Source organism: Sebastes umbrosus, chromosome 11, assembly GCF_015220745.1.
Source record: "Sebastes umbrosus isolate fSebUmb1 chromosome 11, fSebUmb1.pri, whole genome shotgun sequence".
In the NCBI taxonomy this organism is placed as follows: Eukaryota; Metazoa; Chordata; class Actinopteri; order Perciformes; family Sebastidae; genus Sebastes; species Sebastes umbrosus.
Genome location: NC_051279.1, coordinates 24,713,688 through 24,836,416, shown reverse-complemented (window position 1 = coordinate 24,836,416; position 122,729 = coordinate 24,713,688). Strand labels below are relative to the sequence as shown.

The 122,729-nt window shown below is 42.0% G+C and overlaps 9 protein-coding genes and 1 long non-coding RNA gene across 16 annotated transcripts; 6 read left to right on the top strand and 4 right to left on the bottom strand.

Moving 5' to 3' along the window:
- Nucleotides 1–3,533: 3,533 nt before the first annotated feature.
- LOC119497277 (thioredoxin-interacting protein-like) lies at nt 3,534–9,787 on the top strand. Its single transcript, XM_037785278.1, has 7 exons — nt 3,534–3,955; nt 5,559–5,634; nt 5,751–5,898; nt 6,375–6,587; nt 6,664–6,810; nt 8,424–8,726; nt 9,409–9,787. The coding sequence occupies exons 1-7, from the start codon at nt 3,682–3,684 to the stop codon at nt 9,454–9,456; spliced, it is 1,209 nt and encodes a 402-aa protein (XP_037641206.1). The 5' UTR covers nt 3,534–3,681; the 3' UTR covers nt 9,457–9,787.
- Nucleotides 9,788–11,565: 1,778 nt separating this feature from the next.
- Nucleotides 11,566–15,574, bottom strand: polr3glb (RNA polymerase III subunit GL b). The gene is made up of 8 exons (XM_037783464.1): nt 15,388–15,574; nt 13,641–13,896; nt 13,410–13,539; nt 13,192–13,260; nt 13,011–13,061; nt 12,785–12,879; nt 12,493–12,618; nt 11,566–11,835 (listed from the first exon to the last, which is right to left on the bottom strand). The coding sequence occupies exons 2-8, from the start codon at nt 13,758–13,760 to the stop codon at nt 11,749–11,751; spliced, it is 678 nt and encodes a 225-aa protein (XP_037639392.1). The 5' UTR covers nt 13,761–13,896; nt 15,388–15,574; the 3' UTR covers nt 11,566–11,748.
- A 7,204-nt stretch (nt 15,575–22,778) lies between these two features.
- LOC119497441 (immunoglobulin superfamily DCC subclass member 3-like) lies at nt 22,779–33,110 on the top strand. Its single transcript, XM_037785573.1, has 11 exons — nt 22,779–23,106; nt 23,196–23,340; nt 23,418–23,548; nt 23,710–23,847; nt 23,987–24,145; nt 28,838–29,003; nt 29,813–30,066; nt 30,153–30,317; nt 30,420–30,608; nt 32,770–32,877; nt 32,983–33,110. The coding sequence occupies exons 1-11, from the start codon at nt 22,779–22,781 to the stop codon at nt 33,108–33,110; spliced, it is 1,911 nt and encodes a 636-aa protein (XP_037641501.1).
- Nucleotides 33,111–40,941: 7,831 nt separating this feature from the next.
- LOC119497439 (gonadotropin-releasing hormone II receptor-like) lies at nt 40,942–45,505 on the bottom strand. Of its 2 annotated transcripts, none has more exons than XM_037785571.1 (3): nt 43,873–45,505; nt 42,423–42,624; nt 40,942–41,777 (listed from the first exon to the last, which is right to left on the bottom strand). In XM_037785571.1, exons 1-3 carry the CDS (start codon nt 44,479–44,481, stop codon nt 41,380–41,382), a joined length of 1,209 nt encoding a protein of 402 aa, XP_037641499.1. In that variant the 5' UTR covers nt 44,482–45,505; the 3' UTR covers nt 40,942–41,379. The 2 variants fall into 2 exon arrangements, with proteins under 2 accessions (XP_037641499.1, XP_037641500.1); XM_037785572.1 differs by having other exon boundaries at nt 40,942–41,774.
- A 2,502-nt stretch (nt 45,506–48,007) lies between these two features.
- Nucleotides 48,008–55,271, bottom strand: LOC119497438 (tetratricopeptide repeat protein 24). 3 transcript variants are annotated; one of them, XM_037785569.1, is made up of 14 exons: nt 55,088–55,271; nt 53,216–53,455; nt 51,814–52,107; nt 51,437–51,638; nt 51,111–51,317; nt 50,891–51,019; nt 50,661–50,782; nt 50,382–50,450; nt 49,274–49,329; nt 49,089–49,162; nt 48,684–48,795; nt 48,538–48,566; nt 48,365–48,404; nt 48,008–48,259 (listed from the first exon to the last, which is right to left on the bottom strand). In XM_037785569.1, exons 2-14 carry the CDS (start codon nt 53,417–53,419, stop codon nt 48,148–48,150), a joined length of 1,650 nt encoding a protein of 549 aa, XP_037641497.1. In that variant the 5' UTR covers nt 53,420–53,455; nt 55,088–55,271; the 3' UTR covers nt 48,008–48,147. The 3 variants fall into 3 exon arrangements, 2 of the variants coding, with proteins under 2 accessions (XP_037641497.1, XP_037641498.1); XR_005208920.1 differs by lacking the exons at nt 48,008–48,259; nt 48,365–48,404 and having other exon boundaries at nt 48,530–48,566; nt 48,684–48,869; XM_037785570.1 differs by lacking the exons at nt 48,008–48,259; nt 48,365–48,404; nt 48,538–48,566; nt 48,684–48,795 and adding an exon at nt 48,915–48,972.
- On the top strand, nt 51,996–53,365 carry LOC119497442. Its single transcript, XR_005208922.1, has 3 exons — nt 51,996–52,131; nt 53,050–53,093; nt 53,227–53,365. It is a non-coding gene; the product is annotated as an uncharacterized LOC119497442 (long non-coding RNA).
- A 1,419-nt stretch (nt 55,272–56,690) lies between the features above and the next one.
- Nucleotides 56,691–79,990, top strand: iqgap3 (IQ motif containing GTPase activating protein 3). Of its 2 annotated transcripts, none has more exons than XM_037784512.1 (38): nt 56,691–56,882; nt 57,787–57,874; nt 58,139–58,295; nt 58,431–58,508; nt 59,877–59,953; nt 60,077–60,144; nt 60,267–60,380; nt 60,482–60,660; nt 60,772–60,847; nt 61,088–61,251; nt 61,927–62,014; nt 62,105–62,268; nt 62,504–62,664; nt 63,464–63,579; nt 63,668–63,843; nt 64,697–64,787; nt 65,143–65,310; nt 65,523–65,665; nt 66,140–66,310; nt 67,574–67,657; nt 68,906–68,977; nt 69,076–69,145; nt 69,253–69,461; nt 69,610–69,762; nt 69,955–70,118; nt 70,203–70,427; nt 70,511–70,651; nt 71,272–71,356; nt 71,625–71,857; nt 72,804–72,936; nt 73,806–73,908; nt 73,994–74,135; nt 74,519–74,606; nt 74,716–74,928; nt 76,296–76,459; nt 76,972–77,097; nt 77,788–77,896; nt 77,982–79,990. In XM_037784512.1, the coding sequence occupies exons 1-38, from the start codon at nt 56,861–56,863 to the stop codon at nt 78,093–78,095; spliced, it is 4,929 nt and encodes a 1,642-aa protein (XP_037640440.1). In that variant the 5' UTR covers nt 56,691–56,860; the 3' UTR covers nt 78,096–79,990. The 2 variants fall into 2 exon arrangements, with proteins under 2 accessions (XP_037640440.1, XP_037640441.1); XM_037784513.1 differs by having other exon boundaries at nt 56,692–56,882; nt 63,668–63,831.
- A 6,717-nt stretch (nt 79,991–86,707) lies between these two features.
- LOC119496869 (ankyrin repeat domain-containing protein 34A) lies at nt 86,708–92,221 on the bottom strand. Its single transcript, XM_037784516.1, has 2 exons — nt 91,890–92,221; nt 86,708–88,692 (listed from the first exon to the last, which is right to left on the bottom strand). Exon 2 carries the CDS (start codon nt 88,606–88,608, stop codon nt 87,007–87,009), a length of 1,602 nt encoding a protein of 533 aa, XP_037640444.1. The 5' UTR covers nt 88,609–88,692; nt 91,890–92,221; the 3' UTR covers nt 86,708–87,006.
- Nucleotides 92,222–95,235: 3,014 nt separating this feature from the next.
- pnp4b (purine nucleoside phosphorylase 4b) lies at nt 95,236–101,260 on the top strand. Its single transcript, XM_037784520.1, has 7 exons — nt 95,236–95,343; nt 97,244–97,416; nt 97,758–97,861; nt 98,628–98,803; nt 99,994–100,184; nt 100,788–100,867; nt 100,949–101,260. Exons 1-7 carry the CDS (start codon nt 95,321–95,323, stop codon nt 101,087–101,089), a joined length of 888 nt encoding a protein of 295 aa, XP_037640448.1. The 5' UTR covers nt 95,236–95,320; the 3' UTR covers nt 101,090–101,260.
- Nucleotides 101,261–102,666: 1,406 nt separating this feature from the next.
- On the top strand, nt 102,667–120,448 carry LOC119496865 (GON-4-like protein). Of its 3 annotated transcripts, XM_037784509.1 has the most exons (30): nt 102,667–102,818; nt 105,162–105,449; nt 105,833–105,907; nt 106,138–106,188; nt 106,300–106,344; nt 106,657–106,758; nt 106,871–106,972; nt 107,053–107,193; nt 107,293–107,527; nt 107,633–107,734; nt 107,827–107,867; nt 108,282–108,382; nt 109,392–109,641; nt 111,680–111,766; nt 111,961–112,156; nt 112,242–112,389; nt 112,484–112,634; nt 112,734–112,850; nt 113,550–114,362; nt 114,417–114,857; nt 114,996–115,239; nt 115,320–115,477; nt 116,192–116,389; nt 116,684–116,827; nt 117,106–117,402; nt 118,511–118,609; nt 118,693–118,819; nt 119,439–119,976; nt 120,117–120,219; nt 120,296–120,448. In XM_037784509.1, the coding sequence occupies exons 1-30, from the start codon at nt 102,795–102,797 to the stop codon at nt 120,410–120,412; spliced, it is 5,535 nt and encodes a 1,844-aa protein (XP_037640437.1). In that variant the 5' UTR covers nt 102,667–102,794; the 3' UTR covers nt 120,413–120,448. The 3 variants fall into 3 exon arrangements, with proteins under 3 accessions (XP_037640437.1, XP_037640436.1, XP_037640439.1); XM_037784508.1 differs by having other exon boundaries at nt 113,550–114,857; XM_037784511.1 differs by lacking the exons at nt 102,667–102,818; nt 105,162–105,449; nt 105,833–105,907; ... (1 more) ...; nt 106,300–106,344; nt 106,657–106,758 and having other exon boundaries at nt 107,293–107,534; nt 113,550–114,857.
- The last annotated feature ends 2,281 nt before the right edge of the window (nt 120,449–122,729 follow it).

Here is a 122,729-nt window from a genome sequence, read left to right as displayed (position 1 = left end):
TAATTTTAAATGACTTAAAATGACTGTAAATTAATTTGGGGGTTGTTTAATTAGTTTGATTATTTCATTATTATTATTGTTTATAATTTGTAGACACTAGGGGCACAAAGCACTCAGATGAGGTGATAAAGGTAGTAGGTGTGTCTACGTCAGGTCATGAACCAGGAAGTGACATAATAGGCTCTTTCGAGATGAACTGCGCCTCGCCTGGAAAGTAGAAGAGATCAAGCGGCAGCAGCAGGGGGCAGTCACAAAAAGCTGCGGTCAAGTCGGACCGTTTTCAGCCGTTTCGAGCAGCCTTCACGGAATTTACAGGAAGTCACAGAAAAAGTTACTTCCTTTTAGATCTGATCTGTAGGCCACTTGTAGTTTTCAGACCACGTTGGGTTTTATTTATATTTGTTTGTAAATAAATTTGGAAATGTGAGTGTCTGGCATTGGATTCTATCCTTCATTATTTTTATTTCCGCCTTGTAAAGCACATGATGAGCACTCGTTTTGATAAGTGTTATATAAACTGGAAAAACAAAGTTCGGAAACTTGTGTTTGGTCAATTTTTCTCTGTTGTTACAATGTTAATTGGCATTTCATTTTACATGGTTGGAAAGCCTGTTTATTTACCTTCGCAATGATGTCCAACTTGTAAGGATCATACATTTGTGGGATGAGCAGCACAGCTGATTATGTGGGTAACGCCCAAGAAAAATTTGCCAAAATGCTCCGTCAATGGTAAACAGTGTATTCTCCTGTTGGTATTGACTTGGTTTTGAGTTGTTTGGTGGATTGGATGATTGATCTCTCTATCAGTAACAAGGAACAAACAAGACATATTGGTAATTTTACACTTTATTCATTTAATACACCGTCAGGAGCCTCTGTAGAGGTGGAAGATCCATACGCAGCCACAACAGCCTGGCACCTCCTCCTCATGCTGGTCACCAACCTGGTCACACGTTGCTGTGGGATGGCGTTCCATTCCTCAACCAGGATTCGTTGCAGGTCAGCCAGCGTGGTTGTGTTGGTCACTCTAACACGTACAGCACGCCCAAGCTGGTCCCACAAGTGTTGAATTGGGTTGGGGTCTGGACTCTTGGCAGGCCGTTCCATTCTCTCTACTCCCATTGTGGAGGTAGTCTGTGATAACCCTGGCTCTGTGGGGGTGAGCGTTGTTTCTTGGAGGATGAAGTTAGGTCCCAGATTGTGGAGATATGGGATCGCCACTGGCTGCAGAATCTCATCCCGATATCTCCCTGCATTGAGATGGTCTTCAATGATGACAAGCCTTGTTTTGCCAGTAAGGGAGATGCCGCCCCCCCCCCACACCATGACACTGCCCCCACCAAAAGCTGTTACTCCATCGGTTCAACAATCAGCATAGCGTTCTCTTGTCGTCTCCATACTTTGACCCTGCCATCCAACTTTCGCAGACAGAACCTGGACTCATCACTGAACATGACATTCCCCCACATGTTCAGGTTCCATTGTCTGTGTTGTCGACACCAGCGTAAATGGGCCTGACGGTGAAGGGCAGTCATTGCAGGCTTCCTGGTAGCCTTATGAGAATACACTGTTTACCATTGGCAGAGCATTTTGGCAAATTTTTCTTGGGCGCTACCCACATAATCAGCTGTGCTGCTCATCCCACAAATGCATGATCCTTACAAGTTGGACATCATTGCGAAGGTAAATAAACAGGCTTTCCAATGATGTAAAATACAATGCCAATTAGCATTGTAACAACAGAGAAATAATCAACCAAACACAAGTTTCCGAACTTTGTTTTTCCAGTATATATATATATACATATATATATATATGTATATATATATATAAAACCTTCATTATTATAATAATTATTATAAACCACACAAGATATGTTTGTTAACAGATGAAACCTTCATTGCACAACATGAGACTAATACAATCTAGCGTTAAATATTACAATTACACAGACAGTTGTGACTTTGTAAACACGTGGTGTTTGCTGTCAAAACTAAGAGCCAATCAGCTCTTTGATCAGGCGACAGCCAGGCGTTTCCCATCATGCCTTAGGTCTTGCAGTTGGTGGAGAGCAACTGCGGCGCCTGGCTCTAAAATCTGCGGCCGCCTTGATCTCGTGAGGTTATCGTTGCCTACGTGTGCATGACGTCAGAGCAAGTCGGCATCAAGACGGACACAAATCTAACCGGCATGCATTGCGCAGCCATTTCCGGTGATCGATTCTACGCAGGCCTGGCTCATCTCGAACGTGCGTATTGTTTTTGTACCGGAGCAACATGTCGGAGGCAGTACGGTGGATGTTTGTTTGCTTATGTGCTGTAAATTAAATCAACCTGAACGTGAATCCTGTCTGGATGTTGGACTGAAACGATGCATCAGTGACCTTTGATTTAAGTTTAATTTTTGTAAGAAAAAAACATTTTTGAACAAATAGCCACAACAATGAATAATGACTGTACATTTCTTTATATGACTGTAAATTAATTTAAAATGACCCTAAATGACTACATAATGACTGTAAATGACAACATTTTTTATTTTTTAACCTTTATTTAACCAGGCAAGTCGATTGAGAACAAATGTTTATTTACAAATACAAATTTGTAGGCCAGGCCAATTTGTTGATACTGGCGTTGATACTTTTGCCAGTATCAATGCTTGGCCTGGCAAAAGGCAAAGCCTCTTGAGGGAATGGGGTTAAAAGAAATAACAAAATTTACCTAACTACCATAACTTTCTATCAGTGACAGTGATTATATGGTAGATTTCTTGCTCATATATCCAAAACCAGATAAACTGGGGAAAAAAAGTTTGCTACTGAGGCTCCTGACGGTGTATTAAATGAATAAAGTGTAAAATAGCCAGTATGTCTTGTTTGTTCCTTGTTACTGATAGAGAGTTCAATCATCAAATCCACCAAACAACTCAAAACAAGAGTCAACACCAACAGGAGAATACACTGTTTACCATTGACAGAGCGTTTTGGCAAATTTTTCTTGGGCGCTACCCACATAATCAGCTGTGCTGCTCATCCCACAAATGCATGATCCTTACAAGTTGGACATCATTGTGAAGGTAAATAAACAGGCTTTCCAACGATGTAAAATACAATGCCAATTAACATTGTAACAACAGAGAAATAATCCATTAAACACAAGTTTCTGAACTTTTTTTCCCCAGTTTATAAATGAGTCTACCAGTTATTATTATTATTATTGTTGTTGCAGCTGCAGATGGACAGTAGATCTGTTTCTATTCTCATCCTGATGACTCTACTGTATTTATGGCCCCCAAAGCGGCACGAGCCTCCCATGCGTCCTCTCTGCCCTCTGATTGGCTGCACTCACCTGAGCAGCCCGTGCGGACCAAACAGAGAGCTCCGTCCTCCAGCGGCTCCGCGTGTCCACCGTGGTGTCCACACGCTGAGCACGCGCTGCTCGCTGAGAGGTAACGGGACACCGGGACCGGACCCGACCCCCCCCCCCCCTCCTTCTCCTCCCCGGTATAAAGCTGACCTCTAACTGTTTACTGAAACAAACACAGCCAAACTAACCACATATACTCGGTCTATACATCATTTATGGTCCTCTCTTTAGTTTCCATCACATTAGTGTTTAACTTCAGGTCCATCTCCTCCATCATCACCAGTCCCGGTCCCAGTCTCGGTCTCTCGGTACCAGCATGGTTCTGTCTCCGGTGAACCAGCTCAAAGTGTTCCAGCTGCGGTTCTCGGACCCTGCCCGGTCCTTCTACAGCAGCGGAGACAAGCTGTCCGGCTCCGTGCAGCTGGAGGGGGCTCTGCCCTGCAGGCTGGCCGGCCTCCGGGTCACCGCCGCCGGCTGCGCCCGCGTGGAGCACCGCGGCGGGAAGAAGAGCAGGAACCGGAGCAAGGAGCAGGAGCAGGAGTACCTGAAGTACGAGGAGGAGCTGCGGCTGGACGAACAGCTCTCTACCGGTACCCAGACACCTTTACTTCTTCTCACTAATATATACACGTGTCCTCGTGTGTCCTCATGTATATACACGCGCGCGCGTGTGTATATACATATAAATATATATACACATAAATATATATGTATATGCATATATATATTCAAATTATCTTAAAATCATAAACAATACCTTAGGTAAGTTTAATTTTTGAATAACCTTTTTTGCAACAACAATGAATTACTTTAAATGACTGTTAATTAATTTAAAGAAAATACTGTAAATTAATTTAAAATGACTAAATGACTTTAAATTAATTTTAAATGACTGTAAATTAATTTTTAAAAATACTGTAAATTAAAGTAAAATGTCTTTAAATGACTGTAAATTAATTTTAAAAAATACTGTAAATTAAAGTAAAATGTCTTTAAATGACTGTAAATTAATTTTAAAAAATACTGTAAATTAAAGTAAAATGTCTTTAAATGACTGAATTGATTTAAAATTACTGAATGACTTTAAATTTGCAAATTTCCCCACTGTGGGACTAATAAAGGAATATCTTATCTTATCTTAAATGACTGTAAAAAAAAATTTTAATTACTGTAAATTAATTTGAAAATACTGTTAATTAAAGTAAAACGACTAAATTACTGTAAATTAATTTGTAAAATTACTGTAAATTAATTTTTTTAATTACTGTAAATTAATTTTTAAAATTACTGTAAATTAATTTTTTTAATTACTGTAAATTAAAGTAAAATGGGTTTAAATGACTAAATCAATTTAAAATTACTAAATGACTGTAAAATAATTTTAAAAATACTGTAAATTAATGTAAAATTACTAAATTACTTTAATTTAAAATTTTGTTAAATCAATAAAAAAATACTGTAAATTAAAGCTAAAAGGATAAATTACTTTAAATGAATTTAAAGAAATTACTGTAAATTAAAGTAAAACGACTAAATGACTGTAAATTAATAAAACAAATACTTTAAAGTAATTTAAAATGACTAGATGAATTCAAAATACAATACCTTAATACTAATGTCTATAAATTACTCTATATTAAAGTTTGCAAAATATTTACAGTTATGAGAACTATGAACTGTTTATTTGGCAAATATTTCACAATAAAATTAAGAGTAATGTCTGTCTGTTTTTGAGTCATAAAGAGATAAAATAGTGAAAGTTTATTTGAACCAGTTTGTTTTTATTTCATCATAATAATTTTATTCTGATATTTGTTCTATAAACACATTGATATTTGTTGGAAGTATTCTGACTGAAGAAGGTTTAGGAGACAAAACTTAATTGTTGATATGAATTCTGATATGAATTTGTTGCCAAAAATGAATATTTTATTTATTTGTTTTCTATCACACAGACAAAAAGGAGAAATATGTTTAGAAAGGATTTAGATAAAGTCACATCATGTACAAACATTAAAATATTTCATGTTATAGATTTCTGTATACATAAAGTTATAAAATATATATATATATAGTTATAACTATATATATAGAGTTATAACTATATATATATATATATATATACATACATACATACATACATACATACATATAATATCTGTCCGCTTGTTAACTCTTTGTGTTTGTCCTCAGACTCTGACGGCTGCTTCCTGCTGGAGCCTGATAAAACCTACAGCTTCCAGTTCGGCTTCGAGCTTCCTGCCGCCGGGTGAGACGCTGATCACGGATCAGTTATTGATTATAGGAGTGATCACAGACTCTGGTCAGTTATTGATAATACAGATGTGGTCACAGTCATTTATGGTGTCTCCGGTCTGGTTTCAGGCGTCTGGTGTCGTCCTATAAAGGGAAGTTCGGCTCCATTCGTTACTACGTACGGGCGGTGCTGGACAGGCCTTTCCAGGATGCTTTGAAGTGTGAGAGGGAGTTTGAGGTGGAGGAGCCGCTGGACATCAACCGACCCGACCTGCTGGTACCAAAACACACTCACACATTAATATTAATATTAATTTATATATATATATATATATATATATATATAAAATGGTTTCACTGTTCTGTGATGATTAATCAGTTGATAGACCGGAAATAATCTTCAGTAAAGACCTAATTTTGTTAATCTTTCAGTATCAACAGTGATAAAATAATGATAAACATAAACACAAGTTAGAAAAGCACAAAGTCTGATATAAAAATATATTCATTTATTGATATCAATAATAACTTCACTGGTTCCATCAGAGTTTTATTAACTGGAAGCAAAGTTTTTGACTAAACATCTGAAACTGATATCAGACGACAGGATGACGGTCGCTGCTTTGAGAGGAAGTTTGATAATAAAGTGATTAATAAATAAATAATAATCTGTATTATTATTATCTCTCTGCAGCCGGTTTCAGATGATAATTGTGGAAATGTAAAGTGATGAGTTTTGCGTGTCGTCCTCAGGCTCCGGCCGCCGCCTCCAAACAGAAAAAGGTCACCTGTATGTTCATCCCTGACGGCCAGGTGTCCATCAACGCTCGCATCGACAGGAAGGGGTACTGTGAGGGAGAAGAGATCAACATCAACGCCAAGTTTGAGAACACCTGCTCACGTATCGTCGTGCCGAAGGCCGCCATCATCGCTAAACACTCGTACCATGCCAACGGACAGATCAAGGTGAAGCCCGGCGGCGGGATGACTTCCTGTCCTCAGCGGGACGAAACTCTGATCTCTGATGTCTCATTTATTTCAGGAGTCGCGTCAGAAGCTGTCGGCGGTCCGAGGAAACCACATCATCTCTGGGATGTGCGACATGTGGCAGGGGAAGAGCATCAGAGTCCCCAAACTGAGGCCCACGCTACTCGGCTGTGACATCATCAAGGTGGACTACGCCCTCATGGTGAGTCATCATGATGATGTCACAAGAGGTCCGTTCTAGAGTTCATGAGATGAAAAGAGGTGATTTAAGAGAGAAGTTGACAAGTAAAATATAAGGACATACTGTCTATACTGAGATACAATATGACATATGATGAGGTAAAATATGATGATATAAATACTGAGATAAGACAAAGATAAAATAAAATATGATAAAAGATGAGAAGAGATATCAGATAACATGAGATGAGATCAAAGATAATTTAAGATGAGACAAATTAACACATTTTAGTTAAGATTTGATAAATATTATAAAATAAGATCCTAAAATTATCATAAGATAAAAGGATAGACTAAATGTTAACATCTTGATATCAGATAAAATGAGATAAATAAAGATGAGATGATATAATTCACACTTTACAATAACCATCATTAATAAATGGTAAATTGATAGTTAATTAAACTTAGTTATTAGTTATTTTACTGTTACAATGAAATAATGAATGTTTACTAGGGGTGGAAATCTTAACTGAAAGAATAAGTCTTCTACAGTAATTAGTACAAACAAAAAAATGCAGTTTTGTTATTTTCATATAAATAGGAAGAAATTATAAACTAAGGCCATACATTGAAGCATAAGCTCAACCAGAACTATGCTAAAAAACGTAGCTTTTTATTTCCCACTCATTCAACACTGGCTCATTGGTCATAATTCTTACTATAACAGTTAAGGCACTCAAATACTGACATATTGGCAATAAGAAAAAATAAATTACAAAAATAAAATCCCAAATGTCTGTAACGTAAATGTAATCTTCAATCTTAAGGCTGTTGGTAAATCCTCAACTGCTGCTTATGCTAGTTTATACAGGGCAGGCACAACAGACTAACATTCACACGTGAAGGCTCATGCACTTTGACCATCTGCTTTAATTCTGTATTGTTTACGATGGAGTGTGGTCTTATATGCAGCGATAAACACTCTTACAGCATCAGATATTACTTTGATCACGATGTGAATCTGCAGTGGGAGGCTGTCTGAACGCTGTGTGAGGGAACGGACTCTCAGTCCAGTCTGCTTTTGTTTCGCTCCACTAATCGACACATTCGGGTGATGCCATCGCAATTAAATGTTTCAAGTGTCCACATATAAACCCGACCTCAGTTGAACAGTGTCGGCGTACAGTGTGACACAAATCGTTGTCAGTTTAGCTTGACTATCATGAGCTACTGGGCGATACAGCGCTGCTAACATTCCTGGTGCGCTGCCAAGACTTTCCAGGTAAAACTCACGCTCCAGAGTTTCTGTTCCGCGTGTGCGAGACATAAACAGCTGTTTGGGTAACGGTGAACCGAAAGGATGTCGCCAACCGAACTGAGCGGTTCGGGTCAAATACATGAACCGTTCCAATATTACCAAAAAATTAGTTGAGATTAGATATTAATCTTCACGTCTACTCTGCAGAACCAGATGATATAATATAAAAAAGATGAGATAAATAAATAAAATAAAATTAATATGAGATATTAGACATTAACCTTCAGCTCTTCTCAGCAGATGAGATAATACAAATATGAATAAATCTGAGATAAACTGAGATGTTGGACATTAACCGTCCCTCCTCCCTCCAGATCTACCTGCACATCCCCGGCAGTGAGAAGCTGATCCTGGAGCTGCCGCTGGTCATCGGTACGATCCCGCTCAGCGGCGTCGGTAGCAGGACCAGCAGCATGAGTAGCCAGGCTGGATCCCTGAGCAGCTGGTCCTCCTTCCCCTCGGCCCCCCCCAGCTACAGTAACATCCACAGAGACCTGGCGGTGGACGGCCTCAGGACCCCCCTGCTGCAGGACTACGACGAAGAGGAGGACGAGGGGGGGCTCTTCATGACGGCACCTGAACGGTGCAACCCTCCCCCTCCCCCCGCGTACAGCGAGGTGAGACCAGCAGACACAGTACAGCCCAGTCTGGTCCGGTTGGTTCCATCTGTCAGCGGCTTCTACTGGTTTACACCTGAGCTGAGATGAGATTAAACAACATGACATGAGATATGACATTTGACAAGAATGTTGTAAGTAAGATACAATAACGGTGTAGTTTAAGGCGTAGCGTACGGAGTAGTTTAAGACGTAGTTTAAGACGTAGTGTAACAAGTAGTGTACGGTGTAGTTTAAGACGTAGTTTGAAACATAGTGTAACAAGTAGTGTACGGTGTAGTTTGAGAAGTAGCGTACGGTGTAGTTTAAGACGTAGTGTAAGAAGTAGCGTACGTCGTAGTTTAGGACAGTGTACGGTGTAGTGTAAGAAGTAGCGTACGTCGTAGTTTAAGACAGTGTACGGTGTAGTGTAACAAGTAGTGTACGTGGTAGTTTGAGAAGTAGCGTACGGTGTAGTTTAAGACGTAGTGTAAGAAGTAGCGTACGTCATCGTTTAAGAAGAAGTGTACGGTGTAGTTCAAGACGTAGTCTAAGAAGTAGTCTACGGTGTGGTGTAAGACATAGCGTACGATGTAGTTTAAGAAGTAGTGTACCGTGTAATTTAAATAGTAGTGTACGATATAGTTTATAGTTGAGACGTAGTGTAAAGCAGTTTTTATAATTTTACGTTTGTTTTCTTCAGGTCGATCAGGACGCTGTTAACCTTCATCAGGTGGTTCAGGTCTTCTGAGGACTTCCTGTTCAACCACCAACCGCCCTGTCAGTCACTTTTCAGGGCTGCAACGCTCCCTGAATAAGATGACTGCAGTTTCCTGCAAGTGACTCAGCATGTTTTGAGACTTTATTCTGTGGATAAAAACAGAGTAATTGTTTTGATGTGAAAAGTGTTTCTAATATTTGTTACTCAGCTGATTGGTTGTTCTTCTGCTATACTGACAGGAAGTTACAGTTGAATGGTTGTTTTTCTACTATACTGACAGGAAGTTACAGTTGTATAAATGATGTAAATAAGAGCAGATGTTTATTTTTTTACTCAAACAATAAATCATTTCAACATTAAATCTGTGTCGGTGTGTTTCACCGTGTGATTACAGAACAAACTAGAAAAAAAGTCACCCGTTCAGTAATTTAACTTTAATATCTTACGTAGATATTATCAGACATTTCTTTTGGTCTTCAGAAGGCAGGTTGTTCTGTAAACTTGTTTTTAAAGTTCAGGAAAGTCCTGAAGGAATTGCTGACAGTAAATGCAGAGAGTCTGTAATTTGACTCTGTTGTTTACACCAACTGCAGCTGTTCGAATCAGAGACTCTTCATTCTGAACTCTGATAGCAAATTATAGGACGGACTGGGACTGGGCCTGGGACGGGGACTGGGACTAGGACTAGGACTGGGACTGGGACTGGGACTGGGACGGGGCCTGGGCCTGGAGCAGCTTCATTAGTTCCTTCTTTCTCAGCCGGTACCTCCTCAGATGAAGTTGTATACCTCCAGGTCAAAGGTCAAAGGTCACACATTGCTGGAGGCTTAAAGTGCAAAAATATAAAGTGTCTGGAGCATCACACGAAAGCTCGTCCCAGTTCCTCCACTGCTGTTGAGTCTAAGGACAACCAGGACGCCACAGCCCAACGGAGGATTCTGGCTGAAAAGAAGGGGAGATGCAAAGTACCAGGATGTCCACCTCTACTTCACATCCACCAGCAACTGCTAATAAATCAATAAATCAATCAATATGTCATTAAATTAATTAAAAATAATATTAAAAATAAATGTAGCCATTAATTAATTGATAAAATGTGACATAAATTGATATTCCTGTTTTAAGTGGATTCTTTATTTATTTATATATTTATTTTTATTATTTCTTAAATTTATTTATTTTTGCATTTATTTATTTATGCATTTAGTTTTTATTTATTTTATATTTATTTTTAAATGTGTGAATTTATTTATGTATTTCTGCATTTATTTATTTAGTTCAATATAAATATGGAGTATGAATAAGCAAATTAAAACAAATATCAATTTAAGTCACATTCTATCAATTAATTAATGGCTACATTTATTTTCAATATTATTTTTGCTACATTTAATGAAATATTTATTTATTGAGTAATTTATTTAATTATTAATTTATTTTTGTTATTAAACTCTGCAGCTGAATATTATTAACCAGATAATTGACCAAAGTCCAGTCATATTTTATACTGAAATATATGTAATATGTCACTATGTATTATGTTTATATTGATCGATTTATTGAGAACTTTTGTAAATGATTTGACTCTGAATATGTTATCACGTTAAAACATATATTAATAAAATAACGTAATGAACACGTCTTTAACTCTTCATGTAGCTGCAGTTTATTTTACAACAAACAAACAGAAACTTTTTTACAGATTAAACAGATAAAACTTCGATAGAAAATCTTAAAAAACGTTTCAACAAACTCAGTTTCTACAGAAATATTTAAAACTTCGGACGGATAAATCCTGAAGAATCGCCTCCATCGTCTCATTCACTCTCATTCATTCATTCATTCATTCACTCGTTCATTCATTCATTCACTCACTCACTCATTCATTCACTCACTCGTTTATTCATTCACTCACTCACTCGTTCATTCATTCACTCATTCATTCCCTCACTCACTCGTTCATTCACTCACTCAATCACTCACTCGTTTATTCACTCACTCACTCACTCACTCACTCGTTCATTCACTCACTCACTCATTCATTCATTCATTCATTCATTCATTCATTCATTCACTCATTCATTCTTTCATTCATTCACTCACTCGTTTATTCATTCACTCACTCGTTCACTCACTCACTCACTCACTCACTCACTCACTCACTCACTCACTCACTCACTCACTCACTCACTCACTCACTCACTCACTCACTCACTCACTCACTCACTCACTCACTCGTTCATTCATTCATTCACTGGTTTATAAAAACTGTTGCTGGACGTTTTGTTTCTTTCCGCTGTAAAAAGTGATAAAATGAGTGTTTCAGTAAATAGCCTCGTCCATATTCTCGTCACTGTCTCCTCCGAACTCCTCTCCGTTATCAAAGTAGGACATGACGTAATCCGTCTCCTGCAGACAGGAAACAGGGAACCATTAATCCCACACACACTTAGATTACATATGAATAAACTCTCTTATTACATATTAATAACCTCTGGTTAAGGTGGACGTACGAATTGATTCAGACTTGTTAAGGCGGAAGTATGAGTTGATTCAGACTTGTTAAGGAGGACGTACAAGTTGATTCAGACTCGTTAAGGCGGACGTATGAGTTGATTCAGACTTGTTAAGGTGGACGTACGAGTTGATTCAGACTTGTTAAGGCGGACGTACGAGTTGACTCAAACTTGTTACGGTGGACATCTGATTTGACTCAGACTTGTTAAGGCAAACGTACGAGTTGATTCAGACTATTAAGGTGGACATCTGATTTGACTCAGACCTGTTAAGGTGGGCATCCGAGTTGATTCAGACTTGTTAAGGCGGACGTACAAGTTGATTCAGACTTGTTAAGGTGGACATCTGAGTTGATTCAGACTTGTTAAGGCGGACGTACAAGTTGATTCAGACTTGTTAAGGTGGACATCTGATTTGACTCAGACTTGTTAAGGCGGACGTACAAGTTGACTCAAACTTGTTACGGTGGACATCTGAGTTGATTCAGACTTGTTAAGGCGGACGTACGAGTTGATTCAGACTTGTTGATTCATAATAAAAATGTCTCACCTCCTCAAACTCTTCCTCGTCGTACTCCTCCTCTCCCTCGGCCTCCTCTTCCTCCTGTTTCTTCTTCTTCTCCTCTCCCTCCTCTTCCTCCTCCGAGCTCTGCTGCTCCTCCTTCTTCTGCAGAGTCTGACAGGAAACAGTTTAAGGTGGAAATGTTTGTTTAAGGTGAAAATATATGACTTGATCCAAAGTTTTTTCACCTTTAACTGAGAGATTAAAAGATCATTAGACTGATTGATTGACTGATTGATTGATTGAAGGAGGGGGGTCAGCAGGTGTCGGTGTGTCTCACCTCCAGTTTGAGCAGTACTTCCTCTTTCTCTTTCACCTTTTTCTTCTTCTGCCCCGACTGAAGTTTGTCAGAGCGACTGACTGCTGCTGAGACACCTGACAGACACAGAGCAGGACATCAATACAGAGTACTGCGAGTACTCATGTGTACTCAGAGTACTGAGTGTACTGTGTGTACTTTGAGTACCGAGTGTACTGTGTGTACTCAGAGTACTGCATGTACTCACCTTCTCTGGCAGGCTTCTTTACTCTGAGTTCTTTTGGAAATCTTTTCCAGTCTGAAACAACAACAAAGTTTCTCAGGATATAAAGTATATTTTATAAAATATATATACATATATATATACTGTATATATAAGTTATTGATAAGAGAGACAGATATTATGATTATTGATAAGAGGGTCTGACCTGGAGTCCATTCCGTCAGTCCGTCCGTCTGCTCGCTGCTGTGATATTTATCAGAGTATCTCTCCACATCTGGACAGGAAACACACAGGCAGAAGACCTTCACAATAAAACCAACAGTCGGTTTGATCAGCTGATCCAGGACCTGCTCTGTGTGTGTGTGTGTGTGTGTGTGTGTGTGTGTAGGAGGGGGGGGGGGGGGGGGGGGGGTGACCTCTGACCTCTGTGTGCAGCAGCTGGTTGGATGAAGCAGGGTAAACTCTTCATGGCTCCTCTGAACTCCTGTTTGAGAGCTAACAGATACTCCGCCTCCTCTCCACCCGTCAGTGGGAGGGGCTTCTGCTCCATCACCTGGACACACACACACACAGAGTCAACTACAAGTCCCAGAGTGCAATGCTGTCAGTGTGTGTGTGTGTGTCTCAGTGTGTGTCTCAGTGTGTGTGTCTCACAGGATACAGAGGTGTAGGTTGTTGGATGGATGGAGGTAAACTGTCTCCTCTGTTGATGCCGACCGCCTCCACGCTGAAACTCATCATCCTCCGACCCCGCCCACTACCTCGACCCGCCATCACCACACTGGACCAGACCGGACCGGACCAGACCACACTAGACCAGACCAGACTGGACCAGACCGGACCGGGCTGGACCAGGTCTCGTCAGACTGGGTCAAGTGGATCAGCAGCTGTTTGGAGGTGAATCTGGATCCTGACAGAACAAACGAAGAACAGAATAAAATTACTTGAAACCTGACCTCACTGTATAAAATGACCTGTGGTGACCTCTAGGATAATCACAGCCTCATGAAACTTTACAGCCAGAAGCTAGAGACCTATAGCATTCAGTGGATGGATGGCGTTCCTAGCTAGATTGACAATAAGGGTTTTTTTGAGCAGTTTACACAACAGAAGTGCTCGCCATCCAATCGCCAAAACATGCAATTCTTGCAGAAATCTCCAAATGTCAAAGGTTTTGAAACCAAATCACAGCATGGCTTTTTCTATGGTGTTCCTCAAGGTCTTGGTGTCTTAATGTGGTATTTTGGAGGGATATAGATCATTTTTATCAATCCTCCAGTGGTAAAAAAGGGTTAAATTTAGCACCAAATCTGTGTAACAAATGGTATCAACCCAAAAAATTGCTGCAACAATTTATGAGACATAATAGAGCATGGAGATGCCCATCATATACTTCTATTATAATGTTCTATTAATATACCTGGGCAGCCCACCCCAGTAAAGTCTCTGTGTGGGAAACACTGATCAGACTGACACTGTCGGGACGTAACGTTACCAACTAACTTCAACCTTAACTTTAACTGACAGCTCAAACCAGTTTTTCCAAACAATTTCTGAAAAAAGTCTGAAAAATGTAAAAAAGTCAGAAAAAAGTTAAAAAAACAAAAAACAAAAAGGAAGAAGAAATTTTTCAACAAAAAGTCAGAAAAAAGTAAAATTTATAAACAAATCCGAAAAATTTAAAATAATAATAATAAAAAAAGTTTAAAACAGTCTGAAAATAATAGTTCGAAAAATGTCAAAAAAAAAAAAAAAAGCTAAAAATGTTAAAAAGGAAAAACATTAAATAAATAAAAAAGTCAGAAAACTGTCAAAAAGAATAAAATACATAATCCGAAAAATGTCAAAAAAAAATCTGTTCAACTGACTGCGGGTGATGGAGCTGATCATGTGACCTGTATATGACATACATACTTGTCACTGTAAATATAAATATAAATCCCTCTCAGAGTACATACAGTATAGAAACATCTCCACATGTACATACTGTACATAATAATCATCCAGTCCATGTACTGTATATCCGTCCAGTATTCCTTTCTTTGCACTGTTTGTATTGTTTACAACTCCTGAACCCTTGACTTGTATATAGACATTTTATTTGTATTATTGTATTCTTTTATTCTGTTATTTCTATTATGTGTGAATACATTGAACGAGCTGTATAAAAACAAGAGTCAAATTCCCTGTCGGTTTATTTACTTTATTACTGCAGGAATAAACCTGATTCTGGTTCTGGTTAATAATTAATAATAAACTAGTTACCAGCTGGCGACCACCGTCTGTCTGGTAACCAGGTAACAGTGTCTGGTAACCAGGTAACAGTGTCTGGTAACCAGGTAACAGTGTCTACAGAGGTTTCTGTAGAGCCAGCTAACGCAGAGAAAGTCTGGAAACCAACCTGCAGTCTTTACGTTTGGGTAATTAAACCTTCTTCTTCCTTAAACAGCGGATCATCCTGTAGACGATTCAACATCTTTGTTTACATCCAGCGCACCGCCATCATCTTCTTCCTCCTCTTCTCCTCTTCCTCCTCCTTCTTCTTCTTCTTCTGCTGCTACTGCTGCTGCTGCTGGCTCAAAGCCGCTCCGCCTCCTGCTGTCCGGAGTTAGTTACAGGGGGTGGACAAAATAACCAGAACACTCCAGCAGCCTCCAATTTATATTATGTGGAATAAAATAAAATAAAATAATATGAAATAAAAAATAAAATAAAATAAATAAATAAAATAAAATAAAATAAAATAAAATAAAATAAAATAAAATAAAATAAAATAAAATAAAAATAAAAAAATAAATATAATAATACATAATATAATATTAAATAATGTTATATATTAATATATGGAAGCATAATCTGATTTGGTCCACTGTAGTATAACATGATATAATATATTGTATTATATTTTTTATATAATAATATATAGTAGTATAATGTCATGTAGCCTACTGTAGTATAACATAATATAATATAATATAATGTAATATAATATAATATAATATATAATATATATAATATAATATAATGTAATGTAATATAATATAATATAATATAATATGATATAATATAATATAATATAATATAATAAAATATAATATAATATAATATAATAATATATAATATAATATAACCTTATAATAATATAATATATGATATATAATATAATAATATATAGTAGCGTAATGTGATGTGAAGCTTCCTGTTTACTGTTCCTGTTTATATTTGTGGAAAATATTCAATTTTCATCCTTTATTTCTTTAAATCCTTCCTTCCTCCTCTCTTTCCTTCCTTGCTTCCTTTATTTCTTTGAATCCTTTCCTTCCTTCCTCTCTTTCTTTCCTTCCTTGCTTCCTTTATTTCTTTAAATCTTTCCTTCCTTCATTCTTCTCTTTCTTTCCTTGCTTCCTTTCTGTCCTCTATGTTTCCATCATCTCTTCTTCTTCTTCTCTGATCATTATAATCCAGAAGCTCCTCATCCGTGACCCCCCCCCCCATCCCCCCCTTCACCTGACCTCAGGGTCAATGCCCCACCCTCTCTGACCCCCCTCCCAGAGGCCCCACCCCCGCTGTCCGTCCCTGTGGGGTCAGTTTGAATCAGGTCTTCAGGACTTCAGCATCAGATCCTCGTCAGTCCTCCAGGATCTAATATTCTACATTTATACTATATATACAATATACTCTACAGAGAGCTGGACGAGGACTAAACACAAGAAGAAGAAGAAGAGATTTTATTTAGATGTTGGTGTCGCAGCAGCTGATGTTTCTGTTTCTGATGATTTGGATTTAAACTGAACAAACATGAAGATGAAGATGATGCTGCTGATGCTGCTGCTGGGACTCTGCTGCTGCTGCTGCTCAGGTCTGATACACTTTTATTCTCTGTATCCATAAAAATATATATACATCCATTATGTTTTTTTTATTTATTTATTTATTTATTTATAGGGAATAAACAGAAACGAGCAGGAAGTTGAGATTACAGAATATTTCAGATCTCTGCAGGTTTGAATGAAGCATCAGCTCTGTGTGTAAAGTTACACATTATAATAACAATAATAATAATAATAATAATAATAGTAATAATAATAATATGTTGGTTATTGTTTGACAAAAAAAAGACAAAAGACAAAAACATACAAACTAGATTTATTATATTTATGTGTCAGAGTTTCTCATCTGTGTTCCCTGCAGACAAATGTTGCACTAATATAATATATCATAGGCATATATATTTGATATATATATATATAAATCATATATAATGATACGTTATATATGTTATATCTGTATATATTATATAAGGAAGAACAGGAGAACATTAATGTCAGTAAAAACATCATTATATGATATATTTACAATGAAATTGATTATTACTGTTAATAAATAATATGACCTTTTGGTAATATTCTTATGTATGTTTGAATGTTTTTCTTTCTCTGTGGTTGTTTATTTGTTGTAATCTGGATGTTTTATGAGTTTTCGTTGTGAGAACAGACGTCACTCTGAATATTCATCAGATCAGCCTCATTTTCATACAGACGCTCGCTGTGTGTGTGTGTGTGTGTGTGTGTGTGTGTGTGTTTTGCTCTTGAACTTGAGAAGCCACTTCACAGTGTTTGTGTGTGTCCTCTAACATGTCAATCTCTCGTATCCTTGTGAGGACTGTCAGAGTTTTAATTAAATAATGTATTATTATTATTATTATTATTATTATTATTATTATTATTAATAATAATAATAATAATAAAGTGTTTCACATGAAAGAATCGAAATATTTACAGTTAAGTTGAATTAAAATGAAGTGTGTTAACCCTTTAAGTTTCAGTCTGTGAGTCCTCACAAGTATAGAGAAGCTTCACTTCCTTCAAGTCCCTATTTAACAAACTGAACTTTGACAGTCTGGATGCTAGCAGTGAGCTAATCTGTTAGCAGCAACATTACCCAGAGTTCCCTGCTGTTTGTTCTTCTCTGAAAACAAGAGAAACACGATTTATTGAATCAAGTTTGTTCCTGATTCTCCGGCAGACGTCTTCTTCTGTGGTTTTCAACATGTTGTCAGATGAGCTCCCTACCGTCATCAATCAAGTTAATATGAACTGTAATTTATTATTATTAGTGATAAATAATCAGCTGAATGTGTGAAGACGTCTCCAGGACGACACTAGATCCTGGTCCGGTTTGTGTGTCGTTAATATGAATTTATTATTATTATTAGTGATTAATAATCAGCTGCTGTTTTAACAGGAAGTGACTCAGCAGCTTCTTAATTGGCTCTAATTAGACAATTAACACCAGCAGAGAGACATCTGTCCTGCTGTGTGTGTGTGTGTGTGTGTGGGGGGGGGGGGTGTCATGTCTGAGCCTTCATCATCATCGTCATCGTCATGTGTGTGTTTGTGTGTGTGTGTGCTACTTCATCAGAAACACACAATGATTGTGATGAACGAGGTTCTTGTTCTGCGTATATGTGGGGGGGGTGAAGTTCATGGTCAGATTGAGGCATGTGACAATACGCCACAGAGAGGGTGGGGGGGTTGGTGGCGGTGGAGGGGCGGAGGGGCGGAGCTTCAGACCTGAACGGAGACTCTCATGACCTGCAGGGCTGAGGTCACCGTCTGCAGGGCCGACGGGGATTTTAGGGGATTTGGAGGTCAGGTTAGGTTGGGGGGTGGACTGTCTGCTCCAGTGTTTTAAACGACCCCCCCTCCCTGTATAATGAGGACCCAGATGGGAGGCGGCTGCATTTAATCCTGAACGTGCAGTCGGAGACACGACAGAGTTAAGTTCACACACAATGATTCATCATCAGCTGATCGCATGGAGACGTGATGTCATCACGTCTGTCTGTCCTATAGAGACACAAAAAGTCCCCAGAAGTAGTGAAATCTGCAGGAGACATTTAAGGGTGTTTTCACATCTGGTCCTTTTTAAATAACCAAACTCAGGACCAACAGAAAAGGGATTCAGTTCTGTTTCTGGTCCACTTCAGCTCTGATGGGACCTCAGTCCTCTTTCTGTTCACACTATAGTTTCTCTGGAGCTCAGACCCACAGAGTCCTGATGAAATAAATTCATTAATAAACATTTGGGTGGTGTATATGGAAAATGCAGCGCTTTCATGAAGTTGCTGCCACCGGTGTTTTACGGTGTTTTAGGATGTTCTGCTTGTGCAATCATTGCAGTTATTAATATGTTTTCATCAAATATTACAATCATAACGAGCATTTGGGAGCAGGACTGATACAGACAGAACGTTTTCTCTGTCCTTAAGCGGTGGTCGTAAAGTTTACACTCATAGTGTCTCCTTTAAATAACTGTTTTTATTCAAGTTTCTGGCCAAACACATTTTCTTTTGTCCCCTGGATGACTTAGTCCTGATTAGTCTTGATCCTCGACGGTACATACGGTAGCTGCGGTACTGTAGAAAAACGAGCACTGTCACGTCGTCAGAATTTTTGCATCGACTTGGTACCGAAGTATCGGTTCTGGTGACATAGGGATCTGAGTTCTTTAGGGCTGAAAGGGACCAAGTGTGAAAACACCCAGAGATCAGAGAGGATATCGGCCTCAGATCACGTTTAGCTCTACTGACACTCTGGGTGTTTTCACACTTGGTTCCTTTCAGTCCAGTCTGTTGGTCCACTTTTTGGGAGTTTGGTTCATTTAAAAAGGACTTCATGTGAAAACACCCTCAGTTCAGGGAGACATTTAGGGTTAGTGGTGTCACAGAAACATGTTTCATGACTGCATTTAGGAAAATAATCCGAACGTAGTGAGTTAGGATGGGGCAGACGTCCTAAACTCAAAGTAACGATGAAGATGGAGAACAACATGAACACTGAAATATAATGATTGAAGTTGATAGAGTGAGGCAGAGGGACCGTGACCCAGCGCTGTCCGCTGTTTGGCTCATTTTCTGTAGCATGGTGGAATTAGCAAGATAGCTAGCTAACTAGCCAGTCGCTAAATGAGTAAAACATATAATGTAGTACTGTACTACTAATCTACCCAGTAGTACACAAAGTATCTTAAAGTGGCTCCACATTGACGAACTACAACATTAAAATGCTCTAAGTACCAGAAATCTAGAGGGAATTTAATAGAAGATATTCTATAAATAACACTCTGTCATAATGAGTACTTTTACTTCTGATACGTTTAATACATTTTGCTGATGTATTTTTTACACCATGGTATTTCTACTTTTACTAAAGTAACATTTTGAATTCAGGTCTTGTAACTTGTAATGGAGTATTTTTACGGCATGGTATTTTGGATCTGAGTACTTCTTTCCACGACTGCTTTTAAAGCCAAAACATTAAGTCTTGTTCCAGTAATCTAGAGGGACATTATATTTAATATAAGATATTCTATAAATAACCGTTGGAAGGAGCCAGTCTGCATAATGAGTACTTCTACTTCTGATACTTTTAGTACATTTTGCTGATAATACTTCTGTACTTAAGTAACATCTTGAATTACGGACTTGTACTGGAGTATTTTTAGACCATGGTATTTCTACTTTTACTTAAGTAAAGGATGTGAGTACTTCTTCCTCTTCTGCTTCTGGGCTAAAACATTTCGTCTTGTTCTGTAAGAGGTGTTGTCACGGTCGGGTCGACTCGCTGGTTCTGGTTTGGTTCTGAGAAGCAGCTCCAGTTAGCAGCAGCCGGCCCAGTTGTGGCCCAGTGAGTTATTCTGGTTCTTCAGGACGGTGTTCAGTTGAGACAGAAAAGACAAACTGCTGATTGGAGCTTTGTGACGAAGAAGTTTCCGAAAGTGGAAAATCAGTCGGTGTGTAGACTCTCTTTGTCCCTCTAGAGACGAACAGTAAAGTTGAACTTGAACTTGACGTTGAGTCGAGATGTACCAGGTCAGAAAAGACTGCAAATATAAAAACTTTATTAAAACATAAAAACTGTAATAAAAGTGTGAATGAAGTGTTTGAGGAGTGAAGCTGAAGCTGAGCAGCTGCAGGACGAAGAGGACTCGGAGTGTTTGTGGTGTTTTTAGGGATTTGAGGGATTGTGGGGAGTTTGGGGGGGGGTCTGTTGTGTCTGGATTCACACTTTTGTTGTCGTTATTGTCGTCATTCATACTATAGAAGATGTGTGGGGGGGTCCAGAGGGTCCAGACGTCACGGTGGGTCCTGCTGCCGTCCGTCGTCTCGTTTCTCCTCCCACAGCTTCATCTGAAAGACCAGCTGGGACCAGAACAAGATGGAGGACGGGTGGGGGGGGGGGTTGGGCGGTGACATCGTCGATTAGATGGGGGGAGGAGGGGGAGAGGGGGGCCTGGGAAAGTCACCTCGTCCAAGTTCAAGTTGAAAAGAGATGAAGAGGAGGAGGAGGAGCGATGCATTCACTGACCCACCAGATGTCAGTTCAACAGTTAATAATGAAATCAGTTCATCTTTAAATGTTTGTGAAATATTTTTTATTATTTAACTGAGAAAATATTATTAAACATTTGAAAAGTTTTCAGCTTCAGGTTGAGTAAGAAAACGGTCCAGTCCTGATTCTGGTCCTGACTCCTCCGTTCACGTGTAGGAGAAACGTTGATCAGAAGTTCTATAGAAAACAATAATCTGGACAGATTGACCAGATTGATCAGATTGACCAGATTGATCAGATTGATCAGATCTCTAGTTTATCATCTAGAACAGAAGTTTAAAACTACGCTGAAGCAACAACAACATAGATTGATCATGAAAGTGCTCATGGGAAATATAGTTTCATGAGTCTGAAGGGTTAAAAGAGAAACAGGAAATATGAAAATAAGGGCTCATTTAAAGAGACTGTTTCTAACTTCTTACACGTATAAATCAATCCGGGTCGGTGTCCCATGCGCGCTCGCCTGTGGCTACGCTGTTCAGACTCAGACTCCAACACAAACTACACGGAAGCACCAAAACCACAAAGTTCTATTTAGTGAAGCCCGTCTGTTAAACAGTGTTGGCCGCGGTCGCAGGCTGTTGGTCTCTCATGATGCTCTTTAACCAGTTCAGCTCCGACTTATTGATCCAGTATGTATTTATAACAGATCAAACTTCTCTGTAGTACAAGTACACAAGTATCAGTAGTAACATGAACTCAGTGAAGTACTGATAGTACAAGTACACAAGTATCAGCAGTAACATGAACTCAGTGAAGTATTGATAGTACAAGTACACAAGTATCAGCAGTAACATTAATGAAACAGGGTTTGTGATCCCTTGGTATTGACTGCAGGTCCCTTTAGGTGTGTAAACCCTTAGTACTGTCTGCAGATGTTTGTGGGTGTATAGACCCTCGGTATTGACTGCAAGTGTCTGATCTTGAACGTTGGTTACGTTCTCTGTCTTGTGACATTATTCATATTTTCTGTTTCAAACAGTTAATTAATAATACATTGTGTTATTGATCATCAACAGCTTCATCATCATTATCATTATCATCACCACCACCTTCATCATCATTATCACCCTCCTCTGACTGTCAGTGAGTATTTCATGTTTCTTATTTCTGTTGATTTAATGAAGTTAATCAGAAACTGTAGTAAAACATACACAACATGTGTTGGTATTAATCAGGAAATTAATGAAGGTGTCATTTATTTCTGTGTGTTAAACAGCTGATATTAATATCACAGTTGATTGATTAATTTCTCAATACATTTATTTATTTATTTATAAACAGAAACACCTGATCTCACCTCAGTGACTCATCTGTCTGTCAGACTCTGACTAATAAAGTTTCATGGAATTGAATTCAATCACCAACATGTGACTGTGAGGTCACTGTGATGTCACTGATGAATTTCTCTCACCTCCTCTCAGGTGTGGCAGCCTCAGAGCTGGCCTTCCTCAAAGAGCCCAGTGATGTCATCGCGGCGAGGGACCGCCCACTGATGCTGGACTGTCAGGTGGAGGGGGAGGGGCCAATCTCCATCACCTGGAGACGGAACGGTGTCCCCGTGGCGACCGGCGTCAAGGCGACGGTGCTCGGTAACGGCACGCTGCTCATCAGAAACTTCTCTAAGAGACGAGGGAGCAACGAGACGGACGCCGGCGAGTACGACTGTGCTGCTCAGAACCGCTACGGCATGTTGATCAGCCGCAAGGCCCGGGTCCAGCTTGCATGTGAGTCATATGACCTCTACGGACCAGAACATACTAAGAACATATAAAAAACATACAGCAGGTATTCATGTCTGTCTGTCCCCCCCCAGACCTCCCTAAGTTCCTGTCCCACCCAGAGTCCGTGGCGGTGGATGAAGGGGGCGTGGCCAGACTCACCTGTCAGGTAAATGGAATCCCAGAGGCCAGCATCACCTGGCAGAGAGACCAAAGCCCACTGAGCACCGAGGACCCCAGGTATGTATTCAATATATACTCAAGGTATAATTAACATTAACATTTTACGTATATATTTAACATGTATTTGTGTTCAGGTACACTTTGCTGCCAAACGGCGTGCTGCAGATCACCAGCGTTAGGCGAACGGACAGCGGTTTGTTTCGCTGCGTCGCCTCCAACATCGCCAACACTCGATACAGCCAGGAGGCCCAGCTGTCTGTCACCGGTAAGACAAAACTGAGGGCAAAGAAAGACAATTTCAAAGACCAAAATGAGGGCACCAAACCCCACAGACAACATCTTCTACCTGTATCTCTCTCTCTCTCTCTCTCTCTCTCTCTATCTATCTCTCTGTGTTGCTGATGATGTTTTCTGTTTCCGGTCCAGTTGCAGGATCCAGGATCTACCGGGAACCCGTCATCCTGTCCGGTCCTCAGAACCTCACCATCAACGTCCACCAGACCGCCATCTTGGAATGCATCGCCACAGGAAACCCCCGCCCCATCGTGTCCTGGAGTCGCCTCGGTAACCAAAACACCAAAACACCAAAACACCAGACTTCCTTCAAATAAAGCTTTGATTTTCAGTTATGGATCAGTTATTGATTATAGTGGTAACCATGGTAACGTGATGCCCTGTGTGTGTGTGTGTGTGTGTGTGTTAGACGGGCGGTCCATTGGCGTGGAGGGGATCCAGGTGTTGGGAACAGGTAACCTGATGATCTCTGATGCCACGCTGCAGCATTCAGGAGTTTATGTTTGTTCAGCAAACAGACCAGGAAGTAGATCCAGAAGAACCGCGCTGGGACGCCTCGTAGTACAAGGTACTTCATAATACTTCATAATACTGTGTCTCTGTCACTCTGTACTACATATATATGTATACATATACACACACAGCTGTCCTCATTACTATAGAAAGTACTACAGCGTTAACTTGTTGACTCTTTTGTTTCCTCATTAAAAATAAATCACCTTTAAGTTATTTCTATCATAAATATGATGTCACCAACTTCACTTGAATCCTGATTCTTTATCTTTATCTTTATCCTGAATCTGAATCCAGCGTGTAAAGCTGCTGATTCTTATAGTATAAATATACTTCTTATAAATATTATAAATATAATGTATAGTATAAATATAAATATATATTATAGATACCGTATATAGTATGAATATAGATATATTATAGATATATAGTATAAATATATATATATATTATAGATACCGTATATAGTATGAATATAGATATATTATAGATATATAGTATAAATATATATATATATTATAGATACCGTATATAGTATGAATATAGATATATTATAGATATATAGTATGAATATAGATATATATTATAGATATAGTATAAATATAGAGATATATTATAGATATATAGTATAAATATATATATATTATAGATATATAGTATAAATATAGAGATATATTATAGATATATAGTATGAATATAGATATATTATAAATATATAGTATAAATATAGAGATATATTATAGATACCGTATATAGTACGAATATAGATATATTATAGATATATAGTATAAATATAGAGATATATTATAGATATATAGTACGAATATAGAGATATATTATAGATATATAGTATGAATATAGATATGATCATCACATGACGATCAGCTGATCAGTCAACGGGCTCTTATTGTGGAAACACTTTCTGTTCAATAGCAGCTGACTGGTGAACTTGAACTCATCGTGTCGAGTGTGTAAACACATGAAGTGTGTGTGTGTGTGTCTGTGTGTGTCTTTGTGTCTGAAACATCACATTCAGTTCAGTTTGCTGCTCTTCACCCCCCCAACCTCTGACCCCTGACCCCTGACCTCTGACCCCCTGAGTGAACCAGATCTGTGGATCAGCAGACAAAGAACCTCCAGCAGCTTCCGTCAGCACAGACGGAGAGAAAACACTGAAACACACTGAAATCACAATAATACTACTACTGATAATACTAAATAATAATAATAATAATAATAGCAATAATAATGATTATAATAATGATAATAACAATAATAATAACAAGACATAGAGCTGCAGCTGTCTGTCTGCAGGTTTGAAGCGTCTCTGTTCTCGGCTCTTAATAAACGTCAGAAGCATTATTTCTGTTTTAGTTCAGTATTTATTTCAGATGTTCTCTGGAGAACAACGTGAGAACCTTCTGAAACATTTATAACACTGTAGAACGCTTAAAGAACCTTTTCCTGAACATTCAGGAACTGTTAAGAACGTTTAGAGACGTTAACAAACATTATCTTCACACATGATGTATAAACGTTGACAAACCTTTTTAAGAACGTTCAGGAACGTGAACAAACCTTTGGGAACATTAATAAACGTTATGAAACGTTATGAAACGGAGCAGAACGTCTGAGTTCAGCTGAGAACCAAAACTGGAATAATTAGAGTCAGTGAAGAATCACCTCTGACCTCCATCACAGCAGCCTGCAGCAGCAAATTACCCTCCTCTTCCTCCTCCTCTTCCTCCTCATCCTCCTCCTCCTCCTCAGGATCAGGTTCAGGTTCAGGGCTCCTCTGGGGGTCCAGCACTCTCCAGGACAGTTAGTCTGAACCCTGATCTGGATTCTTTCAAATGAAATAATTCACGAGGCCGTCATTTAAAATGTTTTCAGATGTTTTGTTTTTGACCTGATGAGATTCATTTTATTGTTAAAGGAAACAGGAAACAGGAACTGATAATCAGAATTCTCATCATATATATATATATATATATATATATACTTATATATATTACATTTTCAGCTGCATGTTAACGCACACTCTGTTTCTGGGTGCATTTGTTTCGTCTGCTGCTGCTTGCAGACAGAGGTGACGGGGGCGGGGTCAGAGGTCACACAGGCTCATTGTGTGTTTGTGTGTGTGTGTTTGTGTGTTTCCCACACTGAGAGCTTCATTAGAATAATTATTAGCATGTGAAGAGTTCCACTTCACAATGAGGACTTTATTCACCCCCAAACTCCGTCTGTCACACAAATATTCATAAATATTTATAAATATTCAGGAATATTTAAGAACCTTTAAAATATTTATAAACATTCAAGAATATTTAAGAACCTTTAAAAATATTCATAAACATTCAAGAATATTTAAGAACCTTTAAAATATTTATAAACATTCAAGAATATTTAAGAACCTTTAAAAATATTTATAAACATTCAAGAATATTTAAGAACCTTTAAAATATTTATAAACATTCAGGAATATTTAAGAACCTTTAAAAATATTTATAAACATTCAAGCATATTTAAGAACCTTTAAAAATATTTATAAACATTCAAGAATATTTAAGAACCTTTAAAAATATTTATAAACATTCAAGAATATTTAAGAACCTTTAAAATATTTATAAACATTCAAGAATATTTAAGAACCTTTAAAATATTTATAAACATTCAAGAATATTTAAGAACCTTTAAAAATATTTATAAACATTCAAGAATATTTAAGAACCTTTAAAATATTTATAAACATTCAGGAATATTTAAGAACCTTTAAAAATATTTATAAACATTCAAGCATATTTAAGAACCTTTAAAAATATTTATAAACATTCAAGAATATTTAAGAACCTTTAAAAATATTTATAAACATTCAGGAATATTTAAGAACCTTTAAAATATTTATAAACATTCAAGAATATTTAAGAACCTTTAAAAATATTTATAAACATTCAAGAATATTTAAGAACCTTTAAACATATTTATAAACATTCAAGAATATTTAAGAACCTTTAAAAATATTTATAAACATTCAGGAATATTTAAGAACCTTTAAAATATTTATAAACATTCAAGAATATTTAAGAACCTTTAAACATATTTATAAACATTCAAGAATATTTAAGAACCTTTAAAAATATTTATAAACATTCAGGAATATTTAAGAACCTTTAAAAATATTTATAAACATTCAAGAATATTTAAGAACCTTTAAAAATATTTATAAACATTCAAGAATATTTAAGAACCTTTAAACATATTTATAAACATTCAGGAATATTCAAGAACCTTTAAACATATTTATAAACATTCAGGAATATTTAAGAACCTTTAAAAATATTTATAAACATTTAGGAACCTGAACACAAATAATCTCTCATATGAACAGAAATGTGTGTGTTTTGCTCTTGAACTTGAGTAACAGAGTGTGTGAAAGGTCGTCGTTTCTCCACAGATCAAATTTATGTTTTAGTGAAACAGCGCAACCCCCCCTTGTATTGATAGATGCCCCCCCTCCCCCCGACCTCTGACCCCTGTATGTAGAGCAGAGATGGGGGCGGTCCTTCAGGAGGTTATTTGGGGTGACAGAGACACATGTGTGTAGATGGTCTCTCTGTTACCGTGGAGACGGACCGGCCGGAGGCGAGACAGCACCTGGCTGTCTGCTGGAGGATGGAGGGGGGGGAGGTGAGGGGGTTGATGGAGGGGTCAGAGGTCAAATTGGTGTTCAAACACAAAGACACGTTCAAGTTCACACTGGAGTGTTTCTCATGCAGAGTTCATGTGTTCATGTGTTCACGTATAAGAGTCCGGGATTCAAACTCAAACTATTAATATTAAATAATAAACATCTGAAGAGATTAATGAAAAAATATTTGATATTTAATTTATATAGTATATATATATATATATATAAGTCACTCTCTATCGCTGAAGGAGGAAACACAACAGTGATTGAACCAATGGTCCACTGATATTTAATTTGATTTAATATTTTATTTATATAGAACTTTTCAAAACAGATGTTACAAAGTGCTTCACAAGACAATTAAAGCAGATAAATAAAATGAAAATAAAAATAAGGTAACTGTTAAAACAGAACATATCAATAATAATAAAGTACTAAAGTCGTAGAACAAGGTGATAAAAACAAACTGATGAAAGTATTTATATATTTTCAGTATTATGACCTGGGTGTCTTTGGAGACATTCATGGAAAAAATGCTGTGGTATAGAAACAAAAACTGGATCAATGAACACAATCTGAAAAGATGAAGCTGATGTTTCAACAAAGATAAACTCTGTTCGATCTGAGCTGATGGTTAAATGGTCTGATCCTGAGTCAGAGCTCTGCTGCCCTCTGGTGGACACCACCAGTACTACTATATACTCCACATGGTTGGAATATACTGTATATACTCCAGTGTAGTATCTTATAAAAATAGTAATAACAGTAGTAAATTAAGGCAGCTCTCGGCACCCCCCCCATGTTAAGGGTAGAGTTAGAATACAAATGAATTAATTATCTTAAATTAATTTTATATCCTGTTGTTGTTCTTGAAACTTTAGATTGGTACAAAAAAAAGTCAACTTGAATGTGAAGAAAATATTTGTAATTTAAACAATTTAAAATGTCACTATCTACTACTGCTGATACTAATACTGCTACTACTCCAAAGAGCACTGCAACAACTCTGCATAATAATAATAATAATAATAATCCTCTAAAAATTCTGTGTGTCTGCAGCTCCTCCAGAGTTCGTTCAGTGGCCTCAGTCCGTCTCCAGACCAGCAGGAGGCAGCGCCGTGTTTAGCTGCACGGCGTCCGGCGCTCCGGAGCCGCATCTCATCTGGTTGAAGAACGGCAAACTGCTGACGCCCAGCGGCAACGTCAAACTCACCAACGGGAACACGTAAGAACATCAACAGAGACCAGTATCATCCTAGACTAGAGACCAGTATCATCCTGGACTAGAGACCAGTATGTGAGAGGAAGTATCATCCTAGACTAGAGACCAGTATCACCCTGGACTAGAGACCAGTATCATGCTGGACTAGAGACCAGTATCATCCTAGACTAGAGACCAGTATCATGCTGGACTAGCGACCAGTATCATCCTAGACTAGAGACCAGTATCATGCTGGACTAGCGACCAGTATCATCCTAGACTAGAGACCAGTATCATGCTGGACTAGAGACCAATGTCGACCTGGACTAGAGACCAGTATCATCCTGGACTAGAGACCAGTGTCACCCTGGACTAGAGACCAGTGTCACCCTGGACTAGAGACCAGTATCATCCTGGACTAGAGACCAGTGTCATCCTAGACTAGAGACCAGTATCATCCTGGACTAGAGACCAGTATCATCCTGGACTAGAGACCAGTGTCACCCTGGACTAGAGACCAGTGTCACCCTGGACTAGAGACCAGTATCATCCTGGACTAGAGACCAGTGTCACCCTGGACTAGAGACCAGTGTCATCCTGGACTAGAGACCAGTATCATCCTGGACTAGAGACCAGTGTCACCCTGGACTAGAGACCAGTGTCATCCTGGACTAGAGACCAGTGTCACCCTGGACTAGAGACCAGTATCATCCTGGACTAGAGACCAGTATCATGCTGGACTAGAGACCAGTATCACGCTGGACTAGAGACCAGTATCATGCTGGACTAGAGACCAGTATATGAGAGGAAGCGTCTCTCTGTCTCCCCTGCAGGACTCTGGCCATCACCCGTATCACCCCCGAGGACGGGGCCATCTATCAGTGCATAGCGGAGAACAGCGCCGGCACCAACCAGGCCAGCGCCCGCCTCGCCATCAGCCAGGAGGGGCCCGAGCTGCCCGAGGCCCCCGCCGGCCTCCAGGCCACGCCCCTCAGCACCAGCAGCCTGCAGCTGACCTGGGAACAGCCCACAGAGCACGTCAGCCAGCAGATTATAGGATACGTCCTGCACATCAGACGCCTAGGGGGTAAGGGACTGACCGGAGATCAGGTTCAACGAGACTCTGACCTGTGTTTGTTGTTCCCTCTGACCTTTGACCTCTGACCTCCTCAGAGCCGGACAGCGCGGAGCTGCAGGAAGCCGTCAGTAAGACCACCTTCAGACACGAGTTCAACAACCTGGAAGCAGCCACCACCTACTCCATCTACCTGAAGGCCTACTCCGCTCTGGGAGGAAGCCAGCAGTCCAGCAGCATTACCGCCACCACACACGGCGGCGGTAAGCTACGTCCACCGTCCTTGACACTGTCCACCTTAAACACTGTCCACCTTAAACGTTAGTTCCCCATGTAATCACGGTCTGTCTCCGTCTGTCCCACAGTTCCCAGTCCTCCCAGTTTCTTCACTAAGGTCCTGAACCAGACGGTCATGCAGGTGTACTGGGAGCTGCCCAGTAAGCCCGGGAAGCTGGAGGGCTTCAGACTGGAATACCGCGGGGTGTCCAACCCAGACGTCCAGGGTCAGGAGACCTTCCCAGGACACATCAACACCCACACCATCTCCCACCTGGGTCAGTCACAGGAACAGTACAACCAGCTACAGCTGGTTAGCACCAGTTAGTTAGTGATCTAACCAGTAAGAGACGCTGCGTTCAGTCAAATAGCAACAAGTAGCTCCAATGCTAACTGCTGCTAAAACCACAACATCTCCTTTTTATATTTCTGATGAATAAACAACTACAAGGTGCTACGCTTGCTGCTGGCTACCTCTATCTGTTCAGTTTCACACATTAGGCTGCAAGATAACACTGATGAGCGAGCATTTCATTTAGCTCGTTGCTGTAATGCTAATGTTTAGTTAGCTGGTTAACAGTAACTGTTGGACTAACTGTGTCTCGCTAACAGCTTAATAAGTAGTTAGAGCAGGAAAGTAGCAGCTTGCACTTTAAAACTTTAGCCTGAAGCTAACATATCATCATACTGTATATAGTATTTATGATTAGCATAAAATAAAATGCTAGCAAATGCTAATGCTGTTGTTGGAAGGCTAGTAGTTTCCCCTGCTTCCAGTCTTTAGAGACTATGACCTGGAATAATGCCACGTTCAATGTACTAACAACCTCTTTGTGATTCTGAGACGGACATATTCTTAATTTTGCATCATTTTAATTTTATCTGGATAAACACGGATGTAACTCAACAAGTGTCTAATTTAGGCTTTTTAAATGGTATGACGACGATGCTAACAGTGAGGTAGCCATCTTGGAATAATGTGAGAACACTCCTAAATTAAAGGGACTGTTTGTAACTTTTTAAGCGTATAAATGTAGCGGGTCGCCACACATGCGTGCTCGCACATGCGCGCTCGCACATGGCTGGAGCCTCGTCTCCGCTGCCTGCTCTCCTTCACTCAGAATGCACGCGCGTCCTCGCTGTCTTGCTCCACCTCTAGACGTGAACGCGCGCTCAGTCCACACTGCAGAAGAGTTAGTTTAGCTCTGAGAATATCTAGTGAATGCACAGGGGACGTTTGTGCAGAAATAAATGCTGCAGTTTCTCCAGACCAACAGAGCTTTCCCGTGTCTTGTGAAGTGATGGGGCTCCTCAGAGAGTTACGTTACCCTCTCGTTACCGACCGGGTGCCGGTGTCTCCTCTGCTCTCTCCAGCTGCGGGCGGAGAGAGCAGGGAGACACGCTGCAGAGCCCCGCTGCTTCAGCCTGCACTTAGGCAGGAAAAGCCAACACTAGGATCAGATCTAAATCATGTTCATGGAGAGACCTTCGTCTGGTCAGCTAACATTACTGCCAAGCAGCTGAAATATAGAGTGATATTGTGGTTTTAGCTGACGTGTGTCGCCTCACTGTTTTGAGCGACGCTCGTTCAGGTATATTTAGAGCGAGCAAGCGCGAGCCCGACGCTGACTTTCGTTGATTTCACGGCCACAGGTGTCGCTGTTAAGAAGCATTTCTGAAAGTTACAAATAGTCCCTTTAAGCATATAAATGTACCTGGTCGGGACACATGCACGCTCGCAAATGCGCGCTCGCGTGTGGCTGAAGTCTCTGCTCCTCTGCCTGCCTGCACTCACACCGCATGCGATCTCGCTCCACCTCTAGACGAGCATGCGCGCTCACTCCACACTGCAGAAGAGTTAGTTTAGCTCTGAGAATATCTAGTGAATGTACAAGTGGACGTTTGTGCAGAAATAAATGCTGCAGCTCCTCCAGACCAACAGAGGTTTCCCGTGTCTTGTGAAGTGACGGGGCTCCGCAGAGAGAAACGTTATCGCCGGCACCCGGTCGGAGATGGTAACGTTTCTCTTCCTGCAGCGGGGCTGAAGCAGGAAGAGAAACCTTACCGTCTCCGACTGGTCGCCGGTGTCTCCCTATTCTCTCCGGCTGCAGTCAGAGGCGATAACGTTTCTCTTCCTGCTTCAGCCTCAAAGCCAACACAGTATCAGCAGTGATTCATGGAGAGACCTTCGTCTGGTCAGCTAACATTACTGCCAAGCAGGTGAAATATAGAGTGATATTGTGGTTTTAGCTGACGTGTGTCGCCTCACTGTTTTGAGCGATGCTCGTTCATGTCTATTTAGAGCGAGCAAGCGCGACCCCGACGCTGACTTTCTTTGACTCAACGGCCACAGGAACAACGCTGAATATGCTAGCCGCTTCCAGTCTTTATGCTAAGCTAAGTCTTTAGCTATGCTAAGAGTTTGTTTGTTTCCCACAGAGCCGGCAGCCGTTTATGAGATCCAGCTGGTGGCGTTTAACGGGAACGGAGACAGTCCGTCCAACCGCCGCCTTGTGTCTCTGACTGACGGAGGAAACACTGCAGCAGGTAGGAGACTCATTGTGACCTGTGACCTCTCTGTGACCTCTGTGTGACCTCTGACCTCTGAAACCAGTGGAACCATTTTAACATGGTGTGTGTTGTTTCCACCAGCTGGTCCAAGCTGTAACTGTGATCAGTCTCACGCCTCCATGTCGACGCTGCTGGTCGGCGTTCACAGCGGCCTCGCCTGCATCCTCTGCTGCCTGCTCTTCATCCTGCTGGGATACAAACGCAAGTAAGGCCTTCATCATCATCATCATCATCACCACCTGATGATGTCGTCATCCTCACTGTGTTCTGGCTTCAGTTTCTTCTGCAGGAAGTCAGCGAGCTGGGAGACTCCGCCCACCCTGAATGGTGTCAGAGGTGCTAAAGGTCATACACCTGAGAGCATCGAGCTGAGTCAGGTAACACACACACACACACACACGGGTGTACTTCTATACTTGTGAGGACCCTCAGTGACATCATGCATCCCCTCACCTCTAACTCCAATCCCGACCACCTCTCTTTGAACCTAAACCCGACTCTGACCTCAGACCAGGTGTGAACCGGTCTGAACCCTCGGACACCTGAAAGTCCGTCCCAACAGTGAGGACCAGACAAAATGTCTTCTCTCCTAATGCTCAGACTGGTCCTCACAAAGATAGACGTACAAGAACACACACTGTGGAGTGTTAATTATAATGAGGGTTAATGTGACACCTCCCTCCATTATGACCCATCACGTGCTTCCCTCAGGCCAGGTATCCACGGCAACCACAGTGTTGCCACGACGATAAGACCTCCTGCTGCCGTTAAACCAATTAAACCAGTTAATAGTTTGAACTGTTGACTCCCTGATTCACAGCCAATAGAACCTTTTTATGTTGACGTCATGATGAGGCCCCGGTGTTAGCTGGAGGCTAAACAAAGAAAAGACTGGAGGCTAACACTAGCAGTGGGCTAAAGCTACACATCTAAATGTTTCTAAATCATCAATCTAAATCATTTGAGATGACAAACTGTGATTTGAGGCTCTAGCGAGCTACAATATCAGAGAAACGTTTCAGGGATGGAGAGTAAATGTTGCTAATATTTAGCCTTCTGCTAACAGCAGCCGTGAACCATTGGCTGCTGTTAGCAGAAGGCTAAACTATTAGCAACCCTTTCTCTCCATCAATGAAACGCTTCACCGATATTGTACGACTCTCTTTTTGACTGACTTTACTGAAGGATAGTTAACAATAGGCATCCAAAGATTTATACGCCCTCAATTTATCTTTACAGCGCTGCCGTTGGCCACCGGCCCGCTGGTCGGACGGCTGGCTACTTAGCTAGCTTAGCTTGCTAATTCCACCATGCTGTCATGCAACACAGAAAATGAGCTGAACAAAGTTGTCCCTCATCTGGCGATAGCACTGTGCTTTTCTACGCTGTGAAAAGAGTGTGTGGATGAAGCATTAAGGTGTTAAATTTGACTCATTTAGCGACTCTTTAGTGAAACTTTAAACCTGCTCTCAGACGATTACAGAACAACTAACTTTAATAAGTTGTTAAATACATAACAGGAAGATGTCTGTCCAACAGGGCTCTTATTTTGGTAGTTTGGTCCCTAACAGTCTTAGCAGAGGACAGATGACATCATCACAATATCTAACAGTGTTCATGTCTGCTTCGCCCACAGAGACGTGACTCCGCCCCTCCTCCAGTGATGGTCATGGTTGAACCGACTCCGCCTCTCCAGCCCGGCACAGGCACCGGATAAAACACCACACCTCCTCTTCCTCTCCTCCTTCCTCCTCCTCCTCCTCCTTCCTCCAGCCTGTGGTCGTCTCCTCTCCTCCTGACAGCCTTACAGCCACTTCAGCCTTTGTGAATGACTGAGATTAGAGTTTATCTTTGAAATTATTGAGATGAGAGATGATGAGTCTGTCTGAGGGACATTCAGAGAGCATCTGATACCACAGGGGATCGAAATACTTCCCAACACCACGAGATACTTCACAACACCACGAGATACTTTACAACACCACGAAATACTTAACAACACCACAAGATACTTTACAACACGACTAGATACTTTACAACACCAAAAGATACTTTACAAGACCACGAAATACCACAAGATACTTTACACAGCCATGAGATACTTAACAACACCACGAATCCTGTGGTTCCCGTGTGGTATCAGATGCTGACGTCACCGTCGTGGCGTCCTGGATGCTTCCTGTTGAAACCAAAACCTTTTTCCTTCAGTTTGGAGTCATTTTGAGTTTGTCACCGTCGATGACGATGAGGCCTTCCACCGGTCTGACCAGAGACCGGGTCCTCAGAGGATCTACCGTTAATTGGTCCTCTGAGGCCCAGAACCAAAGGGATTTATTATTTCTCTGGTCAGCAGGTGACTGTAGAGGACTCTCCTCTGCGCTGCCTTAGCCTTTTAGTGTTTGTTTGTCTCACCGAGTTCGCCTCAGGTCAGGATGTAGAGGAAGCCGACAGTCCACTGGTTGTCCCCCTCCTTCCCCCCCCTCCTGTGACTCCTCCACCAAACTCTTTACCTCCAAAGAGAGCTACCTCGGGTTGAACGCCAAATGCCTGAGCCTCAGGCGACCGTTAGCCTCCTGCTGCTGGTCAAGCTAACCTACCTCATAACCAAAAGCCTCCTCTGGGGCCACTTAGCCATTTTTCTACCTTATTGTACCAATGCTGATGTCCTGTGCCCGACCGTCACCCAGAAACTCTGAATGTTGCTCACCTGAACCCTCCAACGATGGTCCGGTCCATCGAAGTCCTCCTCGAAGAAAAGCTGGCAGAGGGAAACCACTTCCTGTCTGACTCCAACAACTTCCTCCAGTGCTGCTTCCAGGGCCCAGAAACCAGTTTTAGATCTTAGTTTCAAAAGATTCAGTCACCTGCATAAGCATCATACCTTCTGAGGTGCAAAACCTGCTCCAGATCTGAGCATTCAGGGTCAAAAAATTCTCTGGAGGTGGACCATAGTCCTGACCTTTAGCAGTCCAAAATCTTCCCCAGATCTTATCCTTTGCAGCAGAATACCGATGTGCACAAACTCTTACTTTATGTCTGTCATGTCTTAGGTTTTAAGGTCCGAACTCCTGCTCCAGACCCGAGCTTTAAAGGTCGTAGTGTCTAGAGTCCAACAAGTGTCTTAGTTCTCAGCTTCTACAGCCGAGAGACCCGTCGTAGAGTTTCTAGAGGCCCAAAACTGTCCATTGTCCTGAGCTTTAACATGTTATCCTTTACAGCAGAACAACCTGCACAAAGTCTTTTTTCATCCCAGTGTCTTACCTTTCAAGGTCCAAAAAACTGCTCCAGAACTGCAGAATATTGAATCTTCTGGAGGTTGTAGGTTTCTAGAGTCCAACAACTTCTTAAATTTTCAGCTTCCCCAAAGTCCCCAAAGAGTAACCCACCATAGAGATCAGCCTCTAGAGCCCAGTAACTGACCTTCAACAGTCCAGAGACCTAACCTAACTGCCATGGTCGGATATTTAGAGTTGTATAAACCTGCCAAATAATGAACAGCTCTAGAGACCTGATCCAGATCTTATCCTCCACAGATAAATAACTCAGTTCACAAAGTCTGATATTACAGGGCAGGACTGGTAGCTTCTAGATTTCCGACTAGAGCTCAATAACTGACCATAGTCTTGATCTTTAATAGTCCAAAAACCTGGTCCAGGTCCTCCACCACTAGAACATGATCTGTTGAACCGTTTGGGTCCTGAAGCTCACTGGAGATGTTGGAGCCATTGAACCTTTAACTGATCTGCAGACGAGACGTTTGATTGTTTGAAGCTGACCGATTGAGGTCTGGAAACACAGGAAGTGTCTGTCCCGGTTGTCACGGAGACGCCCAGGAAGTGTCTGTCCTGGTCGTCCCGGAGACGCCTCCTCCTTTGCAGACGTCTCACCTGAGAAGAAACGTCGAGGAGTTCAGCGTCATTCGTCAAACTGGTGAACCAGGAAAGTTTGGACACTGTGGACGTCTCAGAGCGGGACGTCTCGGCCCTTTTCTGACCCGAGTTTTAATGAAAGTGTTTTATTTTTGCAGAGGCGGCCACTTCCTGTCACCAGACGTGTGCAGCCTCGTCCGCCATGTTTAAATTGTCCTATAATGTCTTATAATGTCTGAAAGTAATTTCTGAACTTTCTCGTAGATGAACAGCAGCTTTCTGTAGAGTTTCAGCCAAACTTCCAAATATTCTTTAAGAACGAGCTGAACGACGTCCAAAGAGAAAAATAGTTTTTCACCGTTTTCTGTTCGAACTGTTTGTTTTCACTCAGAGTCAAAGAACAAACAAAACCAAAAGAAATACTCACTTTCACATTTTATATTTCAGATAAACATTTTGGCAAGAGGAGAAGTGAATATATATTTTCATATATTGTAACAGGAAGAGCTCCGTGTGTCAGAATGAGTTTAAAAGAGCCAAATAATGAATGATATAGAGACACTTTGACCAAAAGCTCCAGAATTACTCTGAAATATGACCTCAGTTCTTTGTGTTCAGAACCACAATATGTGGTTGAATGTCTTTACAGCTTCTGTCTCTGATACTGACAGTGACCCCAAGACCCCGAGATCCCAAAACCCTGAGACCCTGAGACCCTGAGACCCTGAGGACATTTACAGTACTTTAAAATACTCCATGAACTGCAGTCGTAACTGTAAATTCAGTTGTTCTGCTGGACGTCTTGAAACTTTATTAATCCAAACCTGCTCTTTAGCATTCACACCCGGATCTCGTCAGTACAATTCAAATTCTGCTCTTTAAGTTTTGAGTTTGTGAGCAAATTAACGAGTCCTGTCGAATCCCGTCGAGTCAAAAGTAAACTTGAGTCACTTCAGTTCAACTCACAGAGTCCCAATGAGTCCCATCCAGTCCCATCCAGTCCCATTGAGTCCTGTCGAGTCCCGTCAAGTCAGGTTGCGTTCCGTTGAGTCAAAAGTCAACTTGACTCACTTCTGTTCGACTGACAGAGTCAAGTCCTGTCGAGTCCCGCCAAGTCCTGTTGAGTCCCATGGAGTCCTGTCGAGTCCTGTCGCGAGTTAGTCAAAAGTCAACATGACTCACTTCATTTTGACTCACAGAGTCCCATCGAGTCCCCTTGAGTCACAAGTAAACTTGAGCCACTTCAGTTTGACTCACAGAGTCCCGTTGAATCCTGTCGAATCACAAGTCAACTTCCTGTCGAGTCCCACTGAGTCCTGTTGAGTCCCATTGAGTCCCATCGAGTCCTGTTGAGTCCCATCGAGTCCCGTTGAGTCACAAGGCAACTTGAGTAACTTCAGTTTGACTCACAGAGTCCCGTCGAGTCTCGTTGAGTCCTGTTGAGTCACAAGTCAACTTGAGTCACTTTCCGTTAGACTCACAGAGTCCCGTCGATGAAACACATCATATCGAGTCGTGTTCTCCCATGGAGTAAAATTGAGTCAAGTCCAGTCTCATGGAGTCTCAGCCTCCCTCTGCTCCTGTAGTCAACCTTGGGGTCAATGGTCACTGTCGGGTCGGAGTGTTTCTAAAAATATAAAACAAACTGAAATGTTTAAAAAAAATAATGTTGGCTGTTCTTTTTCTAGAACTTTCTTCTTTCAGTTCATTCTTATTTTTCCGTCGCTGCCGTTTGGTGGTGAAGAGGAAATTCTGCCAAAATGAAAACCTGTAAAGAAGAGCATTTAAATTTGTTATTATTATTGCTAATAATATTATGATATTACCATTTTAGCCTCCTGTTTTTCTATTGTTTGACTTTTTCTGATTCTTTTTTGTTAGTTGAATGATGTGAAAATGTTTGTAGAATTTAAGAAATGTCGTGTTTTCAGCTGAAGGTCGAGTCACAGATTAGCCATATTTAATAATAAGCCATACATGGGATTTCTAAGCCATATTCTACACAGATGTTCAGTGTTATTTCATATAAAAACCTGATTATTAGATTAATTTCAGACTTCCTCCGCCTGTCGACACGCTGTAGAAACTAAAACTAAGACTTAGAGATTGAAGCTAGTACCAATGAGAAAAGTGATGCTTTAATATTTCTGATTTCTTTTCTCTCAAAACTTTTATTTCATTAATGTGTCATTTAAAAAAAAGAAAAGCATCCCAAAGCTTTAAACTGCTTTTTAAACCGAACAGACGGAAACATGAAAAGATCAACACCTGAAGAGTTAAATTAGACAGTTTTTGAATGAGGTTTGGTTGTTACCGTCCTTAAAGTCCTCGCTGTCGAGTTTCAGTGATGAATTCTTCTTGTGGTTTTGAAACGTTTCACCGTCTGTTCTCCTTTCTGATGTTTCGACACATGAAAACCAAATAAACCTGAATTGGAATAGAAAACAGACGTCTTGTCATTTATTGATTCATTATTGTTTGTTTCCAGGTTTCACTCGTCTGCTCAACAGCAACCATCTGACACTAGTTATTATTTTCATCATTAATTATCTACTGTAAATGTATAAAGGGCAGATGAAACGGTTTTAAAGAGAGATGTTGAAGAAGCAGGTCAACCAGAAGGAGTAGAGCAAAATAAGTTCACTGAAACAAAGGGCAAATAATTAAACCTGGGAAATTCAATAAAAACATTTAAACTGAATCCAAAGAACACCGAACAAAAGAAACAGCAAGCTGCCACCTCTTCCTCTTCCTCCTCCTCCTCCTCCCTCCTCAGCCCAACTATCTGGAACCTACCTGCCCAGGTGAGTCTAGGGTGATCTAAACTGAACAAGCATCCACATCACACAGAATAATGAACAGACCATTAACATGAGAGCTCTAAGGGCTCTCATCCATACTAATGAGCACACCAGGTACTATAGAAGGTCATTTACTGCAGAAGGACTGTCTCAGCTAGCCTCCTTCAGCTCGTCCGTGCTGAGACTTAATGAGGTAAACCTGTTGGCACTCCGCTTGATAGAGCTGCTGATCTACAACACATCACAGACAGAACTAGAGAAATCCTCTGAACCCAGAAAACAGAAACCAAACAAACACATATCATCAAATAAACTGAAACACTGGAGCAAAATTAATAATTAAACAGACACAGGACCACTGTTAGCTTTGGGGAACAGGACCTATAGTAAAGAGGGAGAAAGGCAACCTTCTCACACTATAACTGGATTTATATCACTTTTTAAAAAACTCCAGCAGTAATAAAAACATGTGAGGAGGTTACAGTGTTGAGTCAAAGACATCTATGTGTTGTGTATAGCAGAGATATCTAGACCTCAGACACAGTGTATTTATTATTATTTATTTAGTTAAATTATTAACAGATCCATTCATAAATATTCTAAATATTAACAGGCTTTTATTGTGAAATGCTCAGAGTTCAGTTCCACAGCTGCTGATTGGCTCTCTGCTCTGACCTCATCGATTAATAGGGAAGTTCAGTGACATCAGACAGTCAGCTTGTTAATTATCTACATTCATATTTCATACCAGAAGGAAAACAGATGCTGACAGCATGTAAACTGTCAGCTGACATCAGTGCGGAAGGCTGTGATTGGCTGTTACACCACCAGATTCAGAGTGTGTGTGTGGTAACACAGAGGTCAGAGGTCAGAGGTCGACCCCGTCAGGTGTGTAGATCCTACGGTTGTCAACAGTTATAAACCGTTAAAACCTGGGTTGTAACCTGGTCGTGTAGACATGCTTAGACCAGAGTTATAGACATACACATGTACATATATATCCATCTGCAACCGCTTATCCCGTTAGGGGTCGCGGGGGGGCTGGAGCCGATCCCAGCCGACATTGGGCGAAGGCAGGGTATACCCTGGACAGGTCGCCAGTCCATCGCAGGGCTGACACATATAGACAGACAACCATTCACGCTCACATTCACACCTACGGGCAATTTAGAGTCCACAATTAACCTAACCTGCATGTCTTTGGACTGTGGGAGGAAACCGGAGTACCCGGAGAAAACCCACGCTAACACGGGGAGAACATGCAAACTCCACACAGAAGGGTCCCAAGCCGGATTCGAACCTGCAACCCTCTAGCTGTGAGGCGCCAGTGCTAACCACTGCACCACCGTGCAGCCCCATGTACATATATATATATATATATATATATATATATATATATATATATATATATATATATATATATATATATACACAGTGTACTGGAGTACAGGTGATAAGTTAAACCAGTGAAGGTCAGATTTACAGGAAGTTAAGTTGCTCTTTAACGTGATGAAGAAACAGATTCACTTTCATTTGATTAAATGACTGACGATCAATATGAGAATAAAATTAATAAATCAATCAATAAAAACTCCTAAATTAATTGAACTCTTCCCAACAGAATCATAATAAAGACGTTATTGTCCTGTTAAAGCTGCAGGAGGTGATTTTTGTCCACCAGGGGGGCAGACAGAGTCCAGATCCAGCTGACAGACTCAGAGTCCTGATCCAACTTCAGCTGATCCAGTTCAGGTTTTCACACTCTGACAGTGTTCATGTGACATCATTAACTCCTGTCCTCTGATTGGTCAGTCTCCCGCCTGGTTGTTGGTGGCGGGGCCCGCCTCGTGCTCCCCGCTGTGAAGACCCTGCCTGGCGGACCGTCGGTCCGGAGATCGCAGCGAAGCGTCCCTCCTCGTCCTGCGGCAGCAGGCGGCGAGGTCGGCCCTGAAGGACGGCGTGTAGAAGCCGTAGATGACGGGGTCGCAGCAGGTGTTCAGGTTCCCGAACACGAAGAGGCCGTGGTGCACGTACTCAGGTGTGACGCGCAGCATGTCGGGCTGGAACCAGTACCAGATCCCCAGCAGGTAGTACGGCGTCCAGCACACCACGAAGGACAGGACGATGACCACTGTCATCTTCAGAGTCTTCATCCGAGCCTTCGGGATGATGTCGGTGCCGCTGCGACGCAGGTACGACTCACCTGCTGAGAGGGGGAGGGGCTTCGTTAGTGATGTCACACTGCCAGTGATGTCACACTGTCAGCGTGTTACAGGTGTTGTACGGGTGTGTTACAGTTGTAGTACAGGTGTGTTACAGATTTTGTACAGGTGTGTTACAGGTGTTGTACAGGTGTGTTACAGGTGTGTTACAGGTGTGTCTTACCTTTGTCTCTCCGGTGCTGCAGGTGGATGTGCAGCAGGATGTACAGGTGTGTTACAGCTGTTGTACAAGTGTGTTACAAGTGTGTTACGTGTGTTACAGGTGTTGTACAGGTGTGTTACAGGTGTTGTACAGGTGTGTTACAAGTGTGTTACGTGTGTGTTACAGGTGTGTCTTACCTTTGTCTCTCCGGTGCTGCAGGTGGATGTGCAGCAGGATGTACAGGTGTGTTACAGGTGTTGTACAAGTGTGTTACAGGTGTTGTACAGGTGTGTTACAGGTGTGTTACAGGTGTTGTACAGTTGTGTTACAGGTGTGTCTTACCTTTGTCTCTCCGGTGCTGCAGGTGGATGTGCAGCAGGATGTACAGGTGTGTTACAGGTGTTGTACAAGTGTGTTACAGGTGTTGTACAGGTGTGTTACAGGTGTGTTACAGGTGTTGTACAGTTGTGTTACAGGTGTGTCTTACCTTTTTCTCTCAGGTGCTGCAGGTGGATGTGCAGCAGGATGCGGCTGTAACAGCAGCTCATCACCAGCAGGGGGACGACGTACAACGTGGTGAAGTGGAACATGTTGTAGACAGTTTCCTGCCAGCGGCGGCTGAAGCTGCCGTGCGTCGCACACTGAGTGAAGTCTGCGGCCTCCATCCTGATCGCCCGGAAGATGAACAGCTTGAGGGAAACAGATGGAGGATTCTCACTGATCAACCAAATTACAACAGGACAAATCTAATATTATATTCTAGTGTTTTAGTTATTTATGTGTGTATTAAGTGATGGTTTTAGTCCCAGTTTAAGTTTTCATTTTTCTACTGTGAAACTTAACCGTTTGTCTCAGCTCTGTTTTCCAGCTGGGGGCCTCTTAGCGTTGTTAGCATTCCTTATAGAAACCAAAGGGAGCAGTTAGCCTGAGCTAACAGCAGGAGGTTTAATCTCTCCATCAGAAACATTCCTGCAGGGATTTCATGTTCTTTCACCTGATGGAGGAACTTCCTTCTGCACCAGAGAGCAGCAAGACTTTATCATAATAATAATAATTATTATGATAATAATATGGATAATAATGTATAGATGAAATGCAGCTATGTAATCTCTTCTATAATCAAAGATCTCTTCACCTTCACTTTGTCCTTCAGTGCAGCTCAGCAGATTATCATCTCATAAATATTAATATTGCATATTAATATTAAACAAACTCATGTAAAGCTCCCATCTGCCTCTTAAATATTCTGCTGGACAAAAAATTCAGCAGCTGAAGAAGAGACGGGTCATATAATCTGTAAACATACAGTACTGTAGTAAAGTTAGTAACCAGCTGTTGTACTGATGTGCTTCTTCTTTCCTTCAAACTACTGTTGAACTTCCAACTGTTCAACAGTAGTGATGGAGGTTCCAAGGTTTTTGGTCGTCGTCATCTTGGTTTTTGGTCTTCGCCATCTTGGTTTTCGTCGTCACGATCTTGGTTTTAGGTTGTCGCCATCTTGGTTTTTGGTCGTCACGATCCTTGGTTTTTGGTCGTCGCCATCTTGGTTTTTGGTTGTCGCCATCTTGGTTTTTGGTCGTCACAATCTTGGTTTTTGGTCATCGCTATCTTGGTTCAAGGTCAAGGTTCGAGGCTGGAACACGGGTCATGGGGTATAACACATGCACAGTGTAACTGGAGCTGCGGTTGTGCGTTGCGATTGTGGTAACACATGACTACAGGTTACATGTTACCTGTGGTCATGTGTTACCTGTGGTCACGTGTAACCCGTGGACAGGTGTTACCTGTGGTCATGTGTTACCTGTGGTCATGTGTTACCTGTGGTCATGTGTTACCTGTGGTCATATGTTACCTGTGGTCACGTGTAACCCGTGGACAGGTGTTACCTGTGGTCATGTGTTACCTGTGGTCACGTGTTACCTGTGGTCACGTGTTACCTGTGGTGATGCGAGCAGCAGGCTGAGGCTCCAGGCCAGCAGCAGCATGCGTCGGTTCCTGCGGTGCGCGCTCAGAGTGTCCAGTGGGTGCAGGATGGCGTGCTGGCGGTCAAGGCTGATGACGACGAGGATGAAGGCGGAGGCATGCATGGCGAACAGCTTCAGGAAGCAGAGCAGCTTACAGAGCGCGTCTCCAGCGTACCACTGCACCGTCACATTCCACACCGCGTCCAGAGGCATCACCACAAATGTCATCATCAGGTCGGCTGACGCCAGGCTCAACATCAGCGGCCGCAGGTGAGACGCCAACCGCCGGCCACGCCCACGCCACACACTGACCAATAGGGCGACGTTACTGCAGGCGGCAAACAGGAAGAGGACGAAGGTGGCTCCGACACGGAACTGAGCGGCCCGGGTGAAGCTGGGAGCCTCCCAGTCTGTGAGAGGGGGGAACTGGGAGCTGTTGGGAGGGGGCGTGGCCACAGAGATGGAGGGTGGAGCCAGTGATGACAGCCTCCCGACAGACCAGTTACCTGACATCCTGCAGAGAAGAAGAAGAAGAAGAAGAAGAAGAAGAAGAAGGTTGTGAGTGTTTGGACAGTCCAACATGTTTCAAAGCAGTTTGATCTCACAGAGGCTATTGTATCTGTTGTCACGGCAACTGTGAGGTAAACAGTCCTTCACCAGGAATGTATGCTTGCATCTACAGTATTTGATTGGCCAATGCAGTCTTACTGGATGATGTCATGTTGTGTTGCATGAATGAATGAATGTTGATCTGAATGCAGAGAAATACTTTTATTTGAAGCAGTTCAATAACTTTACTTTACTGCTGCTCTCTCACTGGTTTTTGGTCGTCGCTATCTTGGTTTTTTGGCCAATGCCATCTTGGTTTTTGGTCGTCGCTATCTTGGTTTTTTGGCCAACGCCATCTTGGTTTTTGGCTGTTGCCATCTTTATATACAGTCTGTTGTCACAACTTGTCCCTGTCTACCTTGGGAGGTGGTTTGGCTGATCGGATCACAATCACAATGGTCAAGAACTATCCAATCACCCAAAACACATTTAATACCAGGTGTGAAGGGGGTCTTTATCTCTGAAGTACACCACTAAAACATCACCAAACATTTTCAACAGTTTTCAGACATCTGAAAATTAAAATTGTCCAATATTTCACCATAGAAACAAAAGTCAAAACAGTCAAATCGTTTTTTCTTCTTCTCTTATTGTTGTGACCTATGGAACGTATCATGTGACTCCCCCGATGGTCTGGCGACCGTAGTTGAGAACCACTGAGCTAACCTCTTACCTCTAACAGCATCGTGTCAGCAGGTGTCATGCTTCTATCTGTTCCTGTCTGATTGAAGCAGAATCTGATTGGACGCCTGCTACCACCTGTCTGTTCACCTGTTTATCTACCAGCCAACCGTCCGTCAGCTCTTATTGTGACAGAGACTTCCTATCCGTCAGCGCTGATTAAAGATCAAAGATAAGAGTCTCGTTAAAGAACCTGAGTGGTTACCACGGTAACTGATTCACACCGACCACTGAGGAGTCAGCTGCCGACTGTTTCACCTGTTCAGAGCTCGTTAACACATTAACTGGTTCATCAAGGATTTCATGTCGTCCTGTTCTGATCACTAATCAATGATCATTGATTAGTGATCATTGATTACTGATCATTGATTACTGATCATTGATCAGTTAATCACATGTACGGGTCTTTCAGAATAAAAGCAGGGAAATACAATTGTGTAAAAGTATATACCTGAAACAAAGAATCATCAATCAAATTAATATTCATGTGATATTGATTATTCTGAGATTGATACACACGCGCACACACAAACACACATCCATCCTGCATCCAAAAATAGCTGCAGAGAGCTCTGTACTGTAACCCAACCTGTGTGTGTGTGTGTGTGTGTGTGTGTGTGTGTGTGTGTGTTCTTGTCACCTTGGCAACCTCCTCCTTTCTCTGCAGACCAGCAGGCCCCTCCCCCCTCCCCTGATCGGCTGACGTTTCCCTGTGAGTCACAGTAAAGTCATTACGTTGACACCTCATGATATGATTATAAGCCATCACAGTCTTTGTTTCTGTACCATTTATTATTTATTTCTCACTGTGTCAGCGTGCTGCTGTTAAAGAACAGCGTATTTGTGCTAAATATTAGTATCAAGTGTTAATTAATTGCTGAGAGCTGCTGGCAGGAAATTACCTCACAAATTTAAGAAAATAAGACTTTCAGGACTGGAAGGAGTTTGTGAATCTACAAAGTCAACAGTAAACAAGTACCTGTTTACTGTCTGTAATGTATAGGTAGTATAAAGTAACAGGAAATGAAAATACTCAAAATACCTCAACATGGTTGAAGTCGAATTTTGTTTTTTAAATTTTTTTATTAATTTTTATCTTAGTTTTTATTTTCTAATATTTCTTAATGACGTTAACAGTCTTAATAAATGTTGTTGAACAATGATGGAAATAAACCAAACAGTGCTTCAGTACTTAGTTACTGTCCACAGGTGACATCTGGTAAAAATCAATCAATAAAAACCTGATCAGATCAATAAAAACCTGATCAGATCAATAAAACACATTCAGCAGCTTAAATAGAGAAAATCTCTGATCAATAAATTAATAAATCAACTTTAAAACATAAAAGATTACAGAGAAGAAACAAGCAGCACATTTCACAGTTATTGATCTATAATAAACATTAATCAGTGTCTAGTTATTGATTACTGATCATCAAACTGATCAGCTTCTGTTCTGTCTATCAGTGAGGCTTTTATTGTGAAAGAGTCTTTACCTGATTCAGCAGCTCTGAGTGATTCTCCTCCTCATGTTCAGGAACCCACAGAGAACCCCAAAGAACCAAGTCTGATGAACAGAACCCGATCTGATGAACAGAACCAGGTCTGATAAACAATCTGATCCGGATCAGTTCAGGTTCCTGTCGACTGCAGCAGCTTCTGGAGAGAAACCTTCAGACTGCAGCGCAGGGAGGAGGAGCTCCGTGAGGCTGAGAGAGTGTGTGTGTGTGTGTGTGTGTGTGTGTGTGTGTGTGTGTGTGTGTGATATGTGTGTGTGTGTTTGTCTGCTGCTGATCCAGGTTCAGTTTCATGATTAATAACAGATCTGCAGCCTGAAGGTGTGAAACATCACATTAACAATCAATCAATCAATCAGTCTCCTGCTATAACAGCTGGTTACTGTTCGTTTGTATTAGAAGGTTTATTATTATCAACATTAATATTATTAATTAATTCATATTTTTCTCTTCCTGCGTTTTTGTTTGAACTCAAATAAACAAAAGTCAAACGTCAACGTTCTCACGCTTTAGACGTTCTCAATGTTCTCAATGTTCTCGACGTTCTGAGCGTTCTCAATATTCTGAGCGTTCTCGACGTTCTGAATGTTCTCAATGTTCTCAACGTTACGTTCTCAAAGTTCTGAACGTTCTCAATGTTCTTAACATTCTCAATGTTTTGAAAGTTCTCGACGTTCTGAACATTCTCAATGTTCTTGACATTCTGAGTGTTTTCGACGTTCTGAACTTCCTTCGTCACCGTTTTACTTCAACAACAAAGTAAATGTGATTATTATTATTCTTATTACATCATCGTCCTCATTCTGACCATCCAGGAGACTTCCCGCCGTCTAACAGGGAAACATGAAGGAAGAACTGCTGCATGAGTGTGTGTGTGTGTGTGTGTGTGTGTGTGTGTGTGTGTGTGTGTGTGTGTGTGTGTGTGTGTGCGTGTGTGTGTATATGTGTGTCTGTGTGCGTGTGTGTTTGTGTGTGTGTGTGTGTGTGAGGGTGTGGTGTGTGAATCCTGCCTGATCAGCAGAATTAAATATTTGATGATTCAGCAGGAAGTTAAATCTGATCCTGAGACAGTTTTTACTGCAGAGAGAAAACAGGTGATGAGTTAGAATCCTTCAGACTTCCTGGTTGCTGCAGTGACACCTGTGGTTGCCGTGGTAACAGCAGGTGGTTTAAACCAGCAGTAGGCAGAATGTTTTTGGCATCATTGGGCAAAGATTCCATAATAACCTTTCAGCATATGGTAATTCAAGTGTTCTGAGAGAAAACTAGACTTCTGCACCTCCTCATGGCTCTGTTTTCAGGAGGTGACGGGAGACTTCTACCAATCACAGGTCATTTCAGAGAGAGAGAGCGTTCCTATTGGCTGTTCATTCAATGGAGGCAGCTGTCAATCACTCGCCAACACCGGTCAAACGGTCAAACTAGGCAGGTCTAGGTGAGTCTACATCAGCAAACAGAACCGAGACCTCCATCTGGCTGCAGGGGGCGTGGCCTCTCTGATGTCACCGGAGCTGGTGGACGGGGCCTCTGCCTTCTGGACCAATGAGGTTTCACTGAAAGACAACAACCACCAATCAGGATTCAGCTTAGATCGTCTTTTATTTGAATCTTTATTTATAAAAGTTTTTGGTGTGATTTGATTGGCAGGTGTCAGTTACCTGTCAGTATGAGGGTTCTCTCTGTCCGACCACAGCTCACCTGAAAACACACACAGGTACGTCATCACCTCCACTTCCTGTCTTTTCAACGGAACATCTCATTTTTAACAGTTCTCCTGTGTTCTGCTGAGGAGGGAGAACACGAGAGAATTCAGGTGTACCAGGTGACTCACTGTGCTGCAGCTGGTCTGATTGGTCTGAACTGGAAACACAGAGACACAGATGTTCATGCTAACAGCTATTTGGTTCTCAGAAACTGAATCTTAAACTGATTTATCAATAACTGTCATACTCTATAAAAATGATTGCTATGTGTTACCTGTGTAATCCAGGTACCATGCTCATGTATTCAGGTCCTTCAGCGGCTCCGCCCCCTGCTGACCCACAATGCTCTGCTGCTTCCTGTCTACCTGTGGCCTCCTGCTGTGATCCTGTTCACACACTGACTGTTAGTTTGACTGCGTCACATAGCATCATGTAGCGCTGCTCAGCTAACACCTGTAGTCTGCGACGGACCCGCCACACAGAGACAGACAGGATGTGAAGCGGTGCATCCAGGTAACGTGTGTCATGGCGCCGTCAGCATGTATTAAGACAGGGGGAGCCAGCTGTTGCCATGGCAACAGTTTAGTGTTTTAAATTGTGAAAATATGCAAAAGAAATCAAAATTGTTACACTGTTAGTGTTTATCTGCCTGTTTCTACCTGGAACAGGTGAGACTCACCATGCCCCGCCCCCCTCTGATCGTCTGGCTGCTGGTTGGATGCTCTGCCTGGACTCTGTGTGATGTCACTCCTCCTGAGATTAATGAAGACAGAACTGATCAACAATCAAGATCAGTATTGATAAACTGCTGAAATGATGCGTTCTGCCTCAGGTGTGTCACAGTGACAGCTGATTAGCTGTTACCTGACCAGCTGTCCGACAGGTGGGCTGAGTGGGTGTGGTCTGAGTGGGCGTGGCCTCTGAGTGTGAAAAAAGGAGTGATGAATGAAGACAACATCAAATGAACGACTCGCTCCTGTTAATAATAACTTCACTTTATTAGGTCAGAGGGGTGATTTAGTGTTTTGGTTAGTCGGAGGTGTGATTTGGTGTTTTGATTAATCGGATGTGTGATTTGGTGTTTTGGTTAGTCAGAGGTGTGATTTAGTGCTTTGGTTAATCGGACGTGTGATTTGTTTTTTTGGTTAGTCAGCGGTGTGACTAAGTGTTTTGGTTAGTTGGACGTGTAATCTGGTGTTTTGGTTAATCGGATGTGTGATGTGAGGTTTTGGTTAGTCAGGGGTGTGATTTGGTGTTTTCGTTAATCGGACGTGTGATTTGGTGTTTTGGTTAATCGGATGTGTGATTTGAGGTTTTGGTTAGTCAGGGGTGTGATTTGAGGTTTTGGTTAGTCAGGGGTGTGATTTGGTGTTTTCGTTAATCGGACGTGTGATTTGGTGTTTTGGTTAATCGGATGTGTGATTTGGTGTTTTGGTTAGTCAGAGGTGTGATTTAGTGCTTTGGTTAATCGGACGTGTGATTTGTTTTTTTGGTTAGTCAGCGGTGTGACTAAGTGTTTTGGTTAGTTGGACGTGTAATCTGGTGTTTTGGTTAATCGGATGTGTGATTTGAGGTTTTGGTTAGTCAGGGGTGTGATTTGGTGTTTTGGTTAATCGGACGTGTGATTTGGTGTTTTGGTTAATCGGATGTGTGATTTGAGGTTTTGGTTAGTCAGGGGTGTGATTTGAGGTTTTGGTTAGTCAGGGGTGTGATTTGGTGTTTTCGTTAATCGGACGTGTGATTTGGTGTTTTGGTTAATCGGATGTGTGATTTGAGGTTTTGGTTAGTCAGGGGTGTGATTTGGTGTTTTGGTTAGTCGGAGGTGTGATTTGGTGTTTTGGTTACTCGGATGTGTGATTTGGTGTTTTGGTTAGTCAGAGGTGTGATTTGGTGTTTTGGTTAGTCAGAGGTGTGATTTTGTGTTTTGATGAGTCGGAGGTCTGATTTGGTGTTTTGGGTCATGTGATCACACCTGCAGACTCTGCCTTAGAGCTGCCGTTAGACGCTCCACCAGTCGATCCTGAACACCACTAGAACTCTCCTGAAAGGGAAAAAGGAGCTGTGATTGGTCAGAATGATGTAAAATCTGATTGGCTGAACTCAACTTTGTATCAATATGTCATGTGATTATTGAATATTGATAGATCATTGATAAAAACAATCTTAATAAACACAGTTAATGATTGTGTTAATCTCACTGTCACATGTGACCTCTGACCTCCACATTAACACACAGGTGTGTTGTTGTTACCTTGCAGTGAGACAGAGCAGCCAGAGCCTGTTTGTAGAGCTGAACTGCTTTCTGCTGCTTCCTCTGCTTCAAGTAACACTCTGCCAACGACTCACACACCTGAACCTGAGCCAGGTGGTCCTCTGCAGAGAGACAGACAGGTAACACACACCTGAACCTGAGCCAGGTGGTCCTCTACAGAGAGACAGGTAGAGACAGACAGGTGGAGACAGACAGGTTACTAATGTTACCGGTGTCTCTGAATCCCTGCAGCGAGAGGATGAAGCTCTCTGCTGCCTCTTCTTCATCACCCAGCTGACTGCAGGCAAACGCCAAGTTACTGAAACACCGAGCCTGGTCGCCACGGCAACCCAGAGAGCCTGCACACACACACACACACACACACACACACAGGTGATGAGTCTGATTGATTGACAGGTGATGAGTCTGATTGATTGACAGGTGACTGACCGTAGAGGCCAGCAGCCAGCCGGTGGTAGCCTACAGCAGATGTGAACTGGCCCAGAGAGTTCAGAGCGGCTCCCAGGTTGTGCAGCACTTTGGCCAGCAGGGGGGGCTGCTGAGCGCTGGGACCCAGAGCCTGCTGGAAACACTGGACCGCCTCCTGGAAACACCTGAGCCGGCAGTAAGACATGCCCACTGACAGGTACAGTTCACCTGGACAACAGCAGACAGTTAGTCAATCTAATCTAATGTTATCTAGTATAGTCCCAGCTCGATAAAGACCAGGTGTGTGTTTAATTAATGAAGTTGTGTTGGTTAATGAAGGTGACTACCCAGAATCCTCGGGTCGGTGATGCTGTCTGTCAAACTCAGACACTCTGTCAGCACGCCAATGATGTCATCATGGCTGAACTGATCTGATTGGATCATGTGACTTCCTGCCTCTTTGAGGGCAGCGGTTGCAGAACCCAACATGGCCGCTACTCTGTAGCTCTCTGCAGCCCGCCGGAAACCCTGAACCGCCAGAGACCAGTCCTACAACACACAGACACACAAACAGCTGTCATCTGATACACCTTTTACCTGACATCTTACATCTGGTACAGGTTCTGTCTGTAGTCCAGGCTCTGACTCTAGTTCAGGTTCTGTCTGTGGTCCAGGTTCTGAGTCTGGTTCTGGTTCTGGTTCTGTCTGTGGTCCAGGTTCTGACCTGTACTCTGCTGTAGCAGCGGCTCATCTCCATGCAGGCGTCTCCCTCGCTGCCTCCGTCTCCCTGCGATCTGTAAAGCTGAGCGGCCTGCAGGAAGTAGGCGGCGGCCTCTTTGCTCTGCCCCAGTGCATTGTGGGCCAGGGCCAGGTTAAACTGGAGGTCCGGGAGCCGGTCGGCTTTCTGGCCGGGCTGAGCCTGATGCAGGAAGTCCAGACCTTTCTTAGGTTGGCCCGCCTCCACGTAGGCAGCACCGAGGTTAAAGGAACAGGCCCGGACGACCCGATAGTCCTGCAGCTGAGGAGGAGCAGCGCATGATGGGTAATTAACTACAGTCACAATAGTTTTAGGAGTCCTGCGGGTACTACTGCTGTTACTACTGTTGTTATTACTGTTGTTGTTACTACTGTTATTACTCTTAAATACTGTTGTTATTACTCTTATTACTGCTGCTGTTATTACTCTTAAATACTGTTGTTATTACTCTTATTACTACTGCTGTTAATACTCTTACCGTATTACTACTCTTATTACTACTGTTGATACTACTGTTGTTATTACTGTTGTTGTTACTACTGTTATTACTCTTAAATACTGTTGTTATTACTCTTATTACTACTGCTGTTACTACTGTTGTTATTACTGTTATTACTACTGTTGTTATTACTATTGTTATTACTCTTATTACCACTTTTGTTATTACTACTGTTGTTATTACTATTGGTATTACTCTTAAATACTGTTGTTATTACTCTTATTACTACTGCTGTTACTACTGTTGTTACTACTTTTGTTACTGCTGTTGTTATTACTATTGTTATTACTCTTATTACCACTTTTGTTATTACTACTGTTGTTATTACTATTGGTATTACTCTTAATACTACTCTTGTTACTGCTGTTATTACTGCTATTGCTACTTTTATTACTACTGTTGTTATTACTCTTATTACTACTCTTATTACCACAATTGTTATTACTACTGTTATTACTCTTATAACTACTGTTGTTACTAGTCATATTACTACTGTTGTTCACTACTGTTATTACTGCTATTATTACTTCTGTTGTTATCACTCTTATTACTACTGTTGTTACTACTTTTGTTACTGCTGTTGTTATTACTACTATTATTACTGTTATTACTACTGTTTTTATTACTGTTGTTACTACTGTTGTTACTGGTGTTGTTATTACTGCTGTTACTACTGTTGTTATTACTCTTAACACTCCTCTGAGTGTGACCTGTTGGTGACCTTTGACCTCAGCAGTCTGACCTGTTGGTGACCTTTGACCTCAGCAGTCTAACCTGTTAGTGACCTTTGACCTCAGCTGTCTGACCTGTTGGTGACCTTTGACCTCAGCAGTAAGACCTGTCGGTGACCTTTGACCTCAGCGTTCTCACCTGTTGTGCAGCCTTCAGACCGTTGTTAAAGCAGCTCAGAGCGTCTTCAGTCCGTCCTTCCTGCAGGGCTCTGTGACCAGCAGACGTTAACTCCTCGATGTCCACCTCCTTCTGAGCCTCCTTCCTCCTCACCTCCTGCTCCCTCCTCCTCCTCCTTCTCACCTTCACCTCATCGGTACCTGGAGGAGACGCATCAGACGCCATGTTGGACCTCCGGAGGAAAACTCACCTGGACAGAGTCTGAAGAGAAACACAGAGACATGAAGACATCAAACCTGATGAGTCTCCTCTTAAACCTGCAATGTTGTATTATTATTATTATTATTATTATTATTATTATTATTATTATTAATCAGCTGATTGTTTTGATTGATTGATCAGTCATTTGTTTATTTAAATATGATAAATATAATAATAAATCGTTGAGATCCATAGTGAATTTTTCCAACAGTAAGCAAACATGGCCTCAATTTCATTCATTTTAATTTGACCTTAAATTATAAATAATTGAATATATTTTATTTAAAATGTCCTATTGTATCATTAAAGTATAAAATGTTGTGAAACATACAACAACAGTTAATGTGAAACCGACCAGTGTTTGAGGTTTTTACCTGATAAATAAGATAGAATAATGATTAAATTATATTAAATATAAGGTATGTTAAATGTTATATTGACAAAACTTTCTCACCTCAGTTAAAATCCAACCTAATGATGATCTGAGTGAGGATCATGGGATCTGATCGAAAGCCCCAGAACAGCTACTAAAAGTTTTGAGTGGATATTTCTTTGTCAACTGCTGTTTCAAGCTCAAACGTTTATATTGATGTGAAGGAGATGAGATCACTTTTATTCTATACTTCCAGTTTGGTTTGAGTTGGTGAAGCTGAAAGCTAAAGCTAAGGTAATAGCGCCCTCTGCTGGAGGAGTCCGCTCTTCAGTTTTCACCAACACACAAACAGGTGAGAGAACAGGGAGATTTCATAATGAAGTCTGGCTGAAATCAATACACAGTAAAGAAAGACATTTATTTAGTTTATTTTGAGTTTATTCACTTTTTCACTCGTTCATTTGTGTTTATAAATCCTCCATATTTAACCATTAATATTTCCATTTTCTGCTACTTTTTTCTACTACATTTCAGGGGGAAATATTGTACTTTTTACTGCATTTATCTGACAGCTTCAGTTACTTTGCAGATTATCTGCAGATCTAATAATTGCTGATATATTCTTATAGATTAAACTACCAGCCGTATCTAAAGTCATTAAAAGTAGCTCCACCTTTACCAGCTGACACATCCATTCAACCTTTATTTTAACTCTGAGATATGTTGAGGCAGAAGCCACCTTTACAGTATATAAAATCTGAGACATCAAGAAACACAAATAAGAAACGTACATGAAAATGACGATAAAAAGTCAAAATAATAAAACCTGAAGAATAAATAAAACAGTTTCAATCTGAAGCAAGAACAGCTGGAAGTGAAATAAGATGGAATTTAAATCAATAATTATAATTAATAATTTATTATAATTATTTATAATAATAATAATTAATTATAATGCAATAATAATAATAATATAGATTATTCTGCATCATGAGTACTTTTACTTTTAATACTTTAGTTATATTTTGATGTTAATGCCTCTGTAGCCTTTTACTTTTAATTTTGAAATCAGGATTTTTACTTGTATTTCTACATTGTAGTATTAGCCTAGTACTTTTACTGAAGTACAAGATCAGAGTACTTCTTCCACCTCTGAAGCCCTCAGACTGAAGCCAATTCTACTGCTGTTATTAGCATTAGCTACTAGCTAGCCTGCCTTTAGCAGTGTGCTAGCTAACACTCAGTGAACCAACACTTACTGTCTCCAGGTGAAGATGAAGGTCCGTCATACTGAGCTGTTAGGTGATCAGATATCAATCACTGATGTGAGATCGATATGTTGTAATAAGTGACGTGTTTAATGGAGAAGCTAGCAACATGCTCCTATGTGCTATCTGCTGCTAGCTGCTGGCTGGCTGGCGTTGACTACGCTGCCATGGCAACATGGAGAGGACTACATATCGTTGTCATAGGTCAGGGGTCTCTTAGCAACCTGCGGCTCTTCAGCTCCTCTCCAGTGGCTCCCTGGGGATTTTTAAACACATTTGTGGAAATGAATAACTGATTTTTTGTTTACATTTTCATTTTTATGCATCATTGTTGTAGGTCTATGGTACGACGGTACGACAGAGTATTAGGGACACATTGAGGAAAAAATTAATCTGAGATTTAGAGAATAAAGTTATAGGTTTACGAGAAACAAGTTGTAATTTTATGAAAATAAAGTCACAAGTTTACGAGAATAAAGTCGTAATATTATGAGAATAAAGTCACAAGTTTACGAGAATAAAGTCATAATATTGTGAGAATAAAGTCACAAGTTTACGAGAATAAAGTCGTAATATTATGAGAATAAAGTCACAAGTTTACGAGAATAAAGTCATAATATTGTGAGAATAAAGTCACAAGTTTACGAGAATAAAGTCGTAATATTATGAGAATAAAGTCACAAGTTTACGAGAATAAAGTCATAATATTGTGAGAATAAAGTCACAAGTTTACGAGAATAAAGTCGTAATATTATGAGAATAAAGTCACAAGTTTACGAGAATAAAGTCATAATATTGTGAGAATAAAGTCACAAGTTTACGAGAATAAAGTCGTAATATTATGAGAATAAAGTCACAAGTTTACGAGAATAAAGTCATAATATTGTGAGAATAAAGTCACAAGTTTACGAGAATAAAGTCATAATATTGTGAGAATAAAGTCATAGGTTTACGAGGAAAAAAGTCGTAGTATTATGAGAATAAAGTTACATATGAGAATAAAGTTGTAATATTATGAGAATAAAGTCACAAGTTTACGAGAATAAAGTCATAATATTTTGAGAATAAAGTTATAAGTTTAAGAAAAAAAAATTGTAATATTATGAGAGTAAAGTCATAAGTCTATGAGAATAAAGTCATAATATAATGAGAATAAAGTCATAAGTTTACGAGAAAAAAGTCGTAATATGAGAATAAAGTCATAATATTATAAAGTAGTAATTTAACGTGTTATTTTCTTTTTTTCTTGTAAAGTTATAACTTTATTCTCGTAATATTATGACTTTATTTTGTAAATCTCAGATGTTTTTTCCCTCAATGTGGCCCTAATACTCTGTAGTACATTTGCACTTTGGCCCTCACTGCATTAGACTTATATACTATGTACTTAGACCAATAACTGTGTTACCTTCATCACAATACTAAAATGTTTTGCGGCTCCAGACAGATTTGTATTTATTTATTTTTTTGCCTAAAATGTCTCTTTCGATAGTAAAGGCTGCTGACCCCTGTTGTAGGTGTTACCACTACATAGACCACAATCCAACGCGGCAAGCCAGTGGGAGGAGTCACTGGTCGCTCGGCCAATCAGAGAGCGGCGGGAGCTTTTCAAACTCAGAGGAACAGCGGACAGTTTGAGACGGAGACCCAACCTAGTTTTACACGTTTGCACGGTCTGAACTCAAACCGGAGAGATATTAATTAAACCGAGAAGATAAATAAAGAGATAATTCAGCCGCCAGAGGACGAAGGCACGGAGCCAACATGACGGATTCATCCGGACGCTGTGAGTCAACCTGCTGCTTGTTTAACTGTAGTTGATCTAAAGGTGTAGTTTCTATAGTCTACCTGCTGCTGTGATCTGTTCACTGCTGCTTGTTTAACTGTAGTTGTTCTAAAGGTGTAGTTAGTTTCTCTCTTCTACCTGCTGCTGTGATCTGTTCACTGCTGCTTGTTTAACTGTAGTTGTTCTAAAGGTGTAGTTAGTTTCTCTCTTCTACCTGCTGCTGTGATCTGTTCATGTTTTCATCTTGTCTTTACTGGATTAAACTCATTCACACTAAAGGAAACATCACAGAAACATACTGTGGATTATTTATTATTAATGTACACTTATAATACTTTAACACAAGTAGTTATTGACCAGCTGACTTTATAATGGTGCTTTATGATTATATGTTGATTATATTTGTAATATTACTTTAACAGTTCTTATAGCTGGATGTTTTATTTTTACACATTCATATCACATCAGATTGATATAAACAGAGCTGCAACTAACTATGGCTGATCTTTTGTATCTGTGATGAAACCTGAAGTTGTTTACTTGTCTACTGTCTCTCTGACATGTTGTTCAAGTTTTATATAGAAGTTGGTTGTTGAAATCAATAAGAATGATAATAATAATTATTATTATTATCAATAATAATAATAATAATTAGAGAGGCTGTGCCGTCTGACACACCTGTTTCTTCAGCATCTTGTATTTATTTTTTTGCACTGTGGCTATATGCTATATATTGCACATCTTAATGCAAATATTTGTACATATTTCATAGTTTTTATATTCTCATTTTCTTGTTTTTAATTTAGTACTTTATTTCTTTAGATATATTATGTTCATATTGTAGCATTATTTACATAATTTACATGTTATTTACTCCTTTATTTCCATTTGCCTACTTTTCCAGATGAGCGTCTGACAGCAGAGCAAATGGATGAACAGAGGATCCAGAACGTGGCCTATCAGTACCTCTGCAGGCTGGAGGAGGCTAAGAGGTCAGTGGATCCACTTCAGTCCTGGTGCAGGTCCACTAGAGTTGTTCAGATACCATTTTTTTCTTTACCGATTCCGATACCTGAATTTGCAGTCTTAGCCGATACTGAGTACCAATACGATACCAGCGTGATAAAAAATATATAGTTGTTGTTGTTATTGTTGTTATTATTATTATTATTATTATTATTATTATTAACAGCTGTTTACTACACTACTACATGTTCCTCGCTCGTGTGACATCATTCACTCTATGACTCTCTCAGGTGGATGGAGGCGTGTCTGGGGGAGGAGCTTCCTGCTCCCACTGAACTGGAGGAGGCGCTGAGGAACGGAGTCTTCCTCGCTAAACTCGGTCATCGATTCGCTCCGAACGCCGTCGCCGTGAAGAAGATCTACGACCCTGAGCAGCTCCGATACCAGGTGTCACACACACACACACACACACACAGACACACCCACACACCCACACACCCACACAGTAACACACAGTAACCAACACACAGAGCAATCCAACCTGTCAATAATCAATAATCAGTTGTGTATTGATCTGATCAGGCGGTGGGTCTTCAGTTCCGTCACACTGACAACATCAACCACTGGAGGAACGCCATGACCACCCTTGGACTGCCAACGGTCAGTAAGCACACTCCTACTGACTGATAAGCTGATCAGAGTATTGATCTGATCATAGTATTGATATAGGCAAGGCAAGGCAAGGCAGCTTTATTTGTATAGCACATTTCAACAACAGGGCAATTCAAAGTGCTTTACAGAAACATTCAAGAACATTGCGACAAAATGCAAAAGAACATTAAGAAATAATTAAAACAGTTATAAAAACATAAAAACATTAAAACATTAAAGATTAGAAAATAAAAACAAGCTAAAAATAAAAGCTAGGATAGAAGCTAAAATTGCATAAAACTCAAAAGAGTAAAAGTTATAGTGCAGTGTCAGAATGAAAGGCACCCGCAAACAGGAAAGTTTTAAGCTTTGTTTTAAAAGAAGTGAGAGTTGGAGCGGTCCTGCAGGTTTCTGGGAGCTTGTTCCAGATATTTGGTGCATAAAAACTGAATGCTGCTTCTGCATGTTTAGTTCTGACTCTGGGGACACTAAGCAGACCTGATCCAGATGACCTGAGAGGTCTGGATGGTTCATAACACAGCAGAAGATCAGAAATGTATTTTGGCCCTAAACCATTTAGTGCTTTGTAAACCAGCAGCAGTATTTTGAAATCAATTCTCTGAGAGACAGGCAGCCAGTGTAGAGACTTCAGAACTGGACTGATGTGATCCACTTTCTTGGTCTTAGTGAGGACTCTAGCAGCAACGTTCTGAATCAGCTGCAGCTGTCTGATCGATTTTTTAGGAAGACCGGTAAAGACGCCGTTACAGTAGTCAAGTCGGCTGAAGATAAATGCATGTACTAGTTTTTCCAAATCCTGCTGAGACATCAGTCCTCTAATTCTTCTTATATTCTTCAGGTGATAGAAGGCTGTCTTTGTAATTGTCTTAATATGGCTGTTAAAGCTCAGGTCTGAGTCCATGACTACACCAAGGTTTCTGGCTTGGTCTGAGCTTTTTAACATCACAGATTGTAGGTGAGCACTAACCTTTAATCTTTCTTTTTTGGCTCCAAAAACTACAACCTCAGTTTTGTCTTTGTTCAGCTGAAGAAAATTCTGGCACATCCAATTATTGACTTGTTCAATGCACTCACTCAGTGCTTGTATTGGACTGTAGTCTCCTGGTGATAGAGTTATGTAAATTTGTGTGTCGTCTGCATAGTTATGGTAATTTATTTTGTTGTTCTCAAAAATCTGACCCAGTGGGAGCATGTAGATGTTAAACAAAAGAGGCCCCAAGATGGAGCCTTGGGGAACTCCGCATGTGATTTTGTTCAGCTCAGATTTGCAATTACCTATAGACACAAAGATATATACTGATCAGAGTATTGATCTGATCAGAGCATTGATCAGTAATCACTTGTTGTTGTTTTCAGATCTTCCATCCAGAAACTACAGACGTCTACGACAAGAAGAACATGCCGAGAGCCGTTTACTGTATCCACGCTCTCAGGTCAGCTCACCTGTCTGTCTCTACACCTGTCTGTCTCTCTGTCTCTACTTGTCTCTCTGTCTCTACCTGTCTCTCTCTCTACCTGTCTGTCTCTGTGTTAACAGCCCGTCTGTCTCTCTGCAGCCTCTACCTGTACAGACTGGGTCTGGCTCCTCAGATCCACGACCTCTATGGAAAAGTCAAGTTCACAGGTGAATAACAAAACAATGTTTATTAATGTTAATGGTTTAATTATAATTAATATAGTCTGATATGATGATTATTAACTGTATTATTTATGTGTGTGTGTGTGTGTGTGTGTGTGTGTGTTCAGAGGAGGAGATCAACAACATGAAGTCAGAGCTGGATAAATACGGGATCCAGCTGCCGGCGTTCAACAAGATTGGAGGAATTCTGGCCAATGAGCTGTCAGTGGACGAGGCTGCAGGTAGGGAGAAGAGAAAAGGAGGAGAAAGAGAAAAAGAGGGTGGGCGGAGGAGCAGGAGATAAGGAGGAGCCAATGACGCAGCCTCTCTTTTTTCCCATCAGTCCATGCGGCGGTGATCGCCATCAACGAGGCGGTGGACAGAGGTCAGGTGGAGGTCACGGCGACGGCTCTGAAGAACCCCAACGCCCTCCTCAGTGACCTGCAGGAGGCGCTGATGAGCGTCTACCAGGAGGTACTGCAGCACGCCAAAACACGGAAACAAGAGCACGCCGCCAGCAGGGTGAGATCTGAGCTCTGATTGGTCAGAGAGAAGTCTGGTCGTCTAATCAGAAGACAGTCTGACTGTTGCTGTTGTTGTTAATGTGTGTGTGTCTGTGCGTGTGCGTGTCAGGGTGGCGGTCCGGAGGATATCTACGAGGAGTTTCTGACTCAGAGAGAAATCCAGGACAACATCAACATGGCCAACGGTGAGTTTCACCAAGACACCAAACTTCATGCAAAAATCACATGATTTAACTCTCCACTTTCATTTGAACTGTTAAAACTGAACTACACCATATATAAATATATGAGTCTGTAACTGCAGCTCCACTGAGACAAAACGTCTCTTTAATTATGAACTGAGACATTTCAAACCAGAAAGTAATAAAAAGATCATCAGATAAATAAAATCTGTGTCTCTGATTAATATTAATAATGTCTCTCAGTGCGGTCAGCGGTGGAGAAGGTGGATGAAGCTCTGGACTCTGCAGATGAACTCTCTCTGCTGTCCGCTCTGCAGCTGCCATGTTTGGCCCTCAGGGGCGTCCGTACTGACAACGGCCCCTGGTACCTGGACCAGTTGTCAGCAGACCGCCAGCAGAAGGCCCTGGTACTCACACACACACACACACTAACACTCATGGTTACTGGAACACCACCAGTCTACTGAGCTTCACGGCCGTACAATGTGCTTCCACATCGCGTAATGTTGTGTTCTCACTTCCGTTTAGAGCAGAAGTGTCATTATTTAGCTTAGCGTCACCCGCCACCAGTATTAATACATCCATGGTTATCATCCTTTACTGGACAAAAAGCTGTTTTTAAGCCTTAAAGAAATGTTATTAAGTTTTAATGTTTTTTCAGGTGAGAAAGTAACCGTTTATTTCCAACATGAATTTAACAAAATAAATTTGGAAATTAGCTCCGATGTTTTCGGAGCAGTGAGTAGCTGCTGGCTGTGTGAGACATCTAGCTAGCACTAGATGGTTATTTATAACTAGCAATTTGGCGATAGATGATCTAAGTAGCTGTTGGCTATATAGCCACTTCAGAGGTTGTTGTCCCTGTTTGTCGATTAGACACAGAAACAAGGAACAGAGAGTCCAGGCTAAAAACTACCCAAAGTTGTCCTTTAATAAGTTAAACATGAACACGTTGAACATCTTAAGACACCAGATTTTAACCAGATAAGAATTTATTGTGGAAAGATTTTAATAACAAACATGAGAAACAACATTTCATTTGATCCTGTTTGACCTCTGTGACCCCTGACCTTTGATCCCAGGATGAGGGCTGTGTTGATCCTTTGGAGCCTGATGAGCTGCAGGAAGGTGTGACCATCGCCAACCAGGATGCTCAGAGAGACCGGGCCAGTAAGTCACACTGGCCTGTCCCCACGCCTGAACCCTCACTGATACACACACAATGTTGTCATTAACTCTGTGTGTGTGTGTGTGTCTCAGTGCATGCAGCGGTGCAGAGTGTTAATGGGTCGCTGCGTCTCAGCGACCCCAGACACACGGTCAGCTGTCTGATGACCTCTGACCTCGAGCTTCCTGAAGTTTTTCCATTCGCTGCGACTCTTTATCACCGAGAGCTGCAGCTGCTGCAGAGACAGACGGCACAGGTACACCTGAGACACACCTGAGAGACACATGAGACACACCTGAGAGAATAAATAAATATAAATCAGTGTAACAGCAGCATTAATATAATATAATATTTATTGAATCATAATATAATGTTGCAATATTAATGTAATATTAATGTAATCATAATATTAATGTAATGTGATATTAATAAAAAGTTAATGTAATATTGATAAAGTTTTAAGGAGCGTGTTTCCTGTCTGTCTCCACCAGGGGGAGCTGCAGCAGGAGGAGCTGTTTGTTGCCGTGGAGATGCTGTCAGCTGTCGCTCTCATCAATCAGGCGTTGGAGGTGGGACATCTGCAGCAGTTCAGCTCCTCATTGGTCAGTCCGTCTGCAGGACTCTCTGATGTCGACCACACCCTGCTCGACAGGTACAACTCCTCCTACCTTGCACCTCGCTCCCACAGAGCTCTGTGAGTCAACAGGAAGTTCATTCATTCCTATGGGAACCTCCGTGACCTCTGATGTGTTGGCGAAAGTCTTCCCTCCGTTTTTGTTTTTGGTCCGTAATTAGTACGTAGTAAAGTACGTTGAAAAATTTGAACATTTGCGGCAGATTACGGACAGACCGTATGCACTGTGTGCCACAGGAACTTAGCATGAAATGCTAACTTCCTGGTTAGCTAACATTGGTAGCATGCTAGCTGTATAACATACAGAGTGCATGTAGTTGTTCATACGTCTTTTAACAAAAGACTATTAGCATAAAATGCTAACTTCCTGTGTAATTAGCTAATTTTCTTCTTTGTTAAAAGACGTATGAACCACTATATGCACTATGTATGTTACACAGCCAGCATACTACATATGGTAGCTAACATGCTGTCGAACTTTTCACTTTAAAGAAAATGTCATGTGACTTGTCTGGACTGGACGGCGAAAAAAACAACAATATTAACTTCTCTCCCGTATCTGCGATGGCGTTTTCATCTATCCATAAAGAGATGCATTTCCTAGCGTTGAACACCAGGGGGCGTGATCTGGCGTTATCCTCTCAGACGGCGTCACAGCTGTTGGTGTTGAACTGTACAGGTGTTCCTAATAAAGTGGCCACTGACAGTAGAACGATAGTAACTACAGGAACTTAGAGGTCTCTGATGGTGCTGATGATGGTGCTGATGATGATGATGATGATGATGATGATGATGGTGATGATGATGTCATCGTCAGGTACTTTGAGTGTCTGGTTGGTGTGAAGCAGCAGGTGAGCAGAGATCTGCTGACCTGGAATCAGCTGCAGGGAGGAATCAACTCTGTCAACAACGCCATGCAGGATGAACACCAACGTACGCAAAACACACACACGCATACCTTACACACTCTTTGACCTCTCTGTGTGACCTCTGACCTCTTTGGGTGACCTCTGACCTTCAGAGCTGCTGTCTGTCGGTCTGGTGAACAAGGCCGTGATCAGAGGAGACTCTCAGCAGCTGCTGTCTGCTCTGCTGCTGCCCTCCTGTGGTGTGGAGGAGGTTCTACCTGCCAACACCTGCAGATACCTGACCCTGCTCACCAGAGCCAGGCAGCACAAAGCTCAGGTAACCACACAGGTAACCAGTAACCTCACAGGTAACTAGTAACCTCACAGGTAACCAGTAAACACACAGGGAACCAGTAAACACACAGGGAACCAGTAAACATACAGGGAACAAGTAACCACACAGGGAACCAGTCACAGGTAAGCAGGGATTCAAACCGACACCTCAGACTTTAGCCAGAAGCAGAACTCTGATATTTTGTGTGAATGCTGGAAGCATCAGACAGTCTAATTATGCTTCCCCTCCCACCCCATCCCTTCAAAATAAAAGCCCCATGGAGTAATTATGTCTTAACAGGAAGCTCAGGATGATACTTGTTTCTCAAAATAAAACCCCCCAACTCTCATTGTATGTTAAAGGAAACCAAGGATGGACCTAGTTTTTCAAAATAAAAGCCCCAGAAGGTAGCTATCTTAATAGGGAACTCAGGACTAACTATTTATGATGCTTCAGCTGCCTTTTAAATCCATTTACAAATTTTATCTACTGATTCATACTAAATTTTAACTTTAAAATATTCCACATCTTTCATACATCATTGGTACTATTTAAGTTTGAATGACATTTGTATGAATTACATCCATTACACCCCGTCTTCTTACAGATAAAACACAGCAATCCAGTGTAGCGTCAGCTTTTCAACAAAGCTTGAAATATTCCAAATCTTTCCTACATTATTGGTATTATTCAACTTTTAAAGCCAGCAATACAGCGTAGCGTCTACCTTTCAACATCCTGCATTCACTCCGCAGTTTCTCTCAGAAATTACATTCTCTAGTTAATCTTGACCTTCAGTTCATTTGAATGAATCTGAGTATTTTGTTTTTTAAAGTTGATGTATTGTGTACTTTTTCTGTCCAATCAGGTGAGCAGGGACCCAAAATCTGAGCTGTGGTTGGCTGATATCCAGGAAGCAGTGAAGAGAGCCAATCAGCAGAGCCAGAAAGCTCTGAAGCGTGAGTCCCAGACTTTATTGATTATTTTTTGATCACTTTATTTCTTTTATCTGATATTACTGTTAATTATTCTGCTCCAGTCATCGGTTCATTTGTTTTGGTTATTGATCATTTTTAAATAATCACCTCAGTTTTAAAAAGTGATCTATGATTTTATGTTATTATTATTATATTTGTATAATATCTGTTGATTGCAAATGAGGAGATTCTTCTGCTGTGTTTGTGCTGTGGATGTCTCCAGACATTAATGTTTATTAATAATGATAATGATGTAGTTGTTTGTGTGTGTGTGTGTGTGTGTGTGTGTGTGTGTGTGTGTGTGTGTGTGTGTGTGTGTGTGTGTGTGTGTGCTCAGTGTGTCTGTCATTAGCTGCAGTGAATCAGGCTGTAAAGGAGAATAAAGTGAATCAGACTTTTCGTGTTCTGAGTTTACCTGAAGTCCAGCTGCAGGGAGTCGTTCCCACCTGTGCTGCTGATTATCAGAGAGAGCTCTACAGTCTGATGTCAGACCGGATGCACACAGGTACAACTGACTGTCTGCAGTCGTCTGTCCCTCTGTTTCTGTATCTTCAGTTTATCACTCCGTCATCTGACTGACTGACAATCTGAATTGTAGAGAGAGGAGATGAAACTTTAACTTTCCATCACCGTCATCAGTCTGTATAATAGAACATGAGCCAGTTTAATCAAAAATGGCGTTATAGAGATAGTGTGTGTGTGCGTGTGTGTGTTTAGGAGACAACCGTAGTCCGTGGGTTCGAGTTCGGCTGGACGACGGCTCGTTTTACTACCTCCACCTGAACAGACTGGAGGGTAGTTGGGAGAAACCCAACGGCTTCATACACAACAGTGTGTTCCTCGACCAACAACAGATACAGGTACAGACAGACCTGAGGTTCAGAGCTCAGAGGTCAGCGTCAGGGTCTCTACTACAGATACAGACACACCTGAGGGTCAGAGGTCAACGTCAGGGTCTCTAATACAGGTACAGACACACCTGAGGGTCAGACGTCAGCGTCACGGTCTCTACTACAGGTACAGACACACCTGAGGATCAGAGGTCAGGGTCTCTACTACAGGTACAGACAAACCTGAGGGTCAGAGGTCAGCGTCAGAGTCTCTACTACAGGTACAGACACACCTGAGGGTCAGAGGTCAGCGTCAGGGTCTCTACTACAGGTACAGACACACCTGAGGGTCAGAGATCAGAGGTCAGGAGGAGATCAGATCTTCATTTCCACATTTCAAAGACAACATTTCAGGACAATAATTGTAATGTTTGTCCCCCTGCCTGTGATTGGTCAGAAACAGCGATGCCGTGTGTGATGTCATCATGTCTCTGCTCCCCACAGGAAGTAGTCAGCAGCGCTTCAGGCTCGTACAGTCGCGGCATCCTCTGGCGGAGCAGAGAAGCCCTCGTCGTTGGTCTGCAGGCGGTCAGTCGAGGATTCCTGCTCAGACAGAAGCTGGAGGCTCGACGGCGTTACCTGACCAATCAGACACCTGCTGTTATCATCATCCAGGTGAGCTTATACGAGGACCAAACCCGCCAAAATCAAAAATAAATTAATGACTCCATAAATAAATAACATTAATTGTAGCAAAAATAATATAAAAAATAAATGTAGCCATTAATTAATTGATAAAATCTGACATAAATTAATATTTCTGTTTAAATTTGCTTTTTCATTTATTTACATTTGTATTAATTCCCTTATTTATTTACTTTTCTGTTTAATTTCCACTTTTATTGTGCGCCTGGGTTAGCTCAGTTGGTAGAGCGGGCGTCCATGTATTAAGGCTTGGTCCTGACCGCGGCGGCCCGGGTTCGAATCCGGCCTGTGGCCCTTTCCGCATCCACTCTCTCTCTCCCCCCTTTCAAGACTCTATCCACTGTCCTGTCATAAAAATGGAAAATGCCCCCAAAAAAAAAAAAAATTTCCACTTTTATTTATGTATTTATTTTTTAGGAATTTTCGATTTATTTATTTATTATTGCGTTTATTTTTATTTATTTAGTATTTATTTAAACACAGTATTATTTATGTGTTTAAGCATTTATTTATTTTAGGGCTCTCAAAGTTAACGCAATAATAACACATAACGTAAAATCATTTTAACAGCACTAATTTCTTTAATGTGTTAACGCAATTGATATTTCAGAGGTAGTAAACCTAATGAATCCATTGGTACCAACCATGTCATACTAGCTTGTAGTGAAGGGTTAAGTATTATTTTCGCATTAACTTTAACATCCCTAAAATAATTTATTGCTTAAACACATAAATGAATACATGCATTCAAAAATAAATATAAAATAAATTAAAAATAATTGAAAAATAATTGCAAAAAAATAAATACATAAATAAATAAAAATAATGCAAAAATAAATAAATAAAAAAAATAATAAAAATAAATAAAAGTGGAAATTAAACAGAATAGTAAATAAATAAGGGAATTAATACAAATGTAAATTAAAAAAAGCAAATTAAAACAGAAATCTCAATTTATGTCATATTTTATCAATTAATTAATGCCTACATTTATTTTTAATATTATTTTCACTATCTTTTAATGGCTTATTTATTTATTTATCAAATCTTTTATTGATTTATTTTAGATTTTGGCAGGTAATCCATAAATTCAAACGACTGTAGGTAATATTTATGTACGACAACAGTGAGACAGCTATTACTAACTGGTGTATACTGGTTTATACTGGTGTGTACTAACTGGTGTTTACTGGTTTATACTGGCCACTGATCGTTGTGTCTGTGTGTGTTCAGTCTAATTGGAGGAGGTTGGTCCAGCAGCGGGCGTACAGACGTCGGCTGCAGTTTCTCTACATGAACTGGAGAGCTGTTGTCAAGGTAACGACTAACTCATCATGACTCACGCTACAGGTAATGTTTTTAATTCAAGGTGTCACAAAGAAATCTGTCTGGACAGAAGACCAACAAAATACAGATGTATAATTAGACATCAGATTAAATCATCATAATTACAGACAGAGACCACTGACAGGCGTCTGCTATGTGTTCACACCGAGAGCGAACGCAATAACATACAATGTCAATGCAAAGAGGCGAATAATAGGCGCAAATGACGCAACACAAACACACAACTCGCGTCACAGTGTGAGTTGAAATATTTCAACTGGAGTGATAAATGTGCGTGCCGCTGTGTTGTGAAAGCCTCTCAGCATTGAGATTGTCCTCCTGTGGTCACTGACGTCCTGACGTTGTTGAATCAGAAATGGAAGAAATAACCAGAGCTACGATAGAACATCATATCTATACAAAGACCGGACCAAACTCTGTGTAGAAACCACAGACTGTCAATGGTAGAAACAACAATGCTGCTGCCGTATTTATGCCTAGATGACTTTATGTTGAGTGTTGATGGAGCAGCTGCATAACCTGGCACTGATCCATCCAAACTCCATTCAGAAAACAAGCATTTTAAAAGTTGTTTTGCTTGTCGTCCTGGTAACAGACCTGACAAAGCATGAATTCAGACGTTTTACTAATCAGCATCATTATGTAGTTATTTCAGCATCATTTTGATCTGTTTATTGATATTAAATCACAGCACAATCTGTTTATTTTGGGTTCATGCCTCAGTAGCGACGTGTGGCTGCTAGATACAGTCAGTGCAAGGACACTGTATGTGAATACAGCTCGCCGCCGGGTGATGTTATGAACCCAGACAAGACGGCGTTTGGTTTTCTGACATATCTTGGACTTCCACAACATGTACAAAGCAGCAACAGTGGTTATTTCTTCCATGGTTGATGGAAGAAATGGAGGAAAGAAAAAGTTGTTGGTATCTATGGAGACAAGCTCCTCCTCCTCTCCGGAGCGCCTAGAGCGAATGAACACAAATGATACCGGCGGTTCAACTCGCACGAGTAAAGTGAGGCGAAAATGAGCTTTTCTCTTGGTTTGAACACAGTGTTATTGACCAGAAGTTTATCAGTGTGAGTGAAGGATGTTAAAGAATGACCTCATAAAGACCCGATCAACAAGGTTTAATATCAACATAATTCTGTAATTATTGTTTAGTTAATTGAAGATGTAAACAAACACCTGATAAATGTTAAATGTTTGTATTAACAGATCCAGTCGTCTGTGAAGATGTGGTCGGCGAGGAGAAAATATCGAGCTCGACTGAGTTTCTTCAGACGTCATGTGAGTCGTCCTGTTACTCAGACATTTGACAGTAGTTCTCAACCTTTCTTACATCTTTCTCCGTGGTCTGAGGCTGTAGTAACTCTGCGTGTCCACAGGTTGGCGCCATCATAAAGATTCAGGCCTTCTTCAGAGCCAACAGAGCTCGAGACGAGTACAGGATGCTGGGTAAGTTTACTAACGAGGGATAATTTCATCTTGTGTTTCTGAACTCTAAATGAGAATTTTCAGGTACTTTAAGTCATTATTAAGCCCCTCCCCCTCTCTTGTCTCAGTGCACTCGGCCACGCCCCCCCTGTCTGTGGTCAGGAAGTTTGTTCACCTGCTCGACCTGGGCGACAGTGACATCAGAGAGGAGGCGGAGCAGCTGCGTCTGAGGGAGGAGGTGGTGAGGAGCATCCGCTTCAACCGACAGCTGGAGGCCGACCTGGACCTGATGGACCTGAAGATCGGCCTGCTGGTCCGCAACAGAGCCACGCTACAGGTAACTCACTACACGCTACAGGTAACTCACTGCTGAACAGGTAACTGACTACTGGACAGGTATCTCCTAACAATCTCCTAACCACCCAAGCCTTCCTCGTTAAGGTGTGCGTCCTCGTTAGTGTTAACGAACCTGTCTCTCTAAACAGGAAGTGGTGTCTCACTGCAAGAAGCTGACGAAGAAGAACAAGGAGCAGCTGTCAGACATGATGGACGTGGAGAGAAGTAAAGGTCTGAAAGCTCTGAGCAGAGAGAGGAGAGAGAGACTGGAGGCCTACCAACACCTGTTCTACCTGCTGCAGGTGAGACACACACACACCTGTTCTACCTGCTACAGGTGAGACACACACACACACACACACACACACACACACACACACATACCTGTTCTACCTGCTACAGGTGAGACACACACACACACACACACACATACCTGTTCTACACCTGTGATATATTACCTGTGTGGTATATCACCTGTGTGTGTGTTGTTCCAGACCCAGCCTCTGTACCTGGCCCAGCTGATCTTCCTGATGCCTCAGAGTCGCTCCACCTCCTTCATGGAGATGTTGGTGTTCAGTCTGTTTAACTACGGTGCCGACCGAAGAGACGCCTTCCTGCTGCTGCAGCTGTTCACGGCGGCGCTGCGATACGAGATCAGGTGAATATATATCACATTAACACAAACTGTGGGTCCCTGTTAGCGTGTTCACACCTGTAACGTGTACCTGTGTGATGATGTCAGACTGAAGGTGGAGCAGCCTCAGGACGTGGTCACAGGTAACCCCACCGTCATCAAGATGTTGGTGAACTTTTACCGACACGCTCGCGGTCAGAACGCCCTGCGGGAGTCTCTGGGTCCAGCTCTGCAGGACGTCCTGCTGGACCGGAGCCTCAGCATCAGGACCGACCCGGTGGACGTCTACAAGACCTGGATCAACCAGACCGAGACCCAGACCGGACACAAGAGGTGTGAACGGACACACATGTTGGTCATGATGGTGTTGATGATGATGTTAAATCTTTCCTGACTCACCTGTCGGCGTCTTGCAGCTCCCTGCCATACGAGGTCTCACCTGCTGACGCTCTGAGTCACCCAGAGGTCCAGAGACGTATTGACATCGCCATCATCAACCTGAAGAACCTGACGGACCGAGTCCTCAAAGCCATCACCTCTAACCTCCACAAACTACCGTAGGTCTCCACCCGTTTACCTCCACCTGTTCACCTTCACCTGTTCACCTCCACCTGTTCACCTCCAACCTCCACAACCTACTGTAGGTCTCCACCCGTTTACCTCCATCCGTTCACCTCCACCCATTCACCTCCAACCTCCTCAAACTACCGTAGGTCTCCACCCGTTTACCTCCTACTGTTTACCTTCACCAGTTCACCTCCAACCTCCACAAACTACCATAGGTCTCCACCCGTTTACCTCCACCCGCTCACCTCCAACCTCCACAAACTACCATAGGTCTCCACCCGTTAACCTTCACCTGTTTACCTTCACCCGTTCACCTCCAACCTCCACAAACTAACGTAGGTCTCCACCCGTTTACCTCCACCTGCTCACTTCCAACCTCCTCAAACTAACGTAGGTCTCCACCCGTTTACCTCTACCCGTTCACCTCCAACCTCCACAAACTAACGTAGGTCTCCACCCGTTTACCTCCACCCGTTCACCTCCAACCTCCACAAACTAACGTAGGTCTCCACCCGTTTACCTCCACCCGCTCACCTCCAACCTCCACAAACTACCGTAGGTCTCCACCTGCTCACGTCTCATTAATGTTGTTCTGTGCTGTTTGTTATAGTTACGGTTTACGTTACACGGCGAAGGTTCTCCGAGACGCCCTGAAGGCGAAGTTCCCTGAAGCAAGCGAAGACGAACTCTACAAGGTGAGATCCAGGATTTAGACAGTTAGTAGTTTTCTGAATGCAATATAAATATGTTGTTGTCTCCTATTCTAAAATGGTGTATCTGAATATTTCTGCATACTGGGGTCCCTAAACAGTCTTGAATTACATAAATTGGGTATCACTGTAAAGCTGAGACTCTTGTGGATCCAATGAGCCCAACTGTATTCGTGTGATGATGTTAGTCCCCATAGGAGCCATTTCATTGACCTCACTGTATAAATTGGGACGTGTTAAATGTCTCCCTCAGATTGTCGGTAACCTGGTCTACTATCGCTACATGAACCCGGCCATCGTTGCGCCGGACGGTTTCGACGTGGTGGACCGGTCTGCCGGCTCCGCCCTGCAGCCGGAGCAGCGCCACATCCTGGGCTCTATCGCCCGAATGCTGCAGCATGCCGCCGCCAACAAGCACTTCCACGGAGACGGATACCACGTCAGAGCTCTGAACCAGTATATCAGCCAGACTCACAGCAAGTTCAGGTCAGAATATGACGAATAATACGACCTCTGACCTTTGAAGTCATTCCTTTAATCCAACAGCAATAAAATATCTGTACTCAAAATAAAAGATAAATGTTTAACTCAAACAATGAATACGATTAAATACAATAATAATGCATTTGAAACGCCAATATCTGTTCCTATTTATCCAAGAGAAAAATTAAAATTTTATTCAGCAGTTCATATTTAAGATCTAATTAAACACTCATTCTACCACCACACCAAATTCCACTCTGTAATTTAACACTTTAAAGTTTCTTTAAATATTTATCCGTTACTTTTGGAAATCCACATGAACCAAATTAGATCCACAGCACAGCACTTAAAAATAAAATATATCACTTGAAGCTGGTTCACCTGTTCGTATTGTTATTTCCTCCTTCCAAACCAGAGGTGGAGAACAGCTTGAGCAGGAGTTTTCATTAAACTACATTAAACTGGTGTGTTAACTGCACTCATCAGAGCACACAAGGCCAAACTACCTCCTAATCTACCATATGGCCGGTTACTGACAATGAAGCATTTAAAAGGCTATTTCTTAAATAGAGTCTGGTGCAGTGCTCACTCCACATAAAACACACGGGGGGCTATGTGACATCACTTCCCGCTAACTTCACAGAGAACATTGAGGATCTGTTTTAACTGAATATATTCTCTGGTGTATTCACCTGCTCAGGTACCTTAGCATATTAGCCTGTTAGCTTCACCTGTTCAGGTACTTTAGCATGTTAGCCTGTTAGCTTCAAGTATGTTTAAACAACAGCTGGATGTGCAGTAGCCTACTGAGCATGCTCAGATGCACCAGCTCATAAATAACATTCAGTATAGTGACTGCATGTTGTTCTGGTCTGAACTGGTTTCATGAGGTTCTTTTATTTATGAGAAGAAGAAGAGAAACTTTCTGTTGTTTCTTTGTGTTTGACAGGAACTTCCTGTTGAGTGTTTGTGACGTTCCTGAACCAGAAGACACGTTCAACATGGACGAATACTCGGAGCTGCTCATCGTCAACAAGCCGGTCGTCTACATCTCCATCAGCGAGCTGCTCAACACACACAAGGTCTGTTCAGAGACACCTGGACCTGGGGCCTTTCTCATTTCCTAGTTTTGTACATACTCCATTCCTTTCCTCGCCTCCTCTCTCCTCGCATCTACTCTAGGAGAGAGGAGTTGAGGCAACAAGCATTTAACAAATGAGACATTGTTTTATAAAGCCCCCTTTCTATAGACCTCTTTCTATAGACCTCTTTATATAGACCTCTTTATATAGACCTCTTTATATAAACCTCTTTATATAGACCTCTTTATATAAACCTCTTTATATAGACCTCTTTATATAGACCTCTTTATATAGACCTCTTTATATAAACCTCTTTATATAGACCTCTTTCTATAGACCTCTTTCTATAGACCTCTTTATATAGACCTCTTTATATAGACCTCTTTATATAGACCTCTTTATATAAACCTCTTTATATAAACCTCTTTATATAGACCTCTTTTCTGTTAGTAACCATGATGAGGTATTTAGTGGGCGGGTGGTACTCATTTTCTGTACCATGGTGGAATTAGCAAACTATAACAACACAGAAAGATGACATTTTAGATGTGTAACTTTAGCCCACTGCTAGTGTTAGCCTCCAGTCTTTCCTTTGTTTAGCCTCCAGCTAACACTGTGATGTCATCATGACGTCCACACTAAAAGGGTCTATTAGCAGGTGAACTTGACGTAGCTACATTCAATAGGTGAGATCATTAAAGAGTCATTAAAGAGTGCGGGCAGAAGAGCCTCATGAAGCGCTACACAAACAGTGAAGGGCAGAAAGTTTGATCATCTTAAATAACAACTGATGAAAACAGAAGGAACAGATCCAGTAGGGTTCTGCTCTGGTTTGACATTAATCCAGCTGTGTGTCTATGTGTGTTCAGTTGTTGTTGGAGCAGCAGGAGGTTTTGTGTCCGGACCCCTCAGACCCTCTCAGACTGCTGCTGAAGGACCTCGGATCAGTACCCACCCTGCAGGACCTCATCGGTACTACAACTAATACTACAACTCTACTGCTACTACCGATACTACTGGTACTACTTTATCACTGTCTGTGCTTTCTGCTCTTCAGGAGAGTGTTCCTCAGCAGATCCAGGATCAGAGTCCGGTCTGTCTCAGAGCAGCAAGATGGAGGTTTCTCTGACTCTCACCAACAAGTTTGACATCTTCAACGAGTCCGACGACAAACCAGACGCCAGAGGACTGCTGCTCAGGTAGCTTAGCATGTTAGCCTGTTAGCTTCACCTGTTCAGGTAACTTGGCATGTTAGCTTCACATGCTCAGGTAACTTAGCATGTTAGCTTTAACCGCTCAGGTTTATTAGCATGTTAGCTTCACTTGCTCAAGTACGTTAGCATGTTAGCCTGTTGGCTTCACCTGCTCAGGTACTATAGCACTTTAGCCGGTTAGCATGGTAGCGTTACCTGTTCAGGTACTTTAGCATGTTAGCCTGTTAGCTTCACCTGGTCAAGTATGTTTAAACAACAGCTGGATGTGCAGTAGCCTACTGAGCATGCTCAGTAGATCAGCTCATAAATATTTACACTAAGTAGTTTTAGTTTATTTCAGTGATTTATTTTTTTTGTGGTTTTTCCAGCACAAAGCAGCTGATCATTGATGTCATCAGGACTCAGTCAGGTGACTCTCTGAGTGACATCCTGAGAGCATCTGTGTCACATGACCAGGTACACACACACACACGCACACACACACACACACACACACACACACACTCAGGTACAGGTGAACCTCAGGTAAACTTCAGTCGTCTCTTCGTCTCCTCCTCCTCTTCAGAAAGCCTGTCATGATTGGCTGATGCATCGGCGCGCTCAGCAGGACGCTCGCACACCTGAGAAGATGAAGAGGAACCAGTCGCTGGTCGCCAACGGCAACCTGAGTTTAGAGGAGAAGAAGAGGAAGATCCTGAGGAGTCTTCGTCGTCTGGAGGGACTCGGAGTCCTGAAACCACCTCAGACCGAAAACCAGATCCTACAGATGATCGCCAAGGTGACCAAACACACACACACACACACACACACACACACACACACACACACACACACACACACACACACACTACGTCCAATGAAAGTCCTGATTGGATACTCACTCATGATTCCTGTTGTTTTATTGGTTGATTTTACACCCAGTGACTTGTGGTGCATTCAGGTGCTCCTCTGATGGTCCTTCCTCCCGAGTAGGGAAGTCATTCTTCCGATGTTGGTGTTGTCATGAAGCTTTAAGTCGTGATGTGGAAACAAAATAGACGCTACAAAGAAGATGTATTTTATTGCTTTGAGTGTTTCAACAACACGTTGATAGATATTTCCAGTATTTATGTGACAGCGACCAGCATTCATTCCCTGAAACCACTAAAATACGACGGAGAATTAGGGCTACACTGGGAAAAAAAATAATCTCAGATTTCGAGAATAAAGTAATAATATTATGAGAATAAAGTCATAAGTACAAGAAAAAAAGTCGTAATTACATGAATAAAGTCATAAGTTTACAAGAAAAAAGTAATAATACTACGAGAATAAAGTTATAGGTTTACAAAAAAAAATCATAATATTATGAGAATAAAGTCATACATTTACGAGAAAAAAGTAATAATATTACAAGAATAAAGTCATAAGTGTACGAGAAAAAAAGCCGTAATATTATGAGAATAAAGTCAGAAGTTTATGGGGAAAAAATTCGTAATGTTACGACCTTTTTTTCCTGAAATAGTATGACTTTTTCCTCGTAATCTCAGATTTGTTTTCCCTTAATGTGGCCCTAATACTCCGTACGAAAATATTAATGCTAATAAATAACTTTTCTAACTAATCTAGGTCACTCTATGTGGACAGCAACTAACAGTTACAACCTAATACATTCCAGCAAATAATTGATAGTCAATACATGAATTAATAAAAAGTTTGTTCCCATCAACCCATCATTTACTTTCTTCTGCTAAGATTCTGCGTAATATGACGTCAACTCGGCAAGTCGTGTACCAACATTTTTTTAGACTTTCCGAGTTGATGTTCCGACTTGAGGGGTGTTTACGTGAAGTTTCCCATTTGGGAACTACTTTTTCCCGATAATACCAATACCACATGAATGCAGCCTTGTACTAATTGGAGGCGGGATCAGGAGGAAGCTGATGTTGTTCATTAGGAAAGAAAATTTACAATAGACACATTTTCTGGATAATTTAATGTATACCTTAATTTCAATTGAATGAAAATTTGCTCATTTTAAGTATTTAATAATTTATAAAGTTTGCTGTGAATGAAGCTTTGTGGCAGCAGGAGCTGGATATTGCTCCACCTCTCTGATACTTCAATACTTTACTGCTTTAATATGCTGTAATATCCCCTCCCCAGGACATACGTCAGCAGCGTCTGCACCGTCAGCGTCGGGGGGCGGAGCTACAGAAGCTCCGTCAGACTCTCAGCAGCCTGCAGGCAAAGAGCAGCTTTCACAGTGAACAGGTGGATTTCTACAGACATTACATCACTTCCTGTCTGGACAACCTAACCGCCAACAGGTGAACACACAAACACACACACACACACACAGAGTCAGGTCATTATTATTATTATTATTATTATTATTATTATTATTATGGTTCCTGTTGAATCTCAAACCCTCGATGGACCATTTAAACATGACATCACATCATTATTGGATTTCTTAACCCTCTGAGACCCGCGATCCCATCTGACTTTACTGTCTTTCAGACACTCTAGTAGGTTCAGTTTTAGGCATAGAGTGAAGACACAGAAACTAGTAAACTTAATGAATCCATTGGTACCAACCATGTCATACTAGCTTGTCATGAAGGAGGTTAAAGAACGCTCAAAAGTTGGGCTAAATTTCAGCGAGGAAAATATCAATCAGATGCACAGAGAACCGGATGGGACCGAGAACTGAGCCTCGTGGAACACCACATGTTCAGTTCAGTGAACTGATTTTCAACCTTTTTCAAGTTTTGTATGTGCACTCACGCACACACACACAGGTCACAGGTCAAATGTTGTGATTGGTTGTGGGTTGCAGTAAATCGACCAATAAGAAGGCAGCAGATAGCAAAGGGAAGAAGAAGCTTCCTGCTCTGAGCTACAGCGCCACCCGACTGCAGGAGAAAGGAGTTCTGTTAGAGATCGAAGACCTGCCAGCTACACAGTGAGATCACATACCTACATAAGACATATACACTGTGTTTTCATTTAATATCCTACTGTAAATAACATGTCAGCACGATGTAACACCACATCAACACCATCTAACAACAATTTAACATCATACTAAATTAATCAACGTCTTAAAACACTTGTTAATGTTATTAACTTTTAACATCACATATATTAATGTTATAAACTTTTAACACCACATATATTAATGATATTCACTTTTAACATAACATAACATACGTTATAGTTAGTAACTTTTAACATCACATATGTTAATGTTATTAACTTTTAACATCACATATGTTAAAGATATTAACTTTTAACATCACATATGTTAAAATTATTAACTTTTAACATCACATATGTTAAAGTTATTAACTTTTAACATCACCTATGTTAAAGTTATTAACTTTTAACATCACACATGTTAATGTGATTAACTTTTAACACATATATTAATCTTATAAACTTTTAACACAACATATATTAATGTTATTAACTTTAATACCACATATGTTAATGTTATAACATTTAACATCACATATGTTAATGTTATAAACGTTTAACAACACATTTATTTGTGTTGTAACAATTAAACATGAGTCATCACACTGCTGGTCATGGTTTACTGTTGTTAAATCCTGTCAGAGGAAGTGAACTGAACCGAGCTGAACTGTTACAGGTTTAAGAACGTCGTCTTTGACATCGTTCCTGGACCTGAGAAAGGAAGTTTCAACGTCAAAGCTCGATTCCTCGGCGTTGAGATGGAGGAGTTCCTGCTCAAATACCAGGTACAAACCAGGCTAAATACCAGGTTACTTTCTGAGATAAATACAAGGTGTGCATAATGTATGTGTGTGTGTGTTTGTTTTATAGGACCTGCTGCAACTGCAGTATGAAGGCGTGGCGGTGATGAAAATGTTTGACAAGGCGAAGGTTAACGTCAACCTGCTCATCTTCCTCCTCAACAAGAAGTTCTTCAAGAAATGAACCAAGTGATGCTCTTACTTTACACTCCTATCTCACACTCATATCTATATTTATATATCTCACTACAGTATACAGAGTGAGGCATTTTGTTTTTTTAGTATCTCATTACTTATCAATCAATCAAATAAGCTTTATTAACATGGATGTTATTGCTACATTATTGCCAAAGCTCGGTTACATGTTATTTTATTATTACATTTTAACAAGAGAACAAAATAGATAGAGCTCAACAGGATGTTTCTGGAAATGAAAATCCCTTTAATGGAGGATTATAAAGTCGTAACCATCCAAGGTCGATTCACCACAAGCTAAGATGGTATCTGCTCCTCTAGAAGCCACCAGTCCTGGTTGGGTATGATATTAACCTTGTTTTAAGAAAAACACGTTTTATCCACCATGTCATGGAGAAGTACTATACTACCCACAATCCTAGGTGTAACAGTGACATCTCTGATTGGTGGAGCTCGCTGTTACCATGGAAATGTTTACCGCACCTGCGAACAGCTAGTGAGGGTACGTGCTCGTACGTTCGCCTCCGTGGCGTCTGCTCCCGGATATCAGACAGGACCAACATGGCGGCTCGTTGAGCGAAATGTGTTTCTGAAAACATTTGAGGAGAGAAATAAGGCGCGGAGTTACTGAAATTGTCTTCAGTTTTTCGGCGAGTCGCCATTAGCAATGGTTTATGGGACGAGTAGTTCCTTCACACTTACTGTATACCTATTATGTACACGGTCTCGTATTTTTTTTTCTGTTTTCCAATGTTTTTCTGCTCTGAATGGGAAATTCACCATTCAAAAAAGTGGGTGGTCAGTATTGAGCTCTATAATCATACGACAGGGTTTAAGGTTGGACATCTTCTATTCACTCCTATCTTTTTTTTTATCTCACTACATTATCTGTTTCTATATCCCATTATATAGAGTGAAGCCTCTTCACTATATTTCTGCCTTTGCATCTCACTTTAAATGTGTAGCTCTGAGCTACCTGTCTTGTGTTTTTTAAACAGTGGGACATCGTCCCTACACTCCAATCTCCGTTTTTATAGGTCGCTACGTTATCAGCTTTTACATCCTAATAAGTAAACAGAGTGAGGCGTCTTTCTCAGTCCTATCTTTGTACAGTGTAGACGATTCTGTTGTTTATATGTAACTAAAATTTAAACAAAGTGGGGCATCTTCGTTCTACTCCTATCTCTGTTTACTTGTAGGCTATAAACAAGACAGGATGATGATGATGATGGAGTTTTTTGTTGTTGTTAATAAATACAAACACAAGAAGCCAAATTAAACAGATCTATAGATGCACACAAAAACACTACGTAATTAGAAATGTCAAACTACCAAAAAACATGAGTTTTATTTTGAAGGATTTAGGTTCTTTGAGGCTGTAAATCAGTCAACAACAACAGAATCGGAAGATTGATCAGATGAATTATGGCACCAACAGGACTCCGCAGGTTCATCAGCCTCTGAAGTCTGTTCGTAGTTTTTATTTGCAGCTCAAACAGCAAAAAGTTTAAATTCATTATAGAAAATAAACTCATCACAGCTGCTCTGATACCTGACCGATAACTGATCAATAACAGACGACTGATCAATAATTGTAAATATTTTCTGTCACTTTCTGTTTTTTGTCTGTTTTCTTTTTGTCGACATTTGAAAGGAAAATGTTAAATGTTTCTGTTTTTTTAATTCATTAAATATCCTAAATGTCTTCAGCTGTTGTTTCTTACTGTAATTGATTGGTTCATTGATTAGTTCAATGATTGATTTGACTGATTAAATGGCTGAGATCAGTGTGAGGTCATGTCACATGATTCACTTTATGAAACACACAGTTGTCTAATATTTTCAGATTAGTAACAAGTGTAATAAACTTTAATTATCTGTTAATCTGCCAGTTATCGTCTTGATTTATAATTAATAATTGTGCACTAAATGTTATATGACACAATTAAAGGGCGGGTCCATCTGTGTTCTGTTCCGTTTTCTTCAAATATAAACGCCCACTCAGCCGTTAGAAGAAAGCAGTGACGTCGATTGGTTTTGGATTTTCTAAAGTGGGGTTGTATGTATACTCCGTGTTCTGGGAGGTAAAATAACTGTTTTTGTGAATGGAGTCTGGCGGCTTTGAAGAGAGCGATATAACGGCTTCAGTTCCCTGTCAGAAAGGGCTGTCTGATGGCGAGGTCAAGGACTGTCTGACGGCGAGGTAAAGCTGTGGACGGGAGCAGCAGAAAAACAGAATTTAGACACCTAAAAAAATCAATCAGTTTAAGTGAACGCTGTATTTAGAATATTTTCACCTCTTTACATCACCGTCAGACAGCCCTTTACCTCGCCATCAGACAGCCCTTTCTGACGGGGAACTGAAGCTGTCTTCAAAGCCACAAGACTCCATTCAGAAAACCAGTAATTTTACCTCTCAGAACAGGAGAGTTTCTGGTCTACCACTGCATTCTTCGGTTAGCTAGTTTGTGTTGTTGTGTGACTTTCTGATCTGAACTAATGTGGCGTCCACAGCAGTACGTTGCTTAGCTTCCTGCCAGTACTCCTGTCTGCTTCTCCAAACTGGGAGCATGCTGACCGCCATTTAAATTACTGTATGTAATATACTGACTCTAAGGATTTATGTATACTGAACATGTAGCACCGTCATCATGCAGAAACCTACGTCAAGTCACCACGTGGGAAAAGGGTTTTAGAAGGACTTGAAGGGAAAATAGACTTTTGATGATAAAACATACAATACCCAAATTTTAATGTTTGGATTTGAATACGTCAGAAACACCACTGGGAAGATACAGGATGATATAAAAAAAAAAATAATAATGGACCCGCCCTTTAGAGTTAAGCGTTGACCAACAACAAACCATCTTCACTGAGCTGAGAGACGGAGAGTCCAAAACAGCAAATATGGTCATCTGGGTATTTTGTTCCCCACTGTTTGGAACGGACCAACCCAGTATCACGCCAAAGTGTGTATAAAACCCGCCTATTCACCAGAGGATAACGTGTCAGGGTCACGTTTTGCCTCACCAACAGGGCCGGCTCTAGCCCTTTTGGTGCCCTTGGCGAAATTTGGATTCGGAAGCCCCTAGCTTTGTTTAAACTCTTGCAAGACGCCGTGGCGCGGGCCTCCCCCGACAGTGACGGCTGACAGCGGGTCATGTGACGCTGCTGTAATGATTCACAGTGAAGGTCTGACACAACAGAAGCTGTAAAGATCTCCAGTGACTGAATCACTTATTCAGTTTCACTTCTACACAACTGTCAGCTGTTCATCTACAACCATCATTTATTTATTTATCTATTATTGATTTGATCAAATCTTTATTCTAACTCTGCTGCTGTTTGTGTAGATGAAGAAGAAAAGTTCCAGGATCTTGGATTTTGGCGGTCACCATCTTGGTTGTTGGCGGTCGCCATCTTGGTATTTGACTGTCTCCATCTTGGTTTTGGCCGTCGCCACCCTAAAGCATCCCCTGCTTTATGGTCTATTTGACTCTAAATGGGACCATAATTTACTAAATGAACATCATGCTGTATTGAAGAACTGTTATTTAAAGGGAGTCTGGGTTGAGATCAGTGTCTAACTGATGATTGGATGCAGCATGTTTGAGTGTTGAACATGAAACAAATGTTCTTATTCCACTTTGAGTTACAATCAGAGTGAAAGATCCATTTTAAACCAGTCTGATCAGGTTTAAACCACCAGTCTGATCTAGTTTAAACCAGGCTGATCAGGTTTAAACCAATATGATCGATTTTAAACCAGTCTGATCAGGTTTAAACCAGGCTGATCAGGTTTATACCAGTATGATCAAGTTTAAAGCAGTCTGATCAGGTTTAAACTAGCCTGATCCAGTTTAACCAAGTCTGATCCAGTTTAAACCAGTCTGATCCAATTTAATGAAGTCTTATCAAGTTTAAACCAGTTTAATCCAGTCTGATCCAGTTTGAAAACAGTCTCATCCTGTTGAATCCAGTTTAAAGTAGTCTCGCCTGTTTAAACCAGTCCGATCAAGTTTAAACCAGTTTAATCCAGTCTGATCCAGTTAAACAGTCTGATCCTGTTGAATCCAATTAAAACCAGTCTGATCAGGTTTAAACCAGTCTGATCCAGTTTAAACCAGTCTGATCAGGTTTAAACCAGTCTGATCCAGTTTAATCAAGTCTAATCCAGTTTAAAGCAGTCTGATCCAGTTTAATGAAGTCTTATCAAGTTTAAACCAGTTTAATCCAGTCTGATCCAGTTTGAAAACAGTCTCATCCTGTTGAATCCATTTTAAAGTAGTCTAGCCTGTTTAAACCAGTCCGATCAGGTTTAAACCAGTTTAATCCAGTCTGATCCAGTTAAACAGTCTGATCCTGTTGAATCCAATTAAAACCAGTCTGATCAGGTTCAAACCAGTCTGATCCAGTATAATCAAGTCTTATCAAGTTTAAATCAGTCTGATCAAGTTTAAAACCAGTTTAATCCAGTCAGATCCAGTTAAACAGTCCGACCAAGTTGAATCCAGTTCAAACCACTCTGGTCAAGTTTAAACCAGTTTAATCCAGTCTGTTCTAGTTTAAAAACAGTCTGAACAAGTTCAAACCAATTTGATCCTGTTTAAACCAGTCTGATTCAGGTTGAATGAACTGGATCCGCCTGATTTAAACTAGTTTAATCCAGATCAAACTGGATTCACCAGGATCAAACTGGTACAAATGTGTTTAAACTGGATCCAGTTTCATTCTTAATAATTCTTCATATCAGAAAGGGCAAAATGTTTACATAAATCAACTTTATCTTGCTGCTCAAAGTGTCAACAGGAAGCGTCATTAAAAACATTTCACAGTCAAACTGTAACAATCAAAGATTCAGAGACGCTCATTTCAATGAAACTTTATAGAAATACTTCAACATTTCTGTAAATCGTTCTTCTCCAGAGTAAAATGTTTTAATCTGCGTGTGTGTGTAGATCCAGGACAGGTTTAGCCTAGCTTAGCACAAAGACTGGAAGCAGGGGGAAACTGTTAGCCTAGTTTAGCACAAAGAATGGAAGCTGGGGAAAGTGTTGGCCTGTTTTAGCGCCAAAAATGGAAGCAGGGGAAAATCAGATTCCAACAACTTCACTAGCATGTCCTGTCAACAGTTTTACAGACATCTTTTTTATAATGGTTGTCTATGGGGAAAATGTTTTTTGGGATGCAGGGGAATTTGTTGTTGTAATACAACGCCGTCATCACAGCTTGTGCTCCAGCCTCAGTCTGGGTCTCATTCACTATTAGTGTGTTTTACAACTTTTAGGACCTAATGATTTAAATAAGGGCTATTAGAATGTTCGTACTGGGAAGTTGATTTACCTATAAAAAGATTATTCGCTGAGTTACAGACATCTCTTTCTCAATGTAAGTCTATGGGAAAAAGTCTTTTTTGGGCCTAATGGCATCACCTGACAGACACGGAAGTTGCAGTACCACCGTTTGGCCACTACGAAAGTTGGGATCAACGACCGGCGCACTTCCTGGGGGCTTGACCGTGACCCAGCGCTGTCCGCTGTTGGGCTCATTTTCTGTAGCATGGTGGAATTTAGCAAGGTAGCTAGCTAACTAGCCAGTCGCTAAATGAGTAAAATATAAACCATTTAATGCTTCATCCACACACTCTTGTCACAGTGTAGGAAAGCACAGTGCTATCACCAGATGAGGGACAACTTTGTTCAGCTCATTTTCTGTGTTTCATGACAGCATGGCAGAATTAGCAAGCTAAGCCAGCTAAGTAGCCAGCCGTCCGACCAGCGGGCTGGTGGCCAACGGCAGCGCTGTAAAGATAAATTGAGGGCGTATAAATCTTTGGATGCCTATAGTTAACTATCCTTCAGTAAAATCTGTCAAAAAGAGGTCGTACAATATCGGAGAAGCGTTTTAGAGATGGAGAGAAAGGGTTGCTAATAGTTTAGCCTTCTGCTAACAGCAGCCAATGACTCACAGCTGTTGTTAGCAGAAGGCTAAATATTAGCAACATTTACTCTCCATCTCTGAAACATTTCTCTGATATTGTAGCTCACTAGAGCCTCGAATCACAATTTTTCATTTCAGATGTATGTGATATCTGGATTCTGGCACCCAACAACACAGGAAGATGACATTTTAGATGTGTAACTTTAGCCCACTGCTAGTGTTAGCCTCCAGTCTTTCCTTTGTTTAGCCTCCAGCTAACACCGTGACCTCATCATGACGTTGATTGTAAAAGAGTCTATAAAAACCCAGATTAATTTTGCTTTGACACTTTAGGCCTTTCTTTATGTGTGTTTAAAGCTAAGTGAAGCCCGTCCTGGTTCTGGATCTGGACACACAGAGATGAAACTGATTTATATCTTCTCTTCTGACTCTGGAGAGGACAGAGAAAACGTGGGACCGTTCCTTTAACTGTCCTTCAGTGCCCTCTTGAGTTGAACCAGATGAAGTGCTTAAGGGTTGACATTACAGTACAGGCTCTATTGCACAGACGCATCTTTACAGTATTTACAGTCTAAGCAGGTTTTGGTTCAAATCGTCCACACGACTTCTTTGGAATTTCATAAACAAGAAAACCACATTTCATTTAAGTTCATCTCAACACACATTAGATCAAAATATCACCTCGGTGATGTTAAAGTACAGAAACATCGTCAGGACGGACGTTTCAAACGTCCCTCTGAACTGTAAAATAAAGACGATTCATTCAGAGGATCATTTACACAGAAATACCAAATAGACTAGTGTGTCGATAATTACAGTACATACAGCGCAGTAGGTAGTTTCACACGTTATCACATTCTTCAATCAGAACAAGAGCTTATAAATGGATTAAAATAAATATGTTAGCTTAGAGATAACAGTTTGTTTTCAGAGTCGACCTTCAGGTTTCATCAGTTAAACTTCAGGTCCAGCAGAAGGTTCATGTTTTCATCCGTCACCACGAGAAAAATGGACCTCAGTGCAAATTGTGCATCTGTAAACATCTAACAAGTCAGATTATTTCTTTTCATAGTTTCATCAGTTTTTAACTCAAGTGAATAAATGAAGAGGAAGCGTCAGGAATGTGTTGTAAACGGATTCTTAACCCAGAAAGCTTCCTGTGGTTCAGCAGACAGGAAACCGGAGAGCTGCACCGACAACATTTAAACTTCTCTTATTGATCTGATTTAACTTTTACTAATAAGTGATGAGACGTTGTTTCAACTATGAACAGAAAAAAAACAAGTGCTGTATCTATTAGTCTTTTCTGAAGCTGGTTGTGTTTTAAACCAACAGCTCAGGTGATTTACATTTCACAAAATGCTGCTGATATTTTGATGTCTTAGCTGTAGCTGCATGAAGCCGTCATGGTTCTAATTTACAGATCATCTCTGTGGTTGTTTGTCTGTGAAGACTCAGAGGAAATCTAGAAGTGTTGTTACAGAGTCTCAGGACCGGAACGGAAAAGGTTCGGTGGTCTTTAGTCTGCACTCTGGGTCCCTTGAAGCTGGGCGTACCTTATACGATTTTAGCCCGTTTCTGGCCTGAACTTTAAACGGCTCATTTTAGAGTCACACCAAATTTCAGTTTTGTCAAGCGTTGTTTGCCGTGCAGTGTACAGAGGGGACAGAGGACCGATTAACTCCTCCCAACCGGCCGTCCGACATGACATTTATGTTGATTTAACGGTTACCTCAGAACCAGAGATTATAGTTTAAAATTGTGGCTCAAATTTAAAACTGGTTTTATAAAGTTAAGTTTAACAAAACTCTAATTGAACCCTTTCCTCGGTTGAATAAAATGTTTGTTGGTGCAGCCCTCCATGAAGACCAGAGGCCTGTACTATGAAGTTTGGCGTTAGCGAGGTAACTTCAGGGTTAACTCTGGGTTTACCGTCCTACGAAGGTGGATCACTTCTTACCGGGGTAGATCACCATGGTAACTGATGCTGAACAGCTAACCTGCTCCGGAGCTGGTTATGTTCCAGATAAGAGATCAACTGGCTGTAAAGCACCTCCTACTGACCAATCAGAGCTCGTTGCGGTGATTGTATGATAATATTACACAAATACGAAGAAGTTTAAGTCAAAATCCAGACAAAAAAGACACAATTTAAACTGACAAATGCAGGAAGGACAGCTGGATTTATGCTGTGGGTGTTTACCGCTTTGGATTATGTTTTTATATTTATGTTATATATATATATATATATTTACCTGCTCTTGAGTCCGTTTCACACCGCCAGAGACGGGCACGCAGCTGAAAAAAGGTTCAAATAATCACATAAACCGCATTTTTGGTTAAAGTGCATAATGAGGTGTAATCCATCCATCCAATACAATTCTTAAAGCTATTTATATCTAGACGACTTTATCTGACTTTTGAGTGTTCCGTTAAATGAATAAGTGTTAATTTACGCATTCACATATCTGGAGTTTTTGCTTTTGTCAGCTGTCCTCCCTGCATTTGGCAGCTTCAACTGTGTTACTTTTAGTCTGATTAAGTGGTTAACTTCTTCGTATTTGTCTAATATAGTTTACTCTTCCTTTGTAAAATGTGCCGCTCTGCCTGTCTGTCTACAAGTCTGTGGACTTGTCCATGTTTGTGATTGGTCATAAACTGCAAACACCGTTCATGTGAACGCGCTCACAGCCAGATGGAGAAACCCTGTGTTGATTTACAGAGTTGATAACCACCTTCGTAGGACCGCTTAGCGGGATCTGTTTGTTAGGGTTAGTTAAGCTAGATAACAAGAAGATGCCCTGGCTATATTTAACTCGCTTTGTAGTACAGGCCTCAGGACGTGGTTTTAGAGGAGTTCATCAGTGAGGTGATGATCTGATGGAGAAGCTTCACAGTAAATCACCACCCTAAAAGTCTCTGCAGCTACCCATCATGCTTTGCTCCCACGCCTCCTATCATCAATCCCCGTTGGACTCGATGACCTTCTCGGCCAGGATCTCCTGGAAGGTGGAGAGCTGCTTCATTTGCTCCGTCTGCATCGAGTGTCTCCTCATCAGCTTCTTCTTCATCTTGAAGTCGGGACCCCGTTTGGGCGAAGCGGGGGCCATGGGGACCAGGATCTTATGCCCGGAGTGAATGGGGGAGGTGGGCTTTCCGTTGGCCCGGATGTCGGGGATGGGTCTCTGGGGGTTGATGTTGAGCGGAGGCAGGAAGCCGGGCCTGGTGTGGGAGATGTGGTCCAACAGGAGGGTCCCGGAGCCCCGGCGCTCCAGCAGCCCCGGAGGACGCCTGCGTATGGTCATGGGGGACACTGAGTTGGGGATGTTCTCCAGAGACTCCCTTGAGGAACTAGTGACCAAGGACAGGGGAGAGGCGTTGTACCTCCTCCGCTCCACAGACACCCGACCAGAGTCTGGAGATCCAGGGATGGACTCTGGGCAGAGGTGGGTGTCCGACTCATAGTGCTCCATCCGGGTCAGTTTAGGGTGAGCCAGGGCCCGGGCAGCGACCGCCCCAGGTCCTCCGGCGTTCTCCTGGGACTCCGGGGCTGTGTTCCTACGGTACAGGATCTGGTGCTGCTGGACTTTGTCGGCCCAGGAGGAACCAGAGAGGGCTGCATAATCCTCAGAGCAGGACCGGTCGATGAGTTTGGGGGAGCAGGGGTCGTGGGTCTCGATGCTGTGTCGTCGTGACAACAGAGGTCTCACCGGTTCTGTAATGGACAGGCCGTTAATCTCGGCGATCGTCCTGCTCAGATCGCAGCCACCCTCCTCCTCAAGGCCTAAATCAACCCTCTCCTGAGGAACCCCGCTCAGGACCGAAGGCGCCACCAGGCCCCAGGGCTCCGAGTTCAGCCTCTTCAGCAGCTTGCGTGGCGGCGGTCTCTTTTCTCCTGGAGGCCGAGCTGAAGGTAAAGGTAAAGCCGAGGTGAGCGCGAAGCTGAAGATCCCCCCCTCGTATTTGCTCTTGTCTCCCGGCGGTGAGGAGGTGCCGATCTCCACCTCAGAGGGAGACATGCAGGCTGGAGACAGTCTGTCCACGATGCCCGGTGAGGGGGGGGAGTTGAGGTACTGCTTGGTCTTCTTGGTGCCTGACGGAGACGTGTCAGTAGTGATGATGATCACCTCCTTGCCTTTGGCTTTGCAGGCGTCCAGCAGCACCTGCAGAGTGTCGCGGTCTCCCTTGTTGATGGCGTGGACGAGGGCGGAGGAGCCGGAGTAGTCTTTGAGGCTGGGATCAGCTCCATTCTCCAGTAGGAGTGAGACCACTTCCTTTCCCGCCTGCTCAGCGCAAGCGTGCATCAGCGCCGTCCTCCCGCTCTTGTCGGGGATGTTTGGATCGGCGCCTTTCTCCAACAGGTACCTCACCATCCTCTGCCGGGTCTGCAGGTCGTCGTAGCTCGCTATGCAGGCAGCGGAGATGGGAGTTTCCCCGCGCTCATTGCCCTCGTTGATGTAAGCTCCGCCCTCCAGTAGCAGGCGGGTCAACCTAAGCTTCCCCTGGAAGACGGCTTTGAGGAGGGCGTTCCCCTCGGTCTGCAGGGGTCCTCCATCTCCCATGATCCCTCGCCTCACTTCAGACCTCCTGTCCACTGGAAGCTAGTTCAACGCTGACTGCCCCTCCTCCACGAGAAGTCACATGACCTGCAGGAGAAACACACGGGGTAAGGTCACCACCATGTTGGCAGACTGAGGAGGTGGTGGTACATGATTGGCTGAGATGCTGATGAATGGGAGGTTCTCGAGGTGTCTGTTAATAATGAGCTGACTGCACTTTATATAACAAACACGTCGCAGCACTTTATTACATTTAGACCGTTGTCAGGTACGACTGATCCGTACCGTGCCTGAGTACGATTGCCCCCCTCTCCACTCACACACTTGTGTCATCTCCCATGTGTATTTGTTTATGTTGAGATCAGCTGTTCTAGTGGCGGAGCATCGTAAAACACATTCAAACTGGACAGAAACAAAATAAAACTCACCAAACCGTCGTCGAAGTTTATCGAAAATGACAAACATCACCCGACCCTATCGCCTACTATTGTTTATATTTTAAGGAACCTCTCGCCTGCCTTCCTGCTTTAACATCCACGGCTGTACAGTACAGAGGATGAGATCGGTGCATGCTATGCGCCTATACAGATGATCGGAGGAGACCGGCGGTAACTACTCACTGACTGCTAACGTTACTCGCGTTAACTAGCGGTCCACTACCGTGCTTCGGTACGGTTCGCTTTCACACCTCATGTACACATGAACATTACTCCAGACCACCTTTTCAAGTGGACTCGAGTGGATCGATGAACCATGCCCAAGTATGGTACAGAGCGTTCACACTAATCAAACCAACTGGACTTTGGGGTCAAGTATACTCGGATCCCGGCCCAGGTCCCTGATGTGAAAGCCTCCTTACAGAACTGTAGATGCCGCATTGTAGAAAGAGAGAGTTTTACTTTTATTTGTGTTGTGCTCTTCTCTGCTGAGTAAAAATGTTACACTATTAGCCAATCATTGGCTGAGCCTCACCTCGCTGGTCGTAGCGGTCCCTGGAGAGTCTCCCAATAAAACATCTAGACTTTCAAATGTCAAGATAAATCAGCTGATAGAAAATAGTTGATGAAAAGGCAGATTTTATGAACATTTTAATCTGACCACAGATCAGACATTCAGCAGTCCTCACTGACTGATTTACCTGTGAACACCTGACAAACATCATCACTGTCAGCTGATCGATCTCAGCCAAAGAGGATAGAAGCAAAGAGATGAAATGCTTTTTTGACAACAGCCTCTGCCGCCATTTTGGACTGAAAACCCTTATTATATTTATAATATTTTATTGTTCAACACAGGTTATTTCAGTAGAATATGACAATAGAATAGAAATAATTTAGTTTTACTTTTCTACGGCTCTTTGTAGGCGGACATTTTAGTAGCGTCTGGTAGTCGCTTTCAGTCAAAAATGACGGAAGCTTAGCTCTGCTGCTGGGCGCTGATGTTGACATGGAACGAACTATTGACTTTCACTTCTTATCAATATACGTTCTTCGAATCAGTGATGATGTTTCTGTAAACGGGAAGTAGAATGTGTCCCTTCCTCACAGGGAGAAGAAAACTACAACTTATTGTAGTTTTCATGAGGAAACTACAATAAGCAGATCATGAATGGAAATGATACAATATTTTATATGTATATATAAATATATATATATATATATATATATATGTATTACAAATACTGCTGTCTAAAGTAAAATACTGCTGCACTGTGTGTACTGAGAACACAGAGTTATTACTGCTGAATGACGGCAGACGGACTCAGTGTTTGTATTTCAGTGTGAGAGCGAACAGATGGACTCAACCAGGTGGACTTTGACCCTGTCGGCTGGTTTTATAGTTTATAAGTTAAGCTTCAACATGAACAGAAAACTGAATGTATATATCTATATAGATATATACATGTATATGTTGTGTACATATATATAGATATACAGTATATATATATATATATACAGGGTATCCATATATATATATATAGAGAGAGAGAGAGCGAAAGAGAGAGAGAGAGAGAGAGAGAGAGAAAGAGAGGAGTTTCTATTGTTAACAGACATGAGATGGTCAGAATATTAGGAACCCCCCTCTGAATATAATGACGTCCAGTTCAACACCATCAGTGATTCAGTAATAAAGTTCTATATTATATTATAACTTTATAACATTCATAAAGAACATGTTGTTCTAGATTACATCACATACAGCTGTTCCTAACAAAGTGACCACTTAGCCTCCATATCTACAGGATCAATATCAGAAGTCGGCTACATGTTGCTGCTAATACTTTTGTACTGAATGCAGGACTTTTACTTGTATTGGAGTATTTTAACTCTGTGGTAATAGTACTTTTAATGAGGTAAAAGATACTTCTTCCACCACAGAATGAAAATACAATAAAACATCCAGAATTGATCATTTCACTTTAGTTAGAAACAATTATTCATTATTAACAGGTGTCACGTGTCACAGGTGATGATGATGGTGATGATGATGATGATGATGGTGATGATGATGGTGATGGTGATGATGATGATGATGATGGTGGTGAGGATGATGATGATGGTGATGATGATGATGATGGTGATGATGATTATGATTATGATGATGATGATGATGATTATGATGATGATGATGATGGTGAGGATGATGATGATGATGATGATGATGATGATGATGATGATGGTGATAGTGATGATGATGATGATGATGGTGATGATGATGGTGAGGATGATGATGATGATGGTGAGGATGATGATGATGATGGTGAGGATGATGATGATGATGGTGAGGATGATGATGATGATGGTGAGGATGATGATGATGATGATGGAGGTGATGAAGCTGTGTGACTGTGGAGGAATGCAGCTCAGAGCACAGACCGGATATTTACCGGGTTTCTACGTCAGTCCGCCGCTGTGACGCAGTGATTTCTATATTTACTCACCGGTTGCGAAGTTAACGGCAGCAGCAGCGTGCGTGTGTGCGCGTTCGTTCGTGCGTGTACTCACACACACACGCGCGCGCGCGTTCGTTCGTGCTTATACTCACACACGCGCGCACACACACACAGGATCAGATGGTGTGTTTTTGCTGCATCATCATCATCAGACCATCACATCTGGTGACTCGTTTAAATCACCGACACACACACACACACACCGGGAGCAACCGTTAAAGCCGCTCAGTTAGCAGCGGCAGCAGCTGATGATGATGAAGGTGAAGATGAAGATGGAGGGAGCAGTGATGGAGGAAACAGGAAGACATGCGGAGCGTCTCTCTTTTCTTACCGCCGAGCTGAAGAAGCATCATCTTCATCTTCTCACCGACCGTTACTGTCCGTTACCGACCGTTACTGTCCTGACGGTTGCCGACTGTTTACCGACTGATGGAGCCGCTGCACCGACACTCCTCCTCCTCCTCCTCCTCCTCCTCCTCCTGCTGCTGTCAGAGCCGCTCCGAGCAGACTCACGGCCCGGAGGACCCCCCAGTCTGGAGGAGAATAAAATAGAAACATTATATTTCTTTGAGCTTCAGTTATGTGCATAATTACATTTTATGTGTATAAAATAGAGAAAAAATATATTTTTCAGGGAATGTCACCACAGACCCATTTCATAATAATAATAATAATAATAATGATAATAATTCATCAGTGGGCCGTCGGCTCAATCACTTATAGACCCTTTTAGTGTGGACGTCATGATGACGTCACAGTGTTAGCTGGAGGCTAAACAAAGGAAAGACTGGAGGCTAACACTAGCAGTGGACTAAAGCTACACATCTAAAATGTCATCTTTCAGTGTTGTTGCCTGCCAGAATCCAGATATCACATACATTTGAGATGACAAACTGTGATTCGAGGCTCTAGCGAGCTAAAATATCAGAGAAACGTTTCAGAGATGGAGAGTAAATGTTGCTAATATTTAGTCTTCTGCTAACAACAGCTGTGAGCCATTGGCTGCTGTTAGCAGAAGACTAAACTATTAGCAACCCTTTCTCTCCATCTCTGAAACGCTTCTCCGATATTGTACGACTCTTTTTGAATGACTTTACTGAAGGATAGTTAACTATAGGCATCCAAAGATTTATACGCCCTCAATTTATCTTTACAGCGCTGCCGTTGGCCACCGCAGAAAATGAGGTGAACAAAGTTGTCCCTCATCTGGTGATAGCACTGTGCTTTCCTACGCTGTGACAAGAGTGTGTGGATGAAGCATTAAGGTGTTACATTTTACTCATTTAGCGACGGGCTAGTTAGCTAGCTAGCTTTCTAATTCCACCATGCTACAGAAAATGAGCCCAACAGCGGACAGCGCTGGGTCACGGTCCCTCTGCCTCACTCCTCGCCACTAGGAGACTACTTCACCGGGAGGAGAGCAGGCGTTAGCTAGCTGGCTCTTCAGTCTCCAGACAAGTTAGCTAGCTAACTAGCCAGTTCAGGAGACAGACAATCTAGCTAGTTAACTAACGTTAGCCAGCAGCTCTGTGAGTGTGACAGTCGGTTACAACTAGCTTCTTAACTCCGAAAACGTTTTATTGAATATATAAATATTCAAATACATTTAACATTTATATATTCAATATATTTCATAGTTATGTATTTATTCTTCAATATAACCTTCTTTCAAATGAAAAAGATGATTGTTTTGAGAGATAACTGCTGTAGGCTACAACAGGCTACAATACCAGTACTTACACCGCCCAACAAAAACGTTGTTTTTGTGAAACACAAGTTAGATGTGATTAAATATAAAACCGATTAGAAACATGCAGAACTATCTTTCACCTTTTGTGTTTCTCATACGAAATACAACGTTGTTGTCGCCGATCTATTTATATATATATATACACACACACACACACACACATATCTCTCTATATATATATATATATGCATATACGTATATTCATATACGTATGCTGTTTGTATATATATATAAATATTCATACACACATACAGTATATATATGTGTATATATGTGAATATATATGTACAGTATATACACACATACATACATAATGATATCACATTATTCATTAACGCTACAGTCAGTCTATTATTAATATTTTTAATAATACAGTTATAATTATTATGAGTGGAAGCGTTGATGACAAAAATAAAATACTGCAGGACACACACACACACACACACACACACACAGACTGTTGCTATTATGGAAACACAGTTTCTATGGCAACTGATGTGCTGGATTCCTGCAGAAGCGTTCCCACGACGACACACAGCTCTTTACCTCACTGACACACACACACGCGCGCGCGCGCGCGCGCACGCACACACACACACACACACACTAACAGATGATGGAGGTTTTGCTGACGTAGCAGAAACTGTTTGACCTCGGCCTGCAGACGAGAGATGAACATTTTATATCACAATATATATATATATATTGAGGTAAATTATCACGGTTATCAGTATTATCACCGTATTGTTAAAATGTGCTGAAAATGTTTAAAAAGGACTGATAGACACAGTTTCATTATTTATTATTTTCTTTAGCTTCTACTGCCACCAGAAACCTGTTAGCATGCTAACTTTAGCTTTACTGAAACCTGTTAGCATGCTACTTTAGTTTCTATTACCACCAGAAACCTGTTAGCATGCTAACTTTAGCTTTACTGAAACCTGTTAGCATGCTAACTTTAGCTTTACTGAAACCTGTTAGCATGCTAACTTTAGTTTCTACTGAAACCTGTAGCATGCTAACTTTAGCTTCTACTGAAATCTGTTAGCATGCTAACATTAGCTTCTACCGCCACCAGAAATCTGTTAGAATGCTAACTTTAGCTTCTACTGAAACCTGTTAGCATGCTAACTTTAGCTTCTACTGCCACCAGAAACCTGTTAGCATGCTAACTTTAGCTTCTACTGCCACCAGAAACCTGTTAGCATGCTAACTTTAGCTTTACTGAAACCTGTTAGCATGCTAACTTTAGCTTTACTGAAACCTGTTAGCATGCTAACTTTAGTTTCCACTACCGCCAGAAACCTGTTAGCATGCTAACTTTAGCTTTACTGAAACCTGTTAGCGTGCTAACTTTAGCTTCTACTGAAACCTGTTAGTATGCTAACTTTCGTTTCTACTTCCACCAGAAATCTGTTAGCATGCTAACTTTAGCTTCTACTGCCACCAGAAACCTGTTAGCATGCTAACTTTAGCTTTACTGAAACCTGTTAGTATGCTAACTTTAACTTCTACTGAAACCTGTTAGCATGCTAACTTTAGTTTCTACTGAAACCTGTTAGCATGCTAACTTTAGCTTCTACTGAAACCTGTTAGCATGCTAACTTTAGCTTCTACTGAAACCTGTTAGCATGCTAACTTTAACTGTAAACTTTAGGGTTGTTAGTTTAAATCAGAATCTCTGAATTCTTCTCTTCTTCAGAAGTTTTATTAATTGAGTCTGGATTTAAATATTGTTGTTTGACTTCATTGTTTTTACTTTATTATCCCATTAATGTGATGACATACCTGAATTTATCAGCTATTTAATTTACTGGAATTTATCAAAAACAAATCATTTTTAACTTTTACCCTCGATTGTACAAACTGCAGAGGTCAAAGGTCACAAACACACAGAGTCAATGACCCCGACTGTATTTACAGGCTGTGATTCAGCTAATCAGAGGAGAGCACACAGTCACTGTCTGACTCGCTGCTCGTCTTCTTTTTCTTCTTGTGTCTGCGCTGGGACGATGCACACCAAAGGAAGCTCCTGGTAAGACCCCCCCACCCTCCTCACTTTATTCATTTAATGATTTAGTTTCTGACTGAACTCAGATCAGATTCTGTTTCTGTCTGCTGACTCAGCGCTTTATTCTGAAATCACTTTAATACTGTAGAAAGAATCACAACTAATTAATTAATGAATGATTTATAACAACGTTAATGTTCTACAGTTTATCACACAAACTGATGATTTTAAATCAAGTCAACTTTATTTGTACAGCCAATATCACAGATGTTCCTCAGGAGGCTAAAGTTACACTCTCTTTACGACACTGTCTGTCCTTTATGACCTCCATTCACATCTGGAATATTTATATTTTATATATTATTATTAACCTCACTCTGATGAATTTTAAAGCTGCTCATGAAAAAAAGTAGAGTATTTTTAACCAAACTTGAGCTGCGTCCAGCTTCTGAAGCTTTATCACAGTAAACTGAATGTTATATATATGATATACGTATATACGTTATATATGTATATATATATTTATATATGTATTTATATATGTATATATGTATTTATATATGAAAGTATGTTAGCGTTAGATGTTTCAGTGCCCTTCTTTCCCTCTATTATTAATATTATTATTATTATTATTATTATTATTATTATTATTATTATTATGTTGTTGTTGTTTGTAGTTTATTATTATTTTTAATATGTCATATATTCTGCCATATTCTATATAGATTTTACATTACAGAAAATGTGCATTTCAACATCTATCCGCCATTATAAAGACATATTACATTATAGACTTCATTGTGTTATTCAGATATTCAAACTGACCCGAAGAAGCTGCTCAGAGACACTTTAACATTCATGTGATAATAAACTGAGAGGAGCAGAATGAATGAATAAATGAGACCAGCAGTTATTATCAGGACTTAATCTTCAGTTCAGGTGTTGATCTTTGAACCTTCAGCTCCACTTTTTACAGGTTCTTCAGTAAAATCTGCTGTCAGCTCACTTTTCTTTCTGTTTCCTCTGAAGATAAAACACTGTTTGTCTGTTAATGATCACTGAGGTGTCCTCGTCTTCAGTTATATCCTCTTACCTGATCATAAAATCCTACTCCACAATCAATAGGTCTGGATGATGCCATGATTGATCGGTTCAACTCATACAGACTGAGCTCAGACTGTGGGGTTCCTCAGGGCTCCATCCTCGGCCCACTGCTGTTTACGTCATACATACATTAAACATTCTCCACCTTCACCACTGATTCTGACTCTCCTGTGATTAAAACCTAAAGTTGCACTTACATTACTCTCACTGAGTCTTATAATATTTAGGCGTTTGTGCTGACAGCAGACTGTCATTCAAGATTCAACAACTGACTCAAAAATTAAAAATCAAACTAGACTTGTACAGAATTAGAGGACGTCTGCCTGATTATATAAAGATTAAATAAAAAACAAATATAAGATAAGATAAGATGAACCTTTATTAATCCCCGGAGGGAAATTCAGGTGTCAAAGCAGCAACATCAGCAAACAGAGTGAATCACAGGAGAGGTAAAGGTATACAAAAATTATAAAGACAATAATAGAGATATAAAAGATACAGAGTGAATGGGTGAACATAGTGTGTACAGTCCGTCAATAAATAAATGTAGAATGTGCAATAAATAAATAAATAAATGTAATATGTACATATGTGCAGTCAGCAATAAAGTGGTAAATAGGATGTATAGTGTAAAGTGCGCCAGATAGTGCATGTTAAAAGGTAGATAGTGCATGTTTAAATAGTTGTCATATGGGGGTCAGCCTTGGTTGTGGAGCCTGATGGGTATAGTCTAGTTTCTATGAATTTACCTGAAGTCTTTTTAAAATTACGAATGTGTGTTTATGTTTTATTAAACTTTCTCTACACTGTAAAAAAACAGCTGCTGCTCCTTCGAGGACTACAAACTGACCACCGAGTGGCTCCTGAACCATACGAGTCACCGTCCGAAGGTCGCAGTGATCTGTGGTTCAGGACTCGGTCTGCTGGCTGACGGAGCCGCCAACAAACAGACCTTGAGGTACCAGGACATCCCCAACTTCCCCGTCAGCACAGGTGAGTCGGTCTGCTGGTGAGTAGGTCCCGCCCACTGCAGGCTGAGGGGGCGGGGCTTCTGCTGGTGTTGATTCGTCCTTCTTTTCTCTCTCCTTTCCTTTCTTCTTTCTCCCTTTCTCTACTCCTTTTCTGTGGCATCTTTAGTTCTGATCATTCAAGGCTCTCTGTATCTGTCTGTCTGTCTCTCTCTGTGTCTGTCTATCTCTCTCTCTATCTGATATAATGTCTCTCTATATCTGTCTGTCTCTCTGTCTCTCTCTGTCTGATATAATGTCTCTCGGTATCTGTCTGTATCTCTGTCCGATATAATGTCTCTCTGTATCTGTCTGTCTCTCTCTTAGTCGAGGGTCATGAAGGCTGTCTGGTGTTTGGGACGATCGAGGACACTTCCTGTGTCTTCATGCAGGGTCACTTCCACCTGTACGAAGGTTACTCTCTCTGTCAGGTGAGTCCTCATCATGTCTCAATTCAACGCTACCGACACATCAGACCGCCACATACAGGTACGTCACTAAAAGTCAAGGCCACGCCCCCGTTTTGGGGAAAGAAAATTAAAGATCTCATAGACTTCAATGTGATCTGACGTATGTTTGGATTGTAATTTTGAAAAGTTTATATTCATTCATCTCTTGTTATACAAATATTTCTTTTATACACACGTCTAATAATTATTTAGCGACCTTGCCTGAACCTGAGCGTTGGTGATAACTTAATAAATGAAGGTTGATCGCCGCCATGTCCCTTCAGTCTTCCCCCGTCCAAAACAGTGGAGTATATTACTGATCCAGACATCTCTACATATCTGATTGACTCCCGTCAAGCTAGGTGTTGTCTGTTAATAACCAACATGTTAATAACGAACTGTTTGATCTATAGGCTGAGATTTAGTTGGAGACGACAGTCTGATGCTGCTATAACGTTAATGTATGACTGTATCATTCCAGCTAACGTTAGCTAGCCATGCTAGTCACTGTCACCAGCATCATTTAGCCATTTAGCACACTGACAGTGAATATTCATGTCTCGTATGAGCCTCAAATCTCAGTGTGAAAGCCTCGGTTAACCCGCTACACAACAGTTTTCATCATTTTCTCTCCTGTGACGGCGAGTTTCTTTCCTCGGAAAGGATCTGGACCTGGACCAGACCAGATCACACTGGAGGGATTAGGCTATAGAGTATATCTGATTGTCTACCTGTCTCCATGTCTCAGGTGACGTTCCCTGTGAGGATCTTTAAGCTGATGGGGGTTGAGACTGTACTGGTGACTAACGCCTCTGGAGGAATCTGTCCGGACTTTAAAGTTGGTGACATCATGATCATCAAAGACCACATCAACCTGCCGGGATTCGCCGGACAACATCCGCTGTGTGGGCCCAACGACGAGCGGTGAGACAGGAGGACAGACAAGAAGAGACAGATATGACTATATAGACCCTTTTAGTGTTGACGTCATGATGAGGTCATGGTGATAGCTGGAGGCTAAACAAAGGAAAGCCTGGAGGCTAACACTAGCAGTGGACTAAAGTTACACATCTAAAATGTCATCTTGCTGTGTTGTTGGGTGCCAAAATCCAGATATCACATACATTTGAGATGACAAACTGATTCGAGGCTCTAGCGAGCTACAATATCGGACAAGCGTTTCAGAGATGGAGAGTAAATGTTGCTAATATTTAGCCTTCTGCTAACAACAGCCGTAAGCCATTGGCTGCTGTTAGCAGAAGGCTAAATTATTAGCAACCCTTTCTCTCCATCTCTGAAACGCTTTGCCGATATTGTACGACTCCCTTTTTGACTGACTTTACTTAAGGATAGTTAACTATAGGCATCCAAAGATTTATACGCCCTCAATTTATCTTTACAGCGCTGCTGTTGGCCACCGCAGAAAATGAGCCAAACAAAGTTGTCCCTCATCTGGTGATAGCACTGTGCTTTCCTACATTGTGACAAGAGTGTGTGGATGAAGCATTAAGTTGTTGAATTTTACTCATTTAGCGACGGGCTAGTTAGCTAGCTAGCTTTCTAATTCCACCATGCTACAGAAAATGAGCCCAACAGCGGACAGCGCTGGGTCACGGTCCCTCTGCCTCACTCCTCGCCGCTAGGAGACTACTTCACCGGGAGGAGAGCAGGCGTTAGCTAGCTAGCTCTTCAGTCTCCAGACAAGTTAGCTAGCTAACTAGCCAGTTCAGGAGACAGACAATCTAGCTAGTTAACTAACGTTAGCCAGCCGTCTACTCCTCCTGAAGTAGTCTCCAGCGGTGTAGGGGTCGGCTAATCTGGTCTCATTGGTTAATGTTAACTTTCTCAACTAACACTCGTGATCCTGGAGAGTGAGTGACAGAACATATTGAGAGAAACTAGTATTTTCTTCAGCCATTGTTAAAAAAACAAGCTAACAATAGTTGCTAGCCAGCGTTAACTAACGTCTTCAGATAATTATTCTGCCTCCACTTAACACTCTGCCCACTAAATACCTCATTATGGTTACTAACAGGAAAGAGTCTATATGAGCCCTGAGATTAGATCTGTACTGTATTAGATTTGATATGTCACGTCTGACTGTCTGTCTACAGTTTTGGGATCAGGTTCCCCTGTATGTCTGATGCGTACAGTAAGGATCTGAGGCGGCTGACGTTGGAGGTGGGCACTGAGCTCGGCTGCAGCGGCTTCATCAGAGAGGGAGTTTACTGTATGGTGAGCGGACCGAACTTCGAAACCATCGCTGAGGCCAGAATGCTGCTGATCCTGGGCTGTGACTCTGTGGGTAAGACAGAAAGAGAGGCAGACAGGCAGGCAGACACACTGTCTCCAGTAATGGCTCATCCAGTGGGATCCTTCCTGGTGAGCTTGTTAATAACTGATGAGTCTTAGTGGGCCTCGTTAGTGAGTCGGCAGGGAGAGCAGTGATTGGCTCTCAGTGTGATGATCGTTGGAGTGTTGATCTGACCAGAGATCAGATCCAGAGAGTATAAACATTATTGTTCATTCTTTGATGAACTGTTACAGCAGCACAGCAGCAGGGGCTTCTGGGAGTTGTAGTGTGGAAACCTGATGGGTCTCATTCTGTCTCTTGATGACTTCAGTCTGCTGTCTGTTCACAAAGTCTAGGATGTGGGGTCTGTGAGGTCCGGGAGAGATTTCAATGGGTCCTTCAGGAAGTTGTAGGGGTTCTTAAGAAGCATCTAGAGGCCTGTGAGGGGGTTCTAGGAGTCCTTTAAAGAGGTTCTAGGTGCCTGGAGAGGTTTCCATAGACCCTTTATGAGGGTCTCTAGGTACTTGAGAAGGGTTTGAACAACAAATTCAGAAAGTTGCAGTTAAAGTGAAGGTTATTAACCTTGATAAGGTTTCACTCTCTCCTCCTCCTTAGGTATGAGTACAGTTCCTGAAGTGACGGTGGCGAAGCACTGTGGACTCAGAGTTCTTGGTCTGTCCCTCATCACCAACATGGTCAGTGATTAAAATTATAGCATGTGTGGCGGCTGTGTGTTGGCACTGTGACGATGTTGACATACCTTTGTCGTGCTGCAGGTGTCTCTGGACTACAGTCGGGAGGAGAAGGTGAACCACGACGAGGTTCTTCAGATCAGTAAGATGAGAGCGGAAGTTCTGCAGAAACTTGTCGCCATGTTGATTTCCCGCTGCCAGCAGCAGAGCATCAACACCCACTGACGGACCAGCAGAACCAAAGAGTCCACCAGCACCCTCGTCACGATCAACACCTCCAACACTCATATCTGACTGTTGTTGTGTCAGTGTGGTCTGTGGTGTTGTTTAACTGCAGTGAGTCTGTAACTCTTTATGCTGCCGTTAACTTTACAATAAAAACTGATATAACACAAACTGAGAGATGAAATGTTTCTTTTATCTTGAACTCCTCCACTTATCACTTATAATAAGCTAACAAAATGTCCATAACAACTTTACAATTACATTTTTCAGGAGTGTAGTTCAATGCCTTTGTACTTGAAGATTTCTGTATTTTCAGCAATGCTTTGCAATTAATTTCAACTGTCAGCATTCACACGTTTTCAGCAGGAAATGTATTTTCTGGCTGTGTGCTGTTGTTCCTCCAGCTGATGGAATGAATTATATAGAAGATCCATTTAAAGACAGTTGGAGAGAAAATTAAGGTTTTAATATATTTACAGGATAGTATCCAGAATATCAAGTTTCATAATGATAGTTTGCACCAGCTATACTCAACTGGGCCGGGGCCCACTGGTGGGCCTCAGAGAGACACCTAGTGGGCCGCGAAGGTGCTGCCAAATGGTTAGATTAACCGCTATTCTGTATTTCAGAGTTTATAGCAGGCTCACTTTTAAAGCTAGGGTGAAGATACTGGCATCATATGACACTAGAAAAAACCTAAGAAATCCATCAGTACCAACCGTGTCATGCTAGCTTGTCGGGAAGGAGGTTAAATAATGCTCCAAACTTACGCTATATTTTGGTGAGGAAAAACTGTCATGGCCATTTTCAAAGGGGTCCCTTGACCTCTGACCTCAAGACATGGGAATGAAATTAGGTTCTATGGGTACCCACAAGTCTCCCCTTTACAGAAATATATGTCACAGATTCAGTGACACAAAATCAAGCAATTTTTGAAACAGCGAAGGTGTGTGGTGAGGAAATATGACCCTGAATACTTTGGATTCATAATGGCAGGCAGTGATGGGTGAGGGTAAGCTGAATATCTATGTGGGTCATTACACCTGACAGCGGCATAACTCATTTTTTTTTTGATACTTTATTTTTATTGCTTTTCCATAACAGAAAGACAACATACACATAGAACAAAAAAACCCAAAACCAAAACATGAAAGGATATAGATTGCCCTGTCTCTACAAAGTTGTCTTATTGCTATGACATATTCAATGGTTCATTTCCTCATCTTGTCGTTGACATGTAAACATTGTCCATTTCTCCCACTTCTCTCGACATTGCAGTTCCATATCATATATTTCATTCACAATTTTCAGCCATCCATCTTGTGTAGGTGGTTCTGCCTTACACCATCTCTTCGTAATAGCCTTCTTACAGGCCGCCAACAACACTTTCAGCAGGTATCGGCATAACACATATTTTATAGCCCAGTTTGTCATTTATTTGGGAAGGTGGTCCTCGGATATGATTTAACAATCGGAAGTGGGCCTGGAGTTACACAAAGTTGATAAATCCCTGGTTTACACCATCTTCACTGTGATACAACATCTGGTACAGCAGGTGGCGCTGTAGACCTTCCACATGACGCTCTGCTCTTATTCTGAAGGCCTCAGGCCGGAAGTCTTTCTGTTATTGGCGGAACAGAACAGAGGCTAGCGGTGCTAACAGGAGCTAACCGGAGCTAACAGAGTCGATATGACGGAGTAACCGATGGCTACTGACGGCAGTCTGACGGTAAATATCTCAGTTTTGTTCTGAATAACACGTTCAGTTGTTTGATGTTTCCGGTTGTTTATTATTAATATTACAGCCGAACTTCGCGCCACAAACATGAACACACAGAAACACACAGAAACACACTGCGCCTGCTCAGTGCTGTGTTAGCTTAGCCCCCGTTAGCTTAGCTACCGGTCAGCTGAACGATGCTGTTATTGTAAAGCTTTGAGCTCAGCTATCGTTGCAATAATAGAGATAAACATGTGGACTACAGCTCTGTTAGCACGTTTAGAAGCTTAACCCGGGTCAGTTAAACCGAGTCAGGCAAGGCAAGACAAGACAAAGTGCAAAAGAACATTAAGACACAATTAAAACAGTTATAAAAACATTAAAGATTAGAAAATAAAAACAAGCTCAAATTAAAAGCTAGGCTAGAAGCTGAAATAGAATATAACACAAGAGTAAAAGCTCTAGTGCAGCATAAGATCATTATCTGGTTTAATAAAAGGCAGCAGCAAACAGGAACGTTTTAAGCTTTGTTTTAAATGAAGTCAGAGTTGTGGAGGTCCTGCAGGTTTCTGGGAGCTTGTTCCAGATATTTGGTTGCTAAAAACTGAACACTGCTTCTGCATGTTTAGTTGTGACTCTGGGGACACTAAGCAGACCTGATCCAGATGACCTGGGAGGTCTGGATGGTTCATAACACAGCAGAAGATCAGAAATGTATTTTGGCCCTAAACCATTTAGTGCTTTGTAAACCAGCAGCAGTATTTTTAGGAAGCCAGTGTAGAGACCTCGGATCTGGACTGATATGATCCACTTTCTTGGTCTCAGTGACGAGTCAGTTAAGTTAATTCATTAACGTCAAAGCTAAACTAGAGATAAAGTGCAGCTGAGCTAATGAGTTAATGTTTAACACCTGTCTGTCTTCTCACAGTTACATTACAGCTGTCTGTCTGATAACTGAAGACTGTTTGACCTGTCTTTCCTCATCAGTGGTGGAAAGTGACTAAGTACATTTATCCAAGTACTGTACTCAAGTACAATGTCGTGTTGACGGTACTTCGACGTTACTTGAGTATTTCCGTTTTCTGCTACTTTTCATCTTCTCCTCCACATCTCAGAGGAAAGTATTTACTTTTTACTCCACTACTTTAATAAGTTAAGGTACTTCACAGATTCAGGTTATTAAAACTAAATTTAATCAGCTAATACAATATATATATTATTATTATTATTATTATAGATTAAACTACCAGCAGTATATAAAGTCATTAAAAGTAGCTCTACCTTTACCAGCCGCAACAATAAAGTGATGAACACATAAAATATCCCAAAAATATTAGTAAAGTATCAGACAAAAAATTATAAAATATCTAAAATAACACAAGTAAAATATCCCCAAAAGTAATGAAAAGTAGCTCCACCTTTACCAGCTGCAACATTAAAGTGATGAACAAATAACATCCCCCCAAATATTAATAAAATAGCAGATAAATATTAGAAAAGTATCAGATACAAATCTGTAAAATAATAGTAAAATATACATACAAATATTATTAAAATATCAGAAAAATGTTAGTTAAATATCAGAAAAATACAAGTTAATGAGAGAAATATTTGTAAAATATCCCAAATATCAGTAAAATATTAAGAAAACATTAGTAAAATATAGGTAAAAATATTAATGAGATATTGTAAAAATATAAGTTAAATATCATAAAAATATTAATAAATTATCAGACAAAAAAAATAAAATATGTGAAAAAAAATTATATCCCCAGGAGTTATTAAAAGTAGCTCCACATTTAACCAGCTGCAGCATTAAAGTGATGAACAAATAAAATAACCCCAAATTATGAGTAAAATGGCAGAAAGATATTACTAAATTATCAGACAAAAATGTATAAAATATGCAGGAAAATATTTGTAAAATATCCCAAAAAGTAATTAAAAGTTACCAGCTGCAACATTAAAGTGATGAACACATTAGTGCATCAATAATTAGAATAATATAATATAATAAAGATTATTTTGCATAATGAGTACTTTTACTTTTGGTACTTTAAGTATATTTTGATGCTGATACTGTTGTACTTTTACTCAAGTCGTATTTTTACTCATAACAAAATATTTCTACACTGTGGTGTTAGTACCTTTACTGCAGTAAAAGGTCTGAGTACTTCTTCTACCGCTGGCCTTCTCTGTATGTCACAGTAATACGGTTATAATTGACCCATCTTCACTATACATATTGTATGGATCAGATGATGATGATGTATATATGGTGGTATTGACCTCTGATGGTGTTGATCAGTTGTATTGATCACTGACGGTATTGATCGGTCTTGTGTGTTCCAGTGGACAGAGAGGCGGCGTCCAGCACGAGAAGACATTTGTCCTCTGGAGTCTAAATCTTTGAGGACGGACAGCCAGACGCCTGTCTCAGGTGACACAGAAGTGAACTGTGACATCACAGTGACACGTGAACACATCGGCTCATGTTTAAATAAAGCTTGGTTGAATTCACCCGTCAATGTGTTGACCAGCGAGGCCAGTGAGGATGAACTGGGACGACTGGACATCGACCTGGACCGGACGTCCAAACAGCACAACTTGACGTCCAGCAACGTGCGCGTCATCCTGCATGTGAGCCACACACACACACACACACACACACACACACACACACACACACACACACACACACACACACACACACACAGTTAACACAAGGAGAACATGTTACATGATACAGTTTTCATACATAGAATCAGAATCAGGTTTATTGCCAAGTAGGTTTTCACATACAAGTAATTTTATTTGTTTGTTTTGGTTCGTAACAATAAACATGGTGAGAGAAAATAAAACCAAGTACAAAAATATAAAAACATAAATATAGAATAGAAAAAATACAATGAAAATATGAAAAACGCAATAAAATATGTCCAGTATATATGTTTTAGAATGACAGCGCTTAACAGTTTGTGTCAGCTGTTTGTAATGTGTACCATGTTGTGTGTCCGTGTCAGGAGGTGATTACCCACGAGCGTGTGGTGGCCATGATGAAAGCTGCCATCAGAGACACTCAGGACCTGCCCATGTTTGTGAGTGTCCACTCTGTACTCTGTTCACTACCTGCTCAGGTACTCTGTTCGCTACCTGCTCAGGTACTCTGTTCACTACCTGCTCAGGTACTCTGTACGTTACCTGCTCAGGTACTCTGTTCACTACCTGCTCAGGTACTCTGTACGTTACCTGCTCAGGTACTCTGTTCGCTACCTGCTCAGGTACTCTGTTCGCTACCTGCTCATGTACTCTGTCTGTCTTCCATCAGGAGCCAAAGATGACTCGATCCAGACTGAAACAGGCCGTTCAGCAGGGACAGGTGAACTCAACCTCCCACAATCCTCTCTGATACTTTCAACTTTCAAAACCAGTCTGTTTAATCTGACTGTCCTCTGTCTGTCTGTCTGTCTGTCTGCCTGTCTGCTTACAGCCACTGAACTGGAGTCTGTCAGCGCTGAAATCAGCCACAGTCAAGGTAAACTACAGCTAGGATCTGTCCGTCTCTGTCTGACTCTCTGACTGTCTGTCTCTCTGTCTGTCTGTCTGTCTGTCTGTCTCTCTGCCTGTCTCTGTCTCTCTGTTCTCTGTCTGACTCTCTGACTGACTGTCTGTCTGTCTGACTGTCTCCCTGTCTCTCTGTCTATCTATCTGTCTGTCTGTCTGTCTCTCTCTCTCTGTCTTTCTGACTTTCTGACTGTCTCCCTGTTTGTCTGTCTCTGTCTGATTCTCTCTCTGTCTGTCTGTCTCTCGGTCTGTCTCTCTCTCTGACTGTCTGTCTCTCCTGCAGCCTCCTCAATTTGTTGACATTGACCTTGAGGATGATGAAGACTCGTCAGATGAAGAGTACTGTCCTGATGAGGAAGAGGAGGAGGACGACACAGCCGAAGAGGTGGGTGGTTCTTTGACCTTTGACCTTTCACAGCTGAAGAGTCAGACCAGACCCAGGGTAGATGCAGATGTTACCAGTTAATGACTGAAACTCGGTGTGTTTGTACATGCAGACATTCCTCAGTGATGCCGACAGCTTGGCCTCACCTCCCAGAATGCATCAGGGCTCTCAACCCAAACTTCCGGCAGACCAGGGGACTGATGAACCCCTACAGGTACCCTGACCTCAGACCTCCTACAGACACCCTGACCTCTGACCTCTTACAGCCACCCTGACCTCTGACCTGTTGTTTAGAGATCTCCAGGACACCTGGGGGAACAGGTGATGACTTGCGCTCCTCATCACCTCCTCACTGCTCCTGAGTCGTCCTTCCTGGAGAGACTGAATGCTGTGGAGGAGGAGCTGGACTGCAGCCCTGCCTACACCTATAACCAGGTAACTCCCACACCGATAACCAGGTAACCCCCCCCCAAATCAACCTCTATGTATCCGTCCGTCTGATTGACTACCTGTCTCTTTCTACCTGTCTCTCAGTCTCTGGACAGAAAAGCCGATGATGAAGGTGACAGTCGTCCTGAGGGCTCCAGTGGTTTGGCGTACCGCACACGCTCCAAACTTCGTCTGGTTAACGTTCCTCTGGGTCAGCTGGAGGCGGCGCTTCTGGCCCCTGACATCACCGCTGACATGTACGAGCAAACCGCCGCCCAACGGGAGGAGGACCGCCATTGGACGAAGTGGCTGCAGGGTCTCATGGCCCCCGACAGTGAAGGTCAGAGGTCAGGCTGACAGCAACACTGTCAAAATAAAAGTCTCATTTCATCAGTGTGTTTTGAAACAGTTCCTGTCAGCTGACTGAAGCTGCTTGTTTTCTCAGAGGAAGGCAATGACGATGACGACCCAGAGTACAACTTCCTGGATGACCAAGATGAACCCGATCTAGAGGATTACAGGACGGACCGGGCTGTCCAGATCACCAGTAGGTGTTGTGGACTGGGTCCAGGTCAAGGTCTGGAGGAGCTCTTCCAGTACCTCAGACCCCGAGTGTTAACACTTCTTCTTCTTTTTCAGAGAAGGAAGTGAATGAGCTGCTGGAGGAGCTCTTTGATACAGTGAGTTGAGCGGATTTTTACCAGCTTGTGTTTCTACTGATTTCTACTAATGATTCTAGTCTTTGTAGAGGGTGTTTAGATACATGTTTCTATTGTTTATTTTGCTGTTGGTAAACAGGGTATTTTGTTTACCAGTCAGTCAAACAGTCAATGTATTTCTGTATAAGTAACATGTGGAGTTTTGTGTTCTGAATTTAAACAGAGTAAGAAATCAGGCCCTCCTGTCTCTGAGAACTGCGTCAGTAGAATCAGAACTTTGCCTCCATTCTGAACAGACACCAAGTTCAGGTTTTAGTTAATTAGTCAGGATTTTGTGATGAATCAGGACTTTGTGAAGAATCAGGACTTTGTGATTAGTCAGGACTTTTTTCTGGACTGTTTGGTCAACAACGCTGACATCAGTTCACTGTACAGCTCCAGGAGGAGGAGGTGGCAGCTGAGGAGCAGGAAGAGGAGCAGGAGGAGGAGGTTCTGTCCCAGACTGGACCCAAATTCAACATCCCTCAGGCTTTACGGTAACGGCCCTTCACAGACTCCAGGGTCTACAGAGACCACTTGTGATCTGATCTCACTTCCCCACTCTGTATGCAAAGTAAACACATGGCTAATATGGCAGACGTTGTAATATTACAGGACTGTCAGTAGTAATATCCTATATATTCAGGAATTTGTGTACATTTTATTAACACCAAAATAACAGGTTACTGGGCGGTCCCCGGGGACCTCCACGCCACCGGCACCGCTGCCATTGCCAGGAAACAGCGGGTACAGATCTTCAGAGAGCCAGGGAGGAGAGAGAGCGAACGGACAGTGTGATAATAATGCTCTTTGCGTGCTGTCTGATAGTCTGTAGATATGTAGCCTATAGATAAGATATATTTTAATAAAACACAGTTGTACTGACAGAATACAGTAGAACTCAGAAGCTGTTTACATGCTGCAAGGCATCTTCCTGTCTATTCACATGAGGAGTGCAGAGACCCGCGATCCCAGCGGGACGTCAGTAGAGTAGGCGTTCCTTAATGTGGCCCAGACCACCTCTGAATGTGGTCTGAAAGATCGGATCTCAATGCGTCTTCAATGCGTCTTGAGTGCGTTCACACCTGTACTTAGAGCTGTCCACTTGTGATCCGATCACTGAGGACGCATGTTAATACCAGGTGTGAGCAGGGCCAGGGCTGGGTCTCATTATGTTCCAGCGGCTGCTGAGTCATGTGCAACAGCTAGTGGTAAAATTCGGTATACCGGTCCGGTCCGGTGTTTGGACACCGGCCCAACCTTTACATCTACATATGTGGGTCCTCCTTTTGGGACGGTGCAGCAGAGAAGTGCTGTTACTGTTTGGGTAAGGAGGAAGAGAAATGTCCTCCGCTGCTGCTTCTTCACACAGAACACATGAAGAAGAATCCAGCCGAGGGGAGACATCCTTTGTCAATCGACTGAAACAAACTATGTTCAGTCATCGTACGTTTTATTCACAGCTTCCTGTATTACAGCAGTTGTGTCCCGTTTTGCTGTCCGTAGTTTTGAGGCTCCGTTAGCCAGCATGCTAACTGAGCGAAGGCGAACTGTCAGGAAACAGTACGAAGCTCTGCAGCAGAAGAGAGCCCTGCAGGACACGACCAATCATCACCGTGACAACATGAACCTGAAGGACGCAGCCAGCCCGCAAACCAACACCATTACTCCCGTCTTAGTGTTGCCGAGCCGGGTCTACCCCGTCCTCCACCTGGATTACACCCAGAAACTGCAGCTACAGCAGCAGATACAGCAGGTACGTGAGGACAGAAAGGTGTGTCTCATATAGTGTCTTATAGTGTCTTCTAATGTCACATATAGTGCCCCCTAGTGCCCCCTAGTGTCTTCTAGTGTCTCATATAGTGTCTTCTAGTGTCTCAAATAGTGTCTTCTAATGTCACATATAGTGCCCCCTAGTGTCTTCTAGTGTCTCATATAGTGTCTTCTAGTGTCTCATATAGTGTCTTCTAGTGTCTCATATAGTGTCTTCTAGTGTCTCATATAGTGTCTCATATAGTGTCTTCTAGTGTCTCAAATAGTGTCTTCTAATGTCACATATAGTGCCCCCTAGTGTCTTCTAGTGTCTCATATAGTGTCTTCTAGTGTCTCATATAGTGTCTTCTAGTGTCTCATATAGTGTCTTCTAGTGTCTTCTAGTGTCTCATATAGTGTCTTCTAGTGTCTCATATAGTGCCCCCTAGTGTCTTCTAGTGTCTCATATAGTGTCTTCTAGTGTCTCATATAATGTCTTCTAGTGTCTCATATAGTGTCTTCTAGTGTCTCAAATAGTGTCTTCTAATGTCACATATAGTGCCCCCTAGTGTCTTCTAGTGTCTCATATAGTGTCTTCTAGTGTCTTCTAGTGTCTCATATAGTGTCTTCTAGTGTCTCATATAGTGTCTTCTAGTGTCTTCTAGTGTCTCATATAGTGTCTTCTAGTGTCTCATATAGTGTCTTCTAGTGTCTCAAATAGTGTCTTCTAATGTCACATATAGTGCCCCCTAGTGTCTTCTAGTGTCTCATATAGTGTCTTCTAGTGTCTCATATAGTGTCTTCTAGTGTCTTCTAGTGTCTCATATAGTGTCTTCTAGTGTCTCATATAGTGTCTTCTAGTGTCTCATATAGTGCCCCCTAGTGTCTTCTAGTGTCTCATATAATGTCTTCTAGTGTCTCATATAGTGTCTTCTAGTGTCTCAAATAGTGTCTTCTAATGTCACATATAGTGCCCCCTAGTGTCTTCTAGTGTCTCATATAGTGTCTTCTAGTGTCTTCTAGTGTCTCATATAGTGTCTTCTAGTGTCTCATATAGTGTCTTCTAGTGTCTCATATAGTGTCTTCTAGTGTCTCAAATAGTGTCTTCTATTGTCTCAAATAGTGTCTTCTAATGTCACATATAGTGCCCCCTAGTGTCTTCTAGTGTCTCATATAGTGTCTTCTAGTGTCTTCTAGTGTCTCATATAGTGTCTTCTAGTGTCTCATATAGTGTCTTCTAGTGTCTCATATAGTGTCTTCTAGTGGCTTCTAGTGTCTCATATAGTGTCTTCTAGTGTCTCATATAGTGCCCCCTAGTGTCTTCTAGTGTCTCATATAGTGTCTTCTAGTGTCTTCTAGTGTCTCATATAGTGTCTTCTAGTGTCTCATATAGTGTCTTCTAGTGTCTTCTAGTGTCTCATATAGTGTCTTCTAATGTCTCAAATAGTGTCTTCTAGTGTCTCATATAGTGTCTTCTAATGTCTCATATAGTGTTTCTAGTGTCTCATATAGTGTCTTCTAATGTCTCATAGTGCCCCCTAGTGTCTTCTAGTGTCTCATATAGTGTCTTCTAGTGTCTTCTAGTGTCTCATATAGTGTCTTCTAGTGTCTCATATAGTGTCTTCTAGTGTCTTCTAGTGTCTCATATAGTGTCTTCTAATGTCTCATATAGTGTCTTCTAGTGTCTCATATAGTGTCTTCTAATGTCTCATATAGTGTTTCTAGTGTCTCATATAGTGTCTTCTAATGTCTCATAGTGCCCCCTAGTGTCTCCTAGTGTCTCATATAGTGTCTTCTAGTGACTCATATAGTGTTTCTAGTGTCTCATATAGTGTCTTCTAATGTCTCATATAGTGCCCCCTAGTGTCTTCTAGTGTCTCATATAGTGTCTTCTAGTGACTCGTATAGTGTCCTCTAGTGTTGTGTATAGTTCATCTTCAACACGAACAAAATTCAGATATTTAAACACACTTTTTTCTAGAAACTACAGCATTTCCAGTTTTAGTTGACCGGACACTGAAATGCTTCTGTCTCTCTCTCAGCATGTGCAGCTGCTGACTCAGGTTCACCTGCTGAGTCGCCATGTGGACGCCCTGAACCACGAAACCTGCATTACCAAACGCTACCTGGTCAGTAAACACCAACACAAATGCTACCTGAGGCCTGTACTAAGAAGCAGGATTTGGGATTAGCAAGATAACTTCAGGGTTAACCCTGGGCTTTTAGTCCTAGGATGGTGGTTCACCCTTTACCGGGTTAGATCGCCATGGTAACTACTGCCGAACACCTAACCTGCTCTAAAACAAATCTGTTGTCCCTCCAGGAGGAGCTGCAGCAGTTTGCCGGCCGTCGGGAGGAGGTTTTTCTCCCCAGCAGTTTCAGAGTGGGTAACCTGCAGGGGGCGCTGGATCTCCTGCAGAAGGTGGAGCAGAGAGCGGAGCCTTCTCCTGCTCCTCCTGCTCCTCCTGCTCCTGCTGCCTCCAGACGCTGGCTCCCCAGGATGACTCCTGCTACCAACAGTAAGGAGGGAAAATAACATCAGACACAACGTTTTTATAATGTTTGGTCGTTCCAGCAGCTTGTTCTGGTTCTGGTTTTGTTTAGGCCTCGCCTTCCCTCTGCTCCCCGCCAACACCGCATGGCTGTTCGCCACACGTCCCGTCTTCCTATACCCAGAACTACTTCCTGTCTGCAGCCTGGACCCCACCATCCACACCCGACACCGCAGTGTTTACACTGCAGGAGAGGACGGGTACATGGACACTACTACACAATATACTCACACACTGTAAACACACACTGTATCGCACAATAACGGTAATATTTCCCATGATGCCTCTGTGCAGTTTGATCGTTCTGGGTCTGAAGCACTTCGAGGGGATGGTCCAGTCAGATCAGCTGATCAGCTCCTACCTGCTCTGTAAGAATCGATGGAACTTCAGGAAACACGTTAGAGAGATGAGCGGGTCGAGAGCGCCGCACAATAGTGTCATCAAGGTGACATCCCTGTGACATCATCACACACACTGACTGACTTCATCAGCAGCTGCAGTTGGACAGCCTGAGTTAAACTCTGTCGTCTCGTGGTGTTTTCAGATGTTCCTGACGCAGGGAGTCGTCCCCCCGCTCCCGCTCGCCTGCAGCAGAGTTCAGCCGGGAGACCAGCGCCCCCCAGTGGACAGAAACACTTCCAACATGCCAAACTGGCTCAAGGTCGGTCGGACGTACTAAACCAGATCCACGCTCAGATCCAAATCAGTGTGAAGCTTGACACCTGTTTTATTTCAAATTACAGGATTATATCAACATCAACTGAATAATTATCAGAATAAAGAGTCAATTAAATATTACAGAAACAGTAAAAACATACCTGAGGTAACTCCATGAAACATCCTGACCCCACAGTCACTTCCATTTATATATAATATCACAAATTACAAATTGGTCTAAAGGGGCTTTACAATCTGTACGACACCCTCTGTCCTCAGACAGACCCACCGACCGATCCACCAACCAACCAACCGATCTACCAACCGACCAACCAACCTAACGACCAACCAACCCACCAACAGACTGATCGATCGACCAACCAACCGACCGATCCACCGACTTACCAACCGACCCAGCAACAGACCCACCAACCAACCGACCTAACGACCAACCAACCCACCAACAGACCGACCGACCCTCGAAAAACTCCCCAAAAACCTTTAACTGTGAAAAGAGCAGCAGAGGGATCAGACAGGAAGTAGATGTTGTATGAACTTATGAAGGCTGTCCAGTGACATCAGATGATGACATCACCTGGCCGATACCACAGACTGACCAATAGCAGAGTGACAGTTCAGTACCTGTTTTTACCAGCAGGTGTCTCCGTTCACTAACTGCTTCTCTGATGTTCATCACCTGCAGAACAGTCAGCTGATCATCCAGAAGACCCGACTGAACTCCACCTGTTACCCCCCCTCCCTCCCCCCAGGCTGCACCCTTAGGCTCCACCCCTCCTGGCTCAAGAAGTCGTCCCACCCGCCTCCCCCCCGCCACAGACGTCTCTTCACCTTGGCCCACAATGCATCTCTGCTGCCACTCGCCAAAGCCCCAGAAGAAACACAGGTAGAGAGACAGGTGGACATGCAGCCAATCAGCTACCTGTCCCTTCCTCCTCCAGGTGTCACATTACTCTCTGACTCCCCCGCTGTTTCAGGAGCTCTGGCTCCGCCACCAGCCTGTGGGGCCGTCCCATTGGCTGCTGTTTGTACAGTCCCCACCCACCCAGTGTGTGCTGACATCATCCAGTCCTGCCTTCCTATTGGCCAGAGGATGCAGCAGAGCGTTTCTAGGCAACAAAGCAGCGGCCCTGCCCCCTTCCTCCTCCCCCTTCCCTCCATGTCCCACCCTGTCACTACAAATCCCATAATGCCTTGCTCAGCTGATGCTGTGAAGCCAGGGTACTTCCTCCTCCAGATGGTGTGGACTCCACCGTCTCCGCCCACTGTCTCCTCCCAGCATGCTCTGGGGCAACAGATCTACCGACCAATAAAAGAGGAGTCCACAAGGCCACGCCTTCCACCTGAGGTGGAGAGACGGGTGGAGGAGGAAAGAGAGGTGGAGGAGGAGAGACAGGAGGACAGACAGGAGGACAGACAGGTTGACGAGGAGAGACAGGAGGAGGATGAGAGACAGGAGGAGGACAGAAAGGTGGACGAGGAGATACAGGAGGAGGAGGAGAGACAGGTGGAGGAGAGACAGAAGGAGGAGGAGGACAGAAAGGTGGACGAGGAGAGTTCAGCTTCAGCATCAACACTGAGCCCGCCGTCGTCCTGTGCAGGAGTGGAGGAGGAGGAGGAGCAGGAGGAGAACTGGACTGCTTTGGGTGTGGTCCGTTTGAACGGAGGAGAAAACACTGGTGGAGAGGAGGAGGAGGGGAAGAATGGAGGAGGTGAAGTAGGAGGTGGAGAGGAGGAAGCAGGTGGGGGAGGAGACGGGGAGCAGGGAGGAGAGGGGGAGGAAGAGGAGGACGAGGAGGAGGAGGAGGGACAGAGGGAGGACGGGGGAGGAGAGAGGGAGGAGGATGGAGAGAAGGATAAGGATGAAGATCAGGACCGGCAGGGCGACGAGGAGGAGGAGGAGGATTTTGATGACCTCACACAGGATGAAGACGAGGAGGAAGTGATGTCATCAGCGTCCGAGGAGTCAGTGCTGTCTGTTCCAGAGTTACAGGTAAACAGGAAGTCATTGTTCATCACTCACATGATGACAGAGGGATGTACGGGTAAGGGTAAAGACCATGAAGCAGCTGACCTCTGACCTCTTTAGGAGACCATGAAGCAGCTGATCTTTGACCTCTGACCTCTTTAGGAGACCATGAAGCAGCTGACCTGGCTGGCGGCGGAGCGGCGGCTCTGTACAGACGGCGACTCAGAGGAGGACCACTCTCCGACCTCGCCCGGCTCTCAGGAGGAGGAGGAGGAGGAGGAAGAGGAGGGGCCTAAAGGGGAGGAGTCTGGAGAGGGGAGGAGCAGTAAGGCGGGAAGAGACGAGGAGACGCCATCAGGAGAGGGGACGCCTAGAGGAGGAGGCAGGTGTCCTGGCAGAGGACGAGGTCAGAGCGGTCTCTGATAGATCTGTATATCTGCACTAGATGGCTCCTTACTGTGTTTTTACAGCCTGTCCTCTCTGCAGGTCGAAGCCGGCCTCTTCGTGGTCTGAGGAGGAGTCGTCAGGAGCGTCACAGTAAAGACGCCGCTAAACTGTTACTGCTGTACGATGAAAACATCCTGAACAACGACCCGCACAGAGAGAGCAAAGATGTGGCGTTTGCCCAGAGTTACCTCAACAGGGTGAGACCGCCAACACTCACAGCACAAACTTCCTGTAAAACTGTCGTACGAGCCGCTTCATCATCATTGGCTGCTGCTGCTGTCGTCCTGATATAACGTTAGTCCTTAGTCACGTGACTCTTTAGTATCGTCAGTTCCTCGAGTCACTAGTCAGGTTAATCGTAAGTATCCTTAGTCACATGAGTCACTAGTCACGTGAATCGTTATAATCGTCAGTCCTGTGAGTTGTTAGTCACGTGACTCGTCGAGTATCGTCAGTCTCGTGAGTCATTAGTCACGTGAGGCGTTGGTATCGTCAGTCCCATGAATTGTTAGTATCGTCAGTCCTGTGAGTTGCTAGTTACGTGAGTTATTATTATCGTCAGTCCTGTGTGTTACAAAACGTGAGTCGCTAGTCAGTGAAGTTAACGTCAACCCCGATCGTTTCCTAACCCTAACTAAGTAGTTGTGTTGCCTAAACCTAACTTCCTGCAAAAACAGAAGTTTATTTTGAAAGGACGCTATGCAGGTAACAAGCGTATATTGACACTCCGTCCCCGGTCCATCCAAAAGTAACACTAGAGGGGTACCCCGTGCATCAGTTTGTATGTGTGAACGGAGGTCAGGCCTCTTTAGGAGAGGCGTTTCCATAGCAACAATAATCACAGCCTCAGAGACATGGTGAGCTCCTGTTGATGCAGGTATCTGTAGGTGACTGTGACTGTGCGGTTCCAGGTGCGGGAGGCGCTGCAGGACGTACCTGGGCAGGTGGAGGAGTTTGTGTCTCTGCTGAACGATTTCGAGCAGGTGGGAGAAGGACAGGAAGTGATGCTGTTGTTCAGGAAGTTGCGCTGCATCCTGGGAGACCGGACGGACCTTCTCCGAGACTTCGCCGCATTCCTGCATCCTGAGCAGGCGCTGCAGTGTGGACTGGTGAGCAGTACAGATGTATCACAGGTGTACCACAGCAGGTGTGTGTATGTAGTCCACAATAACTGGTTGGTTCAACCTGCTGAAGTGTTTCCTGTCAATAAAACTGTTTCTAATGAAGCTGATCACAGGTCAGTTTACACTTCAGGTGTTTCACAGGATGGTTTACCTGATCTGTCGCTGTGAAGTCAGTGAACATAACAACTTTAGTATTTCTATGTATTTCTGTGTAAATCATTGATACGGTATTGATTACTTATAACTTATCATTGATGCAACTCTGTGTCCCGACTGCAGTTTGAGGAGCAGCAGGCGTTTGAACGCAGTCGCCGCTTCCTGCGACAGTTAGAGATCAGTTTTGGAGATAATCCGTCACATTATCAGAAGATCATCAAAGCTCTTCAGACCGGTCCAGACCTGAGTCCAACCAGCATGCACGAGGTACACCAACTCTACCGACATCAGTTTAACCAGTATCAATAACAACTCTATCGACACCAGTCCAACCAGTATCAATAACAACTGTATAGACACCAGTTTAACCAGCATCAATACCAACTCTATCGACACCAGTTTAACCAGCATCAATAACAACTGTACAGACACCAGTTTAACCAGTATCAATAACAATTGTACAGACACCAGTTTAACCTGTATCAATAACAACTGATTATTGATAATTGATAATGTTGATCAGCATGTGTCTGATGGTGTTTCAGCTGAAGGCTCAGATGGCCACGCTGCTAAAAGGCCACACCCATCTACAAGCTGAATTCTGGGTATTTTTTGACGAGCTCCGCCCACCTCCGGCCCGCCCGGGACAGTTCGAAGAAGCCCATTGGCCGGAGGACGGAGGGGGCGGGTTAGACGGCGGAGAGGGTGTCGGCCACGTGTCAGGTGGCGGCGCCAGCAGCGGCTTCGAGGAAGTGACGCTCCCAGAGCTGGAAGAGGAAGAGGAGGGGCATAAGATCCAACCAATGACTGGCCGGCGCCGGAGGAGGAAGATTGACTACAAGGTCTGAAAACACACATGGAGGGGTCCCTTTAGTAAGCTGTCTGTCATGAGTCCCGTTTCCACCGCAGGAACTTTCCCCCGGAACTAGGAACCTTTAGACAAACTCATCGCAGTTAGACTGCAGGGACCAGGGTTCTGGGGACATTTTATGGGGCCTTTTTACCCCAAAAAAGTTCCTGGTCAGGAGTAGTACTTTCTAAAGCTGGGTTTCCACCAAAGTTCCCGGGACTTTTTAGTCCCTGGAACTACTTTTATGGGAAGGTTATAGGAATAAAAGTTTCTGTTGGTCCTGTGGTGGAAACAGGGCTTTAGTGAGTCTTTAGTGAGTCCCATTTCCACCGCAGAAACTTTACCCTGGAACTAAGAACCTTTTGACCTAATGTCCACTGATACTGGAGTACTTCCTTGTTTATGAATGAAGCGATACATGAGTTGACGCATCGCCGCTGTGTGTGTGTGTTTGACCAATCAGAGTTCCAGTACTTTCAGAAAGTACTACCCCACCAACCAGTACCTTTTGTGTGAATAAAAAGGCCCCGGAACTTAATTTAGACCCTGGTCCCTGCGTTTGAGACGCGATGAGTTTCCTCAAAAGGTTCTTAGTTCCAGTGGAAAATTCCTGGGCTTTAGTGAGCTTTCACTTATGAGCCCTGTTTCCACCACAGGAACTTTCCCCTGGAACTAAGAACCTTTTGAGGAATTCATCGCGGTTCGACCGCAGGGACAATGGTCTAGATTGAAAGGGTTCTAAATAAAAAAGTTCTGAGGACATTTTCCAGGGCCTTTTTATTCCAAAAAGGTCATCCCTGCAAACGCTACTCCGAAAAGTTCCAGTACTTTCAGAAAGTGCTACCAATCTGATCAGGGCCTTTTTGGGGGATAAAATGTCCCCAGAACTTAATTTAGACCCTGGTCTCTGCGGTTGAAATGCAATGATTTTTACCCCCAAAAGGCCCTCGCTGGGGGTAGTACTTTATAAAAGTACCAGAACTTTTGGGGTGGAGTTTGCAGTTGAAACGCAGAACAGGACTGTTATTGGTCAGATAAGGACTGTTTGATGTGATCCAGGACTGTGATTGGTCAGATGAAGACTGTTTGATGTGTTCCAGGACTGTGATTGGTCGGATAAAGACTGGCCTTGTCTCTGTCGTGATGCAAAGATGCGCAGACTCCGGAGGAAAGGATGCTCTCACTGCCACGGCAACAAGGTCTGTCCTCCATGTTTCATCAGGTGTGAATGAGGTTCACTAACACCTGACATGCCTGACTAACCTATTCATTTCCTGTCCAGACCTCAGGGGGGGTGTCCAGAGCCATGAAGAGTCTGGACCCTCTGTACTCTCAGATAAGCTCCGCCCACGATGAACCCGGTGACAAAGATCTGGACCTGAAGGGGGACGATGACAGTCCAGAGCCAGGTATGTCACCGGATCACATGTCCTGGGTTACAGTTAACAAACGAGTGTGTTATACGTATAACCAAACAACGTATATCACTAAGAAGTGAAAGTCAATAGTTGGTTCCATGTCAACATCAGCTCCCAGCAGCAGAGCTACGCTTCCGCCATTGGACTGAAAGCAACTACCGGACGCCAGTAAAACGTCCACCTACAAAGTGTCATACAAGGATCCTTGAATTCTTGGATCCATGGATCCATGATCCTTGGATCTTTAAATCCTTGGATCCATGGATCCACGGATCCTTGGATTCTTGAATCATTGGATCTTAGGATCCTTGGATCCTTGAGTCCTTGAATCCATTAGTCCTTGAATCTGTGAATCCTTGGATCCTTGAATCCTTGGATCCTAGATTAGTAATATACAGTATATATATATATATACTGTATAGTTGTAATATATAATACTATGTAGTACTGTGTATTATTAGATATATATTATACTTATTTCTATTCTATTGTCCTGTTTTGAACAATAAAATATTACAAATGTAATAAGTGTTTTCAGTCCAATGGCGGCTGTTGTTAAAAAAATGCCAGTTTCGTCTCTTTGGTTTGAGTTTGTTGCTTCTGTCAACAGATCGAAGTGGTGCATCATGGGAAGGAACATTCCCTCTAATGGATGAGAAAGAGGAGGAGGAGCTGGATGATGAGGAGGAGGATGAAGATGAAGAGGAGAGGAAGAGCATTGAGAAGGAGCAGAGTCTGGTGGTGAAGAGGAGCAGGAGAGAGGAGGTGATGGGGGGTTGCAGCCCCTCCTCTATACTCTCTACCTCTCCCTCTATTACCTCCTCAAACCCCTCCACCTCCTCCATGATCTCATCTATCACCTCCTCCAACACTTCCTCTCTTGCCTCCACCACCACCTCCTCCACGATCTCCACTCCTTCTATCACTTCCTCCATCGTCACTTCTACCTCAGTTACCTCCTCTGTCTCCTCCTTTCCCTCTTTCTGCACCTCCTCCATCACATCTATCACCTCCTCCTCTACCTCTCCCACCATCTCCACCTCCTCCTCTGCTCCTCCTCCTCGGCCCAGTCCTCCTCCTGACCTCCCAGTCTGTGCCAAGAACATTTCCCTGACAGCGAGCGGAGAGAAAGTCATCCTCTGGACCAGGTACACCTCCTGCTGCACCTCCTTTTTAGGGAGTACAGACTGTACATTTAAATCTCTGCTCCTCGTCAGGTCTTCTCTCTCCTCCTCTGTGAGGAGCAGCAAGAGTTCAGACTCTATTTAACCCGGTTAATGTTTTCCAGAGAAGCAGATCGAGTAATTTTGACGACGTGTCAGCAGGAAGGAGCCAATCAGAACACATTCCAGGCCGTCTCTACTCTGCTCGGCAACAAGACTCCCAGCGAGGTGATTGGTTGCTCTGTCTTCTGTCAGGGCTGTGATTGGTTGACAAGTGTGTCAGTAACTCTTCTCGTATCTCCAGGTCTCTCGCCGGTTTCGGGATTTGATGCGTTTGTTTCGGACGGCGGCTCGTCAGATCGGCTCTGAGGACGAGGCTCCGCCCATGGAAGCGGCAGCAGCCAATGAGAAAGACGAATGATATTAACCAATCAGAAGAGCCGCATGTTCAGCAACAAAAAAATAGTCCCAGGACTTTTATTGTGAAAGGATTCACAGATGTTTACTGTATATAAAACACACCTTGTAAATATGAAAATATCAGATTATTTAATGTTTTTGTAAAAAGTTGAGTTTTTTTTCTTTTTCAATAAAACTTTTTACATCAAAATCAAACTGTTGTCCTGGATCAGATCGCTTCAGACCAGTTCCAGTAATTTTAGACCAGTTCAGACCAGAACAGGTCATTTAAGATTAAATCCGTTTCGGTTGTAAATTTATTCAAATGTTGGAATTCTGACTAATAAAGTGAATTCAACATTTTCAGAGTAAAACTGACATTAAAGACAAAAACACGATCAACTCGAATTTAACTCCAACTTTATTGTACCAGAGGAGAAAAACAGAACAAATAAAACACAATAAAATACATGAAATATAATATAAAACACGTAAAACAAATGATAAAACTCACTGCACCAGCTCATATTTAAAGAAAATACATCAGAACATAAAACTTTCAGCCTGATCATCAATAATTAAAAAATCATCAATGTGATGACGACTGATCATCCGCTGACTTTTAACAGTTTGATGTTCTGAAGAAAAGTTTAAACTCTGAACAAATAAGTTGCTAAAGTAGTTAAAAGATGTATAAAAGTAGCGACACAGATGTATAAAGAATGTGTATGAATAAGGGACCAGCGGTAATGCAAACAGAAACACAGCACATTAGTATTGCGCGGTTACATACTGCCGATACGTCTGCTGAATGACGCATACGCGCTCCTGCATCTCACCCAAGGACCCCTTAGCTGCCCGAAGTGCCTGTATGACTTTTACTCTTTATAACCACAGATAATCCTACCAGAATATTAGTTGCTAGTGCACATACACATATCAGATTAAAAATATAACAATACATAACATATACATGAGAATGAGAATAAAACAATACATAACATATACATGAGAATGAGAATGGGGGGTGTCCAGTGTCCATCACTATGTCTAACATTACTATGGGTCCCACAATACAAAAGTTTATGAATCGAGCTGTTAGAGTAACAAACCCTCCCACCTGCTGCAGATGTGGTTTCCTGTTTCTCAGTGGTACACAATTATAAGCAGAAATTTGATTAATCATCAGATCAGATCATCCAGAGATGAGTTTTTAGTTGTAAAACAACCGAGACAAACGGTTTATCAGGAAGCTGAGAAGGGTGGGGATGCTGTGGTGTACAGGTGGTGGACGGGGTCATCCCTGTGCTCTTTCTCCAGTTTCAGGGTCAACATCATCGTCCAGATCTGAAACAGGAAGCTGTTTGTCAGTACATAGTCGTAGCCCCGCTGTTTATCGGTACATAGTCGTAGCCCTGCTATCGGTATATAGTCGTAGCCCCGTTGTTTGTCAGTACACAGTTGTAGCCCCGCTGTTTATCGGTACGTAGTCGTAGCCACGCTGTTTATCGGTACATAGTCGTAGCCCCATTGTTTATGGATACGTAGCTGTAGCCTCGCTGTTTATTGGCACATAGTCGTAGCCCCATTGTTTATAAGTACGTAATTGTAGCCCCTCTGTGTATCGGTACGTAGCCCTGCTTTTTATTGGTACATAGCCATAGCCCCGCTGTTTATCTGTACGTAGCCACACTGTTTATCAGTACGTAGTTGTAGCCTTACTGTTTAACGGTACATAGTCACAGCCCCTTTGTTTATCGTTACGTAGTTGTAGCCCCATTGTTTATCATTACGTAGTTGTAGCCCCGCTATTTATCGGTACGTAGCTGTAGCCCCGCTGTTTATCGTTTTAACTGTCTGACTGTCTCACCCATACTGTCCTCAGCTCTGTTCTCTGGGTTCTGATGGTTCTGTTGGTTCTGTTGGTTCTGTTGGTTCTGCTGGTTCTCTTCCTCCATGTGAACATCTGCCGGTCAGACAGTAATATCAGTAGAAAAATGAACAGAGCTTGGTTCAGACTGTAAACGAAAGGTGTTCTGGTTGTGTTCTGGTTGTACTGGACACTCACCTGCGGCTGCCTCTGATTGGTCAGGAGGACAGACATTCTGGCACCTGGAGAGAGGTGGGAGGGGCTCTGAGTAGACTGTCCTGATTGGCTGGTTGCTGTTAGGCGGGCTTTCGTTGCTCCAGTGTGAGCCAATAGGAGCGGGGTGTGCTGCTGACAAATCTGTACAAGAGGAAACAGGAAGTGATGAAAGGTCAAGAGGTCAGTCTTAGTATGAACCATAGATGTACTACAAGATGTAGATGAGCAGTAGACTCATAGGCTGTATTTGAAA

What these genes read in the sequence shown, in the direction of transcription:
- LOC119497277 (XM_037785278.1), top strand. Translation starts at nt 3,682, where the DNA reads ATGGTTCTGTCTCCGGTGAACCAGCTCAAAGTGTTCCAGCTGCGGTTC. An exon ending in GGACGAACAGCTCTCTACCG is followed by an intron (nt 3,956 to 5,558) that starts GTACCCAGACAC and finishes GTTTGTCCTCAG; the next exon opens with ACTCTGACGGCTGCTTCCTG. An exon ending in CTCCCCCCGCGTACAGCGAG is followed by an intron (nt 8,727 to 9,408) that starts GTGAGACCAGCA and finishes TGTTTTCTTCAG; the next exon opens with GTCGATCAGGACGCTGTTAA.
- polr3glb (XM_037783464.1), bottom strand. Translation starts at nt 13,760, where the DNA reads ATGGCGGGTCGAGGTAGTGGGCGGGGTCGGAGGATGATGAGTTTCAGC. An exon ending in AACCTACACCTCTGTATCCT is followed by an intron (nt 13,540 to 13,640) that starts GTGAGACACACA and finishes GTGTGTGTCCAG; the next exon opens with GTGATGGAGCAGAAGCCCCT. An exon ending in AAAGAAGCCTGCCAGAGAAG is followed by an intron (nt 12,880 to 13,010) that starts GTGAGTACATGC and finishes TGTGTCTGTCAG; the next exon opens with GTGTCTCAGCAGCAGTCAGT.
- LOC119497441 (XM_037785573.1), top strand. Translation starts at nt 22,779, where the DNA reads ATGAATTTCTCTCACCTCCTCTCAGGTGTGGCAGCCTCAGAGCTGGCC. An exon ending in GGCCCAGCTGTCTGTCACCG is followed by an intron (nt 23,549 to 23,709) that starts GTAAGACAAAAC and finishes TTTCCGGTCCAG; the next exon opens with TTGCAGGATCCAGGATCTAC. An exon ending in AAACTCACCAACGGGAACAC is followed by an intron (nt 29,004 to 29,812) that starts GTAAGAACATCA and finishes TCTCCCCTGCAG; the next exon opens with GACTCTGGCCATCACCCGTA.
- LOC119497439 (XM_037785571.1), bottom strand. Translation starts at nt 44,481, where the DNA reads ATGTTGGACTGTCCAAACACTCACAACCTTCTTCTTCTTCTTCTTCTT. An exon ending in TGCTGCTCGCATCACCACAG is followed by an intron (nt 42,625 to 43,872) that starts GTAACACGTGAC and finishes GTTTCCCTCAAG; the next exon opens with CTGTTCATCTTCCGGGCGAT. An exon ending in GCAGCACCTGAGAGAAAAAG is followed by an intron (nt 41,778 to 42,422) that starts GTAAGACACACC and finishes TCCCCCTCTCAG; the next exon opens with CAGGTGAGTCGTACCTGCGT.
- LOC119497438 (XM_037785569.1), bottom strand. Translation starts at nt 53,419, where the DNA reads ATGGCGTCTGATGCGTCTCCTCCAGGTACCGATGAGGTGAAGGTGAGA. An exon ending in CTGCTCTGTCTCACTGCAAG is followed by an intron (nt 50,451 to 50,660) that starts GTAACAACAACA and finishes TTTCCCTTTCAG; the next exon opens with GAGAGTTCTAGTGGTGTTCA. An exon ending in GAGAACCCTCATACTGACAG is followed by an intron (nt 48,260 to 48,364) that starts GTAACTGACACC and finishes GTTGTCTTTCAG; the next exon opens with TGAAACCTCATTGGTCCAGA.
- iqgap3 (XM_037784512.1), top strand. Translation starts at nt 56,861, where the DNA reads ATGACGGATTCATCCGGACGCT. An exon ending in GCCAGAGGACTGCTGCTCAG is followed by an intron (nt 74,136 to 74,518) that starts GTAGCTTAGCAT and finishes TGGTTTTTCCAG; the next exon opens with CACAAAGCAGCTGATCATTG. An exon ending in GAAGACCTGCCAGCTACACA is followed by an intron (nt 77,098 to 77,787) that starts GTGAGATCACAT and finishes GAACTGTTACAG; the next exon opens with GTTTAAGAACGTCGTCTTTG.
- LOC119496869 (XM_037784516.1), bottom strand. Translation starts at nt 88,608, where the DNA reads ATGGGAGATGGAGGACCCCTGCAGACCGAGGGGAACGCCCTCCTCAAA.
- pnp4b (XM_037784520.1), top strand. Translation starts at nt 95,321, where the DNA reads ATGCACACCAAAGGAAGCTCCTG. An exon ending in CAACTTCCCCGTCAGCACAG is followed by an intron (nt 97,417 to 97,757) that starts GTGAGTCGGTCT and finishes TCTCTCTCTTAG; the next exon opens with TCGAGGGTCATGAAGGCTGT. An exon ending in TGTCCCTCATCACCAACATG is followed by an intron (nt 100,868 to 100,948) that starts GTCAGTGATTAA and finishes GTCGTGCTGCAG; the next exon opens with GTGTCTCTGGACTACAGTCG.
- LOC119496865 (XM_037784508.1), top strand. Translation starts at nt 102,795, where the DNA reads ATGGCTACTGACGGCAGTCTGACG. An exon ending in CCCAGAGTTACCTCAACAGG is followed by an intron (nt 115,478 to 116,191) that starts GTGAGACCGCCA and finishes GTGCGGTTCCAG; the next exon opens with GTGCGGGAGGCGCTGCAGGA. An exon ending in GGAGGAAGATTGACTACAAG is followed by an intron (nt 117,403 to 118,510) that starts GTCTGAAAACAC and finishes GATGTGTTCCAG; the next exon opens with GACTGTGATTGGTCGGATAA.